The 144,179-nt window shown below is 41.8% G+C and overlaps 3 protein-coding genes, 2 long non-coding RNA genes and 3 pseudogenes across 14 annotated transcripts; 4 read left to right on the top strand and 4 right to left on the bottom strand.

Moving 5' to 3' along the window:
* Positions 1-5,577: 5,577 nt before the first annotated feature.
* Positions 5,578-9,624, bottom strand: LOC113882995. The gene is made up of 3 exons (XR_003508517.1): positions 9,536-9,624; positions 8,098-8,239; positions 5,578-6,290 (listed from the first exon to the last, which is right to left on the bottom strand). It is a non-coding gene; the product is annotated as an uncharacterized LOC113882995 (long non-coding RNA).
* Positions 9,625-10,924: 1,300 nt separating this feature from the next.
* On the top strand, positions 10,925-14,289 carry LOC113882993 (annotated as a pseudogene).
* Positions 14,290-14,578: 289 nt separating this feature from the next.
* LOC113882994 lies at positions 14,579-19,540 on the top strand. Its single transcript, XR_003508516.1, has 3 exons — positions 14,579-14,609; positions 15,007-15,126; positions 19,500-19,540. It is a non-coding gene; the product is annotated as an uncharacterized LOC113882994 (long non-coding RNA).
* A 15,901-nt stretch (positions 19,541-35,441) lies between these two features.
* Positions 35,442-45,938, top strand: ZNF24 (zinc finger protein 24). 2 transcript variants are annotated; one of them, XM_027526298.1, is made up of 4 exons: positions 35,442-35,550; positions 37,422-37,920; positions 38,152-38,299; positions 40,223-45,938. In XM_027526298.1, exons 2-4 carry the CDS (start codon positions 37,501-37,503, stop codon positions 40,759-40,761), a joined length of 1,107 nt encoding a protein of 368 aa, XP_027382099.1. In that variant the 5' UTR covers positions 35,442-35,550; positions 37,422-37,500; the 3' UTR covers positions 40,762-45,938. The 2 variants fall into 2 exon arrangements, with proteins under 2 accessions (XP_027382099.1, XP_027382100.1); XM_027526299.1 differs by lacking the exon at positions 35,442-35,550 and adding an exon at positions 36,106-36,232.
* An 8,355-nt stretch (positions 45,939-54,293) lies between these two features.
* LOC113882807 lies at positions 54,294-56,308 on the bottom strand (annotated as a pseudogene).
* Positions 56,309-60,880: 4,572 nt separating this feature from the next.
* On the bottom strand, positions 60,881-110,545 carry ZNF397 (zinc finger protein 397). 8 transcript variants are annotated; one of them, XM_027526287.1, is made up of 4 exons: positions 110,441-110,544; positions 108,666-109,160; positions 108,256-108,397; positions 60,881-64,032 (listed from the first exon to the last, which is right to left on the bottom strand). In XM_027526287.1, exons 2-4 carry the CDS (start codon positions 109,077-109,079, stop codon positions 62,033-62,035), a joined length of 2,556 nt encoding a protein of 851 aa, XP_027382088.1. In that variant the 5' UTR covers positions 109,080-109,160; positions 110,441-110,544; the 3' UTR covers positions 60,881-62,032. The 8 variants fall into 8 exon arrangements, with proteins under 8 accessions (XP_027382088.1, XP_027382087.1, XP_027382091.1 ...); XM_027526286.1 differs by having other exon boundaries at positions 108,588-109,160; XM_027526294.1 differs by lacking the exon at positions 60,881-64,032 and adding an exon at positions 102,027-105,761 and having other exon boundaries at positions 110,441-110,545.
* ZSCAN30 (zinc finger and SCAN domain containing 30) lies at positions 77,784-100,535 on the top strand. Of its 2 annotated transcripts, none has more exons than XM_027526297.1 (4): positions 77,784-79,757; positions 89,659-90,186; positions 90,462-90,600; positions 97,338-98,873. In XM_027526297.1, exons 2-4 carry the CDS (start codon positions 89,779-89,781, stop codon positions 98,267-98,269), a joined length of 1,479 nt encoding a protein of 492 aa, XP_027382098.1. In that variant the 5' UTR covers positions 77,784-79,757; positions 89,659-89,778; the 3' UTR covers positions 98,270-98,873. The 2 variants fall into 2 exon arrangements, with proteins under 2 accessions (XP_027382098.1, XP_027382097.1); XM_027526296.1 differs by lacking the exon at positions 77,784-79,757 and adding an exon at positions 79,764-80,167 and having other exon boundaries at positions 97,338-100,535.
* A 30,254-nt stretch (positions 110,546-140,799) lies between the features above and the next one.
* On the bottom strand, positions 140,800-142,254 carry LOC113882966 (annotated as a pseudogene).
* Positions 142,255-144,179: the final 1,925 nt, after the last annotated feature.

Here is a 144,179-nt window from a genome sequence, read left to right on the forward strand (position 1 = left end):
TCTGGTTGGAAACATCCCTCCCCTGGGACTGCTGCTGCTGCTGCTGCTAAGTCACTTCAGTCATGTCCGACTCTGTGGAACCCCATAGACGGCAGCCCTAATGACTTCCAGACCAGCATTGCTCAAAATTTCCTGTGAAGGAAGACCATTTCTGCAAATGGGTTATTGAGTTTAAGAGTGAAAGGAGCCACTCACACTTCCACCCCTTGACGCTCATATCCATGTGTTCTGGCTGCAGGAGAGAGAACAGCACAGAACAGTCACTGATTCAAAGCGTGAAGCCTTCCCTGTAAGACAGAATCCCATTGTTTTGGGGTGTTGTCTCCCAACTGGCCCCACAACTGAATCTCCATTCCAACTTTCAATCAGGCCAACCGCTCCAGGTGATGGGGTGTGGTAAGACTATTTGATTCAATGGGAATAAGCCAATTATTCTACTTCCTTTGCTGTGAAATGAGCTCTTTGACGAGAAGCGAAAGTGCACACAATATCAAGGTAGATAAAGCATTCTCTAAGTACACAGACGGGGGTGGGGCTCAAGTGCTATGTTCAGTTCTCTGAAGGCAAATCCATATTCAGAGTCATGTATATTCCTTGGCAATGAATCTGCCTCCTCTATGAAGAAATGGGTCCAGGGTAACCATGGCCCCCAGGTGGCTGGTTGATCCCCCATGGGGAGGGATGCCATCTGAGATGCTTAGTGTTGACAGCGTCTCGCTGTCGACACATTAGACGCTCAGCAGTAATGCTTGCCAGGTCAGCCTTGAGTAGGTAAGGTCTGTATTTTTGAGCCCACACTTGTTTTGGAGCATGCACTGGGGTGACTGGGGTAAGCGACCGACTTACACATACAGATGTCATTCTGTCCACTTGATTATTCGGAGCCTCCTCTGCGGTGCAGTCATGACTCACTGGATAGAGAGGAGATGCTACACCATGGCAGTGGATCTTGCTGGAAGGCTTCCCTCTACAGAGTGCCACGGAGTCCCTCACTGGAGGCAATGTGTTAGGATACTGCCCTGTGCCCTGGGGGATGCAGGAGGGCTCTGCTACCGGGAGAGCCACAGGCTGAGCCAGCACCCCGGGACCAGGCCAGGAAGCCCTTCCTTCTGTCTTAGGGGGAAGCCCTTCCTCCAGCGCCCCCTACTGCCAAATTGTAACATCATATTTGCAGATAAAGGGAAAACAGAAGGCCAATGTCAGGTTTACAGAGCAGGCAAAGGGTGATTTCAATAAAACTGCTGTATGGCAAAGGTATTGAATCTGGTTGAATAGTGTCCTCCCCAAATCGTGTCCTTCCACATGGAAGCTCAGAATGTGACTTTATTTAGAAATGCACAATTTTTGCAGATGTAATTAGTCAACATGAGGTCATATTGGATTAGAGTGGGCCCTACATCCCATGAAGGCTTTGAAAGGAGATGAGACAAGAAGCTACATTTGGATGCAGAAAGAAGGCCATATGATGACAGGCAGAGATCAGAGTGCTGCAGAGAGATCCCGCAACCATCAGAAAGTAGGAGAGGCAAAGAAGGATTCTTCTCTAGAGCCTTCATAGAGTGTGACCCTGCCAACAACACCTTGATTTCAGACTCTAACCTCCAGAACTATGAGATAACGAACTCTTGCTGTTCATAGGCACCAAGTTTATGGTAATGTATTATGGCAGCCCTAAGAACCTAATACAGCACCAAATGTCCAGTTTCAGTTTGTGGAGAGCCAACTCATAAATGAATACATGGAGCCCATGCCTAGGGAGAGAGGCAAGAAGCAAGATTCCACGTGGGTAGAGCCAAGTAAACACCCAAGGTCACAGCAGGCTTGGAAGCTCTACCATTTATCTCCCTGTCACAGGACTCTACAGTCTTCCCAGACATGATTTTCAGTCCTATATGAAATGTGGTATCTTCATCTGTTAGCATTAAACTGTCATAAAGTCATTATGCTTTTATTCCAATGTATATACCTGCAGCAACTCTCTGACCTACTGCGCTCTCCTCCCTGTGGATTACCTGTCTTCTCTGGTAACTGTGCCTTTAAATCTGTCTGAACAGTCTTTGCTGAATTTCAGATTTAGCATTTTGGCTGTGTCCTTCATCTCCTTCAGATCTTACCACCCTGGAATCCCACAACCAGTATACTTCATATTGCATATCATTTCCAGTCCACTCCCATAATCTCATTGCTAGCAGGAAACGGACCCATTTATCAATTTGATTCTCTTCTTTTTCATTCATGTATTAACGGAGCATGAATTAAGTAGAGATCAGTGTCCCAGCTACCCTAAAGGGGACAAAGGACTCAGGGAGCACAGGGATGAACGGGACACACACCCTGCCTGACTCCTCTGTCCATGGGATTTTCCAGGCAACAGTACTGGAGTGGGGTGCCATTGCCTTCTCCATTGCAACACTGGAACATATCAAAAAAAAACCACTTGGTATCCATTGCACCCCTTTTCCCCCTTGAAGACATGTTCCTTGAGCTCTCCATCCCTCAGCTTCTTAACTCCAGACTGACACCTAGGATCTCTTTTCATCCCCTTTTGGGAATTTCCTTAATTTCACCTATGTTGAATCCCGTATCCATATCTTCTCTCTTGGTTTACTCTCTATTTGGTAGACTTCCAGTAGTCTCCTGAAAAAGGATGCATGGGAGGTAAACTCTTTTTATATATTTAGCATGCCTGAAAATGTTCTTTTTTTCACTTTGAATAATGATTCAGCAAAATGTTTATTTATTTTAATTTATTATTACTTTAGCCACATCACTCAGCAAAGTCAAGGACCTTTAGTTACTTCTCAAGGGCTATCAATATTCTGTGCCATCTCTTGTGAGCTGTCTTATAGATACTGGAACCCTGACCAGGTGGAAGAAGTTAACTACATGATGACCAGACTGTAGCCATGACATAAGCTGCCACAATTCCAAGACTTTGCCTCAAGGAAATGGAAACAAACTGACCCTGGAAGAACCATACCTAAAATAATCAAGATGATGCTGGGCAGACCACCAGTGACCAATTTCAAGATCACTGAGCTGACTGTGCTGTTTCTGCATGTAGCCCCCTCCCTCTGCCTATAAAAGCTCTTACTCCCTGCTTGTCATGTGGGGAGTTGGCTTTTGGATAGATGTCCACCCTCTCCCGGAGATGGCAATGGCACCCCACTCCAGTACTCTTGCCTGGAAAATCCCATGGACTGAGGAGCCTGGTGGGCTGCAGTCCATGGGGTCGCTAGGAGTCAGACACAATTGAGCAACTTCCCTTTCACTTTTCACTTTCATGCATTGGAGAAGGAAATGGCAACCCACTCAGGTGTTCTTGCCTGGAGAATCCCAGGGACGGGGGAGCCTGGAGGGCTGCCATCTATGGGGTCGCACAGAGTTGGACATGATTGAAGCGACTTGGCAGCAGCAGCAGCAGCAGCCACCCTCCCCCTCAGTGCCAGCACCTGAAACAAAGCAAGTTTTCCTTTCCACCAATTTGACTTGTTTATTGGCTTTTGGGCAGCAAGCAGCCAGATCCCACCTTTTGGTAACGTATCCACCACTCTCTGGAAATCGTAGTTCCACTGGAAGCAAATCGCTTTTTATTTCTACAGCTAAATATCTTGATCTAACCCTTACAGAAAAATGGCAGCTTGTCTCTGACATACCTGCTGCTGCTGCTGCTAAGTCGCTTCAGTCATGTCCGACTGTGCGACCCCATAGAAGGCAGCCCACCAAGCTCCCCCATCCCTGGGATTCTTCTCCACTGCATGAAAGTGAAAAGTCAAAGTGAAGTCGCTCAGTCATGTCTGACTCTCAGCAACCCCATGGACTTTAGCCTTCCAGGCTCCTCCATCCATGGGATTTTTCAGGCAAGAGTACTGGAGTGGGGTGCCATTGCCTTCTCCCTCTGCAATACCTGGTTAAGGAAAAAAGCAGGTATGTTCACAGATGGAAACAGAGCCACACCACTAAAATCTCCTAACCAGGTAGAAAGCGAATATTCTGGGATGAAGGACTGTCATGATGAGGCAAATAGGACGTTGAGGAATGACTGTCTCTAAATGTTACTATAAAGGGATTTCTCTCTTCCTTCATTGTGTTTCAGTTCAGTTCAGTCGCTCAGTCGTGTCTGACTCTTTGTGACCCCATGGACTGCAGCACGCCAGGCCTCCCTATCCATCACCAACTCCCAGAGTTTACTCAAATTCATGTCCATTGAGTCGGTGATGCCATCCCACCATCTCATCCTCTGTCATCCCCTTCTCCTCCCGCCTTCAATCTTTCCCAGCATCAGGGTCTTCTCAAATGAGTCAGTTCTTCAAATCAGGTGGCCAAAGTATTGGAGTTTCAGCTTCAGCATCAGCCCTTCCAATGAATATTCAGGACTGATTTCCTTTAGCATGGACTGGTTGGATCTCCTTGCAGTCCAAGGGCCTCTCAAGAGTCTTCTCCAACACCACAGTTCAAAAGCATCAATTCTTCAGCGCTCAGCTTTATTTATAGTCCAACTCTCACATCCATACGTGATTACTGGAAAAAACATAGCTTTGACTAGATGGACCTTTGTTGGCAAAGTAATGTCTCTGCTTTTGAATATGCTGTCTAGGTTGGTCATAGCTTTTCTTCCAAGGAGTAAGTGTCTTTTAATTTCATGGCTGCAGTAACCATCTGCAGTGATTTTGGAGCCCCCCAAAATAAAGTCTGTCACTGTTTCCATTGCTTCTCCGTCTATTTGCCATGAGGTGACTGGACCAGATGCCATGATCTTAGTTTTCTGAATGTTGAGTTTTAAGCCAACTTTTTCACTCTCCTCTTTCACTCTCATCAAGAGGCTCTTTAGTTCCTCTTCACTTTCTGCCATAAGTGTGTCATCTGCATATCTGAGGTTATTGATATTTCTCCCGGCAATCTAGATTCCAGCTCGAACTTCATCCAGTCCAGCATTTCTCTTGATGTACTCTGCATATAAGTTAAATAAGCAGGGTGACAATATACAGCCTTGACGTACTCCCTTCCCGATTTGGAACCAGTCTGTTGTTCCACGTCCGGTTCTAACTGCTACTTCTTGTCCTGCATACAGATTTCTCAGGAGGCAGGTCAGGTGGTCTGGTATTCCCATCTCTTGAAGAATTTTCCACAGTTTGTTGTGATCCACACAGTCAAAGTCTTTGGTGTAGGCAATAAAGCAGATGTTTTTCTGGAACTCTCTTGCTTTTTCCATGATCCAGCGGATGTTGGCAATTTGATCTCTGGTTCCTCTGCCTTTTTGAAATCCAGCTTGAACATCTGGAAGTTCACAGTTCATGTACTGTTGAAGCCTGGCTTGGAGAATTTTGAGCATTTCTTTGCTAGCGTGTGAGATGACTGCAATTGTGTGGCAGTCCGACTCTTTGCAACCCCATGGACTATATAGTCCATGAAATTCTCTAGGCCAGAATACTGGAGTGGGTAGCCTATCCCTTTTCCAGGGTATCTTCCCAACCCAGGAGTCGAACTGGGGTCTCCTGCATTGCAGGCGGATTCTTTACCAACTGAGCTATGAGGGAAGCCCTCACTGGGTTTATCAGTAGCTTAAAATTTATAGGGAGTTTAATATGCTTACACAGGAGAATCATTCAGATATACAGTACATTTGATATTTATTTTCACATAATCTCACAAAATGTCCAGTTTTGTGCTATATGATTGTATGATATTGATTAAAGCATCTCACTTAGCCTCACATTCAGTACTACTGAAAATATCCCTCAAACGTCCACATAAGCCACTGTCAAACCTATTCATACTGTTTTCTTTAAAAAAAAAAAAAACTTCCCCAATGACACACTACCCACCCTTGTTAACGTCCTCATTCAACAAACAGCAGCCTCCCAAATGTTTCCTAAATCTGCCTCCATCCTCTCCCGCTCTGCATTCGTTCATTCCTCCATCAGTTGCAGCCTGGATCCTGGCAATAGCTTCAGAGCTGGTCACAGTATCTTGAGTTTGGTCTCCCCGCAAACCATCCTTCACCTTGCCGTCAGAGAGTTCTACCTGAATTGCAGATATGTGTGAGTCACCCACTCAAGACCCTGCTTAAAATTTTACCTGGCCTGCCAAGTCTTTAAAAACTAGACCTCTGCTGACTTCTTCATCTGCATCCTCAGTCGTCATTCACACCTTAACAGCCTTCAATCCAACAAATTCTGCTTAGGGGACTTCCATGGTGGTCCAGAGGCTAAGACTCCATGCTCCCAGTGCAGGAGGCCCAGGTTCAATCCCTTCTCCTTAGTTAGTTCCTAAAGGGAAAGAATCTGTACCTTAAAAAAAAAAAAAAAAAAAAAAGAATGCATATATGTGTATAATTGAGTCATTTTGGCATAACTTTGTAAAGCAACTGTACCTCAATAAAAAAATAAAAGGAGTCTGTATCTTACATTTGAACTTCCAGTGTTCACCATGCGTCTGGTATATAGTTGTGCTGCAGGAAGGCGGACCCGTTCCAGGGCCCAAAACTGGGCTCTTGTCTAACACTCAGAAATGAATTGTCTGAGGAGACACATGTACTGACAAAGCAAGAGATTTTATTGGGAAAGGGCACTCGGGTGGAGAGCAGTAGGGTAAGGGAACCCAGCAGAACAGCTCTGCCACGTGGCTTGCAGTCTCTGGTTTTATGGTGATGGGATTCGTTTCTGGGTTGTCTTTAGCCAACCATTCTGACTCAGAGTCCTTCCTGGTGGTGCACACCTTGTTCGGCCAACATGGATGCCAGAGAGAAGGATTCTGGGAGGTGGTCGGACAGGTGGTGTCTCCTTTTGACCTTTCCCGAACCCTTCCGGTTGGTGGTGGCTTATTAGTTCCATGTTCCTTACCAGGACCTCCTGTCCTAATACAACTCATGCAAAAGGTTACTATGGTGCCTGGCCAGGGTGGGTGGTTTCAATCAGTGTGCTTCCCCTAACAGCTTGCTCTACTGGGACATTGTTCCTATTTATTACTTTCTACTCTACCCCCAAATGTTAAAAAAATAAAAGGCAAACAAACAAAAAAACCCTGCCCCTATTAAGTAAACTATTATCAATAATCTTTTACATTTGCTCCTTTAAAAAAAAAAAAAAAAAAAAAACCTTTAGCTTCTTGGATCTGGCTATTTGGTAGAATCCTAGCTGATGAACTCACAGCTGACTTCCTGCCAAATCATATGGTTTTTCACAGTTTCTTATTCTCCTTGCAGCTTTTGACTGCTGTTCATTTTCTCCTTAAACCACCTTCTATGACTTCACACTATTGCCAAGCACTGGCCTTGAGGAATTGATTCAGAATCCTCATTGCCTTGAGTTATTTAACCTACCCTCCACCATGAGAAATACTTCCCCGTGTACACTTTTGGGTTGTCTTTCTATTTGTGTTAGCAGTTATCTCAGCAAAAATCTTATCCCTTGAAATAACCCTGGAGAAGCAGGAATTTCTTCCAAAACACAATTCTTCAAATTTAGTATCACAGTAGGTTAATTAAAATGTAAGTTTCAGAAATTCCTTGGCGGTCCAGTGGTTAGGACTCCGTGCTCTCACTGCCAAGGGCCTAGGTTCGATCCTTGGTCAGGGAACTAAGATCCTGCAAGCCCCATGGAGCAGCAAAGGAAAAAAAAAAAAAAAGAAATTTCTCCCTAAACCCCCTCGATGTGGTATAGACTGAGTAAACCAGCCTCTATTTTCTTTTTATTGGCAGCACCAATGCCACTTGTGGGTCTTAGTTCCCTGACCAGGGATTGAACCCAGGCCCTCGGCAGTGAAAGCCCAGAGTCCCAGCCACAGGACTGCTGGAGAACTCTCAGGTTTGCTTATTGTAATTGCTGCTTTCCTCATACCAAAAGGGTTTTTTCCCTTGTTTTTGTCATTTATTTTCAAGCATTCCTGCCCTCTCTCTAATTCCCCACTTCTTTCTACAAGTATATTTACAAGAGTCCCTATAGCAAGTGGGTGGAAGAGTGAGCCAATATGTGGGACTATCGCCTTACAAGGCTCATTTAGCCTGAAATTTATTTTTAAATTTACTCAAGATTATCTGAGGAAATATATACATATATTTTGATGCCAAAATATGTATGTGCCTGCACGGGTTCTCACCTTTTCAAACGCCATTGGGTTCTCTTGCCAAAGTTACCGGGTGAGGCAGGGAATACGACTTTATTCGGAGAGCCCGCTGACGCAGAAGATGGCAAATGAATGTCTCAAAACAACCATCTTGTTGAGGTCTGGATGCCAGGTTCTTTTATAGATCAGAGATTGGGGGAGGTGAGGAAACAAAGTAAAAAGGCCATTAGTCTTGCAAATATTTCCTAGAAGGGCAAGTGTCAGGCAGGGGATGTGTTAATGTCTTCCTTCCTACCACCTACGTATGGACAGGGATCTGAACAAAGGCCCTTTAGTTTAACAGTCAGGCAGAGGGCCTATATTCTCTGAGGCAGGCCATTATGTATGATTATAACAATTGCAAGGAAAAGCAAGTCAAACAATTCCAACAGGGAGTCAGAATTGGTTCTTCTCTGCAAACAAAAGCATAGGTTGAAGAGGGTGGGGGGAGTCAATCAAACCCATTCCTTACCAGGATACTTTGGAAAAGGGGATGGCAACCCAATCCACTATTCTTGACTGGAGAATCGCATAGACAGAGGACCCTGGCGGGGCTATAGTCCATAGGATCGTGAAGAGTGGGACACGACTGAAGCGACTTAGCACGAACGCAACAGGATATTTAGAGCGCAGCCAACCTCAGGCGCGCAGATGGCGTTACAGAAAGTTGTGCATAGCGGTGGAACGCACAGGAGTCTCCTCCGTGACCTTGGCCAACTCGCAGAAACTATAAAATGGGAATAACCCTACTGGGTGATTGAAGAGCAAAGGAAATGATGTAAGTAAAAGTACTCTAAGAAGTAATAATGCTGGTTTCTTTGAACGGGAGTCCCCAGCAGCTGGGTTCCCACCAGCTGGGCGTTTTGCTCTTTCCTCTCTGGCTGCCGGAGGCGGCGGCCTTGGCTTGTCTCCATGGCAACCACTCCGCATCCCGATCTCCACCCCCTGTCCACACCGGGGACCGGAAGCAACCGGTCTGGCGCTTCCCAGGCTTCTACCCCAAAACGCAGGGCAGTCTTTCCCAGGCCAGAGGTTAGAGTTGAGGTCTCTTCGCGCTTCGAGGGCTCGAGGAGAAGCGACCATCAGCCAGGGGGCGGGGAAAGGTCTCCCGCGGGCCTTGGCGCCACCTTCAGACAGCACCCCCCACCCCTCCCACCCGCTCTAACCAGTCACCCCCTCTTCATACCCTTCACAGCCCAGTATCCCCGGCTACTCCTTCACGCCGCGCTCGCTTCCCCGGGGGCCCCCACCACGTTCCCGCACCTCTGGGCCTCTCACCGCGCGTCCGCGCCCCCCCTCTTCTTGTCCTCCCCCGGCACCCCGGGGCGCCCGACCCCCGACCCCAAAGCTAGACCTCCTCTCATCACCCCCCGCGCGCTTACGCGCCTTCCCGCGCACCCCTTCCCCCTGAATCCCCCTCTTGTGACCTCACCGAGTCGATCCCCATCCGGGATGGGGGAGGAAGGTGTCCGGGGACCGTCGGGAGCCGGTTCATTAGAGGAGCTGTTTCCAAGAGAGAGTCAGTCCCTTTGAAAAAGATCCTCGGATCTGGGGCTTTGGGCGCAGCCTGCCCTCCAGGGACCAGGTGTAAGGTATAGTTCAGGCCGAGGCAGAAAAAGGAAAGACGACCTCAGCAGAAGTAGGTTACCTTTATTCAAGCAAGGAGGGGCGACAGTCGGCCTTAAGACCAGGCTGAGCGCGGAGAGGGATCCGGGAGGCTCCATATTTATAGGGAGGTTTGTGTAAGCGATAAGGCAAACGTTAATCAGGCGGGATGTTTTGGGTATACTTTAGTTGAGATGGCATTAGTAGTTTGGCAGGGGGTGATAAGTCTTATGGCAGGTGTAGGGAGGGGGTGGAAGGTTTCCGGACAGGGGGTGATAAGTCTTCTGGGCAGGTGTAGGGGGTGGAAGGTTTCTGGACAGGGGGTCATAAGTCCCAGATAGATGCAACGGGCCTGGAGCATCAGATGCTGCTGCTGCTAAGTCGCTTCAGTCGTGTCCCCGACTCTGTGCGACCCCATAGACGTCTGGCAGCCCACCAGGTTCCCCCGTCCCTGGGATTCTCCAGGCAAGAACACTGGAGTAGGTTACCATTTCCTTCTCCAATGCATGAAAGTGAAAAGTGAAAGTGCGGGACCTAAAGTTCTGTTTTGTTTTCTCCGAAGTTAGATGATTCAGCAAGGGCCTTTGAAACTGTTGTTTTCTTTTCTAGGCCCCAAAGACTCCTTCACCGGGTTCATTAGGGACCCTCGCACGGTGCTGAGGGTTTGGTTTCCTGGGTGGAACTGAGAGCAACTGTGAATCTGGCACAGATTCGGCTCCTAGTGCGGGAGACACGGGGTGCGTCCCAGGGGCCACGCCTTCGACTTCCAGAGAATGCTTTAAGCTTAAGGCCTTCCCCTAGATGGCTCCTGACACGTGGCCTGTAATGCCTCCTGTCGCTCAGGTCTTGACCCGATTCTGTTCCGGCCTAGTATCATCTGAGTCTGCTGCTCCTTCTCTTCGCCAGGACCCCGGCCACCGGCTCTGGACCCTGCAGCACCGCACAAAGTGTGGATGGCCTGAACTCAGACCCCACCCCTGCTCCTTTGCTTTGGTCTCTGTTATCTACTTGAACTTGCCCTGGCAGGTTCCTCATCTACCGCACGGAAATGAAAAGAACCTTACGGGTCTTTTGTGGGGATTTAAATACTGTAGTTATTGTTTAGTTGCTAAGTAGTTTCTGACTCTTTTGCAATCCCAAGAATTGTAGCCCGCCAGGCTCCTCTGTCCATGGGATTTTCCCGGCCAGAATACTGGAATGGGTTGCCATTTCATTCTCCAGGGGATCTTCCTAATGGAGGGATGGAACCCAGGTCTCCTGCATTGGTACTGGATTCTTTACCACCGAGTCACTGGGAATTTTAATGAATTGGTATTTGTTAAGATTTATTAGATGAGTGCTTGGCATCTAGTAAATTCTCTGAATGTCATTGTTACCCTTTGTGGTGGGGCATCTCACTGTGTAAGGTTGTATCATTTATTTGGTAACCTCCTTGTCTCTCTCCTGCTAGAGTATAAGCTTTATGTAGCCATACAACAGGCTTTGTTCAGGTGACTGCCATATCTTGAGTGCTTAGAAGAGTTTTCGGTGAAGTGGGGAAAAAATGGTAAAGAAAAATAGGGGCACATATAACATTTCTAATTAGTCATCAGTTACTAGTGATACATATACTAGAATACTACTAAGGAAAGTGTCTCCCCACCCTCTTCTGCTAACAAGCTAGTGATACTTGGAGTAATTGTTGCTCCGCATACATCACCATGTTGCCGGCAACCTTGTGATTTGATGCATTGTTTTCTGTAATTTATTTGATAATAAATTGTGAGATATTTTGCCACTCTTCCTTTGAAGAGTCAAGTCTTTGAAGGAAATAATTGGAAAATTAGCATGTTTTTTGGAAAATAGGCTATTTTTCTGAAAATGTGCTTCCCAGCATTGTTTATAATAGTAAAAATTAGAAATAATCTACAATAAAGAGATTAAGTAAATAAGACATATTACAGATGAGCAGTAGATATGAACATGAAAATATGGAAATACATTAAGATGGAGGAATATGCTTTTTTCCTCTGAATGATTCCTTTAATGCCAAAGTAACATTGTTTTAAAAGTTAGTAACATTGAAAAAAAAAATCCATGCAAAGTAATCTCATGAGTCTATTCCTTTAGCAGGCTAAAAATAATTATTTGGCCCTTTGAGCCTGTCCCAGAGTCATAAATTTCCCCAAGCTTCCCTTATTTCTCTTCTCCAGGAGTTCCTTTGCAACCCTGACTCATCTCTTATTGTAATATGCAGTCAGCCTCCTGGGTATGATTTTCAGAATAAATTGCAAAGTATTCATGAAAGTGAATGCCTATGAGTCCTTTGATTCTCTTAAAGAAGGAAGTATTCTTTGAAAGAGTGGCTTCTGTTAAGATTAAGGATACTTTTGGTACAATCTTAACGTTTCTAATCTTTAGCTGTGATGTTCTGAAAAGCGTTTGTCTTGTTTCCACTTGTCTCTTGAATCATATTGACGGAGTGTCCTGTCCGTAGGAGAGTTTCACCTCCTTGAAGATTGAAGCCTAGCGGTCCCGCGCTATTCCCAATCCAGATGTCTGCAAAATTGAGAGTCGTCAAAACTCCAGGGGACCCTGACTGCCTTGTGTTAATGAAGGCAGGCCTGTAATATGGCCTCTGGCCGCCACTGGAGCAGCTTCTCTGGGCCCTGAGCCGGCTCCGTGAGCTTTGCTGTCAGTGGCAGAGGCCCGAGGTGCGCAGCAAGGAGCAGATCCTGGAGCTGCTGGTGCTGGAGCAGTTCCTGGCCATCCTGCCCGAGGAGCTGCAGGCCGTGAGTAACGCCCAGAGAGCAGAGAGGATGCTGTGGAAATGCTGGAGGAGCTGGAGAAGGATCTCGATGGGGAGGCTGAACACGTGAGAAGGCGGCGGTGGGAGGGCGGAGCGAGGCGCAGTCAGAAGCCCGGCGCGTCACTGAGGGCGAGCTCCCAGACCGTACGTACTCCACTCGGCACAAGTCGGGGTATAGTGTGGCGATCGGACACCCGGCTGTGCCCGAAATCAGGATGTGCCTCTACTTTTTTCCTTCCCCTTTCTGGTGTCCCAAGATAGTTTCTTCTGTTACTTTACCCTCAAGTCCCACCCCAATTCCCTTCTTCAGCCTCAGTAATACCAAACTGTTTCTAGGTCTTTTTTGGACAAAATGAGGACATGCTCGCAAAGAAACTACCAACTTGTGAAATCCCTCAGGAGATACCATGTCACCAACCCAAGCCCGCAGAAAAGCAGCTGCGGTGGGCGTTGAAGAACCTGTGCTCCTTCAGATGAAATGGTGAGGGGGGTTGTGGCCCCATCATGTGATTAATTTATCATTCTAACTTCTGTTTATTGATACTTGTACTAAATCTTGCTTGTTGCTACCCACTGCCATACTGAATTCCTCTCCTTCAGTTGCTCCTGTTCTCCAATAATTTCTTGTCTTTTAGGCCTCTCTTTTCTTCCAGACTTTCCTTGGTCTCTAAAGTATCTTTTTACCCCTACTCACCATTCTACCTTTTGCACAGAGCTTTTCATCTTTATCACTGACTGCCTCATCAGTATGTAAATCTCTTTTGCCTTTGATCTTCTCAGTGTTTTCTGCCTTACCTTCTCCATCCTCTAAAATCTCAGGTGGCTCCGTAGTAAAGAATCTGCCTCCCAATGCAGGAGATCTAAGAGACAGGGGTTCCATCCCTGGTCCGGGAAGATCCCCTGGAGAAGGAAATGGCTACCCACTCCAGTAGCCTTGCCTGGGAAATCCCATGGAGAGAGGAGCCTGGTGGGCTGCAGTCCTTGGGGGTCACAAAGAGTCAGATATGACTGAGCACGCATGCATGGTGCCATGCTCTACATTGATGTTATATTGCAAACATGCTCTCTCAAAAATAATCTATGCTCCATTCAGATCATTCTATTTCCTTTTCCCTCCCTCTGAACAAAGAAATGATTACATTTTCTTTTATGTGTACTATTTCAGATAGAGACACCAGAACTAAAAATGTGAAATCTGCTTTAAGACAAAAGACTTCTTCAGGCAAAGAACTGCATTACAAAGTTTCTAACACTCTTCAAGTGAATGCTCCCCAGAATTTCACATTTAGAAGAACATGTGAACAAGACAGAAAGTTTGAAAGAAGACAGGGAAACTGTCCTTGAAAAAAACAACACAAGTGTGAGGAATGTGGCAAAGTCTTCAGTCAGAGCTCAGCCCTTAATCTACATCAGAGAATCTACAGTGGAGAGAAACCTTATACATGTGAAGTGTGTGCAACGTCTTTCAGCTTAAGTACAGTCCTGATTCAGCATCGAAGAATCCATACTGGGGAAAAACCCTTCAAATGTCATGAATGTGGGAAAGCCTTTAGTCAGAGCTCAGTCCTTAACATTATACATGTGACATGTGTGCAGAGTCTTTCAGCCAAAGTACAGTCCTAATTCAGCATCGAAGAATCCATACTGGGAAGAAACGCTTCAAATGTCATGAATGTGGAAATCCTTTAGTCAGAGCTCGAATCTTTTCAGACACAGGAAGAAACTTGCTGGAGAAAAAGTCCCATACGAGTTGTGAGGGAATCGAAGCATTTATTGAGAAATTTTTCTCTGAGGGAGAAGGCGCAAGGCACCTATACTCCTTTAGTATAAATCGGTAGTTTCGGTGGGCACTGGTTTCCGTTCCAAGGTTATTAAAGCCACAGGAGAGAATGTGGAATATTTTCTGCCAGTAATGTTTACTTCTCTGCTTTTCAGTACAGGGTCAATTCAGATGTTTGAGATTCTAAAGCTATAGAGTTCCATCCCTCGGTTCAGTTCAGTTCATTTGCTCAGTCGTGTCCAACTCTTTTTGGCCCCATGGACTACAGCATGCCAGGCTTCCCTGTCCATCACCAACTCCTGGAGTTTGCTCAGATTCATGTCCATCAAGCAGGTGATGCATCCAACCATCTCATCCTCTGTTCTCCCTTTCTCCTCCATCTCTAGTGCAGCTTTTGAAAAGATACTCTCAGTCACATTTGACTGTTTATATTATTAACCCAAATAATAAAATAGTATGTTCCTTTTTAGACAAGTACATTTTCCCTGCTGAGAAGGAATGTGTGAGTTTGCATATAAGTGGATATTCTCCATTTCATTACTTGAACACTGGAGTTGTTAGACCAAAGATGAAAAAGAATTTCCTGGCCGTCAGTGTTTAGGATTCATGTTTTCAGTGTCATGGGCCTGGCTTCAATCCTGATCAGGGAATTAAAATCCCACAAGCCACACTGTGCAGCCAAAATATAAAATAAATGTCCTATTTTATTTTCTGTTTTTGAGTTACTTAGACAGTCATGTCTGACTCTCTGCGACCCCATGGACTATAGCCTGCCAGGCTCGAGGAGACCAAAAAGAATATGTACCTCAAGACCTACGCTGAAATGTCCAGGGTCATTGTTAGGAAGCAGGTGAGTAAAGGGACTTTAATCATCTCTTAAGAAAATTCACAAGAACCTACAAACTGTTTTGTTTGCATTTTTTAAATTGAGGTATCAGTTCAGTTCAGTTCAATCACTCAGTCGTGTCTGACTCTTAGCAACCCCATGAATCGCAGCACACCAGGCCTCCCTGTCCATTGCCAACTCCAGGAGTTCACTCAGACTCACGTCCATTGAGTCAGTGATGCCATCCAGCCATCTCATCCTCTGTCGTCCTCTTCTCCTCCTGCCCCCAATCCCTCCCAGCATCAGTCTTTTCCAATGAGTCAACTCTTCGCATGAGGTGGCCAAATTGAGGTATAGTTGATGTATAAAGAGCCTACATACTGTTTATGATACTAAGGGGTGCTAAAATATGCTAATTTTTAATCAAGTTTAGCCCAAGTCATATTAATTCTCTGGTTAGATAAACTAGCACCTCCTACTTATTAGGAGACCTAATTAAGTACAAGATAACTCAGTATCCTGGAGAAGGCAGTGGCACCCCACTCCAGTACTCTTGCCTGGAAAATCCCATGGATGGAGGAGCCTGGTAGGCTGCAGTCCATGGGGTCACTAAGAGTTGGACACGACTGAGCAAATTCACTTTCACTTTTCACTTTCATGCATTGGAGAAGGAAATGGCAACCCACTCCAGTGTTTTTGCCTGGAGAATCCCAGGGACGGTGGAGCCTGGTGGGCTGCCATCTATGGGGTCGCACAGAGTTGGACAGGACTGAAGCGACTTAGCAGCAGCAGCAGCAGCAGCAACTCAGTATCCAGTGACACCCTTCAAGGATTTGTTATTCTAAGATAATTCACATCACTGTTGGGTAGAGAAGTTCCAATTATTTACAATGGAGAGAATGTAATCTTGCAAAGTCTATGGCAAAACCAAATGAAGGACACTTCCCTCAGAATACATGATTAGAAAAAAATAATAGTGTAGAATTAAATATTTTTCTTGTGTAAAAAAAATAATTATCTCCTTTACAATTTATATTGGAAATATCTCAGTGAAAGTATTAAGATAGCGCTACATGTCTTCAGGGAGTGACATAACCATAATGCTGCTGCTGCTGCTAAGTCATATCAGTCGTGTCCAACTCTGCGCGACCCCATAGACGGAGTGTTCTAATAATGAACAGTTTTCTGTGTGTGCTTATATAAAGTTGATGATCACCTTAACATAAAAAAGAAAGATGAAGAAAAGACGGTCCCAACAAGGCTGACGTGCACACCTGGAAATGGGAACTGTTAACAGCTGATGGCTCTCCTGCAGAGTTCTTCATGACCTCTGTTCTGGCCTGAATCAGCTGTGAATGTGTTTCAGGCATCACAGGACAACCTTTTCTGGGCCTTTCTCATCATTCTTAGTAAGATGAGTTTCTAGACAATTTATCATGTTGTAAGACCTTGGATTTTGATATTCTTATACAAATGAGGAAATCACTAAAGTTCAATTTAAAGAGGCCATTGAGATATACCACATTTAATTCAATCAGAGTCTCTTGTTTAAATGACAGATATGGTTTTATATTATTATTCTGACAATATATAAGATAATGTCCCCCTTTCCAGGGATTCTTGATAGAATTCTATATATATTACAAGAATACATGGACTGGGACTTCCCTGATGGTCCAGTGGTTAAGAATCCACCTTCCAATGCAGAGGATGTGGGTTTAATCCCTGGTTGGGGAGCTACCAGTATCCCACATGCCACACGCTGCCAGGGCAACTAAGCCCACGTGCCACAGCTATGACCCGACACAGCCAAATATAAATAAATAGATTTTTTAAAAATATGTGGATTATTGTGTCTCCCATGGTGCCACAGTTACCAACTATGGAGACAACCATGAAAAATGAGTCTTTGGAAGGAGAAGGGAAGAGAGTGCTCATGGGGAACTTCTTTGTTCCTCATGAAGTATAAACGTTTCATTATCAGAAAATCCAGCCATGTTTAGTGCTTGGAGTAACTCTGGAAACAAATGTGGGAGTACCTGCTCTGCTTAGTTAGAACATTGATAAATAAGATTCTAAGGGAGAGGTGAATATAAATTTTAATTTTAGAATTTTCTGTTAGGGTCATACTTTGTAGCTCTAGTAAATATACATAAATACTGAGTTTGTATATTTTCATTAATTAAAAACATAGGAATCTTTTTATTTGGGTCTCATGCTTTTTGTAATTAAAGAGAGGAACAAGCCATCTATTAAAGCAGCAAAAGATATATATATTGTCAGTTACTGCTTAATCATAAAAAGTTTTTTGTGAATAGTACTCATAGGAAGTACTCATAGTACTCATAGAGTACTATGTGAATAAAAGGACAGAATCTAAACCAAGTATTCTGAGGGAAGTGTCCTTCTTCACTTAGTTATGCCATAAGCTTTGCAAGATTACCTTCTTTTCATTGTGAATAATATGAACTTTTCCACCAGAAAAGTAAAGTGAATCATATCCTCTTAGAATAATGAATCTTTAAAGGGGGTGTCACTGGGTTCTTTGAGTTATCTTGCTCCTATTTAGGTCTCCTAATAAGTAGGAGGTGCTAGTTTATCTAACCAGAGAATTAATATGACTTGAGCTAAATTTGATTAAAAAAATTACTAGCATCCCCATCAAACTGATTAATTCCCACAGATAGTAAGCACTCCAAAATGAAATTGGATGTTTTTAGAATAATTTCACTTCATCTGAGCCTTCATTATTATCTATAATCCTATGTTCCTCCTTCTCCTCTCCAATTCTCTTCAGTGACCAGCTCAGATGTTTGCCACTAACCTTGAAACCTTCTGTACCAGGAATGTTGGATACAAAATCCAGCAAATCTTTTGGTGGCTTAAACAAATTAGAGTCCGCAACCAGAAATCTGGAGGCAAGCTGCTGCTGGCTGTCAGTCAGCCACTGAACAATGACTTCTCTGGCTGCTGTCTCTGCACTTTGGCCTTTCCTTCATGTTTACTTTCTCAGATAAGAGGGAGTGCTGTCCCAGGTCTGGAGTGGCATCTGGAGTCAAGTCAGGGAGAAAGAGGAAAGGGTGCTCCACCCATTGCCATCTCCATTACTAGAAAAAAATTAGCTTTCTAAGAAGCCCCAACAAAATTCCACCTATGTTCCCCTGTTGCAAGTATGTCTGGTAAAGCAAGTATTTTCAACCCCTAGGGTTGAAGCTCCAATACTTTGGCCAACTGATGCAAAGAGGCAACTCATTGGAAAAGACCCTGATGCTGGGAAAAGATAGAAGGCAGGAGGAGAAGGGGACTATAGAGGATGAGATGGATGGCATCACCAACTCAGTGGACGTGAGTTTGAGCAAGCTCTGGGAGTTGATGATGGACAGGGAGGCCTGGCGGTTGCTGCAGTCCATGGGTAGCAGAGTCGGACAAGCGGGAAGATAGCATGGTAGCTGGGGATTGGGAACCAATTGTGTTGAAACAGTGTCCGCCATACTCCTCCTTGGCCACTTAACTTTTCCTGAGCACATGGCTATGATTTTGCCTTCTTCACTTAAAAAAAAAAAAAAGTGAGGAGCCTATCAAGGTTGTCAGCTTAGCTGCATCTCCCCCATCGTCTCCTCTCCCCTTCTTTCAGAATGAAGGAGGGTGTGCTCTCTTCTCTGGCCCCTCACCTTTCCTCCCCACCTCTGAAGGATGTGGGCTGCCATCAGTCATTTTCTCTTATTTCTTCATCCTTTTGCCTCCCTTCTGGATCCATCTCTTCAACATTGAAAGCATGCTGAATGAAAAAGTCAAGATGGTGGCTAATCCCTGAGTCACAGGGAACAAAATGGCCCTTAGCTTTGTCTCCTTCACGTGCATTCATCTCTTTCAGCCACAGTGATCTTTCTAAAATATAAACTTATGTCCCCTTTTTGCCTAAAACACAAGCATCTCATTGCTTTATTATAAAGTCAGAACTCCTAAACAAAGTGTTTGAGGCTCATCATGATCTGACCACCGCTTATCATTTCTGCTTTCTCTCTCTCTCCTGTTATTACATCTTTAATTCTCTATGCCAAACACATTTTTAAAATTATTTATTTTAATTGGAGGCTAATTACAATATTGTAGTGGTTTTTGCCATGCATTGACATGAATCAGCCATGGGTGTACATGTGTCCCCCATCCTGAACCACCTCCCACCTCCCTCCCCATCCCATCCCTCAGGGTCATGCCAGTGCACCAGCCCTGAGCACCCTGTCTCATGCATCGAACCTGTACTGGCGATCTATTTCACATATGATAATGTACATGTTTCAATGCTATTCTCTCAAATCATCCCACCCTCGCCTTCTCCCACAGAGTCCAAACGTCTGTTCTTTAAATCTGTGTCTCTTTTGCTGTCTTGCATATAGGGTCATCATTATCATCTTTCTAAATTCCATATATATGCGTTAATATACTGTATTGGAACTAAAAAGCCTCTTGATGAAAGTGAAAGTGGAGAGTGAAAAAGTTGGCTTAAAGCTCAACATTCAGAAAACGAAGATCATGGCATCTGGTCCCACCACTTCATGGGAAATAGATGGGGAAACAGTGGAAACAGTGGCAGACTTTATTTTTGGGGGCTCCAAAATCACTGCAGATGGTGACTGCAGCCATGAAATTAAAAGATGCTTACTCCTTGGAAGGAAAGTTATGTCCAACCTAGATAGCATATTCAAAAGCAAAAACATTACTGTACCAACAAAGGTCCGTCTAGTCAAGGCTATGGTTTTTCCTGTGGTCATGTATGGATGTGAGAGTTGGACTGTGAAGAAAGCTGAGCGCCGAAGAATTGATGCTTTTGAACTGTGGTGTTGGAGAAGACTCTTGAGAGTCCCTTGGACTGCAAGGAGATCCAACCAGTCCATTCTGAAGGAGATCAGCCCTGGGATTTCTTTGGAAGGAATGATGCTAAAGCTGAAACTCCAGTACTTTGGCCACCTCATGTGAAGAGTTGACTCACTGGAAAAGACTCTGATGCTGGGAGGGATTGTGGGCAGGAGGAGAAGGGGACAACAGAGGATGAGATGGCTGGATGGCATCACCGACTCGATGGACGTGAGTCTGAGTGAACTCCGGATATTGGTGATGGACAGGGAGGCCTGGCGTGCTGCGATTCATGGGGTCGCAAAGAGTCAGACACAACTGAGTGACTGAACTGAACTGATACTATATTGGTGTTTTTCTTTCTTTCTTTTTTTAATTTTATTTTATTTTTAAACTTTACAAATTGTATTAGTTTTACCAAATATCAAAATGAATCTGCCACAGGTATACATGTGTTCCCCATCCTGAACCCTCCTCCCTCCTCCCTCCCCATACCATCCCTCTGGGTCGTCCCAGTGCACTAGCCCCAAGCATCCAGTATCGTGCATCGAACCTGGACTGGCAACTCGTTTCATTCATGATATTATACATGTTTCAATGCCATTCTTCTAAATCTTCCCACCCTCTCCCTCTGCAACAGAGTCCATAAGACTGTTCCATACATCAGTGTCTCTTTTGCTATCTCGTACACAGGGTTATTGTTAGCATCTTTCTAAATTCCATATATATGCATTAGTATACTGTATTGGTGTTTTTCTTTCTGGCTTACTTCACTCTGTATAATATGCTCCAGTTTCATTCACCTCATTAGAACTGATTCAAATGTATTCTTTTTAATGGCTGAGTAATACTCCATTGTGTATATGTACCACAGCTTTCTTATCCATTCGTCTGCTGATGGACATCCAGGTTGCTTCCATGTCCTGGCTATTATAAACAGTGCTGCGATGAACATTGGGGTACACGTGTCTGGTGTTTTTCTTTCTGACTTACTTCACTGTGTATAATATGCTCCAGTTTCATCCACTTCATTAGAACTGATTCAAATGCATTCTTTTTAATAGTTGAGTAATACTCCATTGTGTATATGTACCACAGCTTTCTTATCCATTCATCTGCTGATGGACATCTAGGCTGCTTCCATGTCCTGGATATTGTAAACAGTGCTGTGATGAACACTGGGGTACTCGTGCTCTTTCAATTCTGGTTTCCTCGGTTTGTATGCCCAGCAGTGAGATTGCTGGGTAATATGTCAAACACATTTTGGATTAGAAGTCTTTCTCTTACCTCTGGGCCTTTGTATGTATTCGTTTTAAACTCTTATCCAGCCTCTACACTTTATCTAACTCCTGTATGTTCTTCAGATTTTAGCTCAGATGCCACTTCTTCCAGGAAGCTGTGACACCTTAAGAGCTGGTTGGGACCACCTCCACACCCTTCTGTTGATTTCATAGCAATCTGTTCTCAGTCTGGCATCACATTTATCACATGAAATAAAATATTTTTAAAATATTGAAATGCACTCAGGGGCCTCCCTGGTGGTCTGGTGGTTAAGAATCCACCTACCAATGCAGGGGACACAGATTCAATCCAGACTCTGGGAAGACCCCACATGCCATGGAGCAACTAAGCCCTTTTGCCACAACTGCTAAGCCCACACTTTAGAGCCTGCAAACCACAACTAATGAGCCCATGCAGCACAGCTGAGGCCCGAATGCCTGGAGCCCCCGCTCTGCAAATAGAGAAACCACTGCAGTAAGAAGCCCATGCACCCCAACTAGAGAGCAGCTCCCGCTTTCTGCAACTAGAGAACGCCTGCGAGCAGCAAGAAAGATCCAACACAGCCAAAAAACCCCTTTTTAAAAAAAAAAAAAAATGCACTCAGCCATAAAAAAAGAACAACAATGCCATTTGCAGCAACAAGGATAGACCTAGAGACTGTCATACTGAGTGAAGTCAGAGAAAACCAGGTATATGATGTCACTTATATTGTAGAATCTAAACAAATGGTACAAATGAACTTATTTACAAAACAGAAAGAGTCACAGATGTAGAAAACAAACATGGTTGCTGGGGGAAAAGGAAGGGAGGGATAAATCGGGAGATTGGGATTGACATATACACTTTATATACTAATAAAACATAACTAATAAGGGCCTACTGTATAGCACAGGGAACTCCACTCATCACTCTGGAATGACCTATATGGGAAAAGAATCTAAAAAGGAGTAGGTAAGTGTATAACTGATTCACTTTGCTGTCCACCTGGAACTAAGACAACATTGTAAATCAACTATACATCAATAAAATGTTTTAAAGTAAAATATCAAACTGCAAATATAGCCCAAGGCAGAGGAGAGTGAATGATACTTTGAGAAGAAAGAAAGTTGTGAGAGCAAAAGAAGGAAAAAGTAAAAGCCCTTCTGATCCTGGGAATGGTGAGACAAAGGTCAGACACAGATGATGGTTCACCTCTGCAGCAGTGCTGGAGGGGGCTGGGAGAGAGCTGGAAACGGGAGGAAGCTGGTCTTGTCATGAGTGCACTGGGAAGACGACTGCCAATAGGCCTCCTGTGCTCCAAGGTTGGAACACTGTGAAACGGCAGTACAGACTTAGCAAAGGGTCTCTGCCAGCTACCACGTGATTCAGAAGATGTGTTACCATTCCCCATGCCTGATGGGGACCTTGGAAATTAGCTGATCGAACCACTGGGAGAGCTGAGATCACAAAGTAACTTTGTGGAACCTGTACTCAGAGCTGTAAGTCTGAGCCACTCCTTAGAGGGGCGGCTAGGACGCAAGTGAAGGCACACCACCAAGGAAGGGGTACTGGCCTCCTGCCTGGCCTGAGGAACAGAGCACTTGCTCCTGCAGGTTTGATGAACAAGCACCACAGCAGACCAGCTGCCCAGAACAGAAGCCAGAGAAGATAAGGAGGACAGCAAGGCCACCTGAGACCCAACCCACAGCACCACCTCTCCACAGACCTCCAGATGGCGGAGAAGGGCAGAGGGAGAAATGGCCATGTGAGGGAGTTGAATTTAAAATGGACTGAATAATTTAATTCAACTCTTTCACCATCACACTCCCTACCCAGTGGGGTGGGGATTCAGGAAGCAAAAACATCATCTATAAAAGATAAGCTCCATTTTTTTTTTTTTTGCAACGTGATAGCCTTTTATCCACTAAATGGATACTATATCTACTGTATTGACTTCACTATTTTACATTTCTTGAGAACATGAGCTACAGTCACTGGTGTTTCTCAAGTGTCAGACAGAATGCATGGCCCATAATAGGCACTCAAATATTTGTGGAATGAAAATATTTGAAAATCATATATCTGATAAAGGATTAATATCCAGAATGTAGGAAGAACTCCTACAACTCAACAGAAAAAGAAAATAACCATTTCAAAAATGGGCAAAAGACATGAATAGACATTTCTCCAAAGAAGATATATAAATGACCAATAAGAACTGGAAAAGATGTTCAGTATCGCTCATCTTTTGGGAAATGCGAATCAAAGCCTCAGTGAGATACCACCTCATACCCATCATGATGGCTGATTAAAAATACAAAAAAATAACAAGTGTTGGCAAAAATGTAGAGAAATTGGAATCCTGGAGCATTGTTGATGGGAATGTAAACTGGTACAGCCACTGTGGAAAACAGCTTAGTGTTTCCTCAAAAAACTAAACATAGAATTACCATAAGATCTGGCAATTCCACTCCTAATAGAGACCCCAAAGAGTTGAAAGCATGGACTCAAACAGATATTTGTACACTTACGTTCATAGCAGCATCATTCACAATAGCCAAAAGGGGGAAGCAACCCAAGTGTTCATCAGTAAATCAACAGATAAGCAAAAGCATACTATATACATACAGTGGAATATTATTTAGCCTTAAAAAGCAATGAAATTCTGACACAAGTATCCCCCACTTTTCAAAAGTTCACTTTACATTACTTCGCTTTATACAAAAGACCTACATCAGTACAGGTTTCTCCCGCTATCTGAAAGAAGAGTGTTCCTCTGAAAACTTTCATAGGCTGAAATGGTGTAAAGCAAAGAAGCGGTTACCTTAGACACAGTTCAAAGTTACAGTAGCTTGATGCTGAGATGCTGAGGGTCGTTCTCCAGGAAGGAGCTTCGCGGTGCCACTCTCGCTGCTTGGGCTGCTTGTGGCAAAGCAAATGCTGAAAGATATCACTGCCTTTTTCCTTGAAAGTAAAAATCCTCCTCAGATTTATTTCAATTAGTAAAAACAAGTACAGGTGGCCTCTGTGTTTTGAAAGTTCACTTTATATCACTTCAGTTTTATGAAAGACCTATGTTACTACCTGTTTTCTGGTGGCTGGTAAAGAATTCGCCTGCAATGTGGGAGACTTGGGTTTGATCCCTGGGTTGGGAAGATCTCCTGGAGAAGGGAAAGGCCACCCACTCCAGTATTCTGGCCTGGAGAATTCCATGGACTGTGTAGTCCACGGGGTAACAAAGAGTTGGACACGACTGAGTGACTTTTACTCACATGGAGACAGCATGCATCCTGAACAGCGAGACTGGCACCGCCAAGCCCCTTCTGTGGAACTCTACTCAACATCTCAGAATCAAGCTGCCATAGCCTTGAACTATGTCTGTGAGCATCTGTGCTTTATCTTGATTGAGTTCATGTATCCCTGGTGGCTCAGTAGTAAAGAATCTGCCTGCAATGCAGGAAACCTGGGTTCAATCCCTGGATGGGGAAGATGATCTGGAGAAGGGAATGGCTACCCACTGCAGTATTCTTCCCTGGAGAATTCCATGGACAGAGGAGCCTGGTGGGCTACAGTCCATGGGGTTGGTCGCTCAATGTGTGACTGAGCACAGTACACCAAATGAGCTTCCAAAAGATTTCACAGAAGCTCCCTGCTTTGGGGTAGTGGAAGAAATTTGTACATGCTGCAACAGTGCTGAACCTTGAAAACACAGTGAATGAAATAAGCTGGATAAATAAAGATGAATATTGTATAATGTTACTTATATGAGGTATCTAGAATAGGCAAACTCATAGAATAGTGATTACCAGGACTTGGGGGGAAGAGGATTGAGAGTTTTTAATGGGTACAGAGTTTCTGTTCAGGGTGATGAGAAAGTTCTGGAAATGGATAATTGTCATGGTTGTACAGCATTATGAACGTATTTAATGCCACTGAACTATACACTTAAAAATAGTTAAAATGGTAAACTTCATGTTTATTTTACCACAGGAACATTGGAGGAAACAAAAGGGAAAAGACTTTTCTATAATTCTTCCCTAATAACATTTACAGTTTACAAAAAAAAAAAAAAAGAAGAAACACTGTAGATTGTCAAAAAGCAGATCATCTGGAAGACAAAATCCAGACAGGTGTTAGGTGAAGAGACTGAAAAAGAATCTTCTCTTTGCCACTAACACTTAGGACAGGCCATGATGGGATTGTTTCAGCAGTCCAAAAGATTTATTTTTACTTTTTTGACCACTCTGTGTGGCATGTAGGATCCTAGTTCCCTTGACCAGGGATCGAACCTGTGCAGAGCCCTAACCACTGGAGTACCAGGGAATTCCCAGTCCTAGAAGATCTGAATGGATTATATAAGCAATAAGTCCTGGATGGCTAGTAAATAATATTGTTTTATAATTTCTATCTTGGATTCAACATGCTTCCTTTTATAAAGCTATATGCTAAATAACTATAATTATTATTATACGCTAATCATTTGGGCTTCCCAGGTGGCTCAATGGGTAAAGAATCCGCCTGCAAGGCAGGAGATGCCGGAGACTCGAGTTCAATCCCTGGGTCAGAAAGATCCCCCGGTGGAGGGCATGGCAACCCACTCCAGTATTCTTGCCTGAAGAATCCCATGGACAGAGGAGCCTGGTGGTCTACAGTCCACAGGGTTGAAAAGAGTAGGACACACTGAAGTGGCTGAGCACATGCTAATTATTTACTTTATTGGTTCCTGACATTTTAACCTCATGGATATGTTTTATTATCTGGATCTCTAAATCTTACTCAAGTTTGAATTTGAAGATTGGCTATGATTAACTTGTTTGTCTTCAGATGGGGGACTGATTTTATTCAAAGTCTATAATGACATGGGGTGGCAGCTAAAATAAGGAACTCTACTGTCAGAGTTAATGATCAGCTGGATAGACATCTACCGTCTTTTCCTATATAGGTCTGCTCGCTCCAGTCTATTGAAGAAGGACTTGTCAGGATTGTAGGTAGAATATCTCCACTTGGACATGTCAGTGAGGCCACATCAGAACTGAGTTAGTCCATTAAACATTGTTTTTGATTCATTGACAGTCTTGCAACTGGTTGCAGTCTTGCAACCCAGGTGGTTTTAGTTTGATTTCTTGATAGTCATTCAACCACAAATGATTAGTATAGGCCAATAATGATAATTGCATTCCACCTGCAAGTAATTTTGATTTTGTTGTTGTTGTTCAGTCCCCAAGTCATGTCCAACTCTTAGTGACCCAATGGACTGTAGCCCACCAAGCTCCTCTGTCCCTGGGATTTCCCAGGGAAGAATACTGGAGTGGGTTGCCATTTCCTTCTTCAGGGGATCTTCCCAATCCAGGGGTCAAACCTGCATCTTTTGCATTGGCAGGTGAATTCTTTACCACTGAGCTACCAGGGAAGCCCAGTTTTGATTTAGGCACTGGCATATCACTCAATTTAGGCCAATGAGACATTAGGGAAAGCCTGCTGCCTGGCTTCTGGAAAAGTTTGCTTTCTTCTAAAAAAAGAGACATAAAAAAGAGATGATACTTTTCAGTCTCCAGATGTTCTTGTGACTGGTTATGATAGCAGGCAGTGCTGCAAGAGCTGGAGAACGCAGCTGACCCAGTTGGAGGGAGGAGCTAAGAATACTACAGATAAGCAAGACTAAGCCCTAAGGTTGGAGAAGGCAATGGCACCCCACTCCAGTACTCTTGCCTGGAAAATCCCATGGACAGAGGAGCCTGGTAGGCTGCAGTCCATGGGGTCGCTAGGAGTTGGACATGACTGAGCGACTTCACTTTCACTTTTCACTTTCATGCATTGGAGAAGGAAATGGCAACCCACTGCAGTGTTCTTGCCTGGAGAATCCCAGGGATGGAGGAGCCTGTTGGGCTGCCGTCTATGGGGTTGCACAGAGTCGGACATGACTGAAGCGACTTAGCAGCAGCAGCAGCAAGCCCTAAGGTACCACTTTTCGTATACTTACACTAGAAGAAACAAAAGACTGTCAGGGTAAAAACCAGAAGATCAATTTAAAACCAAAATAAGTAGAAGAGAGAGAATGATAAGTAAAAAACAGAGGCTCTGGTTCTAGGCAAGGTGGAGTAAGCATACTCCAACCTCATCTCGTTCCCGAGAGAGTCCCACAGTTGTCCAGTTGCTCAGTCGTGTCTGACTCTTTGCTACTCCCTGGACTATATAGCACACCAGGCTCCTCTGTCCTCCACTATCTGCCAGAGTTTACTTAGATTCAAGTCCACTGAGTCAGTGATGCTATCTAACCATCTCATCCTCTGCCACCCCTTTATCCTTTTGCCTTCAGTCTTCCGAGCATCAGGGTCTTTTCCAATGAGTTGGCTCTTCCCATCAGGTGGCCAAAGTCCCAGCTAATCCTGGACAAAGATCACAGAGTAGCTCCCTGAGGACTCCTCGAAGTGAATAGTAGAAAGCAGACTGGGGAAGAAGACTAGAATTTCAAGTTCCACTGAATTTTACCCCTTTTTTCCTTTTTGGTATCACCTGGCCTAGACTCAAAGGAAGCCTGAAACCCAGAAGTGCCCACAGAGAAGCCCAAGGGATGGGAAAGGGGCTCTTAAGGGTCAGAGAGCATAAGGGAAGTTCCATATCTTTTTTCCTTCATTCAACTCCTCTCCCTGTGACAGTGGAGTGATAGCAGCACAGCAAAGACACAGGACATGGGGCAGGCACTTTGAGAGAGAGGGGAACACTTCATTCTGCTCAGACGAGCTTTGGTCCCAGAAGCTTGGTGCCAATCCCACTGCTTTTATTTATTTTTAAAATATGTATGTATTTGACTGTACTGGGTCTTGGTCGTGGCACACAGGATCTTTGATCTTCTTGGGACATGTGGAGTCTTTAGTTGCAGCATGCGAACTCTTAGCTGTGGCACAACGGATCTAGTTCCCCGACCAGGGATCAAACCCAGGCCCCCTGCATTGAGAGCTCGGAGACTTAGACACTGGACCACCAGGGAAGTCCCAAGGAATGAAATTTAAAAATGGATAAATTGGAGTTCATCAAAATTAAACCTTTTTCTCTGTCAAACATTCTATTAAAAGAAGATATAGAGATATAATTTTTAGTCATGATTTTCCAGATTCATTCTTTATGTACCAAATGTTGGTTTTAGTTCAATATTTCTTTTTTTAATTAAAAATTCAATTTATTCAAACTAAAAAAATCATATATATTAGCTCCAGATGCTATAACAAAATATCATACACTAGTGCCTTAAATAACAAATTTGTTCTTACAGTTCTGGAATTTGGAATTTGGAAAGTCCAAGGTAAAGGTGTCAGCTAATCTGGTTCCCTGTCACCCTGCTTATTAACTTATATGCAGAGTACATCATGCAAAATGCCGGGATGGATGAAGCACAAGTGGGGATCAAGATTGATGGGAGAAATATCAATAACCTCAGATATGCAGACGATACCACCCTTATGGTAGAAAGTGAAGAGGCACTAAAGAGCCTCTTGATGAAAGTGAAAGAGAAGAGTGAAGAAGTTGGCTTAAAACTCCACATTCAAAAAACTAAAATCATAGAATCTGGTCCCATCACTTCATGGCAAATGGATGGGGAAACAATGGAAACAGTGACAGACTTCATTATCTTGGGCTCCAAAATCATTGCAGATGGTGACTGCAGCCATGAAATGAAAAGATGCTTTCTCCTTGGAAGAAAAGCTATGACAAACCTAGACAGCATATTAAAAAGCAGAGACATTCCTTTGCCGACAAAGGTCCACCTAGTCAACGTTATGATTTTCCAGTAGTCATGTACGGATGTGAGAGTTGGACTATAAAGAAAGCTGAGCACCGAAGAATTGATGCTTTTGAACTGTGGTGTTGGAGAAGACTCTTGAGAGTCCCCTGGACTGTAAGGAGATCAAATCAGTCAATCCTAAAGGAAATAAGTCCTGAATATTCATTGGAAGGACTGATGCTGAAGCTGAAACTCCAATACTTTGGCCACCTGATGCGAAGAACTGACTCATTGGAAAAGACCCTGATGCTGCGAATGACTGAAGGCAGGAGGAGAAGGGGATGACAGAGGATGAGATAGTTGGATGGCATCACCAACTTGATGGAGATTAGTTTGAGCAAGCTCCAGGAGTTGGTGATGGACAGGGAGGCCTGGCGTGCTGCAGTCCATGGGGTTGCAAAAAGTAGGACACGACTGAGACACTGAACTGAATTGAATTTGGTTTCCAGGTGGGGGCTCTCTTCCAGGCTTGCAGATAGCCATCGTTATCCCTTGTCCTCACATGGTAGAGAAAGAGAGGAAGCAGCGCCGTGTGTCTCTTTTATAAAGGAACTACTCCCACTCTCATGACTGTATATAACTTAATTACCTCCCAAAGTGCCCAGCTTCAAATACTATTACACTGTGAGTTAGGGCCTCAGGTAGTGAGTTTGGGAAGTGGGCACAAACTTTCAGTCCATAAAATTATATGACCCAGCAATTCCACTTCTAGATATTTACTCCAGAGAGATAAAAACTTATGATCACAAAACCTGTCCATTAATATTTATAGTGTGCACGTGTGTTAGTTGCTCAGTCGTGTCCAACTCTTTTGCAACTCCATGGACTGTAACCCCATGCAACCCCAGGCTCTTCTGTCCATGGAATTCTCCAGGCAAGAATATTGGAGTGGGTAGCCATTCCCTTCTCTAGGGGAGCTTCCTGACCCAGGGATCAAAGCCAGTCTCCCGCATTGCAGACAGATTCTTTACCATCTGAGCTACCAGGGAAACTGTATTTAAAATTGCCCAAATATGGAATTAACCCAAAAGTCCTTCAGTGCTTAACTGGATAAACAAACGATACCTACAGTAAAATCCTACTCAGCAATAAAGTGAAGTCACTCAGTCATGTCCGACTCTTTGTGACCCCATGGACTGTAGCCTACCATGCTCCTCCGTCCGTGGGATTCTCCAGGCAAGAGTACTGGAGTGGGTTGCCATTTCCTTCTCCAGGAGATCTTCCCAACCCAGGGATTGAACCCAGGTCTCCTGCATTGCAGGCAGATGCTACCGTCTGAGCCACCAGGGAAGCTCAATACTCAGCAATATGCAGCAATGAAATGAAATGAACAATTGAGACAGGTAACAACAACATAGGTGAATCTCAAAGTTATTATACTTAATGAAAGTTTTGTAAAAGCTTAAATACTTTATGATTCCACTTATATCACACTCTGTAAAAGTCAAAACTATTTTGATGGATAATAAACCAGTGGTTCTTGAGGAGGGCATGGCAACCCACTCCAGTATTCTTGCCTGGAGAACCCTATGGATAGAGGAGCCTGGTGGGCTACAGTCCATAGGATCACACAGAGTCAGACATGACTGAGTCAACTTAGCATTCACACATGCAAACCAGTGGTTGCCATGGGCTATGGAGTAGAAAAGTTGTAAGTACATCTTGAGGGAGATTTATGGAATGATAAAACTATCCTATATTATGATTTTGGTGATAGTTTCATAATTTATACATGTATTAAAAATCCTAAAGCTATCTGCTAAAAGCAGAACTAATTTTACTGTCTTTTAACTTATTTTAAAACTTATTGAAAAAGAAGACCCCCATGAAATAAAAAACAAATAATAGAGAAAACAAACAAAGCCAAAAGTTGTTTTCCTGAAAGATTAATAAAATTGATAAACTTCAAGTAACACATATACAGAAAAATAAACAAGACTACCAGTTTCAGGAATGAAAAAGGGGACATCACTACTGATCCTGTAGACAGTATATTAAGGGAATATTATGAACAACTTTATGCTAATACATCTGACAGCTTATATGAGTTAGATAAACTTTTTGAAAGACACTTTCCTTTATATCTCTGAAAAATAAACGAGACTACTTTCCCTTCTATCTCACTGACCATGAACTGAATCATATGACCATCTCTAGCTAGGCAAAGTGAGTTCATGGCAAAGGGAAACAGATAAGTCATGAATGGCTTAGCTCAATCACAACTTATTACCTATGGCTGAGCACAGTGTTGTTGTTCAGTTACTCAGTTCAGTTCAGTTGCTTAGTCATGTCTGACTCTTTGTGACCCCATGGACTGCAGCACACCAGGCCTCCCTGTCCATCACCAACTCCCAGAGCTTGCTCAAATTCATGTCTATTGAGTCAGTGATGCCATCCAACCATCTCATCCTCTGTCATCCCCTTCTCCTCCTGTCTTCAATTTTTCCCAGCATCAAGGTCTTTTCCAGTGAGTCAGTTCTTCATATCAGGTGGCCAAAGTATTGGAGTTTCAGCTTCAGCATCAGTCCTTCCAATGAATATTCAGGACTTATTTCCTTTAGGATTGACTGATTTGATCTCCTTACAGTCCAGGGGACTCTCAATAGTCTTCTCCAGCACCACAGTTCAAAAGCATCAATTCTTCGACGCTCAGCTTTCTTCACAGTCCAACTTTCATGTTCATACATGACTATGGAAAAACTACTGCTTTAACTAGACAGACCTTTGTCAGCAAAGGAATGTCTCTGCTTTTCAACATGCTGTCTAGATTGGTCATAGCTTTTCTTCTAAGGAGCAAGCGTCTTTTAATTTCATGGCTGTAGTCACCATCTGCAGTGATTTTTGAGCCCCAGAAAATAAAGTATGTCACTGTTTTCATTGTTTCCCCATCTATTTGCCATGAAGTAATGGGACCATATGCCATGATCTTAGTTTTTTGAATGTTGAGTTTTAAGCCAGCTTTTTCACTCTCCTCTTTCAGTTGCTCAGTCACGGCCAACTCTTTGTGACCCCATGGATAGCAACACACAAGGCTTCCTTGTCCTTCACTATCTCCTGGAGTTTGCTCAAACTCATATCCATTGAGTCAGTGATGCCATCCAATGAGCTCATCCTCTGTCATCCCCTTCTCCTCCTGCCTTCAATCTTTCCCAGCATCAGGGTCTTTTCCAGTGAGTCAGTTCTTGGCATCAGGTGGCCAAAGTATTGGAGTTTCAGCTTTAGCATCAGTCCTTCCAATGAATATACAGGACTGATTTCCTTTAGGATGGACTGGTTGGATCTCCTTGCAGTCCAAGGGACTCTCAAGAGTCTTCTCCAACGCCACAGTTCAAAAGCATTGATTCTTCAGCTTTCAGCCTTCTTTACAGTCCAATTCTCACATCCATACATGACTACTGGAAAAACCATAGCTTTGAGTGTATGGACCTTTGTCAGCAACATAATGTCTCTGTTTTTTAATACACTGTCTAGGTTTGTCATAGCGTTTCTTCCAAGCAGAAAGCGTCTTTTAATTTCATGGCTGCAGTCACTGTCCATAGTGATTTTGGAGCTCAAGAAAATAAAGTCTGTGACTGTTTCCATTGAAAGTGAAAGTGTTAGTCAATCAGTCGTGTCTGACACTTTGTGACCCCATGGACTGTAGCCCATTAGGCTCCTCTCTCCGTGGAATTCTCCAGGCAAGAACATTGGAATGCATAGCCATTTCCTTCTCCAGGGGATCTTCCCAAACCGAGGAATCAAACCTGGGATTCAGAGGATGGGTTTTCAAAACCGAGGTTTATAGTCCCTGCTCTCAAAAGAGTAAATTAGAGAAGAAAAACTCATTGTGATTTTATTTATTCTCTCAGAAAGAATTAGGAATGACAGAATGAATCCCAGGCAAAGGGTTTTGTTAAATTTTAACATTTTTAATCTGCCCAAGTACTTCTGTTCGATGTGTATGTTTTTAGTTTTCTAGCATTAATTAGATGTAAAAACACTTAAAGCAAAACAAAATAAAACAAAAATGCCTTGAGGTAGCTTTTATTTATTTATTGCTTTTTAAAACTTTATTTCGACATAGCTATACTTACAGAAAACCCAGCTGCCAGTGCAGGTGACATAAGAGATGCAGGTTCAATCCTGGGTTGGGAAGATCCCCTGGAGGAGGGCATGGCAACCCACTCCAGTATTCTTGCCTGGAAAATTCCATGGGCAGAGGAGCCTGGTGGGCTGTGGTCCATTGGGTCACAAAAAGTTGGACAAGACTGAAGCCACTTAGCACACATGCAAGCATACTTACAGAAATATACTCATATTGGTTAACAGATGCAATTTAACTTATCCTACACAATTTGGACCAAAAAACTTGGTACATGGCTTGCTTTTACAAAGAAAGAAAAAGGATTTTCAATGTGGTTTATTTTTTATCTATTACAAATGTATATACAAGATCCTCCATCAAATTCTGCTAAAGTACACAGCATGAACCTTGAGAAATTAAATTTTGGTTTGTCCCTGAAAAATAACATGAGCTAGCTTTTAGAGTCACCAAAGAGAGAACAGTTGGGAAGAGCAGCCAAGTAGGTTGGTGGCAATAGCCAAGTAGGAAAGACAAAAGTAAAGATTTCAGAAACTTCCTAAATGAAGAGAGACGAGTCATCAGAAGTAGCAGGGGTTTTGGGGGGCAAAGCTCCAGTCAGAGAGTAGAGGAGTGCTATACCATCAGCTGCTAACTCGTGAGCTTTCTCATTCACCAGTCCAGCAGACTGAGGGCTCTTTGCAAAGGGAACCTTCCCAAAGAGGCAGAAAGCTGAAGCCTGAGGATCTTGGAATGCTTCTGAAAGGCTGGACCTGCACTTCTAACACAGACCTTAAACAACAGGGCTCTTTCTTTGTGGTTTCTGAGGCCTGACATGTGACCTAGCAAAAGCAGCAATCTGAGCAGCCCACATTTTATTCATTTATTCAACAAATATTTACCGAGTTCTCTAGTCAATCCTAAAGGAAATCAACTCTGAATATCCTTTGGAAGGACTGACTTAGCTAAGCTGAGGCTCCAGTACTTTGGCCACCTGATTCAAAGAGCCAACTCATTGGAAAAGACCCTGATGCTGGGAAAGATGAAGGCAAAAAGAGAAGGGGGTGGTGGAGGATGAGATGGTTGGATGGCGTCACTGATTCAACGGGCATGAATCTGAGCAAATTCCGGGAGACAGTGAAGGACAGAGGAGCTGGGGTGCTGCAGTTCATGGGGTGACAGTCAGACCCGACTTGGCGACTGACCAACCACCATGTACCAGGCAGTCAATATCCTGGGATTACTATGTGGAGATACTGTGGTGAATAAGACAGGCACAGTCTCTGCCTTATGGACAAAAGCAAAACAAACAAACAAAAAAACAGAGAAGTGAATAAATGAGATCACTTCTACCCAGTGCTATGAGAGTGGGGAGGCTTCCAGGAGGAAAGGTGGTCAGGAAGGCTGAGGATCCTGACCGCAATGAACCTATAGAGCTGGAGAGTGGGGGTGGGGGCAGGGAAGAGACTAGTGGGGCCTTACAGGAAAATGTAAGGAATTTTTATGTCATAATTAAGGCAGTAGGGGAAAATTCCCCTGGAGGACGAAATGGCAACCCACTCTAGTATTCTTACCTGAAAAATCCCAAGGACAGAGCAGTTTGGCCGGATACAGTCCATAGGGTGGCAAACACAACCGAGCAACGGAGCACAAGCAGGAGTAAGACAGTTAGGGATCCATTAAATGTATTTACATAGGGGAATTAAGTTGTCTGATTTCTGGTTTTAAACGATCACTTTGGCAGCTGCTTTGTAATATAAACTGTCAAGCCTCAAGTCAGAAAATGACCACGCATTCTGCAAATTCAATGTGAGCTCACTGCCAAAGCTCTTGGTTAAGAGTCTCATCTTGTTTCCCTGACAAGTAAACTGGTCATAATAAAGTTGTATGGCATAGCAAGTAGTTGGCAAAGGTGAGAGTCATGCCCTGGTTTCAAATCTTGCTTCCCACTTACCAGTTATGAGCACTCGGCAAGCTATTTACTTGTGCCTCGATGATCTCAGCTGTGAAATGGGAGTAACAAAAGTTCTTACTATCTCAGCGTTGTTGTGAAAATGAAATTACTTGTAAAGCACGGTGATAGTGCCTGGTACAAAGTAATTAACATTCATAAATATTCATAATACTTCTTTCAGAGAACTACTGTGACGATCACATGACATAATGCATGTGAAAAGGCTTATGAAACCGTAAAGACTGTCTTAGTGGCAGAATTCTTTCTTTTCCTTGTCTTTCAAGCGGAACCCAGAAAGCTGGGATACTGGGGGAGGAAGGCGCGAGGCCAAGCGCAGCCTCAAAGCAGTCATTGTCGTTGGACAGCCCTTCCCCCGGCGCAGAGCGCATCTCCATGGCAACGTGGGGCTTCGCCTCCCCCCGCCTCCTGGGGCCCACAGACCGGAAGCAGTCCGCGCCGGGGGCTGCTGGGAAACGGCTTGTGAGCGGCGTTTCTGCGTCGGACGAGGACAGCGAAGCGGCTGAGGTTCCCGAGCCCGAGGTTTGCGCGAGTAGGGGGGAAGGGTGTGAGAGAGACGCTGGCCTGGGGGCTGCAGACTGCTTGACAAGAGTCAGCGAAGAAGCCTGGCGGGAACCTTCCTCGGCTTCTTCCAGAGGCGCGGGGGACAGGCCGCGGTTTCCGTGCCCGGCAGTTGTGGGACGGGCAAGGGAAGACAGAAAGCCAGATAGGGCTTTCAGCACCCTCGAAGAGTCCTCCATCCCTTGTGTCCTTCGCGACCCCCGACTTCCCCTCCCCCATCAGCCGGTTTTGTTCTATTTCGAGGCCCTGGAATCTCGCGGAGAGTTCTGGGATTCTTTTCGGGCGGAGGTGGGAGTGGGCGGGCCTCGCGCGGGGCCTGCCGGGACTTGTAGTTCAGCCGGCCGCGGGCGGAAGTGCCGCGGCTCGTTTGCTGTTGTGGCCGGGTGGCATTCGGTCTGAGGAAAGCCGCCGCCGCGAGTGCGGGGAAAGTGGGCTGAAGTTGTTGGGGTGGGGGCGCAGTTCGCAGCGGCACTCTGCAGGATTGCGTGGGGAGGTCACCTGGGACGGGGCTCTCCGCCCAAAGACGGTCGGGACCGCGGGCCTGCGCTCGCCGCACCTCCTCACATCCCACTGCCAGGGTGCTGTTTGAGAACGTAAAAAGAAGAGAAATTTCTTTTCTATAGAATGCTTGAGCCGTAGAAAGGTAGGGTCTTGGAATAGAAACAGATCTATAGGCCAAAGCTACATGTTTATAAGGCCGCCACACTCCAGAGTATTGTATTAAACTTGTGTGTATGTTACCTGATAAGATCTTTTCTGATTCCTAGTTTTGGTAGGGTTACAGGAAGTTTTTGGAAATTAGCTTTCATATTCTGGGGCCTGTATGGGTGCATTGAGCAGCTGCGTGGCTCATTCTTGACGGGTGTTGTAGACAATGGCATGGGCATGACTGTGCAAATACCAAGGAAAGGATCAGAAATAGCACAAGGTTTCCATGAAGGTAGTAACTGTGGAGATTGTGAGTCATTCAGTGTCAGCGGAAGAATCTGCATCACAAAGGTGTTAAGAGAGTTCTTTCCCCTAGAATTTGCTGATTAATGCCTGTCGTTCCTAATTTAAAGGTATTTATGGGGTGGAGAGTAACTGAAAAATAATTAAATTTTATGGCACATAGTGGTTACTTTTTCCAACATTATTATCTATTCCTGAGCAAGTGAATTTTTTTTTAAACGTATATTTAAAGTCCTAGTAGTTCTTAAACATTTAAAAAATAACCCTTAAACGTTTTGTGAAAAAAAATTTTTTAAAACAGATAATAAAAAAGCAGTCCCTGCTTGTGAGATGACCTAAGTGTGTCAAGGAACACCAGTATTGAATTATAGATAATGTGTTCAAGGGTCAGATGCATTTAGATAACACTGAGAACGGCTGGTTTTTAACTTAGATTCTTTTGATTGTTGAAATAAGTTTTGTTGATCATAGGTTGGCAAACTTTATCTCTAAAGGACCAGGGTAAATATTAAGTTTCTCATGCCCTATAGTGCCTATTGCAACTACTCAACTGTGCTATTGTAGTGTGACAAATGAATAAAATTATTTATGAGACAGATGATTTAATTTCATGTCATTTTCACATGTCATGGAGTGTTCTTTTGATTTTTTTCCAACCATGTACAAGTGTGAAAACTATTCTTAGTATACGCATTGTACAAAAATGGGCAGCAGGCCAGATTTGGCCATGAGCTGTAGTTTGCAAACTTCTGGTTCAGGTTATTTATTGATTGGAATTTTTAATCTAGTAAAAGAATACATTTTTATTTCCTTTAATCATTCTGTGTCCAGGTTCTTAGAATGTTTAGTCATTTACATATTTTTCATTTCTTGTGTCTCAGGAGTGCCTGTGAAGAAAACTGGGTATTTCCCTAAGGTATCTTGCCTTGATTGTCTTTCCTTGAAGTATTATAAATCAGGATGTCTGCACAGTCAGTGGAAGAGGATTCAATACTTATCATCCCAACTCCAGATGAAGAGGAAAAAATTCTAAGAGTGAAGTTGGAGGAGGATCCTGATGGTGAAGAGGGGTCGAGTATCCCCTGGAACCATCTTCCTGACCCAGAGGTTTTCCGCCAGAGATTCAGGCAGTTTGGATACCAGGATTCACCTGGGCCCCGGGAAGCTGTGAGCCAGCTTCGAGAACTTTGCCGTCTGTGGCTCAGGCCAGAGACACACACAAAAGAACAAATCTTGGAGCTGGTTGTACTGGAGCAGTTTGTTGCCATCCTTCCCAAGGAGCTACAGACTTGGGTTCGAGAGCATCATCCAGAGAATGGCGAGGAGGCGGTGACAGTCCTGGAGGATTTAGAGAGTGAACTAGATGACCCTGGACAGCCAGTAAGTTTCCTGTGTTAGGAGCACTGGCATAGCAGTATTCACAGCTTCTGAATTAGTTCCACTCAACTAAGTTAGAATTATGTTTATGCTTCCCCTCCCCCCCTTTATTGTTTATGCTGCTTTGCCCTCTAGGCCTCTGCAGCATATGTTTTGTATGTTTTCTTTGGTGTGTGTTTTAGTTTTGATTCTCATCAGGTTCCTTCTCAACTGAACCAATTCTATCATTTCCAGGTTTCTCTTCGGCGACGAAAACGGGAAGTGTTAGTGGAGGAGATAGTATCTCAAGAAGAAGCTCAGGGATTACCGAGTTCTGAGCTTGATGCTGTGGAAAACCAGCTCAAGTGGGCATCCTGGGAGCTCCATTCCCTAAGGCACTGTGGTGAGGACCGGAACTCTGTGTGGGCTGGAGAGTGAGAGTGTGGCCCTTTTGTCCAGAACTCTGCTTATTTTTACTGGGAGCAGGGAGGGGGAATAATCACCTTCACCTGATTGCTTAGACATAGACACATTGTAGGATTTCTGTTCTTATGTGATAACAGTTGGTTTGCTAACCTTGAGTCTTTTATTCTTCAACATAACATCATCAACCTTTCTTTGCTTTTATGTCTGTCTTTGAAGGCCTCCCCATTTCTGGTGGGCATTTGACTTACTCTGAGCCATAACCCACCGGTAGACCAGGTCCCTCTCTATTGCTTATTTGCCACCTGTTTCACATCCTTCCAGTTTCCTACCTAGTACCCTTGGTATAATAAGCTTGCTTCTTCAAATCTAGTTTTTTTGTTTGTTATCACCAAAATCTTTTAGAGTTTTCAGCTTTTTTGGTTTTTCTTCAACATAAGTACAGAAAAATTAAATGGAAAGATTGTTCACTAATGCCATTCTTTCCCAGCATCTTGGCAGTTAATGCCACATACTTATTTATTTTGATACAATCCTGTATATTCCTAAACCTGCTAGATCTCTTTTTCATATTTATAGGAATTAAAATGAAATTTTGTTTGCGACTGCTTTGGGCATCATTTCTTGAGGTAGTTGAAGGTAATGCTAGTGCGAGCCAGATGAGTCCTGAGTTCTGCCCCTTTGAATTATGGGGTGTTCTTCTCTGCAGTAAAGTTTGAGAACCAGTATCTTTGGTTGTTGGAGGTGGCATCTTCCTGGGTGGCAAACTTCTCCCTTGCTTGAATTGTAGAATAGACTTAATTCTTGCCTCTTTAAACTGTAGAATAGAATAATTCTCACCTCATTTCAGCGTTCTGGTCTTTACCACACTTGGGAACTAAATTCTTTCTGTGCCATTTATCACCTTCACACTCACTTCTCTGTTATTCAAGTCTTCAGACCTCACTAATCTCTGACTCGTCAGTGTCTCTTTGTCAGCTTTCTTTTCTATCTCTTTCTTAATCATTTGTTACAGACTTTCTCACTATGTACAAGTTTTTTGAGTGCTTCTGCTCACCCTTTAGTAACTATTCATCAAAGCTTGAAGTTTCAGGAAGGTCTTAAATGAGACTTACTCATACCACTCCTGCCTATAGGTAGATGATGGTACCTCATGTTGGTAATTCAGGCTGTTCTTTCACTGTGCATATCTTAACAGGCCTAGAAGTCACAGCTCATCTTAATACCATGACAAATACCAAATGCAGCAAGTTGCTTTTATAGGAAAACTTCAGTCATTAAAAGGGCCTTGAATTTGTAAGTGTCGTGTCCCAAGTTAACACAGGATGCTCCCGGCTTACCTTCAGCTGCTGCTTGTCTGGACTGCTGTATTCTCCTTGTAATCTAACTTGGCTTTGACCTGCCTTGTCTTGCTCATTTTAGAAAAATCACTGTCTGACAGATTGGTTACTTACACTTTGTATTTTGATATAATTTCTCCCTTTTTCAAAGCAAAACAATGTGACTCCCTGATGGCAAATTTTGATTTATTTTTCTCCTGACCTTAGCTGCATCTCTGTGTCTCCTAACAAACTTAGACTCTCTGAAACATCTGTAGTTTTTCCACCCTTCGATTTTTGACCACCATTGTGTAACCCACTCCCTGTGCTACCACTCACTAGTATACAGCCTTTTAATTCCTCATATGTTCTCATGCTCTCACCTCATTAATCTCATAATCAGTTGTTTTCATTTTTTTTCTTTTTTGAGAGTAGGCAGTATCATCACCAGTTTCATAGTGCTGTTTATAGACATATACAAGCTATTTACTTCTAGTTCATTTTTTTAAACTTTTTTTTTTCTTCAGTTGTCTGTCCTCCCAGAATAGGAAGTAAGTGATATTTACATTTTCTGTTTATTTCAGATGATGATGCTAGGACTGAAAATGGAGCTCTAGCTCCAAAGCAGGAGATTCCTTCAGCAGGAGAATCTCATGAAGTTCCCGGCACTCTCAATATAGGTGTTCCTCAAATCTTTAAATATGGAGAAACCTGTTTCCCTAAGGGCAGATTTGAAAGAAAGAGAAATCCCTCCCGAAAGAAACAGCATATATGTGACGAATGTGGGAAACACTTCAGTCAGGGCTCAGCCCTTATTCTTCATCAGAGAATCCACAGTGGGGAGAAACCCTATGGATGTGTTGAGTGTGGGAAAGCATTCAGCAGGAGTTCCATCCTCGTGCAGCACCAGAGAGTCCATACTGGAGAAAAACCTTACAAATGTCTCGAATGTGGAAAAGCCTTTAGCCAGAATTCTGGGCTTATCAATCACCAGAGAATCCATACTGGGGAAAAACCTTATGAATGCGTTCAGTGTGGGAAATCCTATAGTCAAAGCTCAAATCTTTTTAGACATCAGCGAAGACACAATGCAGAAAAACTTCTCAATGTTGTGAAAGTTTAAGAAATTAAAAAAAAAAAGTCAGCACTCAGGTCTTTTTCTTCTGAAATGAAGACAAAATTAAAAACATGAAATGACATAGTTTTCCTATAGACTGTTAGAAAATCCACTGGGAAATGTAGAAAATCTTTACCCACTATTATTATCTTGAAAGGAATGGTGTCATACCTGCCTAGAAACTGAAATTTTAAACTTAATTCAGGTGTTAATGCCTAATCTTCCATGTGATATTTCTTATTATTTTTCCTAATGATGAGCTACCTGATCTTTGTCCCTTTGTTACAAAGTTTGCTTCTTAGACAGATACATTATTTGTGTTGGTCATCGAAATGTTCTTTGCAAGGATACATTCCCTTCTGCATTGAAAAGCAACATAAGAATTACAAAATCTGAAAACTGAAACCACTTTTTCCAAATTTACCTGTTTCCTTTTACCTAATTTGAATATGCATTTTTGAAAATAGAAGATAAAAGGTGACCAAAAACCAGAGTGAAATGAGCCTTAAAACTCAGATAAGAAGTGACGGTTGATAAAACATCAAAAAGTGACTGGGATACCTAGATTGGGGAAGACTGACAAATACTTTGATCCAATAATTGAAGTGTATCAAGAATTTATTCTAGGTATAATCTGCCTGCTGGAAAACTCAAAAATAGCTCATCCTACCTGTAATTGAGAAGCAGCCCACTCATGAAAATAATGTCTACTCATGTATCATTAGAAAGTGAACAGTTTAAACAAACAGTTGTAAAGCTTTGAAGGTAGAAATTATAACACTAGGGGAGGATCTGTAGTGAATGGCAGTGTTGAAGGGCAAATGTAAACGAGTAATGGTCTGTCTTGGCTTTTAGAAAACAAAAGACTTGAAGATCTAAGTCGTTATTTTTCTTTCACTTTTGTTGAGGACAGGAAAATCCCTGATAGGTGGGGAACAAGGTATCAGGGTTTTGATTTTACTCTTTTGGTACAAAAGGGTTGAACACCAAGCTAACAGAGCAGCCATGGGTTTATTATTAAATTTTCTACCAACAAGGCACTGTGCTAGGTACTGTAACCCTGCCACGGGTAGGTAGGTATTCTTCCACTGTAAGTCACTGGGGGTTGGTATAAAGCTGTTTCCTGTGAGTTAGCCGCTCCCCCCACCCCAATCTAAGTAGTCTTGGGGTTGGGGGGTCACCTCTGAGATTCCTAGAGCCATAGTTCTCTTACCAGGGTGTTGTATTGGGGAAAGGAGGACTCAGCTCAAAGAGCTAGCCAGCTCGTCAGCAGTCTTCAGAGGTGAGTCCAAGATAACTATCACAGTTTGGAAGTTTATGGGTCTTTTATTAAAAAAAAAAACTAATCAATCTCTAGTAGTATTGAGGTTGTACTTAACATATTAGGTTGAATGGATTGTTCTATTTAAAAAAGAACTAGGCTATTAACAACTAGTTTATTAATCGTCAGAGTTGGTGGAGCTTTTTTTAATTTTAAGTCTTAACACATTTTTTAAAAAATGTATAAAAGTAATAACATGGTAGTAGTAGGATTATATACTCCTTGGTTGAGAATCCCAAATACTGTGGTTCTGTTTAGTGGAAAACTCTGGAAGTTAAAATATATAGAATATGAGAAAAGGCTTTTTTATAGTGGGCATAATTGTGTGAAAAATGACCCATGTGAATAAAAATATTACATATTTCCAGAGTTTTGGGATACATCTGGTGCTTGGATCAAATTAAAAAATGGAAGGTGCGATTTGCATGAGGCTGTTAAAAAGCAGAGTAATAAATTCAAGGCTAGCTGGTGGAGAAGTGAGGCAGAATGGAGCTTGTTTATAGAATTTTTTGATAATTATAAGAAATGTGCTTTATAGATTAAGATTTATTGAAGTATAAATATGTAGTAATGATATAATGTATTTTAAGTTATACAAGAATATGTAGGGACTTTTGTTTGGGTCTTTTTCTCTTTGTGGCTAAGAGGAAACAAGTCAGAGTCCAATAAAGCTATGAATTCCTCTGCTCTAAGATAAAACGGTCTTGGGTTGATTGATTTATTTATAACTGGCTTCTTTCCAAGTAGGTTCTGAAGTGGCATATTTGGAATACTGCTGGGATGACAGAATTCTTTTATCAGAGTAGGTAAGAATGGAGTAACCTCTTGGTGGTCAGAGTTTCATGGTTTTTTAGATCTTCTGCTTTTCCTGTATACAAAGAAGCTTCCCTGTGGTACATTCGTCATAAATGCCAAAGATGTTTGGTGTAATGTGAGAACTTAGAAAAAAGTATTAGAGTTGGCAAATGTGAGTTTGTCTTGTCATCTCTGATACCTGTGTGTTGTTTAAGAAGGATTCTGAGACTAAGGCAAGGCTCTGGGGGGAAAATGGACTGGACGCCAGAAAACTGGGTGATGATACACATTAAAAGGAAATGATTGTGTACTCCCCATCTCTGGTTATCCAGTGCTCTGTGATTTCGTCTGGACTTTTCATTTATGTCCACTCAGATGATCATAGTTGGCAAATCTGGGGGGTGCCCAGCTTTTGATGAAGTGGTGATCTAGCATTGCCAAGCAGTGGCATCTGTTGGGTTTGCAAATGAGCAGTCATTATTAACAGCAAGCAGACTGCTTATGCCTGACCAATAGCCACTGAGCACTTGCTCATTACTGCGAAATTTTCTTTTGATTTTCTTGGAGGTTGAACTCTCCACATTCACACCCAGTTGGCACTTGATCATTTAGCAGTAGGTCTGTCACATTTGTGTAAGTTGCAGGGAGGGTTCTATGTACTGAAATAATCTGCATGCCAGTCATTGGGTTAGACACTACCCATCTCCCTTAGATTTGTAGACTAGGAAAGCAAGATTTAGAGATCGCGTGACTTGCATGTGGCCAGTTAGAGCTAAAACTCAAATCTAGTTCTGTGAACTCCAGGGATGTATTTTTTTTCACAATGCAATGAATGATGGCTATTAAACCTTGATTGGTAAATTTTATGCTTTTATCTTATGGTTAGCAAATATAAAGGCTATTAAAACATACTTGTTTGACTTTTCTACAGTGCAGAAATACAAAATGAAAAAGGACATATCTTTTTATGGTCTAAATTGACAAGTAATAATTATTTGGTTTGCTCTTCTTCCAGACTTAGGCATATACATAATTAAGCAAAAACGTGTTAATAGCTGACAGTTGTCACTGTACACAGACACTGTTGGAAGCGCTTTACCATGGATTAACTCTTAATCCCCCACCAACCATATGAGCTAGGTACATATCCCCATTTTACATGTACTGCACTGAAAATTGCCTCCTCTCCCTCCCACTTGGATGTAGACTTTTATTTTTTTATGGCTACATACTAACCCATTGAATCAATACGCTATATATAACTGGGACTTCCCAGGCAGTCCAGTGGTTAAGACTCGGCACTCCCAATGCAGGGGGCACAAGTTCAGTCCCTGATTGGGGAACTAAGATCCCACATGCCACAGCACAGCCTAAAAAAATATGCTGTAACTCGTTAGACAACCCCTACTGGTAGGTAATTTCATTAGTTCCATTTTTTTTTTTTTATTACAAAGAAAGGTAGAGTTAACATCCGTATATATTTTGCTGCCTCTGTGGGTATTTCTGTAGCGTAAATAGCCAGAAGCAGATTTATTGGGTCAGGAAATGTACATATTTAACATTTGGAGAAATACCATGAGAAAAGATTGTACCACTTTGCAACTCCATCACTAGTTAAGAGTGCCTCTTTGCCTACACTCCCAACAACCCTGAATCCTTCAATGTGTTTGCTCTTTTTTTGTTGTTAATAAGGAGAATTATCTTTTTATACTTTATTTGCAAATATACTTTTTATTTCCAATTGTGAATTGCATTTTCCCATTTTTAATTATGAAAATATAAAGGACTACCATCTCAGTGTACAAAACTTTTATATAGGAGCGAAGAGAGACCCTTTTCTCCAGCATTTCCTATCACATTCCACTGCCCACAGTTGAGTATGCATTCATCTAATCTCCTTTCCATAATTCCCATGTGAATATGCATATACATATAAATGCCATTTTTACATAAATAGGATATATTATGTATTGTTCTGCAGCTTGCTTTTTTTTTGTCTCGAAAACCAATCCTGAGGTCTTTAAATCTCCTTAATGGTTGAATAATATTCAATACTATGAAAATACCATTATTTAACTGTTCCCTTATTTTTTCTTTTGCTATTACATTGCCAAAGTAAACATCTCTTTCTTATCTTTATGCATGTGTGTGAGTATTTTTTTAGAGTGGAGTAGAAGGTAGATTGTTGGGTCTATCAGATTGTTACCAGATTGTCTATCAGGGAACAATCTGATAGTAGACCCACCTTAGCCTTCCAAAAGGCCTTCATGACTTTCTGTTTTCACCAACTGTATGGAAAGTGCTCATTTCCCCATAAAGCTTTACCTGCACTTGATAATTTTTATCTGATGGGCAAAAAAGAGAGGATCATTTTACATTTTCCTGATTAATGGCAAGGTTGAGGTTATTTTCATATATTTATTGGCCATTTATAGTTTTATCATGGATAGTTTGTATCCTTCACCTGCTTTTCTCTTGAGTTATGTGTGGATATATGTTGTTTCTGTTCAGCATCTCTTTCCCCGTCTTGTGATAACAGTAAATATTGTGGGGAGCCCATTCCCTGTGGCTTAGGAGAGTACATTACCAGGTCAGGCCTTCCTGAGTCCCACAGCTCCTTTGCCACAGTGATTAAAGAATGGGCGTGTAACCCAAGTCAGGCTAAAGAATACCCTCAATGGAACTTCTGCTGGAACTCTTGGAAAGAACGCTCATCAGAGATCCCACGAACTAAGGACTGTGTAAGCCTGAAAATTTGTACTATGTGGAAAGAGTCTGAGGGGAAACTCAGAGGCTAGCAGAAAGGAATGAGATCTAAGTTCTAATGTCATTTTTCTGGAGGCCCTAGATCCAGCTGTGCCTAAAGCCTGCCCTACCTCTGGACTTTAACGTTTTGTGAGCCAATAAAGTCCCTTTCTTGTTTAAAATAATTGAATTGGGTTTCTGTCCTGATTAATATAGGTTGTTTGTATTTTCTTACTGATTTGTAGAAAACCTTTGTAATTTTAAATTCTAGACTTATACTTTATGCACTACATAAGTTAATAAAATTAGCATGGCCTTCCATGATGTGGCCTCTGTCAGCCTCTGCCATTTGTTACTCTACTCTTGTCTACATCACACAGCACATTCATGTACTTTAAATTCCAACAATAACTGAACACATTGGGAATGTCTATAGATAAAAAACATCACACAGTCAAGTCCTTGGCATTTCTCTTCTTATCCTTCTTACAGATTCATTAACTTGGGACCCAGACTGGGGATTACACTGCTGAGTCTATGCTGTACCCACCTCCAGCCATCACTCTTAGGGTGTTCCCCCACAAACATCCCCTATATGTGACTTGGAACTCCTTCCCATGTCCTCCATTTCCTTACCTCCCCACAATGTGGTTTTCTGGGATCCTTTTTAAAAAATTCTCAGGCCTGTGAATTTGAAGTTGCTCAGGCCCAAGACTGCCCTGGGGTTTATTGCTATTGGAAACTACAGATGGCATTCTAGGCATGGGAACAGCAAGTATGAAGAATTTGATGTAGGAGCATTGCCTGATTTGTTCAAGAGACAAGGCCAGTGGGGCTGGAGCAGAGTGAAATGGGTGAATGTAGTGGGTGAAACCAAAGAAAGGAGTTAAGGGTGGAGAGTAGGGCCAGATCATGGGATACTTGGTTAGCCACTGGCGAGAACTATGAATGAGATGGAAAGCTCAGAGGTTTTGGGCAAAGGAGTGTAATGAGTAGGTACTGAGACTAGAATAAAGTGTCCCAACTAGTTTCTTTAAATTCGTAAAAAGTTTCTCTACATATTTTTATGTAAATCTGTAATAATATAAACTAATATATAGCTACATGAGAAAATCTTAGAAATAAAAAGCATTCCAAAAGTAACCCATGAGTCCACAATCCTAGTATCATCCCAGTAACAATTTTATGTTGTGTCTACACCTATAAAAATGCACTCTGTATACCTGTCTCTGTCTCTACTTACCATACTGTGTTTACAACAGAAAGAAAAATCTAGAAAGCAGTAAACAAAGTCCATATCTTCGTTTCTTAGTGCCACTTTTCGTCAACTGTGGATCAACTGTGCTTCTACCTGAGGCTGCCCTCTGTTGGGTCTAAGCCACCCTCAAACCTCAAAGGCATGCTCTAGTAATCCTTACCTCTTGCATTATAAAGTTTTCCTCTCTTTGAATTTTTTTGAATTAGCATGCAAATATCCTTTTATAAAACCATCACAAAATCCTTCAGACCAAGATGACTGAATCTAACCTGCCTGAGCAAGTACAATATTAGACAAAATGTATCAGAAGCAAAGAATAGGAGAGAGGAGATCCCTGAAATGGGAAATGCGAGGCAAATTTGGGGCTTCCCTGATGGCTCAGATGGTAAAGAATCTGCAATGCAGGAGACCTGACTTCGACCCCTGAGACGGGAATGCAACCCACTCCAATATGGCCTGGAGAATTCCATGGACAGTTCCATGGGATCCTAAAGAGGGGGACACGACTAAGCAACTAACACTTCTAACTTTCACTGCCTGTGGCCTTTCAGGCCACAGCACAGGGAGAGAGAACTCAAGCAGAACCTGGCAGTCTCCCTCAATGAGAAGATGGAGCACGGGGCCCTGAGAGGTCAAGGGACTAGCTTTTGCAGGGTGGAGTACCAAAGAAGAGAGCTAAACGTTGGAGATCTGTAGAGGGTCCTTCACAAGCATTCAGCTGAGTGGAAACTATCTGAGGTAGAGGAAAGAACCATCCAGAATAATTAGGGGGGGAAATCACTGGAATTCAATGGCCAGGAATAGTACCATCAGGCAGAGCAGAAAGCCTTAAAAGTGACAGGACATCTGTTAGAGCTGTGGTTCTCAAAAGAGGGCAGTTTTGGTGCACACACACCTTCCTGTCCCCCCACCCCCCACTCTCACAGGAGGCAATTGGTGACTTCTGGAGACAGTTTTGGTTTTCACAGCCAGAGGAGACGAACCTATACTGGCATCTAGTGGGTGGAGGCCAGAGATGCTGCTGCTGCTGCTGCTGCTGCTAAGTCACTTCAGTCTCTGTGCACCCCCATAGACAGCAGCCTACCAGGCTCCCCTGTCCCTGGGATTCTCCAGGCAAGAACACTGGAGTGGGTTGCCATTTCCTTCTCCAATCCATGAAAGTGAAAAGCAAAAGCGAAGTTGCTCACTTCACTAAGACTTCACTAAGACTCTTAGTGACCCTGTGGACTGCAGCTAAACATTCTATAATGAATCATCTGGCCTTAAATGTCAATAGTGCTGAGGTTGAGAAACTCTGGGTCCAAAATGTAGTCTTACCTCCATAGGAGAAAAATGAACCCTAGACAACACTGCCTGAAAGATATTTAATAGCAAGACCTAATAGGATAAAACTAAGTAATTTAAACACATCCAAGAACAAAGCTCAAGAATATACATATATTAAAAATACTTAGCACCCAACAGCATACAATACACAATGACTGGCATCCAATAAAAAATTGGGTAACTCACATCACGCAAAGAAACAGGAAAATGCAACCATAATAAGAAAAACCAGTCAAATTGATCCAGAAGTGACAATTAGACAAGCTCATTAAGACAGTTATTAAACTGTATTCCATATGATCAAGAAGCTAAGGAAATACAGAACATGCTCAGTAGCAACATGAAATCTAAGAAAAACAACCAAATCAAGCTTTTGGAGATGAAAGCTACAATATCAGATTCTTTTTTAAAAAAAGCACAGATGGGATTAATTGTGGATTAAACATACTAGAAAAAAAAAATTACCGTAGGTAAGACATAGCAAAAATCATTCAAAATGAAAAAAAGGAAAAGAAAATACTGAGAAAAAATGAACAGAGCTGCAGTACAGTATTGGAGAATGGCACCCCACTCTAGTACTCTTGCCTGGAAAATGCCATGGACGGAGGAGCCTGGTAGGCTGCAGTCCATGGGGTCGCTAAGAGTCAGACACGACTGAGTGACTTCACTTTCACTTTTCACTTTCATGCATTGGAGAAGGAAGTGGCAACCCACTCCAGTGTTCTTGCCTGGAGAATCCCAGGGACAGGGGAGCCTGGTGGGCTGCCGTCTATGGGGTCCCAAAGAGTCAGACACGACTGAAGCGACTTAGCAGCAGCAGGCAGCAGCAGCAGCAAGGTGAGGGGAGAAAGGAACAGAGAAATATTTCAACAAATTATTTCTGGGACACAGTTTTTACAGGTAAATTTTTAGCCATGAAATATATTAGAAAAAAAGTCTTGATTTAATTACTTCAGCTTCCACTTTAAGAAACCAGAATAAGAATAAATTAAGCCCAAAGTAAATAGAAGAAAAGAAAGACTAGATTGGAAATCAACAGAAAACAAAAATAAGGAATCAATTTCTACACTCTATTTAAACCAAAAGCAACTTTTTAAAAAGAACAAGATAAACTTCTAAGCCAAAGTGATCAGGAAAAAAAAAAAAAGATGCAAATTATATCAGGAATGAGAGGTGTGACATTACTGAATATTAAACTAATTCTCCAAATAAAGAGTAGTAATCAAGTTTGCTAAACTCCATATGCTGGTTCCAGTACTAACTTACTGTTTGAGCTGTCAGCAGTATTTTGCATAATTGACATTTTCATTTGGCTTCAGGAACAATACACTTGGTTTTTCTCTACCTTGTGGGACATGTCTTCTCAGTCTCAATGCTGGTATTTCCTCAACTCTCTAGCCTTCAGTGTGTTGGAGTGCCTGAGGGGTCAGCATTCAAGTCTCTGGTTTTCTACCTATGTTCACTTCCTAGGATCTCATCTGGTCTTCAGTTCAGTTCAGTTCAGTTCAGTCGCTCAGTCATGTCTGACTCTGCGACCCCATGAATCACAGCAAGCCAGGCCTCCCTGTCCATAACCAATTCCCAGAGTTCACCCAGACTCACGTCCATCGAGTCAGTGATGCCATCCAGCCATCTCATCCTCTGTCGTCCCCTTCTCCTCCTGCCCCCAATCCCTCCCAGCATCAGAGTCTTTTCCAATGAGTCAACTCTTTGCATGAGGTGGCCAAAGTACTGGAGTTTCAGCTTTAGTGTCATTCCTTCCAAAGAAATCCAAAGGCTGATCTCCTTCAGAATGGACTGGTTGGATCTCCTTGCAGTCCAAGGGACTCTCAAGAGTCTTCTCCAACACCACAGTTTAAAAGCATCAATTCATCTGGTCTTAGGTCTTTACAACTAGTATCTAGGATTCCAAAATCTATTCTAGCCTTGACCTCTTCCCTGAATTACAGGTTCATAAATCCCTTTGCCTACCAGATATCTCTATTTTGATGCCTACTTTAATCTGGGTTCCCAAGAAAACAGAACCTAAAATTAAACCTTATTGTTAATTCTTTATTGCATGCCTGCCTGCTCAGTTGTGTCAGATTCTTTGCAACCCCCTGGACTGTAGCCTGCCAGGCTCCTCTGTCCATGGGATTTCCCAGGCAAGAATACTGGAGTGGGTTGCCATTTCCTCCTCCAGGGGATCTTCCTGATCCAGGGATGGAACCTGGGTCTCCTGTGTCTCCTGCATTTGCAGGTGGGTTCTTTTCCTTTATTGGGGTGGTGCAATCTCAGAACATGATGACTGAAGGTAAATGGGTAGTGAGGGAAAAAGAAAGGTACAAAGTGGGTGTTACTCTGTGTCTACAGTCAAGGCACAGCTGTTTGCATAGTTTCACTATCTTCAGAGTACACGCAGTATGAACTAGGTCATCTCACCATGGGGTAGGAGGAGGGAGATGACTTTTCTTCAGGCTCCCCTCAGTTTCCACCACAGAACATCAACTCCACACTCCCAGGTGGTATCATTGAGCCCCTCCAGCAGCAGCCACTGGGAAGTCAGGATCCAAGAAAGCACAGCAGCACAGGGGGAGTGTCGGACCAGAGACCCAGGGGGAGTCAGGTGCTCCCTCCACTTGCAGCCTGGCACGGCAACCACAAGGGTGGATGGTGCAGGCAGTCTTCTTAGAGGGTCATCAGTATCAAAGAGCAGAAACCCTGGGGCTTGGAACAGTGATTCATTAGGCATCTTCAACCTAACATGCCCCAAACTTTTAATTTCTCACCAAACATGTAGTTTTCTCGTATCTTATACTGCCATCTTATAAAGTGGCAATTTTATCCTTCCAGTTGCTCAGGCCATAGCCTCCCCATCTCCCTGCTTAACTCAGTTCCCCACAAGGCAGCCAGATCATAGAAACTAGACTATACCATTTCTCTGCTCAAAATCCTCTTTCTCCTTGCGCTGAATGTCAAAGGAACACTGTGCCTGCAACTTCAGTTCAGTTGCTCAGTCATGTCTGACTCATTGCAACCCTATGGACTGCAGCATGCCAGGCCTCCCTGTCCATCACCAACTCTCGGAGTTTACTCACTCATGTCCATTGAGTCAGTGATGCCATGCAACCATCTCATCCTCTGTCGTCCCCTTCTCCTCCTACCTTCAATCTTTCCCAGCATCAGGATCATTTCAAATGAGTCAGTTCTTCCCATCAGGTGGCCAAAGTATTGCAGTTTCAGCTTCAGCATCAGTCCTTCCTGTCCTCTTTTAATTTTATGGCTGCAGTCACCATCTGTAGTGATTTTTAAGCCCCCCAAAATTAAGTCTGTCACTGTTTCCACTTTCCCCATCTACTTGCCATGAAGTGATGGGACTAGATGCCATGATCTTAGTTTTCTGAATATTGAGTTTTAAGCCAACTTTTTCACTTTCCTCTTTCATTTTCATCAAGAGGCTCTTTAATTCTTCTTTGCTTTCTGCCATAAGGGTGGTGTCATCTGCATATTTGAGGCTATTGATATTTCTCCCGGCAATCCTGATTCCAGTTTGTGCTTCATCTAGCCTGGCATTTTGCATGATGTACTCTGCATATAAGTTAAATAAGCAGGGTGACAATATACACCTTGACATACTCCTTTCCTGATTTGGAACCAGTCTGTTGCTCCATGTCCAGTTCTGACTGTTGCTTCTTGACCTGCATACAGATTTCTCAGGAGGCAGGTCAGGTGGTCTGGTATTCCCATCTCTTTAAGAATTTTTCAGTTTGTTGTGATCCACACAGTCAAAGGCTTTGGCATAGTCAATAAAGCAGAAATAGATGTTTTTCTGGAACTCTCTTGCTTTTTCCATGATCCAGCAGATGGTGGCAATTTGATCTCTGGTTCCTCTGCCTTTTTGAAATCCAGCTTGAACATCTGGAAGTTCATGGTTCACATACTGTTGAAGCCTGGCTTGGAGAATTTTGAGCATCACTTTTTTAGCATGTGAGATGAGTGCAATTGTGCAGTAGTTTAAGCATTCTTTGGCATTGCCTTTCTTTGGGATTGGAATGAAAACTGACCTTTTCCAGTCCTGTGGCCACTGCTGAGTTTTCCAAATTTGCTTGCATATTGAGTGCAGCACTTTCACAGTATCATCCTTCAGGATTTGAAATAGCTCCCCTGGAATTCCATCACCTCCACTAGCTTTGTTCGTAGTGATGCTTCCTAAGGCCCTCTTGACTTTGCATTCCAGGATGTCTGGCTCTAGGTGAGTGATCACACCATCATGATTATCTGGGTCATTAAAATCTCTTTTGTATAGTTCTTCTCTGTTTTCTCGCCATCTCTTCTTAATATCTTCTGCTTCTGTTAGGTCCATACCCTTTCTGTCCTTTATTGTGCCCATCTTTGCATGAAAAGTTCCCTTGGTATCTCTAATTTTCTTGAAGAGATCTCTAGTCTTTCCCATTCTACTGTTTCCCTCTATTTCTTTGCAGTGATCACTGAGGAAGGCTTTCTTATCTCTCCTTGCTATTCTTTGGAACTCTGCATTCAAATGGGCATATCTTTCCTTTTCTCCTTTGCCTGCAAAGTAAGTTGTCTGCAAGTTACTCCTAAACAATGCAGGGAAAAAATTAAAATATATAGAGAGATATATCTGGGTAGATAGAGTAAGTAGGTAGATAATGATAAAGCAAATGTGATAAAATGATATTTGGGGAATCTGGGGGAAGCACATATAGGAATTCTTTGTACTCTTCTTGCAACTTTTCTGTAAGTTTGTTTGAGATAATTCTGAAATTATCTCAAAATTAAAATTTAGAAAAAACAGTAGCCCTGAAAGAGAGAGAGCGAATTACTAAAAGAAAGTCAGGTAAGGTGCTGTTATTGAGAAATTTTAGGGCAGGGAGAGAGAGGAGGAATAATGAGAAAGCAATTATAAATATCCCTTACAGCCATATTTAAAACGAACATGTAGAGCTATGTTTATGATCAGATCAGATCAGATCAGATCAGTCGCTCAGTCGTGTCCAACTCTTTGCGACCCCATGAATCGCAACACGCCAGGCCTCTATATTTCTGGTACAACAAAGGAAAAATTTTCATTTGCCACTGTCAATATGATTTTTAGAACAAAGTACACACATATATAGTACGGCACTCATCAAAATACTCTTGGTCTACTCTTCTCATTAGGTGGCCAAAGTATTGGAGTTTCAGCTTCAGTATCAATCCTTCCAGTGAATATTCAGGGTTGATTTCCTTAGGGTTGACTGGTTTGATCTCCTTGCAGTCCAAGGGACTCTCAAGAGTCTTCTCCAACACCACAGTTCAAAAGCATCAATTCTTTGGTGCTCAGCCTTCTTTATGGTCCAACTCACATCTATCTGTACATGACTACTGGAAAAACCATAGCTTTGACTATACAGACCTTCATCAGCAAAGTGATGTCTCTACTTTTTAATATCCTGTCTAGGCTTGTCATAGCTTTTCTTCCAAGGAGCAAGTGTCTTTTAATTTCATGGCTGCAATCACCATCCTCAGTGATTTTGGAGCCCAAGAAAGTGTCACTGTTTCCACTTTTTCCCCTTCTATTTGCCATGAAGCGATGGGACCAGATGCCATGTTCTTAGTTTTTTGAATGTTGAGTTATAAGCCAGCTTTTTCACTCTCCTGTTTCACCCTCATCAAGAGGTTCTTTAGTTCTTCTTTGCTCTCTGCCATTAGAGTGGTATCATCTGCATATCTGAGGTTGTTGATATTTCTCCCAGCAATCTCGATTCTAGCTTGTGATTCTTTCAGCCTGGTATTAGTGTAAGTTATAAATGATATTGTATAGATTCAGTCTGCCTTCCAGAGAACTGGATCCCAATTCTTTGAAAGAGATTGCTTTTAATGTGCCCTGGAGGCTCAGCTGCAGCTCTTTGACAGCTGCAATGATCAAAGGCCTGAAGGGTGTTCTAGGGAGATGTGGAGAGATGGGTGTGTCAACATCCCTGGGAAAGCTGGCCCCTTGTTCTAGTTTCAGAAAGGATATCTTCCTCTGTAAGGAACATAATCCACAGCTTCCATAAAATTAGTTGGGTAATGTACAGTCTTTTTCTATTACCTTGAAGAGATTGTGTGAGATTTTTTTTTTTTTTTTTTTTTTCATTTACTGTCTGGAAGTATTCCCTGCTGAGATGTCTGGCTTGGAATATTCTTTATAGGGAATATTTAAATTACAGATAATGTCCTTAATAGACATAGAGCTATTCAAATTTTATATTTCTTATTATGTTAATTTTAGATTAATTTTATTTCAGGTAAAATTATTAATCATCCTCCATATTACCCCTGTAATGACTGTAGATCTGTGCTGATGGCCACTTTTGCATTCCTTACATTGACATATGGGACTTCTCTCTCTTTCTTGATTAGTTTTGCTGGGAGAATATCAAATTTAATCTTTTCCCAAAAATGAGCCTTTGGCTTTATTTTCTTTTTAAAATGTTTGCTTTCTAGTTCATTAATTCATGCTCTACTATTTCCTTCCTTTAAAAAAAAAAACTTTATTTTCCCTCAACTTAATTTCCATGTTCTGTTTAAAGTCTATGAGAGAGTGGTTTAAAACCACTCAGCGGTCTTCCCTCCCCATTCCTGAGCAGTGGGAGCTGCAGACCAGTCTTTAGGAGGGACCTGCTGAGTAGGCACCCAGGGCACCTGTACCCGCAGACCAGTCTGGGATCTCGGGTTGAGCAGCAGTAAACTCAGGAGCTAGAGCTGTCCATCTACACTGAAATGCCTCCTTGGTCACAGCCTTTTCAGCAGCAGCCTGCTCCTCCTCTTCAATCTCTTCTGGGTCTGTGTGGAAGCTGAGATCAGGTGTGACCTCCTGTGGGTGTTCATGAGAGATGATGCCACGCATGTGCACAACTTCCTAGGCCAGCACCCATCACCTCAGACCCACTGAGTGAGCTCCCTTGTTGTTGGAGGGAACGGCGATGCCCACAGGGCGCAGAGTTGTCAGTGTTACACAGAGCAGTGGTAGGCAGGTTAACATAAGAGGCCTCTGTGAGAGGCTAGTGGGCAGCCCTAGAATCAGCAACCACCGGAAGTCCCCACTCCCAGAAGACTACCTGAGCCTGGTGAGTGAAATCTCCAGGACTGAAACAGTCAGCAATAGGAGTGGCCTCAAGGCAGCAGCAAACTTCAGCACAGCTTGGTGGCCAGTATGTCTGGAGAACAGGACTCTGACGTTAGCCGAGTTTTCAGTGGCATCAATGGCATGGCACAAGCTGCCAGAACTTTCTCCCAGATTCTCTTCAGATTTATGAGGTAGACGCCATCAATTTTTCCTTTTGTAGATTCACTGTTCCATTTGGAAGTCAACCTAAGTGCTTCCTAAATGGTTCCTTATGTAAGGATTTTTCTTTTTAAAATAGTTTAATTAATTTTTATTTATCTGGCTGCACCAGATCTTTGTTGCGGTGGCATGCAGGATCTTTAGTTGTGGCATGTGAGCTCTTGGTGTGGCATGTGGGGTCTAGCCTCCTGACTAGGGTTTGAACCCAGGCCCCCAGCATTGGGAGCATGGCATCTTAGCCACTGCACCACCAGGGAAGTCCCTATGTAAGGAATTTGAGGACCTCTTCTTCCTGCTTTTGCAGGACATAAAGGGCTCTGGATATGGTGAGTATTTCTCTTTAAATTATGATGAGAAACCTGAACAACCCATATGAATCTCTACTTTCCTTTGGGGCTCCCAGGTGGCTCAGTGGTAAAGAATTCACCTGCAAAGCAGGAGATGCAGGTTCAATCCCTGGGTTGGGAACATCCCCTGGAGAAGCAAACAGCAACCCGCTCCAGTATTCTTGCCTGGGAAATCCCATGGACAGAGGAGCCCGGTGGGCTACAATCTGTGGGGTCACAAAGAGTGACTAAACAGCCATAGCTACTTCCTTTAGATTTACTTGATATTCTTTTTCTAACTTCTGGTGATGGAGACTCAAATCACTAAATTTTAGCCTTTCTCTCTCCCCCTAATACATGCACTGAACGCTATACATTTCTCTTTAATCAAGACTTTAGTTGTATCTTACTTTATCTCTGTGGATAAAGTTGTATTTCACTTTATCCAGATAAAAATACATTCTAATTTCCATTGTGTTTGTTCCTTTTACCCATGGGTAATTTAAATTGTTTTTCTTAATTTCCAAAGATTTGGGAATTTTTAAAATGTTTATGCTGTTGATTTCTAGCTAGTTTTATTGTTGTATGAAAACATATGCTAAGTCTATGCTAATAAGCAGTCACTAACCAGATGTAGCTATATAAATTAATTAAAATAAATATAATACAGTTCATTAGTCACATAATTTAAGTGTTCAGTAGCCACATGTGGCTAGTGACTACTGTATTGACTCTGGTGTCCACTGTATTGAACAATACAGATAGAACACAGAAAATTCTGTTGCATAGTCTGACTCTAAATGATTTCAATCTGACAAAATTTGTTGAGGCTTGCTTCACAAACCAGCATACACTCAGTTTTGGAAAATGTTCTCGGTGCACCTAAAAAGAATCAAGTTTCCTGCCATTATTGGTTGCACTGTTATCTATATGTCCATTAGGTAATTTTATTAATCATATTGTCCAAATACACTATATTCTTGGGCATTTTTTCCTGCTTGTTCTCTTTTACTAAGAGATTTGCATAAGTCTCCTACTAAGATTGTAGATTTACCTTTCTCGTTTTAGCTTTGTCAATTTCAGCTTTATATACTGTGAAGCAAAATTGTTAGGTGTATACACATTTAGTATATTTCTATTTTCTTGGTAAACTGTGTCTGGCTTATTTCACATAGTATGATGCCTTCAGTGTTCCTCTATGACATAGTGTGTATCAAAATTTCCTTTCTCTGTAAAGCTGAGTAATATTCTATTGTATTTATATACCACATTTTGTTTATTCATTGTCTGTCAATGGACATTCAGATTGTTTTCAGCTTTTGGCTATTGTCAATAATGCTGCTGTGATCAGTGTACAAATATTTGAGTCCCTTCTTTCAACCATTTTGTGTATATACTCAGAAGTAGAATTACTGGATCATATTGTAATTCAGTGTTTAATTTTTTAAGGACCCACCATACTGGTTCCTACAGTGGCTACACCATTTTACATTCCCATCAGCATTGTGCAAGAGTTCCAATTTCTCACCAACAATATTATTTCCTTACTTCCTTCTAGCCCTCCTTCCTTCCTTTCTTAATGGCTATCCTAACAGGTATAGAATGATATCTCACTGAGGTTTTGGTCTGCATTTCCCTAATGATTAGTGATACTGAGTATCTTTTTATGTGCTTTTTGACCATTTTTATAACATCTTTGGAGAAATGTCTATTCAAGCCATTTGATCAGTTAAAAAATGTGGTTAATTATTGTTGAGTTGTAGGGGTTCTTTATATAGTCTGAATATTAATCCCTTATCTGTAAATCTATGGCTGTTTCATGTTGATGTTTGATAGAAATGAATACAATACTGTAAAGCAATTATCTTTCAATTAAAAATAAGAAAAATTTTAAAAATCTATCTGTATACAATTTGCAAATATTTTCTCCAATTCTATGGATTTCCTTTTTCATTCTGATAATAGTATCCTTTGATAAATACGTTTTAAGTTTTGATGAAATCCACTTAATTCTTTTATTTCCTCTTATGTTGTCATATCCAAGAAATCACTGACAAATCCAATTTCCTCCATGTTTTCTTCTAAGAGTTTTGTAGTTTTAGCTCCTATGTTTAGGTGTTTGATCCATTTTGAGTTAATTTTTGTACACGGTGTAAGGCAAGGGTCCAAATTCATTCTTTTGTTCGTCAATATGCATTTTTCCCAATGTCGTTTATCAAGAAAACTGTCTTTTTACACATTGAATGGTCTTGACACCCTTGTTGAAAATCATTTGACTGTTTATGGGAGGGTTTATCTCTGGGCTCTCTATACTATTCCATTGGTCTATGCATTTGTCTTTATGCCAGTACCACACTGTTTCTATTACTGTAGTTAAGTTTTGAAATCAGGAAGTGTGGGACTTCCAACTTTGTTCTTCCTCGAGGTTGTTTTGGCTATTGAGGGCTCCTTGATATTCCATGTGAGCTTTAGGATGGATTTTTCTGGGTCTGAAAAAATTGTTGTTGGGGTTTTGATAGGGATTTCACTGAATCTGTAGATTTCTTTGGGTAGTATTTACTACTCTCTATTATTTAATGTATTTAACACTATGGAGTTTCTTCATTTGTTGGTGTCTAATTTCTTCCAAAATGTTTTGTAGCTTTTAGTGTATAAGTTTTTTGTTTCCTTGGTTAATTTTATTATTTAATGTACTTAATACCATGGGATGGCTCTTCATTTATTGGTGTTACTTTCTTTCATATGTTTTGTAGCTTTTAGCATGTCTTTTGTTTCCTTGTTTAAGTGTATTCTTAAGTATTTTATTCTTTTTGATGCCACTGTAAATGGGATTGCTTTTTTTCAGGTTGTTTATTGTTAGTGTATAAAAACACAACTGATTTTTGCATGTTGATTTTTGTACCCTACAACTATGCTAAATTGATTTCGGTTCTAACAAGTTGTATGTGTGAGACTTTAAGGATTTTCTGTATGTAAGATCATGTTATCTACAAAGAGATATCATTTTAATCCCTCCTTTATTTTTCTTGCTAGTTTCTGTGGCTAGGAGTTCCAATGCTATATTAACATGGCAAAAGCAGGCACTCTTATTCCTCTCAGAGGAAACGTTTTCAGGTTTTCACCACTGAGTATATGTTAACTATGAGTTTTATATGTATGGCCTTTATTATTGTCCAGGTATTATTCCGAGATTGTTGACTGTGTGGGTTAAGTCATGAAAAGGTGTTAAATTTTGTTAAAGAAAATTTTTTTTGCATCAACTGAGATGATCATGTGGTTTTTTACCCTTTACTCTGGTAATATGATGCATTACATTGATTGATTTTCGTACGTTGAACCATCCTGGCATGTCAGAAATAAATTCCACTTGGTCTTGGTGTATAATCCTGTTAATGTGCTATTGAATTCTGTTTGGTAATATTCTGTTGAGGGTTTTTCCATCAATATTTATAGGAGATATTGATCTGTAGTTTTCTTGTAGTATCTTTGTCTGGCTTGGATATCAGGTTGATTCTGGCCTCATAAAATGAGCTTGAAAACATTCCCTCCTGTTTTTTGAAGGAGTTTGAGGTGGATTGGTGTTTCTTCTTTAAATGTTTGGTAGAATTCAACAGTGGAACCATCTGGTTCTGAGCTTTTCTGTGTCGGGGATCTCCTTACTAGCTATGGTTATATTCAGATTTCCTATTTTTGATGATTCAATTGGTAAGTGTGTGATTCAGACTGCGATAGTGGACATCTGAATCTTCCAGTGTCCTTTGGTTAGATTTCTTGGCCTTTTGTCTTGCCAGCTTGAGAATCAGCAAATGCCAGGGGAATCAACTGGCATAAAATAGCGGGCCTCATTCTGTTCCCCTTCCCTTTTTATTTTATATACTTCACTATTGTTTAAATTTTTACAATAAGTAGTGTTATTTTTTTAACTCAGAAATGACCTAGTGACCAAGTAGATTTAGAACACTGGGGGAGAATGAGGGATGTAGGTTGGCTACCAGTTATTTTATCTGGATGGCAAGGTGTTTAGTAAGGAATTCAGGAGGATATCATGAGTGTGTCAAGTTTATGAAATTTAAGTTTACCTGCAGGACACTAGATAGTAATGTGTAGTAAGCAGTTGGCTCTTAGTGTTTATCCTCAGGAAAAATAGCTAACCTTCAGATATAAATTTTATCATTGTATTTTTCTTAACTTTTAAAATTCCCCCCAGACAATAATCGATAATATGATTTCCCCCTCCTACTCACGTCTCACTTCACCCCTACTCACTTCTCAACCTATCACCATGCCTATGCCATTTAGCTCCTCTACTTCTGGACCTCATGATTGTATTTCTAGACTTCCAAAATGGTTTTCCTTTCTGCTCGCTCTTTCTTTTTAGACTTTTCTGAAAGCAAGATGATGATCATGCCATTCCCTGATTCATAGATCTTAACAGCTTTCCACTGCCTTGAGAACAATATGCAGAAATATGAAATCTATTCCAACCATACCTACCACTTTTGTTTTACAGATGACACCAAACTCCAGAAAGTTGAAGTGTCTGCTTATTTAGCATCACACTTAACCGTCTTTTCTCCTACTTCATTTTAATTTCCACTTTATTCTTACTCTTTTAAGTACATGTTTCAGTCATTATTTTCCTAAACACTTAAGCACAAGGGCATCGTTCTTTCTTCAGTAGCACTCACTGCAGTGTCTGACACTGAATATTTGTTGAATTAGTGACTAAGCACCATACTCTACATCATTTCTTGTATTTTCTCACTTCTGTGCCTTTCTTGACTATTCCCTCCCTGCCCATATGCCTCTACTCCCATCCTTCAAAACTCAAATCTTGGGAACTCCACAAAGCTTTTCCTCTCTTTCCAATCACAATGAACCCTATCTCCTTGGAGCTCTTATAAGCATCTTATCTACCTTAATGATTCTATTGAGCCATGTTTTATGCATATGTCAGCCTTTATCACCATACAATTCATGATTTCTGGGGACAGTGTATTCTTTGTGTATACTAGAAAACCTAAAAAAAAATGTCTTGCACATAATAATTTAACAATGTGTATTAAAATATTAATTGGATGATCATGGGGGATAGTCAAAGTAAATAACAGCAGAATTTTAACAAATGGTTAATACCAGAAAGACAGGTTTTCTTACTTTTAAAAAACTATTTTTCAGTTGAAAATATCAAGTATACATAGCCTATTATCAGTATGTATGTCAGAAATCAACAAACAAAACCAAGTCTGATGAATGTTGCCATTAAAAAAAGATCAATAGATCTTTTTACTTGTAGACAGAATATGCTGTATGAATTAGTCATGAAGGTTATTACTTTAGCTAACATTTTGTTCAATCTATAGATGACAGGATAAACATAGTAGTAATCTTCATACTTTAACATATGGAATTTAAAACAATTATTTCATATATTCAGAAGCTGCAATTAAATGGTAGTGTTGAAATAATTTCAAACCTCTAAAGTTTATGGATGGGCTGAATTATTAAGAGGAAAACAAATTCATGTTTGCTGTGAACATTACAGAAACTTGAAAACTCATGCTCACTAGGAAGAACAAAACTTGGCCACACAAAAAAAAAAACTTTCAGAAAATGGGGCACTAGAGTTTTGTAGTTAACAAGTTTAATACCAGAATAGCATAGCATGTTCACACGCAGGGACTTTAATAGCTAGCATTAGCATAATGTAGAACTCTCCAGCTGTCAGGAGATAAGTGGTATGCCAATTAGCAGAGTGAATGACAAGATAAGGGAAGGGTTTAAGTTTTCCCTACATTCTCTAAAATAACTTCTCTGCAACTGGTGATCTGGGCTCACTAAAGGTGTGAGATTATAACACTAATACATTTCTTTTTGAGCTCTGATTACACATGCCACCACACTGATTTTTACAATATCTGGTAACATTCTGCATTGTTAGACATTTCTTTTAATGATAGAAACCTTCCTCTTGTGGACTGTATTTGATTAAAAGACTAGAGCTTTTCTTACATTACAGCAGAAATTTTTTTCCATTGTTGCTGACATTCAGTAAATTTTCTTCACATTAAAGATTTTCCCTCTACCCACAGGATTCATTCTCAGAATTTTTCTTTAGTAATGTCTGAGCTCTGAGTTAAGCTTTTCATTACAAAAATTGAATTACTATGTTTTCTCTCTAGTGTCTGTGTGTTTTTTTAATGTAGCGTGACAGCTGAACATTGATTAAAACCTTTTTCATAATCAATAGCATTCCTAAGATTTTTTTCTGGCAGCGCATCTCTAGTACTGAATAAAGTTGGGGTATACACTAAAGGTTTTCCCACATTCAAAGTGTCTTCCCCAGAATGAATTTTCTCATGATGATTAAGATCAGAGAGCTGGCTAAAACTTCTATTGCATTGAACGCACCTGTGGGGTTTCTCTCTCATGTGGATTCTCTGGTGTTCAGTAAGATCAGTGGATGTGCTGAAGGCTTTTCTACACACATCACATTTATATGGATTTTCATTCGTGTGGATTCTTTGATGGTTAATGAGATCAGAGCGCCGACTAAAGCCTTTGCCACATTGACCACATGGGTATGGTTTCTCCCCAGTATGGATCCTCTGATGTAGGACAAGAGCTGAACACTGACTGAAAGCCTTCCCACACTCATTACATTTATATGGTTTTTCCCCAGTGTGGATCCTCTGGTGCTTGATAAGGTCTGAGTTCTGACTGAAACTTTTGCTGCACTGTGTGCATGCATATGGTTTTTCTCCAGTGTGAATTCTCTGATGAAGAATAAGGTCAGAACTCTGACTGAAAGCTCTCTCACAACAATCACAATGATAGGGTTTTTCTCCAGAGTGTACTCTCTGATGTTTAATGAGGTCTGAGCTTTGACTAAAACTTTTATTGCACTGATTACATGTGTACGGTTTCTCTCCAGTGTGTATTCTTTGATGTTTCACAAGGTCTGAACGACGACTAAAACTTTTTGTACAATCACTGCATGGATAGGGTTTCTCTCCAGTGTGGATTCTCTGATGCAGAATAAGGTTTGAGCTTTGACTAAAGGTTTTCCCACATTCATCACACTCATAGGGTTTCTCACCTGTATGAATTCTATAATGTTTAATAAGGTCTGATCTTCGACTAAACGTTTTACTGCACTGGTTACAGGGGTAAGGCTTCTCCCCAGTGTGAATCCGTTGATGATTAATAAGATCTGAAAGTCTACTGAAGGTTTTGCTACACTGATTACATGGATAGGGTTTCTCTCCAGTGTGAATTCTCTGATGCAGAATAAGAACTGAGCTCTGATTAAAAGCTTTCCCACATTCATTACATTTATAGGGTTTCTCTCCAGTGTGGATCCTTCGATGTTTAATAAGGTCTGAGTTCTGACTGAAACTTTTGTTACACTGATTACATCGATATGGTTTCTCTCCAGTGTGGATTCGCTGATGTAGAATAAGATCTGAGCTCTGACTGAAGGCTTTTCCACACACATCGCATTTATATGGTTTCTCACCAGTGTGGATTCTTTGATGTTTTATAACATCAGAACTCTGACTAAAATGCTTGTTACACAGGCTACATGTATAAGGCTTCTCTCCAGTATGGATTCTCTGATGTTTAATCAGGTCTGAGCGCTGGCTAAAACTTTTACTACAATGACCGCATTGATAGGGTTTTTCTCCTGTATGGATTCTCTGATGTATAATAAGATCAGAGCTCTGACTGAAGGCTTTCCCACATTCATCACATTTGTAAGGTTTTTCACCAGTGTGGACTCTTTGATGTTTAATAAGGTCTGAGCTCCGACTGAAACTTTTAATGCACCAATTACAAGGATAGGGCTTCTCCCCAGTATGAATTCTCTGATGCAGAACCAGGGCTGAGCTCACATTAAAGGCCTTTCCACACTGATCACATTCATAGGGTTTCTCCCAGTGGGTTCTTCGATGCCTAATAAGGCCTGTACTACAAGCAAAGCTTTGCCCACATTCATCACAGTTGTGCTGTCTTCTTTTAAAGAGGTTCTGATCCTTTTCACTGAATTTATCCCCAAGTCCAAAGAATTCTCTGCATTCAGGATCTTGGAGAACATCATTTCTGGGGTTGCCAGACTCTTCAGTCAATGGTTCAATTTTTGCTGTAATTTCCTCCTTGGAAGCCATCTCTCCAACACTGGACTTAGTCACACCATCTAAAACAGTAAACAAAATATAGATGGAAGATGTTCTCCATACTGTAAGAAATTTTAAGGTGAAAAAGATTAGTATTTTCCTATGAAATGTCACAGTACAGGAGTGCTCCAAAACACTGAAAATTAATAAATAATGAATAACTGTTTATTAAAGTGGCTTCTCAGATATGTTCTGTATATGTTTGTCACAAGAAGAGATCTGAGAATACTGAAATCTAATTACAGTAATTAGCAAAGTTTGACTATTTAGAGCTAATACATAAGCAACTTACTGATATATGTAAAGTAGGCAGTATGAATGAAAACTTCAGTGAGGGAGTTGGAAGGAGGTAAAAGGGAAAAAGAGAAGGAGGAGGCAGTGGCAGCTGTCACTGTGAGTGTATACCAACAAGACTGGTCATGTGCTGTCCAGGGGAAAGAAAGAAGCATCAAGCCCAGGAATGGTTAGGAAAGAAGCCTGAATTTCCAAAAATAGGTCTATGTAGTACTCTACCTCTTTTGTCTTGATTATTAGAAGAAAGTGACGAGGAAAACATGATCCTTTTGAGAATAGCTATATTCAATGACCAAACTTCCTTACTAAGGTGTGTAAACCAGAAAAAGATTAGGGAGGTAGGATCAGAAATCTCTTTTGAGTTGATTTTTTAGGAAGTTATTCCTATGCTCAACAATACCAGATGTCTGTAATGGTAGAGAACATGAGAGCTCCACCGAAATTCTTGAGACTATCAGCCCATTCTTAAGAGGTGTTTACTATAAAAGGTACATCACTGTCAGACTGCAAATGGTCTGTAGAGCTAAAAACATGACAGAGGTTAATTTCAAGGGCTAAAATCCAAAATCCCAAGCCTCCAAGTGGAGGTTTATCCTCCTTGCCACAGGCAAAGAGTACTGGAAAAAGTGAAGTATTGGGGTAAATCTAAATGGGCATGAGTGTCTCATGGAGTTTACAGTATATACATAGAATTAAAATATATGGAAAAAATAGCATAAGAGGAGGAAGGTAAATGGAACCAAAATATTACAAGGTCTTTGGATTATCCTAGAAATAGTAACGGAGAAGGCAATGGCAACCCACTCCAGCATTCTTGCCTGAAAAATCCCATGGACGGAGGAGCCTGGTAGGCTGCAGTCCATGGGGTCGCTAAGAGTCAGGCACGACTAAGCGACTTCACTTTCACTTTTCACTTTCATACATTGGAGAAGGAAATGGCAACCCACTCCAGTATTCTTGCCTGGAGAATCCCAGGGACAGAGGAGCCTAGTGGGCTGCCGTCTATGGGGTCGCACAGAGTCGGACACGACTGAAGCGACTTAGCAGCAGCAGCAGCAACAGAAATAGTAAACTAAGATAAACTATAATAAATTAAATATGTATGTTGTGATTTCTAAGGCAGCCTTTTTCAAACAGGGTTCCACAAGAAAATATTATGAATGACTATTTTCTTAATTCTTCCAAAGAGAGCTAGTACATCAATAGATGTATAGGAGAAACATTAATATGTTACTTACAGTGCATGCTTTAGAGCATTTTGGCTTAATTCTGTCACAGAATCACATTTGAGAAAGCCTATGAGGTGAAAGCTATAAGGTGACAGGTAAGTAACAATACAAGGATGTATAAACAATAAGCTGATAGAGAAAAAAACGGAAAAGCAAAAAACTTGATAACATAAATAAATCAGGCACATGAAGAGAAAAAAGAAAAACAAAAAAGAAACAAAAGATGGGGTAAAATAAAAACAAAAAAATAAGATGGTACATTTAAATCCTAACATCAGGTATGTTACATGTAAATTAACTACTTTAATAAGAAAAGCTAATAGCTAACGTCATACTTAATGGTTAAACATTACATGGTTTTCTCCTGGGAAGAAGGGAGGAAAACAAGAACATGTTATCACTTTTATTCAACACTGTATAACTTCTATTCACTATTCATAGACAATGCAATATACCATGAAAAATAAATGAGATATACAAGAAAGAAGTCAAACTGTATTACAGATTATGCAATCATGTATACAGAAAATCCTAAAGTGTCTTTAAAAAGTTACTAGAACTTGTAAAAGGTTTTATTGCAATACACAAAACCTGATTGCATTTCTGTATACTAGCAATGAACAACTAGAACCTATAGTTAAAAAGATTTTATCAGGTGCACTAAAAAATGAAATACTAAGAAGCAAATTCAACAAGGTATGTGCAATATCTGCATAATGAAAACTACAAAACATTGCTAAGAGAAATTAAAGACTTAGAAATATATACCATCATCTACAGACAGGAAGATTTTATATTGTTAAGATGATAAATTCTTCCCAAAGTGATCTGTGGATTCAATGCAACCTCAATGAAATTCTTAGCAGGCCTTTTTGTAGAAACTGACAAACTAATTCTAAACTCTGTGTAGAAAGTCAGAGAAAGGTCTAAACAATTTTGAAAAAGAGCAAAACTGGACAGCTTATACTACTTGATTACAAGCTTTACTACAAAGCCATAGTAATCAAGGCTGTGAGATAGACATATCATTAAGTGAATAGAACAGAATCTATAAACAGATCTAAATATGTACATACAAATGACATTTAACAAAGTTGCCAAGATAATTCAATGGTGAAAAAGTAGCTTCTTTACTACTTGATTACAAGCTTTACTACAAAGCCATAGTAATCAAGGCTGTGAAATAGACATATTCATTAACTGAATAGAACAGAATCTATAAACAGATCTAAATATGTAGGTACAAATGACATTTAACAAAGTTGCCAAGATAATTCAATGGTGTAAAAGTAGCTCTTTTCAAAAACAAGTGTTACAAGTGGATATCATAATAACCAAAATTAACTCTGACTCTATTCTTTACCTATTAAGCCACCAGGGAAGCCCTTCCTTATATAATACACAAAAATTAACTAGAGGGGCTTCCCTGGTGGCTCAGTGGTAAAGAATCTGCCTGCCAATGCAGGAGACACAGGTTCAATCCCTGATCCAGGAAGATCCCACATGCCACAGAGCAACTAAGCCTGTGCACCACAACTACTGAAACCTGTATGCCTACACCCCATACTCCACAGCAAGAGAAGCCATGGGAATGAGAAGCCCACGCAACGTAACTAGAGAGTAGCTCCCGCTCACCGTAACCAGAGAAAAGGCTGTGCAGCAACGAAAACCCAGCATAGCCAAAAATAAATAAATAAAATTATTTTAAAAATTAACTAGAAATGTAATATAAACCATCGCAAGGAGATCCAACCAGTCCATTCTGAAGGAGATCAGCCCTGGGATTTCTTTGGAAGGAATGATGCTAAAGCTAAAACTCCAGTACTTTGGCCACCTCATGCAGAGTTGACTCATTGGAAAAGACTCTGATGCTGGGAGGGATTGGGGCCAGGAGGAGAAGGGGACGACAGAGGATGAGATGGCTGGATGGCATCACTGACTCAATGGATGTGAGTCTGAGTGAACTCCAGGAGTTAGTGATGGACAGGGAGGCCTGGCTTGCTGCGATTCATGGGGTCGCAAAGAGTCGGACACAACTGAGCGACTGAACTGAACTGAACTGAAATATAAAACCTAAAGCTGTAAGACTTGTAGAAGCAAAGTAAAGCATAGATGACCAAAATACATACATATAACTAAGAAAATACATTTGTGTTGTTTATGCCACCCACTCTATGGTTTTGGTATGGCATCCCTAGCAGCAAATACAGCATGTGTTTGAACTTTATACATTTATGGAATCATACCACATATATTTTATGACTGTTTTTTTTGCTCAACATTATGTTTGGAAGATTCACCCACAGTGCATTCATGTTCACTGCTATAATGTGATATATACCACAAGTGATCTGTCCATTCTTCTTCAATGGGTAAGAATATTTTGCTATTTCAAACAATGCTGATATGAATATGCTAGTACGTCTATCTCAGTATACATATACAAGTGTTTCTCTTGGTTATATAAATTTAGGATCAGAATTGTTGGGTCTTCTTCAACTAGATTTTTCCTAAGTGGTTAAGCCACTTCACACTTTGCTCAGGTGTGCGTAGTTCACATAGTGCTATATTCTAAGCAACATCAAGTCTAGTCCTTTTTTAACTCATTGCAAGCAGGCTTTTATCTCTGTAAGTCCACCAAAACCATACTTATTGAAGCCCCTTATATGCTCTATCTTAACAAATCCAATGGTCAATTTTCAGTCTTATTCTTGATTTATTTGACATAGTTGCTTACTCTCTTAAATCATTTGCTTTCTTTATGCTAACTTACTTTTCTCCTATTCTCCATATAATGGTTAGAGTGATCTTTACATGTTATCTTGTGTAAAGAGCTCCACTGGTTTCCCATTTCACTGGGAATAACTTATGATCTCGTCCCTTTTTTTCTCTCTGCCCTCATTTCATTCTACACCACCCCTATCACTTGTCTAGCCCAGGCTTGCTCTGTTCCTGCTGTATTTGTGGGGCTCTGACTTTTGCTATTCCCTCTTCCTGGAAGACTCTTCTCTGTCACATGGCTTATTCTCTCACTTTGGTTATACCTCTAACCAATTCTTACCACCTCAGAGAGGCATAATGCTTGGTGGGCCTGCATTTTCTAGGGAACAGATACCATAGTAAATGAGCTGAAGTAACCAATCTAAGTAATGTGTAAGGTTGCTACTTTTGAGAGAGACTCAGTACTCTTGCCTGGAGAATTCCATGGAGAGAGAAGCCTGGTGGGTTACAGTGCATGGAGTCACAGAGTCGGACATGACTGAGTGACTAACAGGAGAATAAAAAAAGGTTCTACAGTAGGACCATGTTGCGATGCAAGCTGTCCTGTCACATGACTTCATTAACCAGGATAACCAATGGTACTGGAAGTGTCAGGAGCAGTCATGGGTGCTGTATGGAGACTCTTTGAAAGCCTCTGTAAGAGAACCACAGTGAAGGGACTTCCCTGGTGGTCTAGTGACTAAGACTCCATGCTCCCAATTCAGGGAGTCTGGGTTCGATCCCTGGTCAGGGAACTAGATCCCACATGCTGCAACCAAGAGCTGGCATGCCACAACTAAAGATCCCCCATGTCGCAACTAAGACCTGGCACAGCCAAATAAAAAAAAATAAATATTAAAAAAAGAGAGAACATAGTGAAGTAAGGCCATACTTCCTTTACCAACAATTTTCTAAGTGAAAAGCAGATCTTGGCTTGCTCTTGAGCACTATTAGAGACTTAATGCTTGACCATAGGGTACCAAATAACTATTACAAAGTGACCACTGTGTACCAGTTGTTATTTGATCCATCAATTCATAGAACTGAACATATAAACCAGTATTCCATCATAAAAGCAAATCTGAAAGACAAGTAAATTCCATGTGCTAGTGGCTCAGATTCCCATTCCTGTTCCTATTGCTCCACTACCACGCCTCCTCAACCTATATTCATGGTCCCATGGGAGTTCCCTATTACCAGTTAACACAGGAGGAAAATGCAGAGATGGGTCTGCCCAGTGTATGGGCACCAGCTTATACCTCTACTCAGAGGTTGCCTCAAACACGCTGGTAAAGGCAAATCCTTCCAGTGGGCAGAATTTCAGGTATATACCTGGTTGTCTACTTTCCATGTCTACTTAGGTAACATAGCCTAAGATACATGTATTGACAATTCACGGGTAGTAACTAATGGGTTATCTGATTGCTCATTGTTGTTTAGTCGCCAAGTTGTGTCCAACTCTTTGCGACCCCATGGACTGTAGCCTGCCAGGTTCCTCTGTCCATGGAGTTTCCCAGGCAAGAATACTGGAGTGGGTTGCCATTTCCTTCTCTAGGGGATCTTCCTGACACAGGGATCAAACCCGCATGTCCTGCATTGGCAGGCAGATTCTTTACTGGTGAGCCACCAGGGAAGCCCATCTGATTACTTAGGTACCTGGGAAGAATAAGACTGAGCAAGATGAGAAATAAAGATTCTGGAGGAAAAGTATGAGGATGAACCAAAGCAGGAACCACTACTAAGTTAGTGGCCCATGTGAATCCTACCAAAGGGCATTTTCTGTGGAGAAGCCTCTCAATCAGATGGACACGGCAATCCATATTATGATATCAATCAGCCTTTTTACCAATGCAGTGTTTGCCCAACAGATTCATGCACAAAGTGGTCACGGCAGCACAGATGGAGGCTATATAAGGGCTCAACAATACGGACCTCCACTTATGAAGGTTGATATGCCTAGAATAATTTCTATGTGCCCAAGAGGCCAACTGCTAAGGCCCTAATAAGGTACCATTCTCTAGAGAGAAAGTAGGTAGCCACTTGGGGACAGATTCACTATACCTAACCCCTTTTATTATGGAGAGGGCAACCATTTGTTTTCAAAGGACTATATACACAGTCCAGATAAAAATGTACATTGACTTAAGAGAATGCTGTATTTCTTATCACAGTATTCTATATAGTATTATCGCCAAAGGAGTTATTTTACAGGGAAGGAAGTTCAGCAGTGAGTTCATACACATATAACTCATGGGCCTTATCATATGTCCCACCATCTACATTTAAGTGGATGATGATAATGGTGGAATGATTAAAAGAAGGTTCAGTTATGGTACCAGCTGGGCAACAACACCTTGATAACTTTGCGGTTCTGTCATATGGGATGCAATATATGCAATAAACTACAGGATGATAAACAGCGCTATATATTCCCCATGGCCATAATACATGGATATAGGAGCCAAGGGCAGAAGAGAAAGTAATAATGTCTCTAACTCTATACCTCATAATTCACTTACATTATTTTTGCTTCGTATTCCTACAATCTTGGGCTTGGTGGGTTTAGGATTCTGATTCTCAAAGGAAAAATACTTCTACCATGGGACAAAGTCATAATTTTATTAAATTTGAAGTTGAGACTGTTTCCTGCTTCTGTATTTTGGGCTCCTCAAACTGCCAAACCAGCAGGCAGAGATGGGGTCACTCTGCTGGCCAGAATGACTGATACCAATTACCAGTGGGGAAATGGTTGCTGCTACTGGAACTCAGAGGACTTCACGGGGGTGCCCATTAGTTCTCTCATGTCTATAGGCCCTGTCAATGGTACACCAAAGGAACCTGAAAGAGACAGGGTCACCAAGGACTTATATCATCTAGGAAAGAAGGTTTATGTTATTTGACTAGATAAAGAACTCTGTGCCACTGAGATGCTGGCAGAAGGTAAGGGCAATGTGGAATGGGTGACAGAAGATAGTTCTATCAGCTTAGACTTTGTGTAGGCTCTTCTCCATCCCTTGTTGATTTCTATAATCCTTCCCGGCCTCTTCATGAAATCTGAATTATCCAGTTTGAATGAGCCATCTGTTTCCTGCCAGAATTCTGATACATTCTCCATAACCATTATCAGTATCTGATACTATACTGTGAAAGTTAAGTGAAAGTGAAAGTCGCTCAGTCCTGTCCAGCTGTTTGCGACCCCATGGACTATACGGTCCATGGAATTCTCCAGGCCAGAATACTGGAGTGGGTAGCCTTTCCCTTCTCTAGGGGATCTCCCCAACCCAGGGATCGAACCCAGGTCTCCAGCACTGCAGGTGAATTCTTTACCAGCTGAGCCACAACGGATAGTATACTGTATATTTATATATTTCCTTTCCCTGCAACTAGAATGTAAACTCCCTGAGGGCAAAGGCTTCTTTGATTAGTTCACAGGTAGTATCCCCCGGGGAAATACAGAATACTGACAGCTTGGTGGTAAGGTGATTATAATGGGAAAAATGGAGGAGAGGAAGGAATGCCAGGAGAATTTACAATATGTAAATTTACATATGCAAGAATGTACAATAAAGCCAGGAGCTCAGAACACAAAACAATGTTTTTTCTTTTGTGAAAAAAGAGATAGTACTGCCTAATACAGGGAAGGGCATTGGCAATGAGAAATACCAACAGCACCGGAAGATACTAACATAGTAAGGTAACCCCAAACCGCCCCCTCCCCCAACCATTAAAAAAGATACACACTGCTTCTCACCTGACAGGTGTTTTTAAGACTCATAACTGAACTGAGTCTCCATTGACAGCAACTGGACATGACATCTCAGGGAGCAACTGAAGAATTACCATTTCCTCAGTGAGCTTTTCTTGTTCACATAGAAGTCTGGGGCCTGGAGGCAACTGGGCACCATTGGACTTGGAAGGGAATCATTGCAGAGACTGAAGATATAATTTCTGAGACTAGACCAGCAAAAACATTCTCTGGATATAAAAGATGTTAAGGAGAAAGTAAAATCTCATTTAACTTTCAAGTGCTTTTCTTTCAAATTTACTATGCTTCCTCCCTCATCATCCAGCAGACAGGGTTAGTTAGGGAAGTCCCTTTTGGACTTCTTTCCATATAGGTTACCACAGAACATTAAGGAGAGTTTGCTGAGCTATACAGTACGTTCTCATCACACCTACTTTTTTTTATTAGTTATCTATTTTACACAGTGTATCAACAGTGTATACCACCCGTCTTGGACATGTAGTCTCCATTCCAAGTCTAGAGATTTTAAAAAAATAATCCGGGGGTTAATGCTACCAAACTAAGGATATAATGGGAAACATAAGGCAGGGAAGGGAATTTCAGAATTCTGCCCTAGCGGTTAGCTCTATGTTATTCGCTGCCCTTCCTACACCCAAATGACACTACTGAGACATCTATCATCATCTGTTCCTCCCTCCTGTTCTCACACTCACACCTTCGTCGGCTGATTCGTGCGGCTGCATCCAAGCTTCTGGATTCCACTTGCTTCCAAAGTTTCTAATGTTCATTCAGTAGAACCCAAGCCGGTCAACGACTGGCCGGGTACCCAAAGCACACCAGGCCAAACACCGACCAGCTTGCTCCCAGTGCCCAGGAGCCGAGCCTGGGGGCCACGGCGGCAGCCTCGACTCCCTATAGACTCAAGGAACCGTACACGGTTCCCTGGCGGCGCTGCGAGGCCGCTGGGCAGCCCAGATCGCCCGAGTTCCTCTGCCATCCGTGAGCCGACATCACCCATACCTTGATGTGTTCTCCAGGTCGTCGTCAAGCCTCCCACCCGGTAAACCCGCCATCGCGCTGTCCGCTCTAGGAATCTGGGAGGCTTGCTTAGCTCTATGGCCCGAGGCCTCGCACGGGCGCACGCGCGAGGCGGGAGCGGCGAGGTGGGGTGGGGTGGGGTGGGGGCGGGGAGTTGCCGAGATTTAACCCCTGAACATCCGCGGAACTGGCCTCAGCTAGGGCCCTGTCTGCCAGTTCCTGGCGTAAATGTCGGAAATCATCTTTCGAGAGAGCTCTCTGGGGCAGGGTAGATTTTCTGACTACATAATGAGCTCTTCCTTAACTATCTTTCTCCTTTGTTAATGTCTCCCCACCCACTCCACACCCAGTCTCGAGTCCCCAAATCTGTCAATCAGATACACACGGTAAGCTTCCAGTCTTTCTTCCTGTCTCTCAGGTTTCCCTCCACCCCAGAACACTGACATGCCTCTATTAAAATTGATTGCTGGGCCCCATCCCATCTTCCGACTCAGTAGGTCTGCCGTGGGGGCGCAGGTTCTCAGGTGATCCTGGGGCCACACTTTGAGAGCTGCTGCCTTAAAAATAGTGCTCAGGAATTCATCCCTGACTTGCTAGAAAGCTGGATTTGCATCTACTTTGCTGTTAAGAAAGGCCATGGCTGTCTCTTTCTAAACTGTTTGCTTGCCAATGCACTCCTCCTTGTGGCTGAAGGATCAGGGTGAGAAGGACCTGAAAGGGGGCGGGAGAGGGCATCAGGGTAGGAAAGGATATTGCTGTGTCCGTGGAAATATCTTGGGAAGTAAGGGTGAGGGCGGGAGGAGGAGGGGATATAGAAATAGGAAATAATAGAATTACTGAGACCGGTAAGACACGTGAGTTAAGATGTCAGAAGAAAAGGTATAGGTTTGGGGAAACGGTGGTTGGCTGAAGTGATGATTAAGGTAGAGGAAGAGGACTTTGTCTTTCACCCCTAGAACCTGTTCCAATTAATGAAATCTTAGGGATGTGAACGAGACCCTGATGAAATGTAAGAAACATTATGTAAGAGCAAATGTAAGGACTCCTTTTTTGGGTCCAGCACTTCCAAGTAGGGAGTGCAGATGCTTTAAAAAAAAAAAAACACAGTGAGGTATAACAGGCATACAATAATCAGCAAATATTTAAAGTATACAATTTGGTGAGTTTTGTCCTATGTATACAACCATCACCATAATGAAAATTATGAACATATTCCCAAAAGTTTCCTACTTCCCTTGGTAATCCCTCCCTTTGTTGCCACAGCCCCCAACCACTATTCTGCTTTCTGTTATTATAGTTAACATTTTCTAGAGTTATTTACGTGGACTCAAACAGAATGCACTCTTTTTTGCACTCAAACTTCTTTCACTAAGCATTATTATTTTGAGATTTAGCTATATTGCTGTATCAGCAGCCCACTCCTCCTTTTTGTTGCTGAATGATATACCATTGGATGTACACACCACAGTTTGTTTATCCATTCACCAGTTGATAGGCATTTGGGTTATCTATAGTTTTTTTCACTATTAGGAATAAAGGGGCCATGAACATTTGCACACAGGTCTTTGTATGGACACAATCTCTTCCAGGCATCCTAGACTTGGTATCATCAATCTCAGAACTCCAGCTTCTGGTCATTTCCCAGTTTGAAAGCCACAACTACATTTTTAGGTGTTTGTTCAGCACCCCGTTTCTAGTACCACAAACTGAGTGGCTTAACCCAATAAAAATGTATTCTGTCACAGTCTGGAGCTTAAAACCCCAAATCAAAGGTGTTAGCAAGGGCCATGATCCTCTGAAGGCTCTAGGGAAGGACTGGTTCCACCCCAGTCTCCTAACTTAAGGTGGTTGCTGGCATTCCTTGGCCGTGTCATGCAGCATTCAGGATTTTAGTCCCCTGACCAGGAATGGAAGCCATGCCCCCTGCAGTGGAAGGGCAGAGTCAACCAGCAGACGGCCAGGGAAGTCCTAGTCCTTGGCCTTCTCTCCCTATAGAGATTGTTGGTAGAAATATGGACATTAACGGTGACTCTGGCAAGGGCTCAGAGGAAATGAAAAGCTCAGAAGCGGAATCCTCTGTCATCCTAGAGAATACATATATTGTCATGAACAGAGTTTTGCTAGAGATAACGAGCATTAAAAATACTTCTGGTGGGGGCAAAATCTCTGGTGGTCCATCCGTTAGGACTTGTCACTTTCACAGCTGAGGCCTGGGGTTCAATCCCTGGTCTGGGAACTAAGATCTCACAAGCCATGTGGCGTGGCCAAAAAAAAAAAAAAAAAAACCCCAAACAAACAAACATAAAAACTTCTGGTGACATCTCAGAAATGAAGAAAACATTATTGGAAGCTGGAGAAAAAGGTGATACTTTTTATAAAGTAGCAGGAACTTGACTGAATCATATTCTGCTGTTGGACAGAAAATAGAACTTGTAAGTGATGAGCTTGGATAGTTAACTGAGGATATTATCAAGCAAAAGGTGTAAAGTATAGATGGATGATTTTCTCTTGCTGATTACAGTAAAAATCTGAGAGGAAAGAGATAAATTGAAAAGGAGTCAGTACTCAAAGATCTGGAAGATTCTCAGCTTACACAGATCGAATGCTCCAGAGACAAGGCCTTCAGTGTAGCTGGACAACCTTTCGGTGAAGAGGTTAGATGGGTGATTCATGGACCCAATCAACCATCTCAACAGAAACCAGGAATAGAAAGGGGGTTATCCATAGGAAGGATCCATGGAAGAGCCTTGTATCCAGTTGTGTGTATCCCTCTGATATCCAAAGAAGACCAATATGGTTCTCACCAGAAACACTGCTAGCTTGGATTGAATTTGATAGAGACAGGACAAAATAAAGACTGTCAGACTTTTGGGATTCTACTGGGATTCTACACACAGACAATGGAGTGCCCAGGGGGTGGGTCCACTACTGAGGGTTGAGACACCAAGGCCACCTCAACTGAGAGCAGCTCCAAGGCCAATGGGACCTGTGCAGCCCAGAGACTGCAGTTGATAGGGATTCCACTGGCCCAGTAGCTCAGCTGGTAACTCAGCTGGTAAAGACTCCCTGATAGCTCAGCTGCTAAAGAGTCTGCCTGCAATGCAGGAGACCCCTGTTCGATTCCCAGGTTGGGAAGATCTGCTGGAGAAGGGATAGGCTCCCCACTCCAGTATTCTTGGGCTTCCCTGTTGGCTCAGTTGGTAAAGAATACACCTACAGTGTGAGAGACCTGGGTTCAGTCCCTGGGTTGGAAGATCCCCTGGAGTAGGGAAAGGCTATCCAGTCCAGTATTCTGGCTTGGAGAATTCCATGGACTGTATAGTCCATGGACTCGTAAAGAGTTGGACACAACTGAGCAACTTACTTCTCTTCACTTCCACTGGCCCAGAGAGCATTCCAAGCTACAGAGTAATTTGGAAACTCTAAGATATTTGGAAATTAAACAACCCATATCTAAATAGCCTATAATTCAAAGAAATCACAAGAGAAATTATGTTTCATACTGAATGAAAATGAAATGCAACATTTAAAATTTTGTAGGGTATAGCTACAGCAGTGCTTAAGAGGAAATTTTTTTAGCTTTGAAATGTCTATCTTAGAAAGGAAAACCTCGTATCAGTAATCTAAGCTTCCATCTTGAGAAACTTGAATGTCAAGAGCAAACTTAGCCAAAAGAAGCAGACGGAAGGAAGTAATGAGTCGCGTAGTAATTAATAAAACCGAAAGCAGAAAAAAAAAAAAAAAAATCAAACCAAGGGACTTTTCAAGTGGTTCAGTGGTTAAGACTGCACTCCCAAAGCAGAGGGCCCAAGTCCTATCCCTGGTCAGGCAACTAGATCCCTCGCCCGGTAACTGAAGATCCTGCTCCATAAAGAGCTTGTGTGCCACAACTAAGACCTGGCGCAGGTGCTACCTGCTCCCCCCAAAATTGGTATTTTTGTTAGTATATAGCTGGCCTTTACTAGGTCAACTAAAGAAAAAAGAGAGATTAACAAAAGCCAAGAAGAAGGGACATCACTACTAACCCTATAAAAATTTCCCTCATTCCTCAGTCGGTAAAGAATCTGCCTGCAATGCAGCAGACCTGAGTTCGATTCCTGGGTTGGGAAGATCCCCTGGAGAAGGAAATGGCAATCTACTCCAGTATTCTTGCCTGGAAAATCCCATGGACAGAGGAGCCTGGTGGGTTACAGTCCATGGGGTTCCAAGAGTCGGACACGACTTAGCAACTAAACCCAACCAGGGATTATTATAAACAACTTTATGCAAACACATTATACAACATAAGTGAAATGGACAAACTACTTAGAATTATATAAATTACTAAAACTGAAAAAGAAAAACAATAAATGTATGAAAAGTAAAGAAATTGAGATCATAATAAAAATTTTTCTAACAAGGAAAAGCACAGGCCTAGATGGTTTCACAAGTGAAATCTATCAAACAGTTTAAGAATATTGAAAGTCACATCCGAGTCTTTGGGACCCCATGGACTATACAGTCCATGGAATTCTCCGGACCAGAATACTAGACTGGGTAGTCTTTCCCTTCTCCAGGGGATCTTCCCAACCCAAGGATCGAACCAGGGTTTCCTGCATTGTAGGTAGATTCTTTACCAGCTGAGCCATAAAGGAAACCCAAGAATACTGGAGTGAGTAGCCTATCCTTTGTCCAGTGGATCTTCCCGACCCAGGAATCGAACTGGGGTCTCCTGTGTTGCAGGTGGATTCTTTACCAACTGAGCTATCAGGGAAGTGAATATTAATCCTTCACAATCTCTCCCAGAAAATAAAAGGGGCCATTAATTACTCTGATACCAAAGTGAGACAAAGATATCACAGGAAAAGAAACTACAGATGAATATCTCTAACAATATGGACACAAATATTCTCAATCAAATATGAGTAAATTAAATCCATTAATATAGTAAAAATTATACATCATGATCAAGTGGAATTTATCTTAGCAATACAAGGTTAGCTTAACATCCAAAAATAATGTATTTAGAGAGTTAAATACTTCACTCTCAATAATGTTCACTAATAATAGAATGTCTGAGTATTGGCATAATCACACAATATATTCTTACTAGAAATTAGAATGTACAGTATACATCTACAGAAAGCAATATGAATTTCACACACAGTGTTGAATGAAGGCTGAATTAAGAGAGCACATATTGAGTTCCATTTACATAAAGTACAAAAATAGGCAAGACTAACCTATCATGTTAAGGGTTTAGTGTATGTATGCTATGCTGTCGCTCAGTCGTGTCCAACTCTTTGCAACCCCATGGACTGTAGCCTGCCAGGCTCCTCTGTCCATGGGAATTCTCCAGGCAAGAATACTAGAGTGGGTTGCCATGCCCTCCTCTAGGGGAGTTTCTATCTTTTAGGGCCAGAGGAGGGTAGTGGCTTGATGAGACTGCAGTAGGCACTTCTGAGGATGGATAATATTGTTTCTTCATCTGAGTGCTAGTAACACAAGTGTGTTCAGTTTGTGACAATTCAGTAAACAGTGCACTTATTTACTTATAAAATGAGCATCACCTACTGATACTACTTGGTTGGTCTACATTCAGAGCATGACAACATAGACTAAATGTACCATTTTTTATTATAGTGTTTCATCTTACTTCCTGAGACCTATCCAGTCTTATTCTCTCCCCATCAACTAGTCCTCTATTCTTCTATCTTCAATTTTTCTCCCCACTCACTCTTTATCTTTATTCTACAAATATAATTAGGTCTCTAATCTCCTTAGAAAACAAACTCCTTAAAATTCTGTTGCCTCCACCAACGAGTTTCCTCTTTTTCCTTCCTGCATTATCACATTTCTTGAAAGGAATCATTATCTATTCTCAGGGCCTTACCATACACTTCTTAACCCCAGGCAAGGACATTCCATAGGTAACATCTCTCTGGCCCTTCTTCTGCCCTTCGCCTTAATTCTAGCATCACCTTAGTTAGCATCTTCTCCAGCTCTCTGTAGCATCTCCTAGTCACTTCTTCCCTCTCCTGAGAGCTCTCCTGGCTTTTATGATGTTTGAACTAGCTGGGCCCAGCTTCCCTGAGAAGCTCCTTTTCTCTACCAGCTCTACCCCTTCATTCCCTCAGATACTAGTATTTTATAATTCCTTGTTTCTTTTTCCACAAGATCTCCCTTGGTAAAGTTTCTTCCCTATCTTTAGTCATATTTTCAGATACTCGCAAATCTTGCTGAGTTTACATTTTTAACCGCCTGTCCTCTTTCATCTCTTTTGTCCTTTAATCCTGTCTACAAAGCACTGTCAGATACTGCCCCAGAATTACAATTCTGGCCATGTCACATGTAAATGGCCTGCACCGCTAACTAAATGCTTTCCTGATTCCTTAGCAGGGCATTTGAAACTCTCCAAACCTGATCCCAATCCATCCCTTAACCTAGGATCCACCCAACCAAGATGCTGGGCTAATTCCCCAGCGGGCCCTTAGCTTCCCACCGCTGTGCTCTCGCTCCTGCCGCTACCTACGAAACACTGCACTCCTAAATCTCCATTTTACTCCGTCTGCGGCAAGGCTCAGCTTGAGTACCGCAGTCTTTGAGAAAATTAGTGACCTTCTACTGCTGGATCCCGGATCCCAAGCCCTTGCAGTCGACGGTGGGGTGTTTCTGCACTTTACACTCCCGCCACGCTGGGGTAAGACCCCTTCTCCCACTCTCCGCCCTGTAGCTTCGAGAACTGTCCTTGCAGACAGCGTGTTCGCGGTGTGCGAATGTAATCTGGTCCTCTGCCCCAGATTTACAGATGGTCGGTTCTATTTTTATCTCCTTGATGCTACACTAAGCTCTATCGCTATTTCAATTTTCCTCTTACAGTCTCCCGTCAACCGTTTTCGACCTGGGGCGGTCCCCACCAGGTCCCACCCAGAGACCCCTCCTTCTCCCGGTCCCCTCAATGGTTCTCTGAACCCCGCCGCGGCCCCGCCACAGAGCTGCAGTCCTCCGGGCGGCCTAGAGGGGAGTGCCGCCCCCCACTTCCGGCGCGCGCCGCCCGAGGTCATTCTGCCCCTCACCTGGGGTCAGTCCCCGCCGCCCGCGGAGCGAAGGGTGAGTGAGGCGGTGCGGCCCCGCGGCTTCGGGGCCCCGGGTGCTTCCCAAAATGCCGCTGTCCGGCCGCGGCCTGCCTAGGCCCCAGGCAGAGCATGCGGTTCTACTAAGTGGCCGCCCCTCAACGGTACCGTCTGGCCGCTCGCCCTTCCGTCGGTCGGCGCATCAGTCCGTCGGTCATTCTTTTATGCTTTCATGTTTATTCGCTTGCGGTTCATCCACCTGCCTTTGCATCTCCGGACTCCGGGAGCACTAACCGGGTGCTTCCTGTGTGCCTGGCCGCTGACGGAGGAGTCACAGGGGCACAGATGGAATCCTTCCTCCCATTTCACTCGCCCAGAGTTCATTCTTGTGTCCTATCTCAGCCATCCTTCTTGACTTCCCCAGTCTAGGTTAGATTTATAGGTTAGATTTTTTTTTTAAACGAGCCACTCTCAGAGCACTTTGTACTCTCCCCCTTGTAGTTCTTTCACAATTAAATCAGGTAATTCCGTGCTTTTTTTTCCCCCCTCTTTTTTTAAACATCTGCCTCTCCCCACTGTTTTTCAGTCCCTGGTGGCTCAGTGGTAAGGGCTTCCCAGGTGGGGCAGTGGTAAGGACTCCATCTGCCAATGCATGAGGTGCAAGAGATGCTGGTTCCATCCCTGGGTTGGGAAGATCCCCTGGAGAAGGAAATCCCATGGATAGAGGAGGCTGGGGGGCTACAGTCCATGGGAGGGGTGGGGGCGGGGGCTGGTCACAGGAGTTGGCAAAAGTCAGACACGACTTAGCAACACAACAACCACAATTGTCTTGTTTGTAACTCTTTCAGTGACAATTGTCTTGTTTGTAACTCTTTCAGTGCCTGCCCAGTGCCTGCACAAAGTAGGAACTCAATAAATGTTAGAGAAATGTATGAAAACACAGGCTTTCCTCAAAAGTGCAGTTGGTTTAGTGGAGAAGGCAGATGTGAAAGGGCAGTTCATCAAGGTACCCATCTAAGAGTATGGACTCTGGTGTCAGACCATTTGGTTTCAAAACAATCCAGACTACTTACTAGCCTTGTGACCTGAGACAAAGTACATAACATCTCTGTTTTTCTTCTGTAAAACTGTAGAATATAGGGTGCTATAAAGATGAATGAAGACACTTAGAACAGGTAGCTGATGCTTGACACTACAATGAAAGCTCAGTTAGTGTTTTCTGTTACAGTTTAAGCAGACAAGGTAGATACTTTATACTGCAGTAGACAGGAATGTCCAAAAGTGGCCTGGACTTCCTTGGGTGTCTTGGACTAAGAGCTACCTGGGACCAGGATCTCGTCTCCCAGAGGTGCTTCCGGCCTGCACCTGGGTCCCTTAGACAACTCCATAAACAGCTGACACTTAAATTCACACTTCTGGTCCAAAGCAGTCGACTTATGCCCCTTGGTGACAAAGCTGCTTTCTCATATTTACACAGTAAGAATGTAGAAGGAGCAGTCCCTTGAATTACCTTCCGTAAATTCCCTGGTGGTTCAGTACAGGGGGTATGGATTGGATCCCTGGTCAGGGAACTAAAGCCCTGCATGCTGCACACAGCCGGAAAAAACACAAAAAACAAAAGCCCAAAATGAAAGGAGAGAGAAGGAAAAAAAAACACACACCAGAATTCCTTTCTATGGGATAATGGGAGAATCAGGGTACATGTGCTCTTTTTACTCACCACTCAGTAAGTTTCCCCAATAAAGCCTATTCTGTAACCCATGCCTTCTGACGTGAAATTTGCGTTTCCCTTATCCACTATGTTGAGTGCTGTATGCACGATGTGTTGAGAATCTCCTCTGGGCCAAGTGTTTTAAAATGCAACTTTTATTGTTATTTAGTTATGGGGAGGTCAACAGATCAGGAGATGATTGGTGAGAAAAGGTAGTTTGTTACAGGTCCCAAAGGAGCAGGGGCATGCCTGGCCCACAGAGCCACTTGGGGAAGCCCCAGGGTCAGTTAGGAGGTGATAGGAGCAGAAAGTGGGCAGGAGCCTTTATTGTGTCTTGTGTGGCAAGAAACAGGGCAAGGTCATGAGGTTTAGGATTGGCTACTTTGAATAATTTCAAAGTAGGGACAGGGCTCTGAGGCATAGAGGTTATCCCTGATTGCTGATACTTGGTCCTGGGGTGATTAGGGCAGGGGAATGGTGGTCCTGGATGAGAAACCCCCCTGGAGGAGATGGTGGGTTTGTGGGGCTCTGGATTGGTTGCTTGGTATGTAAAAGGCATACCTGCAAGCAAGTTTGCTATCTCTTGAAATCTGCTAGCCCTGGAAAGGGCAGTCCCTCCAGTGTTGACAAGGCCCTAGATGTCAAAGCATCAGAATTTAAAAAATGCTTAATATACCAAGCAAAACTAAATGTTTATGTTATTGTAATTCCTGTAATAACTCTGATGAAAGCATTGTTGACTCCATTTTTAATGGAGAAGAAATGGAATCTCAGAAAGGTTTAGTTGGCGACTACTGTCATAGCTTTTAAGAGTCTGCATTATGATTCCACATTGTGGGGTCACCTGATTCCAAAGCTGGTGCCTTTCCTGTGAACTAAGTCATCTCCTTGCAGTATGAGAAATGGGGACTTTTTCAGACCTAATTAGGCATTCAACAATGTTGACCACTGCCTGTTTTAAACTCTCCTTTCTTAACTGTAGCAACACTCTTTCTTTTATATATGTAACGCCTACTGTGTACCACACATTGGATTGGGTGATGGAGACACAGTGGGAGCAAAAATCTTGATGTGGCTTATAATCTCATTGTGGAGGATAATACGTATTGCTTGAGCTTCCCTGGTGGCTCAGCAGTAAAGAATCCACCTGCAGTGAAGGAAAGGCAGGAGATGCCACTTCAATCCCTGGGTCTGGAAGATCCCCTAAAGGAGGGCATAGCAAAGGAGCCTGGCAGGATACAGTCCATGGGGTCGCAAAGAGTTGGACACGGCTGAAGCAACTGAGCACACACGCATGGGTATTACTCAAATAATCCACTGAAGTATCAGTTCAGTTCAGTCCCTCAGTCATGTCCGACTCTTTGCAACCCCATGGGCTGCAACACACCAAGCTTCCTGTCCATCACCAACTCCCAGAGCTTGCTCAAACTCATGTCCATTGAATCGGTGATGCCATGCAACCATCTCATCTTCTGTTATTCTCTTCTCCTGCCTTCAATCTTTCCCAGCATCAGGATCTTTTCAAATGAATCAGTTCTTTGAACCAAGTGGCCAGAGAATTGGAGTTTCAGCTTTAGCATCAGTCCTTCCAAAGAACACCTAGGACTGATTTCCTTTAGGATGGACTGGTTGGATCTCTTTGCAGTCCAAGGGACTCTCAAGAGTCTTCTCCAACACCACTGTTCAAAAGCATCAATTCTTCGGCACTCAGCTTTTTTCACAGTCCAACTCTCACATCCATTCATGACCACTGGAAAAACCATAGCCTTGACTAGACGGACCTTTGTTGGCAAAGTAATGTCTCTGCTTTTCAATATGCTATCTAGGTTGGTCATAACTTTCCTTCCAAGGAGTAAGTGTCGTTTAATTTCATGGCTGCAGTCACCATCTGCAGTGATTTTGGAGCCCAAAAAGATAAAGTCTGACACTGTTTCCACTGTTTCCCCATCTATTTCCCATGAAGTGATGGGACCAGATGCCATGATCTTCGTTTTCTGAATGTTGAGCTTTAAGCCAACTTTTTCACTCTCCTCTTTCACTTTCATCAAGAGGCTTTTTAGTTCCTCTTCATTTTCTGCCATAAGGGTGGTGTCATCTGCATATCTGAGGTTATTGATATTTCTCCTGGCAATCTTGATTCCAGCTTGTGCTTCTTCCAGCCCAGCGTTTCTCATGATGTACTCTGCATATAAGTTAAATAAGCAGGGTGACAATATACAGCCTTGATGTACTCCTTTTCCTATTTGGAACCAGTCTGTTGTTCCATGTCCAGTTCTAACTGTTGCTTCCTGACCTGTGTATAGGTTTCTCAAGAGGCAGGTCAGGTGGTCTGGTATTCCCATCTCTTTAAGAATTTTCCACAATTTATTGTGATCCACACAGTCAAAGGCTTTGGCATAGTCAATAAAGCAGAAATAGATGTTTTTCTGGAACTCTCTTGCTTTTTCCATGATCCAGCGGATGTTGGCAATTTGATCTCTGGTTCCTCTGCCTTTTCTAAAACCAGCTTGAACATCTGGAAGTTCACGGTTCACGTATTGCTGAAGCCTGGCTTGGAGAATTTTGAGCATTACTTTACTAGCATGTGAGATGAGTGCATTGTGTGGTAGTTTGAGCAGTCTTTGGCATTGCCTTTCTTTGGGATTGGAATGAAAACTGACCTTTTCCAGTCCTGTGGCCACTGCTGAGTTTTCCGAATTTGCTGGCATATTGAGTGCAGCACTTTCACAGCATTGTCTTTCAGGATTTGAAACAGCTCAACTGGAATTCCATCACCTCCACTAGCTTTGTTCGTAGTGATGCTTTCTAAGGCCCACTTGACTTCACATTCCAGGATGTCTGGCTCTAGGTGAGTGATCACACCATCGTGATTATCTGAGTCATGAAGATCTTTTTTGTACAGTTCTGTGTATTCTTGCCACCTCTTCTTAATATCTTCTGCTTCAGTTAGGTCCATACCATTTCTGTTCTTTATTGAGCCCATCTTTGCATGAAATGTTCCCTTGGTATCTCTAATTTTCTTGAAGAGATCTCTAGTCTTTCCCATTCTGTTGTTTTCCTCTATTTCTTTGCATTGATTGCTGAGGAAGGCTTTCTTATCTCTCCTTGCTGTTCTTTGGAACTCTGCATTCAGATGCTTATATCTTTCCTTTTCTTTGCTTTTCACTTCTCTTCTTTTCACAGCTATTTGTAAGGCCTCCCCAGACAGCCATTTTGCTTTTTTGCATTTCTTTTCTATGGGGATGGTCTTGATCCCTGTCTCCTGTACAATGTCATGAACCTCAGTCCATAGTTCATCAGGCATTCTATCTATCAGATCTAGTCCCTTAAATCTATTTCTCACTTCCACTGTATAATCATAAGGGATTTGATTTAGGTCATACCTGAATGGTCTAGTGGTTTTCCCTACTTTCTTCAATTTAAGTCTAAATTTGGCAACCTGACTTGGCTCTTGAGAAACCTATATGCAGGTCAGAAAGCAACAGTTAGAACTGGACCAGTTAGACTGGTTCCAAATAGAAAAAGGAGTACATCAAGGCTGTATATTGTCACCCTGCTTATTTAATTTATATGCAGAGTACATCATGAGAAACACTGGGCTGGAAGAAGCACAAGCTGGAATCAAGATTGCCAGCAGAAATATCAATAACCTCAAGATATGCAGATGACACCACCCTTATGGCAGAAAGTGAAGAGGAACCAAAAAGCTTCTTGATGAAAGTGAAAGAGGAGAGTGAAAAAGTTGGCTTAAAGCTCAACATTCAGAAAACGAAGATCATGGCATCTGGTCCCATCACTTCATGGGAAATAGATGGGGAAACAGTGGAAACAGTGTCAGACTTTATCTTTTTGGGCTCCAAAATCACTGCAGATGGTGACTGCAGCCATGAAATTAAATGACACTTACTCCTTGGAAGGAAAGTTATGACCAACCTAGATAGCATATTGAAAAGCAGAGACATTCATTACTTTGCCAACAAAGGTCCGTCTAGTCAAGGCTATGGTTTTTCCAGTGGTCATGCATGGATGTGAGAGTTGGACTGTGAAAAAAGCTGAGTGCCAAAGAATTGATGCTTTTGAACAGTGGTGTTGGAGAAGACTCTTGAGAGTCCCTTGGACTGCAAAGAGATCCAACCAGTCCATCCTAAAGGAGATCAGTCCTGGATGTTTATTGGAAGGACTGATACTGAAGCTGAAACTCCAATACTTTGGCCACCTCATGTGAAGAGTTGACTCATTGGAAAAGACCCTGATGCTGGGAGGGATTGGGGGCAGGAGGAGAAGGGGATGACAGAGGATGAGATGGTGATGGTATCACTGACTCGATGGACATGAGTTTGAGTAAACTCTGGGATTTGGTGATGGACAGGGAGGCCCGGAGTGCCGTGATTCATGGGGTTGCAAAGAGTCTGCCACGACTGAGCGACTGAACTGAATTGAACTGTACTGGGGCTGTATATATACTGACAAAATGAGAGAAGTGCTCTGAGGGAAAGGAACATGATTCTCTTTCATGACTTCCTGAATGGTCCAGGGTTCTCAAACCTGCCTACACATCAGAATTGCTTGCAGACTGTTTTACAGATCTAAAACCCCATCCATGAGGTTCTGGCTCAGGCTGGGGTATGGCCCGGGAATCTGTAAAGTGACATGAGTGCAAAGACAGACTCACCTGGGCTAAAGTGAGTTTGGAGTTTTAACTCCAAAGCTGAAGGGCTTTGGAGTTTTTTTGTCTTTAATTTTTATTTTATATTGGAGTATAGTTGACATAGGACTTCCCTCATAACTCAGTCGGTAAAGAATCTGCCTGCAATTCAGGAGGCCGTGGGTTTAATTCCTGGGTCAGGAAGATCCTCTGGAGAAGGAAATGGCGACCCATTCTAGTATTCTCACCTGGAGAATCCCATGGATAGAGGAGCCTGGCAAGCTACAGTCCATGGGATCGCAAGAGTCGAACTCGACTTAGCAACTAAACCACCACCTCCATAGTTGATTAGTGGGCTTCCCTGGTGGCTCAGATAATAGAGAATCTGCCTGCAATGCAGAGACTTGTGTTCGATCCCTGGGTCAGGAAGATTCCCCTGTAGAAGGGAATGGCTACCCACTCCAGTATTCTTGCCTGGAAAATCTCATAGACTGAGGAGCCTGGTGGGCTATAGTCCATGGGGTCACAAAGGCTCAGACAGGACTGAGTGACTAAGCACGTATATGTAGTAAATTAACAATCTTGTGTTAGTTTCAGGTGTACAGCTAGGTGATTGTTACACGTGTTTGTATTGTATTTCAAATTCTTTTCCCATTTAAGTTGTTATAGAATGTTGAGCAGAGTTCCTTGTGCTTTACAGTAGGTCCTTGTTGATTACCCATTGTTTTTGTTTTTGCTTTTTTGAAACTAGTCCGGGGAACAAGATCGGATCTGCAACTTGAAGAAGTCACTGTGGTTACATTAGAAGCAGACTGCGTTCTCATACAGTGTGACAAGGATAGTTGCTGAAATGAAGATGGTGCTGGTAGTGATGGGGAAAGGTAGATTCTGGAGATAGGAAATAAAATCAATAGGACTCAATTTGAATTAAATATAGGAAGAATGTGTTAGGCATGCTTTCATGTTTCTGGCAATACAGCCAGATGGTTATTCCTGCTTTCTGAGGGGGATCTTCCTGGGAGAAGAGCAGGTTGCAGTGGGATGAATCATCAGTTGATCATGGATGTGCTGAGTTTGAGGTCCTTTTGAGAAATTCAAGAGGATTTATGATGGATGTGAGTCACAATGGGCACAGAGAACTGGAGCTCAGATGGGAGCTCTAGACTAGAAGTGGATGGTAACTGAAGGTCAGGATGAGATTCCCGGGAGAGACTAAGAGCAGTGGTGGTGGGCTTAGGGCTGACCTGTGGAACTCTGATGTAGAGGAGGGTGGGCCTGTGAAGGAGATGGAGAAGGAGCAGTGAGAGTGCTTCAGCCACCCAGTGGAGGACAAGTTGGTGAGGGATAATATTTGTGCATTGTCATGGAATTTCTTAAATGTCAATTGTAAGAAGAACTAAAGAAATGTATTTAATATTTTCCAAGTACCACAAAATTAAGAAGAAAAATGTCCCTAAATTTCTCTTTGTTGAGGTCTCTCCTCTCTCACTATTCCTTACCTCTGCCTAGGCAGAGGTACTCTGTCCAGTACTTTGTACCCTGGCTGCATATCAGAAGCATCTATGGAGCTTATTGGAGTCCCACCCATGGAGATTCTGATTCAACAAGTCTGTCCTGATGTCTGTGTTCCATGGTTGATTCTGAGCCATAGCACGCTGAGCCTGGCCTTTCTGAATTACCTGCATTTTCCTCAATGGGCCACATCCTCTTACTTGCCATCCCACTGCTTGCCTGAATGACCTTCCTCTACGGCTTTACCCAGCTCACACATATCAGGCTATGCTGAGATGATTCGCCCAGGCAGACAGTTCTTCCTGGTCTTGGTTATCTTTCCAGGCTACCTTGTCTGCTTCTCTCGATCCTTGGGTATATTGCACTGTGTTTGTCACTTTCCTGTACTAAACTAGGAGTCCTTGAAAACAGACCTTCGTACCCTGAGAATCCTGATCAGTATACTGCTTAGCACAGAGCTCAAGTATTGTTGAGATAATGGATGAAGGAATCCATTCCTCTTTTCTTTGTGTCTCAGAACCTTGTGACTTAAAGTCAAGAATAAACCTTCCTTTTATGTACATCACCATGGCCATTCTCCATGACTTTTCCTTAACAGTTTCACCCTCATTCTTAATTTAATTTAGTGTCAACCTAGATTGTCCTGGGCATTAACCCATTCTGTAATTTTAAAAAGCCAGTGCATCAGAGTTGGGCTACTCCTAGGTTCATGTCTTGACTTTGCTGTATACCAGTTTGGGACCTTGGGCAAATTACTTAGCTTTTGAGAACCTCAGTTTCCTCATCTGTAAAGTGGGGATGATAATGCATACCTGCTAGTGTTATTTACACTTTCTGATAAAATTGTAATTGTAAAGTGCCTTGCCCAAGGTAGGTTTATTAAGTGCAGATTCCCTTCTTTGGAGAGTTGTTGTTGTTTAGTCGCTAAGTCGTATCCAACTGTTTGTGACCCCATGGATTGTAGCCTGCCAGGCTCCTCTGTCTGTGGGATTTCCCAGGCAAGAATAAATGAAGTGGGTTGCCATTTTCTTCTCCAGAGGATTTTCCCGACCCAAGGATTGAACCCAAGTCTTCTGCATTGGCAGGCAGATTCTTTACCACTGAGTCACTCAGGAAGCCCCTCTTTGGAGAGAACCCATGACTTAATAGAAAGAGCTAATAAATACTCTGGTTGCTGAGCACAGTTGTGCTGCTTACTGGCTGTGTGTCTTGGGTCCCTTTATATTCTCAGCAGCCTCATTTGGAAAATGGGCACAGTTATGATTGTCCTTACAGAATTCATAGGGAAGTTATATTAAATTTATGTTAAGTATCTCGCAGGTGCTTGGCATCTAGTAGGTGCTCAGTAAAGTGGTGCTTGTTATTCTGAGGAGTAATAATACACTAGAATGTTTTTCCTGCTTTGCATGATTTTTGAGCACTACTTACTGTCTCCCATGTTGTCTCTAACATGGTCACCAAAAGTTGAATTTATTTCAGTGATACTTAAACATTTTCCGTTTCACATCCTGAGAAAAATCCTGAATCATCTATGAATGTATCATTTATACGAAAGCTCCCTTCTCGTCAGTTTTCTTTACAGCGCTATGCTCTGTGTCACCTGGTCTTCAAACAGTTGAATTTATATTCTAAACACATTTTTCCCCCTGTGTGACATTAGCATCGTCCACCTCAGGAGCTCCCTGAAGCATCAGAACTCAGAAGAAATCTCGTAGACACAGACCCATCTGCTCACCACTTCGGCTAGGCAGCCTCTGAATTCAGATTGTCTCTGCCCAGAATGGCAGGGAAGTCTGCAGCCTTGGCCTACTGTGCTCCAAAAGGGCAAGAAAGACTCGTCGTGGTGAAGGTCGAAGAAGAAAACTGTGTTTGGGGGCACGACTTCGGCCGTCAGGGAAACGCCTGTAGCCGGGAGGCCTTCCGCCAGCGGTTCAGGCAGTTTGGCTACTCTGACTCCGCGGGGCCCCGGGAGGCGCTGGGCCGGCTCCGCGAGCTTTGCTGTCAGTGGCTGAGGCCCGAGGTGCTCAGCAAGGAGCAGATCCTGGAGCTGCTGGTGCTGGAGCAGTTCCTGGCCATCCTGCCCGAGGAGCTGCAGGCCTTGTTCCGAGAGAACCGACCAGAGAGCGGAGAGGACGCCGTGGAGATGTTGGAGGAGCTGGAGAAGGAGCTCGACGAGCCAAGGCAACAGGTAGGGAGGTGTTTTGTTGGCTTGTTTAACCATTTGTAGGTTAATGAGAAAGCCATTCTGAGTGACTTGACTGGGCTACCAGAGAACGATAAAAATTTTTGTCTTTTGGCTTATTATTTGTCCACTAGGATCAAGTCACTAGAGCTATTAGCCTTATTGTTCTCTATCTAATCATTTGCTTGAGTTTCTGACTCTGGTTGGCCTGCCCTGTTATTCTAGGGGTTTTCCTCTTGTGTGTCCTCAGAATCATAGTGTTGGTACTTGATTACTCCTAGGACACAGCTCGTGGCCAGGGAATGACCTGGAAGGAAATGACATCTGTGGGAGCACTGAAGTCACCGAGTATCCAGCTCCAGCCCTTGGAAAAGCGGGGCAAGAATGAGACTCAGGAGTGCCAGGCTTTCTGTGAGACAGGTGAGGAGCCACAGTCCATGTGGGGTTGAGGATGGAGGTGAAGGTGTAAATGCGTGGCATGGGGCATTTTCTTAATGACTGCTGCTTGTGACTGTCATTAAATGTTGTGGAAAAGCCCCCTTACCTAGAAATATTCTTCCTTTGGCTCTGCCTAGAATCTGAAATTCCAACATAATTTCTAATTCTGGGTTAAGAGTTAAGGTCTCAGCACTTCGCAGATGGTCCAGTGGTTAAGAATTCGTCTGCCAATGCTGAGGACACAGGTTCCATCCCTGGTCAGGGAAGATCCCACTTGCCTCAACTAAACCAGTCCACCACAACTACTGAAGCCCACGCTCCACCACACGAGGAGCACCCCAGTAAGAAGCCTGTGCACTGCAGCTAGAGAGTAGCTGCCTCTCACCGCAAGTAGAGAAAGCCCACATACAACAGCGAAGACCCAGCATAAGAAAAAAAAACTAAAATTAATTAAAAAAATAAAAAAAGAAACTTAGAAAAAATTAAGGTCTCTAATAGAATTTTCTAATAATACCCATAATATTCAAAGACCAGTATTCTGTTTTTTTAATATTATGGTCCTACTGTCAAGGCAATTCCTAAGATGAAGACGAATAATGTATCAGTAAGAGAAATTACATGGTAGCTTGAACAGGGAAAGTTTAGCATTAAGAATTATTAACTATGACAGGGGATTAATTACTAACTAGTTTTTAAAATCCCCATTAAGTATACAGAAATAACACATGTAGGAGTCTCTGGGATTGAGGTAGATCACCCCAGAAAGGAACCAGTCTGCAAGAGGGTGCCACATCCTCTCCCTCCCCTGGCAGAGCTGAGGTCCAGACCTTGTTGAAAAGGGCACAGCTGTGGCCCGCTGAAATGTTCCCAGAAGTGCTTGCTGGCAGACTTGCTGGGAAACTGCTCTTTGGGGTTTGAGGACAGCCATTCATGGGTGGGGGGAGAGTGTTGTGTTCTAGGGGGCAGAATTCCCTGAGAAGCCACCTTTTTGAGTGCCAGGAGCCCCCCATGGGGAGGTGCCATGACACGGAACTTGCTGGAAAGCCATGCTGAGGGATGGTGCCCTGCACCTTGCAGGGAAACAAAGAGAGCACACCAGAACCAGGAAGGGAAGACCCTTCCTCCTCCAGTGTCTGTTTGGCCCCCCTACTGTTAAAGTTCACATCGTGTCAGTCGGCCAGGGAGAAGTGTGTCACAGGCAGGGCATCGAAGGGTGGGTTTGAAGCTGACCAGGGGGCTTTATGTTATTGGCAAAGTCATCCCTATGGGCAGCACATACATCAGGCTTATTAACTTGTTTTCATGAACAAGTTTGTTACACCCACCTACCCTTCCGATTTCATTTTTACCAAACAATCTTATTAAGTTCCCATGAAACAGCTATAATAAAAAAGTACATTAGTCTAGTCTGGTCTGTGTGACAGTTACATTACTCATTCATTCTTATTGTGGTTTTCCTGCTCAGTTTCATGAGCTTGGCTAATGAGAGTTGACCCCAAGAGGTAAATCTATTCATTGTATGATGATAAAGTTAGGTTTATGAGGCCACAAGGTCAAGGGCTAGCTCTCAGATTTTGGCAGTTCACCAAAGGAACTCATGCATCTGTACATTGAGACCTCCTGAGAAACTCCCTTCCAGCTCTCCTGACACATCATTTGCCAAGTGAACCATCTTCTGCATCCAGTAGGAGCTACATTCAAGTGGACTTTAACAATCATTTCCTCGAGTCCTCTGCCTTAAAAGTAGGTAAATATCTAAATCAGTTAGAGTAGATTATTCCTTTTTTAAGGTCTTAAGGAATGAGAGTGTCCTATAATTTTTTAAGTCATTCTTGTTTTTTTCATTCTGATATTTGTTGTGGGCTGAATTATGTCCCCCTGCCCCCAATTTCTGTGTTGAAGCCTTAGCCTCCAGTACCTCAGAATATGACTGTGTTTGAGATAGAGCCTTTAAAGAAGTAAATAAGTTAACATGGGATTGTTAGGGTGATCTCTAATCCAATATGACGGTGTCCTTGTAAGAAGAGGAGATTGGGACATAACACAAATTGAGGGACAACCATATAAGGACACAGTGGAAAGAAAGCCACTGCAAGCCACAGAGAGGTAGACCTGGAGGGGGAAAAAAACCTGTCAACACATTGATTTTGGACTTCCAACCTCCAGAACTGTGAGAAAGTAAATTTCTGTTGTTTAAGCCATCCAGTGTATGGTATTGTGTTACGGCAAGCAGACCAGCCAGCTACAACAATCTTAAACTTCTTTTCTGGGTCGATATGAACTACTTCCAACTTTAATTCCATTTTATTTTATTTGTTCAGCAGAGTCCTCATAAAACACAACCTATTCTTGAAGGCAGTGAGTACACCGCCCTTTAACTTTGTTTTAACTAAGCATCTCACTGCCTCTGACTCTCTGTTCCATCTCTGGTCATTCCCCTGGACATGCTTCAGGTTCTCCACATTCATTTGAACTACAGGGATAAAAAAATAAAATACTCTAATAAAGATCTGACTAGTTTATAAGGTAGATTCACACCCCTCTTACGTGTTGCACTTTGCATCTTTTTATTGTTCACTCTTTCACAGTGGTATTACATTTTTGACTCAATCCAGCCTTCCTCATCCTCCGTTTATGCCTGGTCCCTAAGAATATGGCCTTGAATGGCCTTTACTGGATTCCTGATGAATCTCGTTATGCTGATCTCTTTCTTAGTCATGAGGGTTTCACCTCCACTTCTGAGGATTAATGTGGATCATTTCACATCTTTTACCTAGGTCCTGAGGTTTAAATCATTGGAGGAATCCACTCTGACTGGATTGTAAGAGCCATCACGTAATTTTTACAGCCTTACACCGTCGTTACATAATATATAATATAATTTTCCTGTAGCTTCTTCACTAGCCTAATAGTATGTCTTGCAAGAAGAGAAGTCTGTGTTGGAGATTTGAGTGCAGGTGGTTTGCTGAGAACATGCTCTTCAGGAGAACTCTGGATGGAGTGAGAGAGGGAGGGTTAGGAAGGGGCAAGATCAAGAAACCTAGCCTTGGCTTAATCCATGTGGTGGGGCTTTGCAGGGATCCCCCTGGAGCATAATTGTACTGCTGAGTTGTCGCTTCTTGAGTTGGGGTGGAGGGTGGTGAGGGTGGAGTAATTTCCTAGGCCGGGTGGCTTTCATCTGCCAGGGAAAGTCTCCAGAGAAGGAGACAGCTGTAGGTCATTAGGAGCCAACAGTTGCAGCAGCTGAGGGAAGGAGGCACCATACTGGTGAAGGTGATTTGGGTGGGCAGTGGAGCATCATCTTTATAGTGTTACCCTGTGCAATTAAGGCTGAGTCCCTAGGTAAGAGGATTTTAGACCATACAGGGTATTGAAAAAGTAGGGAAGTAGTGGGGTGGGGTGAAAGTGAAAGTGAAGTCACTCAGTCGTGTCCAACTCTTTGCGACCCCGTGGACTGTAGCCTACCAGGCTCCTCCCTCCATGGGATTCTCCAGGCAAGAGTACTGGAGTGGGTTGCCATTTCCTTCTCCAGGGGATCTTCCCGACCCAGGGATTGAACCTGGGTCTCCTGCATTCCAGGCAGACGTTTTAACCTCTGAGCCACCAGGGGATGTTATATAGAAGAGCTTTTCTATAGGGAAACCTATGGCTTATTTCTCTTCCAGAGTGTCTCCTATAATCTGTACTCTGCCCTCCAGCCTCTGGACTTTGGGCTTGGTTGTGAATTATCATTCATTCTTGGGAGATAGTAATTAGATTATTTGGCTTATTTTTGTACAAATATTTCTAAATACTCAAGTAGTCATTTGTTATTCTACGTTCAATCTTAAATTTCCATAAATTATTTTAGTTAACTGTTTATCCTAATATTTTTATATAATAAACATATATAGTTGAAAGAATAAAAGTCTTGATATTTTCCTGATCTATACATCTAAGGTCAGGATTTTGTACTGGTCTCATGATTTGACTTCATGTAATTACAGAATTTGAAGAGGTATTTTCAGTTCAGTTCAGTTCACTCAGTCGTGTCTGACTCTTTGCAACCCCATGAACTTCAGCAAGCGAGGCCTCCCTGTCCATCACCAACTTCCAGAGTTTACTCAAGCTCATGTCCATTGAGTCAGTGATGCCATCCAACCATCTCATCCTCTGTCACCTTCTCCTTCCGCCTTCAGTCTTTCCCAGGACCAGGGTCTTTTCAAATGAGTCAACTCTTCACATCAGGTGGCCAAAGTATTGGAGTTTCAGCTTCAACATCAGTCCTTCCAATGAATATTCAGGACTGATTTCCTTTAGGATGGACTGGTTGGATCGCCTTGCAGTCCAAGGGACTCTCAAGAGTCCTCTCCAAAACCACAGTTCAAAAGCATCAATTCTTTGGTGCTCAGCTTTCTTTATAGTCCAACTCTCACATCCATACATGACTGCTGGAAAATCCATAGCCTTGACTAGACAGACCTTTGTTGGCAAAGTAATATTTCTGCTTTTTAATATGCTGTCTAGGTTGGTTATAACTTTCCTTCCAAGGAGTAAGAGATATTTTAAATCCTGTAAATTATGTAACTGTTCTAATGTTCACAACCCTAATTTTGTCCCTACAAAATTTTATTGCCACTTTATACTCTAATAATTTGATCTATTTACTACTTTCAGAAAATTTCTCATTGGGTTGTTACTTCTCTGACTTTAACCAAGTTGGTGCTTATTATTCTTCAGCCCTTTTTATATATTATGCTTTTATTTATAATTTTTCCCTTTTCAAACAAGCACAGGCTTGATTAAGTTTCTGTCTAAGATCCAAGAACAGTGTGAATTTGAGTGTTCCATCCTAATCTAATAGGCAGTGTCATCCATCTGTGATTTCTGGTAAGGAGTGAGGGAAAGAGAAGCTGGATAGCCCTCTGCTTTGGTCAGGTAATCATTGTGAGACTTTATTGTTGTGTTTGAAGTATCATGAACTACAAGAATATCAGAAAAGGTATTTATTTTCATATAAAAACATGCTTTTTTACAAAAATAAAACAAAAATGTTAAAAAAAATTTTTTTTCCCCTCAGTGCCATGCCATTATAGCCATGCTTCCTTCCAATAAGAAAGGCAGATGACATGGAGGGAAAACTGTAAACCTTGATGTGAAGCATCTTTGGTTGAATCCTAACTCTACCAATTGTTTATTCTGTGACCTTACATCGGTGAACTTCGGTGGTGGGTCAGTGATAAAGAACCTGCCTGCCAAGAAGGAGACCTAGGTTCCATCCTTGGGTCAGGAAGATGCCCTGGAGAAGGAAATGGCAACCCGCTCCAATAATCCCATGGACAGAGGAGCCTTAGCGGGCTACAGTCCATGGGGTCGCAAAGAGTCAGACAAGACTTAATAACTAAACAACAGCAACAAGAGATATCAATGATATAGCCTCTCTGAGTCTTCATTTCCTAATCTGTAGAATGTGTATAAGTTTAGAGGACTTTGAGGAGGTAGAAAGTAACTTAACAGTTTTTCAGATTTTCTCCATGCAAAATAATTCAAGTTACCTTAGCCATCATTTAGTAGCCTCCTGTTTTGAGTTACGAGAAATCTAGAAATGAGAGGGGCATGTTGTGTGAGAGCTGAAGGTTTGGCACCAGGCAGTCATATCTGCCTCTCCTTTCCAACCTTCGTTGACCGTTTATCAATAAAAAAGTGAACATGGAAGACTCCCACCAGACCCTGAATGAGTCAGGAATTCACAAGATTCCTTTTATTATGCTCTGCATATCGTATTCTATTTGCTTGTAATTATTTGATCAACTAAGAACTTACCAGAATCTGCCATTTACCTTTGCACCCCCTGTGTGTGTGCGTGCTAAGTTGATTCAGTCGTGTCTGACTCTTTGGGACTCTAGGGACTGTGGCCCTCAGTCCATGGGATTCTTCAGGCATGAATACTGGAGTGGGTTGCCGTGTCTTCCTCCAGGAGATCTTCCCAACCCAGAGATTGAACACACGTCTCCTGCATTGGCTGGTGGGTTCTTTACCACTAGCACCACCTGGGAAGCCCTTGTACTGCCTACCTCTGTTCAGTTCTAAACCTTGAAGTGTTTTCCAATTGTATCTTCTGCTCTCCTGTTTTTCTAGAAGGACTAGATTCAAGACTCAGACATCTTTCTTTAGCCTACTTGTTCCTAGTTGTTCCTCTTTTCCTTTCCCTCATTGCCTAAAAACACACCTTCTCCTCTAACCCAGGACTGTCTCCCAGCTTCCTGCTCTCTCACTGCTACCCCTGTTTACCACCATCTCCTTTAGCTAATGTCTTTCACTGTTCACTATCTCTCCTTTCCCAGGCTGACTCTCATTCTAGTCTATATTACTGTCTAGTCTATATTACTCTCATTCTAGTCTATATTACTGTCTAGTCTATATTACTGTCTAGTCTATATTACTGTCTATATTACTAGTCTATATTACTGTCTAGTCTATATTACTGAGAGGGCACCTCTCACTACCCCAAGTCACTTCTCTCTCTCTTTTTATTAACCATTTTTATTTTTTATTTAATAAATAAAACTGAAACCAAGTCACTTCTCTTAATTGTAGATTTGGAAGCTAATTTTTAATAGTTTTCCTTCTAATAGGTAAATACCTATTTTACTTGATTTCTTTTCTATTCTCACTATAGTAAGTTTTTTCTTCCAGCATGGGGAGCAAATGACACTTGCATATTCTATTCACATTTTTAGATGGCAAGCTGGTGGCTGACAGAGTATTGACAGCAAAGCAAGAAATTATTGAATGTGTTGCATCAGCAACCACAATACCTCCAAGGCGACTCCCTGGGGAAACTCCTTCAGGACAGATACTTGAAGAAGCTTTAGGAGGTCTGGACAATTTTGAGAAGCTGAAAGGCAGTGCTTCTGGGAACAAACTGAGTCAGTTCCCTTCCCAGGAAACACATTTTAGACTGGCCAGCTTCACCAAGAAAATCGCCACAGAAAAGAATTTCCTGGAATGTAATGAAAGTATAGGAAGCCTCAGCCTGAACTCAAACTCTATAACACAACCGAGAATTCTTTCTGGGGGTAAGCTCTATGAGTGCTTGGACTGCGGGAAAGCCTTTTGCCAGAGCTCCAAGCTGATTAGACATCAGAGAATTCATACTGGAGAGAGACCTTATGCATGTCAAGATTGTAGCAAAGCCTTTAGTCTGAGATCAGACCTTGTTCGACATTGGAGAATTCATAGTGGTGAAAAACCCTATGGATGTTGTGAATGTGGAAAAGCCTTCAGGGGCAGCTCAGAGCTCATCCGGCATCAGAGAATTCACACTGGAGAGAAGCCTTATGGATGTGGTGAATGTGGGAGAGCTTTCAGCCGGAGCTCAGCCCTTACCCAGCATAAGAAAATTCACACTGGAGACAAAGGCTATGAATGTACTGAATGTGGTAAGGCTTTCAGTAGAAGCTCTATCCTTATTGAACATCAGCGAATTCACACTGGAGAGAAACCTTATGAATGTAATGCATGTGGAAAATCCTTCAATCAAAGCTCAGCCCTCACCCAGCATCAGAGGATCCACACTGGGGAAAAGCCTTATGAATGCAGTGAATGTAGGAAGACCTTTAGGCATAGATCAGGCCTCATGCAGCATCAGAGAACTCACACCAGAGTGTAACTCTTTGGGTAAGAGTTGTACAATTGTGAAATGCTAGGAATTCACTTTGGGGGTGAGACTCCACAGAAGATAAAGGTTTTCTGAGAGCAGAATTCTTGTCCTTCCAGTGCCATGAACTGTTGTAAGAGTAGATCCACAGAAGGATATTTGTTGAAGTGTTGAATGGGTACCTTCACAGTAAATCTGGGGTTAGGGAAGAGATCCTGAGAGAGCTCCTTATAAGATGGCTAGGAGGTGATGCCTCTAATGGCAAGGATCCCTGCCCAGGCAAGAGCATTTGTATTTGGCAGGTGAAGGCACATGCCAAATTATCCAGTTCTCTGAAATGTTGTGTTGTGAGGTTGTGAAACGTTGAATTATGCCCTGGATCAGTTTAGTAGTATCTGGGGAATGGTGACTCATTCTCCTCCCACGTCAGTTCTCTCCTCAGCCCTGGCCTTCCTGCTGAGGTCTGCTTGTTTAGTGAGTGCCTGGTATGTGCCATTCATCAGGGGCAGACATGGCCACTGCATCTTGAGTTAAGGGCTAGTAAGTTTTATATATATATGCATGCGTGCATGGTCAGTTGCTTCAGTTATATCTGACTCTTTGCGACCCCAAATTCCTCTGTCCATGGGATTCTCCAGGCAAGAATACTGGAGTGGGTTGCTATTTCCTCCTCCAGAGGATCTTCCCGACCCAAAGATCTAACCTGCATCTCTTGCAGCTTCTGCATTGCAGGCGGATTCTTTACCACTGAGCCACCACGGAAGCCCTTACATATATATGCATATTCAGAAATATATATACACATATTCATATATGTGAGTATATGTATATGTGTGGTGTGCATGTATGATTCTGTTGAAATGCATGGATGGCAAGGGATACCTAACCTGGTCCATGAGTCACCAAAGGCTTCCTGGATGTGATGAAATCTCAGTTGAGACATAAAAGGTGGGTAGAGGTTAGCCAGAACAAAGCGAGAAGGAAGAGAATGTTACAAGCAGAGGTTATCGCATGCTGCATGGCATGAAAAGAGGATCTGGAACCATCCCTTCTTCTGACACTTCTCTCTGGCAACAATTTGTTCTTGTGGCCCCTGGTTCAGAAGCCAGGAGAGGTGTTGGTTCCTCGCTTCCTATTTAGTCACTGAGTTGGGTAGCCAATCCCAATCTCTTGAAGTACTCAGAGAATTAGTGTGATGGGAGACTTGGCTGTGATGCATGAAAAAGACATGTTTGTACATCTAGGAAGGAGTACATATTGGATGCTAGAGGGACAGTGTGGACTAGAGTGCTTGTGTCTCATGACCCTGGGGCCCAGAAATGAGAAGCTGACAGGAACATGGGAGTAGGAGGTCCTCCCAGGCTCCACTATGTCTCATTCCCTGCTTGCCCTCCTCTTCATCAGACTCACAGATGCTAAGCTACTTGAGGGCAATGAGTATTTGTTGAATTACCCTCTCAGATGCCTCAAAACTCAACTTTTCTAATTTTTGTCAGTTTTAATTAACTCACCAGTAATTGTTGAGGGCAGTTAATACCTAAGAGAAAGTCTGAGTCCTCTTCTAGGGTACCCCAGTTTCCCTTCCTGATGCTGTCACTTCTGAAGAAGACATGGTGATCAAAGCTGTTGTGGGTAACGGGGGAGGTGGGATTGGGGGAACAGCCTTTGTGTCCAGAGGCCGTAGGATCACTAGTGAGGTCAATCAGATATCTAAAAAGATTTTTCAGATGGATAGAGTTGCCTTTTCCTGTAGGTGACAATCAAATGATTTCATGTTTTTAATACCATTGAATATCTTTTCCTGATTGTGAACTATAAATGTTGATAGTATAGAAAATGAGAAAGTATAAATCACCCAGGATCCCATCATCCATAGAAACACTGTTAACATTTTAGAGTACTTTCTATTCATTTTTTTAACCCATCAACCCTAATATATATAATATACACACATATATTTTTTCTTGGTAATAATCTTGTCTGGTGAATCATTCTTAGTAACTGATTTTTAACATTTATACTTTTGAATATATACTTCAACTGTTCATTAAAAAAATTTTGGTAGTTGATTTACAATATTGTAAATTTCTGCTGTACAGCAGTGATTCAGTTATATATCTATATATTCTTTAACATACTCGTTTCCATTATGATTTATCTCAGGACATTGAATATAGTTCCTTGTACTATACAGTAGGACCTTGTTGTTATACTTCAGCTATTTAGTATGAGAATGTAATGCAAGATGTCTTGTAATAAAATTTGAGTTTTGAGTTTTGCTTTGAAATTGATCACTCAGTAATAAGCACAGTAAGACAAGTGGAGACATGTTGGGGAAACAGGGGAAGGAGCTGTGGAAGGCTGGGAGCTGCTGATCTCAGCTTTGATTCCATGGCCAAAATGTGTCTGAGATGCTAGCTAGTCCCTGGGGATGCAGTTCATCAGGTGAAGCCACAAAATTGAGGGGCCATCTGGGGCTGAACTGTGGTTGAAAGAACATGGGAATCAGAGCAAGTCCCCTCTGAACACACATGCCCTGCATCCACCAGAATCCGGACACTTCCCCACCCGTCTTGAGAGCAAGAGTCTGGGAGAATGCCCCAGCTTTCCTTAATACAATCACACATGAAGGAAAACCCCATGACCCTCTAGATCTGCCATCGTTCGTGCCTGCCAAGGAGACAGCTGTGAATGATAGTTACTGAGCAGCGGTGTCTGGTTCTGGCCCATCAGAAAGCAGGGGGTGGATCTGTCTACTCACCCTCCCTCTTGACTTTGCAGAAATGCTCTCCAGATGAGTTCCTTCTGCACGGAAATGACTGGCAAGTCTCCCTGCTCTGAAGATTCACTTCAAGGGGCAAAAGAAGCAATGCTGTTCACAGGGGAGTTAAGACCAAGGTCAGACGTGTTTAAATTTCTAATTCTCTCATCTAGACAGTGTTAACTAGCCTGTGGACGTGAGGGAGAGGTAGAAAACTGGTATTAAGCACTGTGCCTACATTCCACATCTTTTAAAATCCAAGAATTTGTGCAGGATCTGTTTAGGGTAAATAGTGGACTGCCTCTCCACCCCAAGAAATGAGGGATCTGAGCAGAAAAGAAACAGATGGGTTACTTTTCCTCCAGCAATTCTGGTGAAGGAAAAAACAATTACCTTTGGCATCTACCTTATTTGGTGCCCATTCCCCCCCCACCCCCCACCTCCACCCCCACCCCCATCTCATAAACATAAGACTGTTGAAGCTTTAACTCTTAAAGAGATCACCTACTTCAGATCCTTTGGACTGAGGGTCCAGAGTTATATGACTTGCTTGTGGTGCAGAATTCATGGAAAAGCACCACTGAGAACAGAAGTCTTCTTGTCAAGGCTATTGTTCTTCACAAAAATTTATAATTTGCAGACTTTTTTGTACACTAGTGAGGTGAATACATCTGCACTGTCATTTACCAGTGAGGAAGTCACAGATAGTTAATGAGTTAACTGACCTCCTGGGACTCAGAAGGGACAAAGATGCTATAGAAAGCACGTGCTTTCCTTGGTGTTTTTCAACTATCCTAGGCTTCCATTCCCTTTTAAACCTTTTGTTCCTCTAACTTTAGAAGTTTGAGATATTTATTGTAGGAAACGTTGGAAGACACAAGCACAAGAAAAAAAATTAAATCACCTATAATCTTATTACTCAGATGTAACCAGTATGCAAATCAGTTTTTATATATTTCCAGTGTTTTTAATGCATATATTTTTAAATGAATCATATTGTATGCAGTCTTGTGTTTTTACTTAAGATATGCTTTGTCATTTATTATTAATCAGCATCACTTTTTAAAACAACTTTGTATACATTCATGATGGTTTCTGAAGCATACATTTCCAGGTAGAATTTTAACAAAAGGCAACGTTTAAGGCTTTCGGTGTTGATTGCCAGACAGCGTCTATTCACACCTCACCAGCAGCATCGGAGTCCCAATTTCCCTGAATCTTTGTCAAGTTTTATGAGGGGGGAAGAATTGCCACCTCAACTCTTGCTTTAATATACGTCTTTAATTCTAGCAAGGCTGACATTTATTGTCTGTTGGCATTTATACTTCTGTGACTTGCCTATTTAAGTACTATTTCTTCTACTGGGACCTTTTCATGGGGAGATGGTACAGAGAAGTGGCTCCATGGACATGTTCTGGATTCCTACTGCCTGGGTTTCCAGTCTGACCTCACCACTCTATAGCCACATGATCTTGAGTAAGCCATGACCCTAAGCCTTCATTCATCTCATCTCTAAAATATGGGCTGTCTGAGAAATAACACATCTATACAAAGCCTTTGCACGTACCTATTATGTTTCTTACCAATATACATTAAGAACTCTATGAAGAGTATCTGCCTTTTGTAATGTATGTTGTAGCAATTCCTACTTAGCAATTGTTCTACCAGTTTCAGTTTGATTGGGTCTGCCTCTGTGGAAGAGGAACAGGAGTTGAATGGCTTTACCATGCTCTTCTGTTAAGTGTAACTGATCATTTTTTACATTCTCTTTCCAAGCCTGAGCTGTAGCCCTCCCACCGTTCTTGTTGGTTAGTACAAGCTCATGCCCCAGTAGGAGCATTACGTCTCTATCCTCATGAAAACCCTTCTCTTTCCTATGTACAGGACACGAGATTCCCAAAGGTTTGTATCTTTGGTTAAGGTGTGTGACGTGCTAAGTCACATCAGTTGTGTCCGACTCTGTGACCCTATGGACTGTAGCCCACCAGGCTCTACTGTCCATGGGCTGCTCCAGGCAGTTCTGGAGTGGGTTGTCATGCCCTCCTTCAGGGTCTTCCCTGACCCGGGGACTGAACCTGCAGCTGTCTCCTGCACTAGCAGGCACGTTCTCTACCACTAGTGCCACCTGAGGTGTGTTATACCTCCAACCTATCAGAAGCTTTAAGCGACATGTCTTCCTGTTGCTGACTAAACTCTGTACCCTTCTGCATTGCACTGAGGAGCACCTGTCTGAGGAGACATTTCCTGCTGGATCCCTCAAAAGAGGGCAGTCTCTGGATGGACCATGACTGGTACTGTTACTTCCCTTTAGTGTGGTCTTTGACAAACTTCCCAAGACTGATACTTCTGATAAAAAGATGGAACTGAACACGTGAGGTGCTTGGAGAAGAAAAAGCGACCCAGCAATGGACAAATATTTTTTAGCACCTGAGGCGGGTGTGCGCACTGTTGTGGAGGCACAGCCCGAGACAACAGGGCAGCATGGCAGCTTCTGACCCAGAGCCTTGGGAACTAGAAGCTGAGGTCTGACCAAAGAACCAAAGGAGTCCTTACACCTGCAAGGGAGAGAGCTGAAACTCTAGGACTCTGCTAGACTGGGCTCTTTCTGGCCCCCCTGCCCTCCCCCACATGGAAGGTCTAGCCTCCAGGATGGACAAGGTAACGACCTATTAACCCTTACCCTGGGATCACACAAACCAAGACAAAGCTCCTTACCGCCCTGTGTTCCAAAGACTCCAGGTTTTGTTTATTGACAGACTTTTCCACTGGTTCAGGTTTTAACTACAGGCACTGTAGTAAACAAGACTGGCTACACCCATGTTTCTTTTATAGTCAGGAGGACTATATACTTCTTTTATACTTCAGAAGGAACTCAACAGCCATGCTCTACGTAACACAGCCTTTTCCTTTTCTCAGATGTGCCAGACTTTCTTCCTGGTGGCCTACCTCCCTGGCTAATTCCCACTCATCCTTCAGGTAATTTTTCTCAGAGGCCTTCCCTGATCCAAGGTTGGGTCAGGTACTCCTTAACGTCACACAAGCACTGATGGAACCAGTATCACTGCCTGTTTGCATTGTTCATGAAACTGCAGAGACGGGCTTACTGTCCACCGTACCCCTTGTGCCTGATAGCAGCCACTCAAAAAATAACTGCTGGGATAACTTAATTTATATTTTCTCTTCAATGTCTCACTTTTGGCCTGCCCTGGGCTCAATAAGTCACTGATGAAACTGTTCCCCATGTCTTGCTGCCCTGCCACTGGTCTTAATTGGTCAGTAAAACCTTTTGCATTCCTGAGAAAATATCCCTCATACTCTCCATGCCATGCCCCAAGTCTGACCCATGGATCATTAGATGCATTGACAAGAGTCTGGATTGCTGTGCCCTCTTTGTGACAGTCTCATGGAAAATGAGATTTAAATGTTATAATCCCATCTTCTGCATCTCCTGAGGATTCCTAATGTTAAGAGAAAAGCTGGAAGCAACGATTCTTCTGCCTGCTGTTCTGATTAGTCACAGGAAAAGCTTTCAGGGGACAATGTGCATGAGCACTGGGAAGTGCTGTAGTCAGATGACTTGAGACCTGGTACTTTATAACCACCTCTGTGGAGTTTTACTCCAAAGTAAATGAAACCCTTCTGACAAAGAGAGAAGCCTGGCTCAAATATTTACAGTATTCAATGTATTCACAAGTCACTTTACAGTGTGGACTCTCTGATGGCGCGTGAGGACTGATCTGTGCCTGAAGGCCTTGCCGCACTCACTACATATGTAAGCCTCTTCCCCGGAATGGATTCTCTGATGCTGCACAAGGGCTGAGCTCCTTTTGAAGGTTTTGCCGCATTCGTTACACTGATAAGGTTCCTCTCCACTGTGAATTCTTTGATGTCTGATGAGGTTTGAGCTCAGGCTGAAGGCTTTTCCACACTCATTACACTCATAGGGTTTCTCTCCACTATGTATTCTCTGATGGGTTATCAGCTCTGAGCTCTGCCTGAAAGCTTTTCCACACTCGTTACATTCGTAAGGCCTTTCTCCTGTATGAATTCGCTGGTGTCTGATAAGCTTTGAGCTTTGGCTAAAGGTTTTCCCACACTCATTACACTCATAGGGTTTCTCACCAGTGTGAATTCTTTGATGGATAATGAGATAGGAACTCTGACTGAATGCTTTGCCACACTCGTTACATTTACAAGCTTTCTCACCAGTGTGGATTTTCCGATGTCTAATGAGGGCTGAGCTCTGGTTGAAGGCCTTCCCGCATTCGCTACATTCATAGGCTTTCTCACCGCTATGGATTCTCTGATGAATAATAAGATAGGACCTCAAACTAAAGGCCTTCCCACACTGGTTACATTTGTAGGGCTTTTCTCCAGTATGGATTCTCTGGTGTTGTGTTAGAGAAGAATGCTGTTTGAAGCTGTGCCCGCAGATGTCACACCTGTAAGGTCTGTCTTCTGTAGGAACTTTCTGATAGGTTACAGAGTTTGTGCTTAGAATCAAGTTTCTCTGGGGCTCAGGGTGGTCTCTGTTTGCTAGCAATTTGTGTGTGAAGATTACTGGACTAAAACTGGCCCTCTGGGAAGGGGATCTTCTCAATGTCTCCCCTGGAGCACTCCCTTGCTGCCACTCTAAACTGCTTTTGTGTTCACTGAATCCTCCAAATGAAGGCTCCTGGGAAAGTCTCTGTGATTTCTCTCCTGAAATGTCCTTCTTTATTGCTGATTCATTATTCTCACAACCTGAAATGGTAATAACAAAACATAATGTTTTATTTCTCTAGTCACTTTCAATACTCCCTTTCTAGGTTAGAGAAAATAGATGCTCCTGCCTACAAAGATATAGCTGTCTGCATGCACCTTTTCTTTAACTGGTCAAGATAGGGTCCCTCCTCCATTCTCATACTAAGGCCTACGTCCACAGTTTGAAATTTATCCTTTCCTGCCTCCTCTGAGACTTCAGTAAATCAATTATCCACTATTTCATGCCTACTGTTTTGATCTTTCTCCGCTGACTCCTGTTCATCAGCACTTAAATAAATTCAAGTCTCTTCATCTTTTTAAATCAAGCTCCTTGCCTATACATCTCCCTTATGCAACCTCACTCCCACTCAGAGTAAAGCTTCTTCAAACAGCAGTCTGTACTGGTCCCCATTCTCTAATCTGCTGTCTGTCTTACCTATGCACCCTCCACCCTGCCCTCGTCAAAATCACCAACTTCATAGCTGCTAAATCCAATGGCCACTTTCTGGATCTTCCTCAGCTGGCCTCTCTGTAGCACTAATACTGCAGACTACACATTTCTTCCAGAGACACTCTCTTCTAAACACATTAGCCTGATTTCTATGGCTGTTCCTTCTCAGATTCAAGGTCAGTCACTTGAACACGAGTTCCCTAGAGTTCTGTTCTGAGCTCTCCCATGTCCTCAGTCCACCAACTACCTCCTCATTAGTCACTAGTTAGGCTACATATTAATATCTCCCCAGATCACCAATTCTAACCCAGTACTCTTAAGCTCCAGATTCTCATATCCAATATGAGTTGGCCATGTTACTATAAATAACTGACAAACACCAAAATGTCCCGAACTAAATTAAATCATCAGATGTGTTTTTTCAGCTGTGATCTTCCCCATCTCTCACCCCATCCTGATTTATTCCCTGTGGCCACGTGGATCCAACTGTCTCTAACCAGACTCTGCACTGCCTTTCTCAAATCCATTCTCCTCTCTGCAACTGAGTCTTAAAACACAGATCTGATCATGTCACTCCCTTGTCTAAAACCCTTCAGCTGAACCCCACTGCACTGTACAAACCAGTTAGGATGACAGACACATTTTCACAACCTGTGTGCCAATTTCCCCTCTAGTTTCTCTCTCTTACCCAGGAATTCTCTCTTCAATTTAAATGGAATTACCTGAAATTTCCAGAACGGGTTGTCTTCTCTCATCTTTGGGACTTTGTGGCCCTTGCTTATTTGACACTGTAATGTGGGAAACATGGATTTGACCTCACCCCCAGTTCCTGGCACAGAGCTTTGAAAACCCCTGCAGTTTCGTCTGTGGTGGAGAGGAGAGGATACTGGAGCTTATGCTAATGAGTTGACTCTTAGAGGGCAGGGAGGGCTGGTTCCCAAAGATTTTCCAGTTTGACTGGAGAGTCAGAACTTTCAGTCCCACCCTGAATGCCAGAGAGAGGGGCTGGAGATTGAGTTAATTACACCAATGGCCAATGATGTAATTAATCATGCCTAACAAAACCTCCATAACACATTAAATAAAAGGGTTCAGAGAGCTTCAGGGACAGTGGTGCATCCTGAACTCCAGAAAGAGAAGCTCCTATGCTCAGGCCCCTTCTAGACCTTGCCCTGTGGGCCTCTTCATCTGGGTGGTCATCAGTATCCTTACAATGAACAGGAAATGGTGAAGAAGGTGTTTCCTTAGTTCTGGGAGCCATTACAGCAAATTATGAAACCTCAGGATGCAGTTGTGGAACCTCCAATCTGCAGCCAAACTGGACAGAAGTGTGGGTAATCTGGGGACTCACTACATGTGAGACTAGTATCTGACGGAGGGCAGGGGAAGGGGCAGTTTCCTGGGACTGAAACCTTAACCTGTGGGGTCTGTACTGGTTCTGGGTAGTTAGTGTCAGAAGAGCTTAACAGGAGGGAAGACTCACATATCCACTGTCAGAAGTGTTGTGAACAGAGAAACAGTTTTTCCCTTTAGTGCGGAAGCTCCTGCTCCCACTTATTTACCCAGCTTACCTCTACTCACGGCTCCCGTCTTAGCTGAGACGTCTCTCCTTCCAGGAAGTACTTAGTGAACCTCTAAAATTGACGTGGGTGTCTTTATATGTAGTAGGACCCAGTAGCTACATTTATTCTATAATTTACTACCTGGGACTGTATTATAATTGCCTTTGTGCTTGCCAACCACCCCATCTAGACCCAAACATTCCTGAAAACAGAGAACCACTGCCCAACACAATACAACATGTATTAGCACCCTATTAAGTCATGTAATGAAGCAATAAATGAATAAAGGACAGGCAAACTGACACAAGGAGGGCTAACTGCAATTCACCAGGACCGCTGAAAACAAAGCTGCAGAAGTGAGCACCTCCTTTCTAGAATAATAAAGATGAAGTTCACCTGGAGTGTGCTGTAAAATGTAGCTAATTCCCTATCCTTGAGACCAGAGGCCTGATAAGTTTCCAGATGAGTTTCTATTTCTTACCACTCTTGGGGGGAAGGCAAGGTTCCCAGGGTTTCAGCTGTTTCTTTAAAGGCTGGCGTTGAATATGTGTAAACTCCTGGGCTGCTCCAAGACAGGTCAAATCCTTCCAAGGCATTGGTGGTCCCTGTGGAGTAGCTGGGACCTGAAATCAGTAAAATATGGTTAGCTCTGTGAGAAAATCCCTAGGGAAAATGCTTAGTAAAAATCTCTCAGGGGTTAACAAAGACATCTCCCGGGATGAGGGATAGGGACAAAAGAACTATGAAAGACAGAGATGGGTATGGCCCTAGTAGTCACTTCAGGGTTATGGTTCAGTGGAGATAAATTCTCACCCCATTCTTATGATGATGCCACATGCTCGAGTCTGTACATTCCTTTTCCCATAACATATCACATCTCCCTGTTCCCACCTGCTGCCCGGGATCATCAAATTCCCTCTCCAGATCCTCCAACAGAGTCACAGCTTCCTCGCCATTCTTTGGACTATGCTGCTGAACCCAGATCTGCAGCTCCTCTGGCAGGATACTCAGGAACTGCTCCAGCACCAGCAGCTCCAGGATCTGCTCCTTCGTGTGCAACTCAGGCCTGAGCCACTGATAGCAAAGCTCCTGGAGTCGGCCCAGCGCTTCCCGGGGCCCCGGTGTCTCCTGGTAGCAGAACTTTCTGAACTGCTGGCGAAACAATTCTTGGCAGGATCGGGCACTCCCACTCTGCTTAAGTTTCTGACCCCAAGAACGGCTTTCTTCTACTTTCACCAGTATCAGCTCTTGTTCCTGAGAATTCTGAGGTACTGGGGTTGAAACTGCTCTGGATTCCACAGCCATTCTGGGCTGAAACAGCTTAGCGTGAAGCTCACTAAAACTGGGTCCTGTACTTCAGAGTTTCTTTGGGTAATCTCTTCTTTCCTGAAGGATATAAAAGCACTGTTAACTTACAGCGATGAAAAAAAACCTCTAAGAACTTGTAATAATAAAGATCAGTCACTGGAATAACATGGAGTGGGGTCAGGGTGGAGACCGTAACTAATAAACAAGCGACAAAACTAAAAATCACTCACCTCATTCAATGTCTCTCATTCTGTAGAATTCCTACCACATTTATACTATGAGGAATTATTTTAGAGACAAAAGAAAGCAGCATTAACTTGAATCATATATTGGGAAATGTACTCTTCAATTCTCTTTCAATCCTGTTTGCATCAGGGAGAACAGCCTGTCTTTAACATCATCTGTAAAACTTGCAAAATTCTCTTTAAAATATAGGCTTCAGATTTCCATGGGTAACCGTATCTAGCTAGGATTTGATACGCTTTTTAAAAATTTATTTTAGTTACCTTTTACTTATGGCAAATTATGGTGCTTTTCATCTAAGGTAGTAATAAAACATTTCAAAAAATTCATATTAAACATGAGTTGAGTTTAATGAAAACATCGTTGGACATTTGCCATTTGATCAAATTTAGTATCTGATGCACTTCCTCAACAAACACTGAGGCACTTATTATGGGCTCTGTGCTGAGCCAGGTTTTGGGATACAAAGGTTTTTACTCCTGAATAAGAGTCTACCCAGGAATTAACCAAGAAGTATTTGTTAAATGCTTACCACGTGCTCAAAAACACGTCAGATACTATGAGACACAAAAGCAAAACCGTTAATCTAAACTCTCAAAATGTTTAGAACTCATAGGGGAGTAAACATTTTAAAAAGTGAAATATGGCAACTAATAATTTGTGTTTTAAATTTCATAATGTACATCGATCATGATCTGATTTTTGGATGGGAGAATTTCGATGGAACAGTATGCCCTTGAATAGTTCGGACAGATCAGTACAATTTAACCCTTACCTAACCTACAGTTAACTTTAGAGAACAGACTACTTAGCCTACAAATCTGTAGTTTATTTACCAGCCCCGTCGCACTAGCCTTTCTATTCTTATACCTCGCTTAAATCGCAGTATCTTAAAAGTCACAGTGGAGGAGGAATAATTGCCCTTTCTGCCGGAGAGCAGAGGCTAGATTGCTGGCCTCCCCTGCGTCCCCAGGACACTCGGAGATGCCGCCACGACAAGGTGCCGAGACCCAGGGATGGACAGGCGAAGCAGCGGGAATCCTCCACCCCGCGCCTGCCGCCCGGGCCAAGCGCCCTCCCCATCCTCCCTCCGCCTAGAGTCCCACGTCCCTCACCGCGAAGCCCAGGAGCGGCCAGGGCGCGAGCCGCGGACCTGCAGCAGAGAGCCACAAAGACCGGAAGTACCCGCCCGCGGCCTTCCGCTCGCGCGTCCTCCAGAGCCTCCGTCCGCCCCGCCCCGTGCTCACAAACAGCCAATCAACGCGTGGATCTGGTCCTCCCACCGCCTTCCCGTGGTGGCCTCGGGATCCGAGGAATGTCGACGCCTGGTCAAGGATGCTCAAGCGGCGGGGGTCCCGGTGGGAAGTCGCCACTGCCCGAGGCACCGCTCACCGACTCGGTCACCTCCGTACTTGATGTCTTGTCACTCCCGAGTCATCTCACCTCCAGTTTTTCAGAAAATAGTTAGAATTTTCCTGTAATTCCTGTGCATTTCCAGTACTGCCAACAGAAGTGAACGTGTGAATGAACTGAGGTGAACAAAAAGTAACAACCATTTTTGTGCTCTTCCCTGTGCGTATCGTGTGAGCCTTACAACTGCTTTTTGCGGTAGCTGTTTATGCCCACACTCTGCCCTGAGTCAGGGAACTGATGGCCAGAGACGCCGAAGTCGCCGTATTTCCAGGACAGGGGTCCCCGACTTGGCGCTTCTAGTAAGGAATTTTTTCCATTTTTCACTGGTTTTAAGTCTTAGTGTTTAAGTTGTTCTTTGGCCATGCAGTAGATTAAAAAACGATGCCTCCTTGTTGATGTTTGGTAGAAACCAGCACAACACTGTAAAGCAGTTATCCTTCAATTAAAAATAAATTTTTAAAAAGATACCTAATGTTGATTTCATTTGCATTTCTTTTAAATTAGTGAGCTTGAGTTAATGTATTTTCCTCATGTGTACTGACCATTTATGTTTCTTCGAATAAATGGCTTTTCCCATTTTTAAAACTGAGGTGTTGCTATTTTTCTTTTCTATTTGTGAGAGAAGGGTATCAACTCATTTGTCACAAATATTTCCCCTTTTATTTGTATTTGTTTTGTAAATGTTAGTACAAGGTGGTACATGGAGAGAAACAACTCTTTTGTGAGCTAAGATGAAACACATATTTGAAGAAAAAATACTCATTAGCTTTCAGAGTAGGCAATGGCACCCCACTCCAGTACTCTTGCCGGAAAATTCCATGGACGGAGGAGCCTGGTAGGCTGCAGTCCATGGGGTTGCTAGGAGTTGGACACGACTGAGCGACTTCACTTTCACTTTTCACTTCGTGCATTGGAGAAGGAAATGGCAACCCACTCCAATGTTCTTGCCTGGAGAATCCCAGGGATGGGGAGCCTGGTGGGCTGCTGTCTATAGGGTCGCACAGAGTTGGACACGACTGAAGCGACTTAGCAGCAGCAGCAGCAGCAGCTTTCAGAGTGGCTCGCTAAATAATTCCTAATCATAGTGCACAGACTAGAACAATTTTACAAAGCAAGAGAACAAGTAATACAACTTTATACTTCAGCTGTTGCTGCCTAACAAACCACTCCAATACTTCGTGACTGAAATAGCAGGTGTTTTATTGCTCACAATTCTGTGGTTGGGACTGCAGACGGGGCTTAGCAGAGATGCTTTATGAGGTGTCAGCCCACATAGCTTAATTGGGACTGGAAGGCCCAGGATGATGTCGCTCGCCTTGTTGTGGTCTTGGTGCTGCTGCCTTTTGGCTGGAGTCAATTAAGTCTCCTCCATAAAGTTTCCTCCTAGTGGCCCGTCATTTGGGAGTTAGCCTAGACTTTCTTACCTGGTTGTAGGGAAGGAGCAAATTAGCCAAGATGGCAGTGATCAGGCTCTCTCGCCCCACGTTTTGTAAATAATAACTTTGCATGTTTCTGTAACAGCTGAAATTGTTTGTAGCACTGCATGTGTGCATCATGCCTGTATAAGCACCACCTGAAAAGCCCTTGGCATGCGTTACGGCTGTGTCCGCTGGGTTAACCGTGAGCGATTGCAACATGTCTGCTGCTGCCGTGCCAGTCAGGAGAGAATAAACCTATCTGCAGTTCCTACGACTCCTCGAATCTTCTTCCAGGTTCCCCGCTCTTGCCTTGCATACTGTGTGTTCAACGAACAGTGAGACAGGGGTCCTGGTTTCCAACAGTGTGAAGGAAGAAGGTAAGATGGTTGCTCTCTTAAGACCGAGGTCTGGAACTGATATTATATTACTTATGTATTCTGTTGGCAGGACTAGACTCATGGGAAGGCTCTTGAAATAGACTCTGCATTTTAAGAGGAAGAGTAGCTTGAACCTAGGAGAAAATATAGGCAGTTATCATTGCATTGTTATGCATACCTGAGAAGCCTACTATTTAGGAGGACAACTGTTGAGAGAGAAGAAATACTCTTAGTTGCAGTGACAGAAAACCTTACTAAATGTCCTTAATGTTTAAGCCTTTTTATTACCTAACATAGCTAGGTATGTGGAGGTCAGGTCATCCACAGGGTTGGTTAATTCAATGGCTTGACAACATTGTCAAGGACAAGGTCCCTTTCTTCTTTTTGCTCCTCCATGTTTAAGCATGTTGGCATGCTCTCCAGTCTGGCTTCCCTTATGGCCCTAAAGTGGTCTCTGTTCCAGATTATAGAAGACATCCAGGGGCAGGAAAAGGGGTCGCCCTTATATTTTCTCTTTTTAAGACTAAGAAAAACCTTCCCCCCCACCAACAGATTTTTGCTCATGTCACACTAGTTAAAATTGCTTCACCTGTCTATGCCTATCACTAACAAGGGAGTGAGGCCTCCAAGGTGAGTGTATACATGCTAAGTTGCTGAGTTGTGTCTGACTCTTTGTGACCCTATGGACTGTAGCCCACCAGGCTCCTCTGTCCATGGGATTTTCCAGGCAAGAATACTGGGGTGGGTTGCTATGCCCTCCTCCAGGGGATCCTCCTAACCCAGGGATAAAACCCATGTCCTTTATGTCTCCTGCATTGGCAGGCGGGTTCTTAACCACCAGCAACATCTGCAGCTTGAGCCCTCCAAAATAGGCTTAGCCAATTGAGATTCATGTCCTAGAGCTGAGGAAAGGCCAGCCTCTCCTGAGAGATACAGTCTGGGGAAGGTGAGCGAGACTAGGTTTATGTTACAAAACAGAAAAAGGGGACAGATAGATGAGTGATGAGTGCAACAAGAACATCTACTTCAGTAGATAATCTTGTGATAAGTAATGGGCCTTTATTGGTAAGAAAATGAGACCCTAGGAAAAAAAATTCAAATCCCTATCATTCCTTATTAGATGGCACAAACATTTAAAATAAAAATCAATGACTTAGTTGCAAGAGATGTAGGCTAAGGATTTATAAGAAATTCCCAGGACTTGTTTTAAATGCCCAGCGGGATGGCAACTGATCATTTTAAGAGCTTTGGTTGACAATCTCCACTTACATGGTATCTTAGTCAATTTTGCTGTAACAAAAATACCATAGACTCAGTGGCTTATAAACAACAAAAATGTACTTCTTACAGTTCTGGAGGTTGGAAAGTTATGGACGCAGCATCATCAGATTCAGTGTCCTGTGAAGACCCACTTGTTCGTAAACTGGTGATTGGTGAGTAAAGCTATTCATTCAATAAAATCCAACTGCTTGAATTATGTGTCATTTAACAGTGCTATACTTCATGGTTTTCATCAAGTGAGATAAACAACTGTAAACCACTCTTCAGTCATAAAGATGGGGAAAATGGCTTCTGATGCTTAAAGGAAAACAGATCATTCTTTCATTTAGCAAATAATTATTGAATATTATTATATATGAAACACTGGTAAGACAAGTGAGAGATTCAAATGAAGTAAAAGATAAGCTTCCTCACTTCACTTATAACTGTAACTCTTAGAGTATAAACTCAATGAGGGCAGGGGTTTTGTTTTTCCATTGTTGTCTCATCAGTAATGACTAGTATAGAAATATGCAAGCAAAAATATTGGTGCTGGTTAAAGTAATTAAACAGGGATTTTTAAATTTGTTTAGGTGGTGTTCGGTTGAGGTGGCTCTAATGCCTTGGTAGCCTATATAGGCAAACTAAAACCTAAGCCAGAGTTTATTTTTGTAAATGCCTCAAGATTAAGAAACAAACTTAACTAATCACAGCCAGCCAACTAGGCTTTCTCAAATGAGGCCATCACTTAAGCTTAAGCATCAATTTCCATGAGTTGCTTCCACATCTGCTCTAAAGCTCCCAGCCATTTTCAGTCTGATGCTGCTTGATATGCTTCGATGTTTGCACAAAGAAGGGCTTCCCTGAGAGCTCAGTTGGTAAAGAATCTGCCTGCAATGCAGGAGACCTTGAATCGATTCCTGGGTCAGTAAGATCCCCTTGAGAAAGGATAGGCTACCCACTCCAGTATTCTTGGGCTTCCCTCGTGGCTCAACTGGTAAAGAATCTGCCTGAAATGCAGGAGAACTGGGTTCAATCGCTGGCTTGGGAAGATCCCTTGGAAAAGGGAAAGGCTACCACTCCAGTATTCGGGCCTGGAGAATTCTATGGACTGTATAGTCCATGGGGTCGCAAAGAGTCAGACATGACTGAGCGACTTTCACTTCACTTGTTCAGCGAAACTCTTCAAAATTTTCATGAACCTCACTCAGTTTACCTTTTAACAATACCACAACTAGTGATAGTGATGGAAGGATTCAAGGACACATTCAGAGAGGAACATTTTGAATAATGTACTTGGACTATTGAACCCAAGATTTATTTTAATCAAGTTTTGACAGGCACACAGAGAGCAACCGTTGAAAGAAGAGTTTACTGCTCAGATACCCAGAGGATGGGAGGCGTCGCATCCCACAGGGGGCCACATGGGGTCACTTACAGGGAGAAGTAGAGCTGGGACTAAACCTTGTTATAGTGCTGAGAAGCAGCCAGCTAGGTGGGGATGTCTCCTATTGAAAGTGGGAGTGGGAAACAGAACACAGAGTTGAAGCTTGTGATTGCAGAATTGGTGATAGATTTCCGAGTGCCTGATGGTGGAGGTGTTTGTTAAAACTTTGGGTTATTAGTGTGGCTCCATGACTCCAAGATGCCAAATCATTAATACAGAATATCCAGAATGATTGTTACACTACTAAATTCTATTACTGTTACTATTATATCACCAACTTAGCATTGCATTGAGTGTTTTTTAGAGACAGATATGGATTAACAGAACAAGACAGTGCTTATTTGTAGCACCCAAGACAGTAAACAAAAGCCTTATATACTGAGTTGTTTCTCTTTACCTCGATGTTAGAGCCCTTGAGGTTGCACATTCTTGCATTTACCATGCCCAGAACAGAGTTAAAGCCATAGACAGGCTCTTCCTGTTGTTTTATGTTTATTTCCCTTTATGAATTATCCACAAAGACAAATCTCATCCTAGCTCTTAATCCTGCCAGCCACTTCAGAAGGATCTTCCACCAGGATTCTGTTCTGCCTTAGGGGTGATTCAACAAAGAAAGATACATTCTAAGATTAGGAAAGAAAAAGTGCAATGACTTTATAAATGAATGGATTCAGTTCAGTTCAGTCGCTCAGTTGTGTCTGACTCTTTGTGACTGACATGGACTACAGCACACCAGGCCTCCCTGTCCATCACCCACTCCTGGAGTTTGCTCAAACTCATGTACATTGACTCAGTGATGTCATCCAACCATCTTATCCTCCGTCGTCCCCTTCTCTTCCCACCTTCAATCTTTCCCAGTGTCAGGGTCTTTTCAAATGAGTCAGTTCTTTGCATCAGGGGGCCAAAGTATTGGAGTTTCAGCTTCAGCATCAGTCCTTCCAGTGAATATTCAGGACTGAATTCCTTTACGATGGACTGGTTTCATCTCCTTGAAGTCCAAGGGACCCTCAAGAGTCTTCTCCAACACCACAGTTCAAAAGCATCAATTCTTTGGTGCTCAGCTTTCTTTGTAGTCCAACTGTCACATCCATACATGACTACTGGAAAAACCACAGCTTTGACTAGATGGATCTTTGTTGGTAAAGTAAAGTCTCTGCTTTTTAATATGCTGTCTAGGTTGGTCATAACTTTTCTTCCAAGGAGCAAGAGTCTTTTAATTTCATGGCTACAGCCACCATCTGCAGTGATTTTGGAGCCCCCCAAAATTAAGTCTGTCACTGTTTCCCCATCTATTTGCCATGAAGTGATGGGACTGGATGTGATGATCTTAATTTTCTGAATGTTGAGTTTTAAGCCAACTTTTTCACTCTCCTTTTTCACTTTCATCAAGAAGCTCTTTAGTTCTTTTTCACTTTCTGCCATAAGGGTGGTGTCATCTGCATAATCTGAGGTTATTGATATTTCTCCTGGCAATCTTGATTCCAGCTTGTGCTTCATCCAGTCCAGCATTTCTCATGATGTGACTTACCTGGTGGCTCAGATGGTAAAGCATCTGTCTACAATGCGAGAGACCTGGGTTTGATCCCTGGGTCAGGAAGATCCCCTGGAGAAGGAAATGGCAATCCACTCCAGTACTATTGCCTGGAAAATCCCATGGACAGAGGAGCCTGGTAGGCTACAGTCCATGGGGTTGTAAAGAGTTGGACATGACTGAGTGACTTCACTTTCCTTTTCTTTTCACTCTGCATATAAGTTAAATAAGCAGGGTGACAATATACAGCCTCGACATACTTCTTTCTTGACTTGGAACCAGTCTGTTGTTCCATGTCTAGTTCTAAGTGTTGCTTCTTGACCTGTGTACAGATTTCTCAGGAGGCAGGTCAGGTGGTCTGGTATTCCCATCTATTGAGGAATTTTCCACAGTTTGTTGTGACTTTGGAGTCAAAGGCTTTGGCATAGTCAATAAAGCAGAAGTAGATGTTTTTCTGGACTTCTCTTGCTTTTTTGAGGATCCAATGGATGTTGGCAATTTGATCTCTGCCTTTTCTAAATCCAGCTTGAACATCTGGAAGTTCAGGGAGTAACTAAAAGGACAACTCTGCTGAAGAAGCTGAATGAAATATTTTCTAATGGTTTTGTGGGTAGGAAACTTTAGACTGAAGGGGAAGCTTTTCTTTTTTAAAGCTGTAGGTCTTGGGTGTTAAAAGACATTCGTGTCATTTCATTATAACCATTATCTGTGTTAAACTGGATATGTTTAAAAATCTAATTTGGTTGTCTTGAACTTGTATTATTTGGCTAAATTCTTTTGTTGTAGTAATCATTATTAGAAAGAAATTGAGGGTTTAATTGAATTTTTTTATGAAACAGTGAACTTATTGAATATTCATTTTTTTTGTGGCAACATCTAATCATAAGTTCATTTCTTTTAATCTTGTTAGTCAGCATGACGGGAAATGATTGATTTATATACTGCCTTTGGGGAGGCTTCCCAGGTGGCTCAGTGGTAAAGGATACACTGCTAATGCAGGAGACGCAGAGATGAGGGTTCAATCCCTGGGTCAGGAAGATCTCCTGGAGCAGAAAATGGCAACCCACTCCAGTATTGTTGCCTGGAATATCCCATGGACGGAGGAGCCTGACGGCTCCAGTTCATGGGGTTGCAAAGAATCAGACACAGCTGAGCACAGGGGTGCACGCACACACACACTACCCCCAGGCTTTCTGAACGCCAAAATACACTTTTATGTTTAAAACATCTTCAGGAGGCCCGATTCAATTTGCTTACTTCCGGATTTGTCTTGCTTTTACAATTTCATTATTTTATATTGTGTTTTTGTGGCTGGGATTATACCACTGCAGATAATAACCCTTTCCTTATAAATGGCTATTTCTTTTGGTTATACTAAAAAAGCCAATTGAGTGCCCTTTGGTGGAACTATTTTTATTTTTACAATCTATCAGTTTGCGATTTGTGGCGCAATGATAAAGAACCTGCCTGCCAAAGCAGGGGACGCAGGAGACCTGGGTTTGCTCCCTGGGTTGGGAAGGTCCCCTGGAGGAGAGCTTGGCAACTCACTCCAGTATTTTTGCCTGGAGAATCCCATGGATGCAGGAGCCTGGCAGGTTGCAGTCCACGGGACTGCAAAGAGTAGGACACGACTGGAGCGATTTAGCCCATGCACATACAGAGGCTATAAGTTGACTTCATTACCAGATGTGGAAGTGTTACCCAAAGGAAACCAGCACTTTGAGGAGGTTGGGACAAGTGGGTATATGCAGAATAATGTAATGGTTATGAATTCAGCTTCTGGAGTAAGACTGGGTTCAAATCCCTGCTCTCTCAGTGATTAACTGTGACCTTGTACAAGCTTCTTAAATTTCCTATGCCTCCATTTCCTTTTCTGAAAAATGGGTGTACTTAAATTACCTACCTCATAAGGCTGTTGGAATACATGTAGAACAGTGCTCAGTGAATGTGTATTGTTGGTATTTGGGGAAGGAAAGATTGACTTGATAAAAGCAGTGTGGAAGTTGGCAGAAGAAACATTTCTGTGGGTCTCGATTTGCCTGTTTTATGTTTTGGTTTTTTTGACCATGAGGCATGAGGGATCTTAGCTCCCTGACCAGGATCAAGCCCCAACCCTCTGCTTTGAAGGCAAAGTCTTAACCATTGGATTGCCAGGGCAGTCCCTAGATATGCCTGCTGGTAATAATTATTTAGGGTCTTTGTTAAAAATACATATTACTAGGCCTTCAATTAGAATACCTCGGGATGATTCAGGGTGCTAAACCTTGTTTGGACTCCCAGGTGGCTCAGTGGTAAAGAATATGCCTGCTAATGCAGCAGATGCAGGAGACATAGGTTCAATTCCAAGGGGAAGATCTCCTGGAGGAGGAAATGGCAACCCACTCCAGTGGGTTGGAAAATCCTGGAAAATCCCACGGACAGGGTAACCTAGCAAGCTGCAGTCCATGGGGTCACAAAAGAGTTGAACATGACTTAGCGACTGAGCACACATGCATAGGGATGATTCAATTAATTTATATTTTTGACAAATGCGACAAATGATTCTCATTATCAAATTAGGTTGGGAAGCTGTGATGTGGCAGATAAGAGTGTAGACTTCAGAGTCAGACAGATGTGGATTCTGATCCGTTAATTAAACTGTGTCTAGATTTCCACCAGAAACTATTTTAGTTTCTGGGTGTATAGCAGAGGCTAAAACCAATGAATATCTCTCTGATTTTTGTTCTCTTAGATCCTACAGTCTATTGGGACTTCTGTTGTAAAATGTCAACCAGAGGCCTGACTGAGTAACTTGAATGAACAATTTAAACAATAAAAGCTTTTCTATCCCTTGTCACAAAAGCATTATGAGTTCATTAAAGGAAAAAATAAATCAGAAATTATAAACCATAGTCCAGTGAACTCATGTTGGAGAGGGAAATCTTTAGCTGTGCAGGGGCCTGATGTTCATATTACGTAAAATAATTTAGAATAGAAGAAAGCAAAAAGGGCGGCATTGGTGGTTCGGTGGTGGTGAAGATGACCAAGTGGTCTTACCTTGAAATGGGAAATTGAGCCCCTTAAACACAGAAAAGCAATTATGACCAGATTGAGTTTCCTTTAGTTTTGGGCTTCTGTGTATATTGTCTGGTTGGTTAGTTGCCAAGCCTAATAGGTTGACAAATCCCTTCAAAATTGCCCTTTGAAAGGGAAATAATGGCAGCTGAATCTGAGTTTTCTCTTTCTCTAGGACAGTATGATCAAACCCAGGAATATTTTCTTTTTGTTGATGGCTTATTGTAAGAGGACATATTTATCCTTGAAAATAGTTCTGCTGTTCTCATGTCAGGGGATACCAAAAAGTACTTGTCAGTGGTTTGAACTGGAGCTCGATTTAACACAGCTGGTGGCCTGCTTCCCTTTAGGGTCAGGGCGGAAGCAGGGACTCTATTTTGTTTAGTCTGTTCTTCAGTAAAATTAAAACTAGGGTTATGACTCATGTAAAAATGCTATTTACTTCTGTTTAAAAAACACACACATATTAAAGGTGAAGTATTGCTTTCTTTGAATCTCTTGAGTGTCTCTGCTTTTATCCCTTCATTTTCACATTTGGCATTTATCCTGCACTGGACGAAGTGGCTTACTATTCTTTCTACATTTTGTATTTATGCTTTAGGTACAGTACAAAAAACAAACACTGAAAGCAAAAATACGTTTTGGACATTACTGTTGGGGCAATGGGGGCATTCTTTCCAGTAACATTTAAGACAGCTAATGCTTACCTCTTCAAGAGCTGAAGTTATCACATTTCTACACATCCCAAAATGAGTTGCACATTACCATAACCACAGAAAGAGGGCATACTGAAGAATTTTAAAGCTTTAATTTACTTTTATATTTAAAATATTAATATTTAAGTACAATTTGGAGGAATTATGGAAGCATGGAGATAAGGATACATTCTTATTTATTAATCCAGTTTTCTCTTACCATTCCCATGAAGTTGAATCTTAGATAGCCATCTTATAATCACCGAATTCAGTGACTTCTCAACCTTATCCTTCATGAACTCTAGTATTTTTGTCACTGACAGCCTATCCTTTTTTATTTTTATTTTTTTTAGTTTCTAGGACACTATTTTTTCTCTTCTGCTCCAGCCACACTGTGCCTGGCTGGCTCTTCTTCACTGCCTGCTTCCTGCCTCGGGCTTCTGTTGAGCTCCTCTTCATCACTTTCCATGTATATCCCATCTGTCGGGAGGCTGATTTCATTCTTCTTGTACATAAATGATCCCCCAATTTGTATCTTCATTCCTATCTTGTTTACTAAAGGAAAACGGTTTCTCCATTCATGACATCTTCAACACCAAATGTGTGGGTTTCCCACACCAAGCAATTCTCCAGTTCTCTGTGAACATTAGTTATTAACAACTTAATACAATCTAATTCAGTTCTGACCCTAACTACCCAGTTGGCACAGACCTCACAGGTTAAAGGTTGAGTCCCACAAGACTGCCCCCAACTTGAGACAACAATTTTGAGTAGTGGGTTCCCAGCTTATCCACATTTCTGTCTGACTTGGCTATAAATTGGAGGTTTGCACAGCTTCCCCTCAGGTTTAATAATTTGCTCTAAAGGCTCACAGAACTCAGGGAAATACTGGTTTATTATAAAGAATACAAGTGACCAGCCAGATGAAGAGGTATTTAAAGGAAGTCAGGAAGGGTCTTGAGTATGGGAGCTTCTGTCCCCATAGAGGTTGGGTTGTGTCACCTGCCAGTAGCTCTCTGAACCCGTCGTTTAGGGTGTTTATGGAGCTGCTGTTACATCAGTCAGTTCAGTCGCTCAGTCTTGTCTGGCTCTCTGCGACCCCATGGACTGCAGCACGCCGGGCTTCCCTGTCCATCACCAATTCCTGGAGCTTGCTCAAACTCGTGTCCATCGAGTCAGTGATGCCATCCAACCATTTCATCCTCTGTCATCCCCTTCTCCTCACACCTTAAATCTTTTCCAGCATCTGGGTCTTTCCAATGAGTCAGTTCTTCACATCAGGTCGCCAAAGTATTGGAGCTTCTGTTCATAGGCACAACTGATTAAGTTATTGACCACTGACAGTTATTGGTAACTTAATCCCTAGTTCCTCTCCTCTCCCTGGAGGTCACTGGGTGAGGCTGAAAAGTCCAATCCTCTGATCATGTGGTTGGAATTAGCATAAACTCAGGTAGAGTTGAAAGGGCTTATTATGTAACAAAAGGCACTCTTCTCACCCACCACTTGGGAAATTCCAGGGGATTTAGGCGTTCTCTGCCAGAAACTGGGGATGAAGACCAAACATGTATTTCTTATTATATCACAAAATTGTATATGTGCTGTGCTTAGTCGCTCAATTGTATCCGACTCTTTGCAACCCCAAGGACTGCAGCCGGCTAGGCTCCTCTGTCCATGGGATTCTCCAGACCAGAATACTGGAGTGGGTTGCCATGCTCTCCTCCAGGGGATCTTCCCAACCCAGGGATCAAACCCAGGTCTCGTACATTGCAGGCAGATTCTTTACGATCTGAGCCATCAGGGTAGCCCCAATATTGTATCTACCAAGCCCCCCAATTTTTTTTAATATTTATTTATTTGGCTACATTGGGTCTTACTTGTGGCAAATGGGATCTCTCTTACTTGCATAGTGTGAACTCTTAGTTGTTTCATGTGGGATCTAGTTCCATGACCAGGAATTGAAGCTGCGCTCCCCTGCATGGGAAGCACAGAGTCTCAGCCACTGGACCACCAGGAAAGTCCCAGGCCCCAAATCTTAATTTCCAACCTGTGAGGTGTGAGGACATCTGTCATGGACAGTTCACCAGTGCTTCTACACTCACACAGCCAAAGCAAATTGGACTACCTTCCTCCATTTTTACTCTTATTAAAATTAATTATTACATTGTGGAATTTTTATAGTAGAATAATTACTTCTTGCATTTTTTACCCTCACATATCATGAGTAAGTAGAAATTTTAGGGTCAGTGGAAGGGATTGGGAAAAGTCGGTCACAGTAGGTGGTTAGTGCCACAGCAAGCAATTATTGCACAGTGGTCTAATTGTTATTCCTTCTTGGACCAGCTGACTCAAACCCTAGAAATTCATGTGTGATGGAAAATACACTGCTAACCCAGTGGTTTTCTCTAAAGGTAGCCCACTTGAGGACTAATTTCCACTGTATACTTTTGAATAAAGCCTCTTCATTCTTTGAGAGATTCCTTTATCCCACAGATGTGCATAAGTTAAAGCCTAACATTACCCGGCTGAAATGTTACATGCACATATACAAGCAAAAAAATAAAAACTTTGGTCATATTGACTCATCATCTGAAATAGCTCAGATTTGTCATCTTTTCCTTTTTACTGTTTTAATTCAAGCCTTTATTATCTTTCTAGTAATAGCTTCTGAATGGATCTTCTTGACTCACATCTGCCCTCTATTCCCATGCATCTTGCAGGTTGCTGCCAGACTCAGCATGAATCTGATGATGTAATCATCCTCTTAATTTCTTTTTAAAATTAAAAGTCCTTATTTTTAGAAACTATCCTTAAAAGGAAATTTTTATTACCCTTTATTTTTATTTTATTTTAAAAGGTAAATTTCCTTTTTTTTTTTTAGAAAGCTAAATTAACATCATCACTATTGTCATCATCACTTTGACAAACATGTAACATGTCTAGGCTACTTGCACACAATTAGGGTGCAGAAAGATTTAACCGTTGGTCCTGCACTCACTGACTCAGGCAGCTGTGTAGTAGCCCTGGAGTGATGTTGTGTGATTGTACTTCTTCCAGTTCTGGGCTACCATACAGTCCATGGTGAGTCCGAACTGAAACTGCACACTGGAAGATAATGTGCCACAGAAATCTCCAAGTTTCAGATCAGATTCAGGTTCTAGCCTGCCTCACACTTGACACATTTCTAAGCTTAGTGGCTACCCTCTTATATAATTTTAAACAGGTCTCAAGTCAATTTTGTAGTTAAACAAGTATAGTCAGTTTAGCTTTGTGTTTAAATAGCAACAGATTTCTTAGTCTCCTAGGAAACTGGGTGGTAACTAGGAACTCAAATAATAACCCTTTAAATAGAGAGCATGTCAGAATCTCTTAAATCTTTAAAAGCAAGGACACTTAATTAACACCTTATGTAGGTAAGCATGATGACATGGCAGAATGAAATAGTCTACTGATGACTGACTCTAACCACACCAAACCAAACAAACCCAAACAAGTAATTGTTTATCCTTATTATCTAACTTGCCCAATATTTTATCATAATTTTATTATTCTATAAAAGTGTCGTACGCCAGTAACATCCTACAGGTATAATAAAATATATGAAAATGTTGAATGTCAAACAGTGCTTATGCTATCGGACAAATTCTTCTGTTTTTACCAAATCATATACTTGTACAAAAAATGAGTCGTACATTAATCAACCTTAAAACCCTCACTAGTTGTTTGCAGTTGTTTGATCATATTATTATTGTTAGTCTCTATGTTAACAATATGGTTATATAAAAAGGGTTAGTATCATAAACTAAAAATTTATCACATATTAATCATGTCTATTATTACAGACTGAAAAGTCATCATAAGTGTTTATAAGAGGTGTTCCAGAATACTCAAGCATTTTTCAATTTCTTTTATTTCAATTTCTTTCCCAAGCTCCCTTGTTCCTTTACCTCTTTCCTCCTCGCTTGGCAAGAACCTTGCTAGTTTATGTTGTGTTACACCTATTGTGAATTAACAAGCAGGTGATAGTCAGCAACAGTGGTGGCGCTGGATCTAGCTGTAAGATGGTTGAAACCATCCAATGACCTCTACTGTTTTGGGCATCCAGTTGGCTGGAACTAATAAAGTAGCTAAATCTTTGCTTACTCTGTCTCCCGTAAAGTTCTTCAGTTAGTTAGTCAGTTCGGTCCCTCAGTTGTGTCTGACTCTTTGTGATCCCATGGACGGCAGCACACCAGGCTTCCCTGTCCATCACCAACTCTTGGAGCTTGCTCAAATTCATGTCTGTCCAGTCAGTGATGCCATCCAACCATCTCCTCCTCTGTCATCCTCTTCTCTTCCCATCTTCAATCTTTCCAAGCATCAGGGTCTTTTCAAATGAGTCAGTTCTTAGCATCAGGTGGCCAAAGTATTGGAGTTTCAGCTTCAGCATCAGTCCTTCCAGTGAGTATTCAGGACTGATTTCCTTTACAATGGAATCTCCTTGCAGTCCAAGGGCCTCTCAAGAGTCTTCTCCAACACCACAGTCCAAAGCATCAATTCTTCAGCGCTCAGCTTTCTTTATAGTCCAACTCTCATATCCATACATGACCACAGGAAAAACCATAGCTTTGACTAGATGGACCTTTGTTGGCAAAGTAATGTCTCTGCTTTTTACTATGCTGTCTAGGTTGGTCATAGCTTTTCTTCCAAGGAGTAAGCGCCTTTTAATTTCATGGCTGCAGCCACCATCTGCAGTGATTTTTGGAGCCCCCAAAAATAAAGTCTATCATTGTTTCTCCATTTTTTTGCCATGAAGTGATGGGACCGGATGCCATGATCTTAATTTTCTGAATATTGAGTTTTAAGCCAACTTTTTCACTCTCCTCTTTCACTTTCATCAAGAGGCTCTTTAGTTCTTTGCTTTCTGCCGTAAGTGTGGTGTCATCTGCATATCTGAGGTTATTGATATTTCTCCCAGCAATTTTGATTCCAGCTTGTGCTTCACCCAGTCCAGTGTTTCTCATGATGTAATCTGCATATAAGTTAAATAAGCAGGGTGACAATATACAGCCTTGATATATTCCTTTCCTGATTTGGAACCAGTCTGTTGCTCCATGTCCAGTTCTAACTGTTGCTTCCTGACCTGCATACAGGTTTCTCAGGAGGCAGGCCAAGTGGTCTAGTATTCCCATCTCTTTAAGAATTTTTCAGTTTGTTGTGATCCACACAGTCAAAGGCTTTGGCATAGTCAACAAAGCAGAAATATATATTTTTTGGAACTCCCTTGCTTTTTCAAGGATCCAGTGGATGTTTGAAGTTTAATCTCTGGTTCCTCTGCCTTTTCTAAAACCAGCTTGAACATCTGGAAGTTCACAGTTCATGTATTGCTGAAGCCTGGCTTGGAGAATTTTAAGCATTACTTTGCTAGTGTGTGAGGTGAGTGCAGTTGTGTGGTAGTTTAAATATTCTTTGGCATTGCCTTTCTTTGGGATTGGAATGAAAACTGACCTTTTCCAGTCCTTTGGCCTTTGCTGAGTTTTCCAGATTTGCTGGCATATTGAGTGCAGCACTTTCACAGCATCATCTTTCAGGACTTGAAAGAGCTCAACTAGAATTCTATCACCTCCACTAGCTTTGTTTGTAGTGATGCTTCCTAAGGCCCACTTGACTTCACATTCCAGGATGTCTGGCTCTAGGTCAGTGATCACACCATCGTGATTATCTGGATCGTGAAGATCTTTTTTGTATAGTTCTTCTGTGTATTCTTGCAATCTCTTCTTAGTATCTTCTGCTTCTTTTAGGTCCATACCATTTCTGTCCTTTATTGAGCCCATCTTTGCGTGAAATGTTTCCTTGGTATCTCTAATTTTCATGAAAAGATCTCTAGTTTTTCGCATTCTATTATTTTCCTGTATTTCTTTGCATTGATCACTGAGGAAGGCTTTCTTATCTCTCCTTGCTATTCTTTGGAACTCTGCATTCAAATGGATATATCTTTCCTTTTCTCCTTGGCCTTTCGCATCTCTTCTTTTCATAGCTATTTGTAAAGGTACTCAGGAGAAATAGGCACAGGATTTTTGAGACACTGTCCTGTTGCATGCTGCCACCTCTCGGCCAGATAAAGTAGGGCAGCTTTTGTAGGATCACAGAGGAGTCTGCTGTGAAATTCCTCATTCCCACTAACTTTTAACATTTTCAGAACGTAGTAATTTGGATTTTCAACATCTAGAGGATTCATCAAATACTTAAATTATAAAGAAAAATCTTATAACATCCAAAGGAACCAAATAATCTGAAATGCTTTCCATGGAGTTATACAAGGATGCTGTAAAAGAGTAAACTCTATGAGTTATATGAAAAGATAGAGAATTAGCCTTGGAGAATTTTACAGCGAAACTCTTAAGCTTCAATTTGTGTTATGCTTGTTCAGTCTTATAAATTTGTAATCTCTTTTTAAAAGTCATGGATACATAAACCCAAATAACTTTGACCTAAATGAAACGGTGGGCTTTGTAACAACATCATTAATGAATATGTGCTACAACACCTAATTTTTTTATATTTAATGAACAATGTCTATTAATCATCAGCAAACTAAACACTTTACTAGATTCTGTGTAACTACTATAATGAATAGAAGACACAGGGTCCTGCTTCTGGAAATCTGTCTAGAGACTGATGTGGAAACATCAACAGAATTCTAGAACACAGTAAGATGCAGTAAGCATAGAGTATTTTGGGAGCAAGGAGGAGGAACTCTAAACTCCAACTTGGATTATGGGATATAACAGATAAGCAGATTAATGTAAATATTCTTTTATCAATGTGCTAGTTTGCAGCTGACAAATACAGGCTTAAATTTATGTCTCCATAACAAAAATGGTTTAACCCCCAGTTTTAATGTATTATCAGATTTCTATCCAAATTGTATGTTATTCACTGTAAATTTTCCTTCATTTTCTTCTCTCAAGGAAAATATTTAAATTTGGAAAAGTTGTGTACTCTTTCCATAGTTAAGAGTAAGTCATTTAATAACTAACACTTAGCCAGAAATGACTAGAAGCTATGAGAGTGCTGTATACTTATAATCTCTCTGTTGTTGTTTTAGTCACTCAGTCGTGCCCGACTCTTCGCAACCCCGTGGACTGTAGCCTGCCAGGCTCCTCTGTCTGTGGGATTTCCCAGGCAAGAATACTGGTGTAGTTTGCCATTTCCTTCTCCAGGGGATATTCCTGACCTAGAGATCAAACCCGCATCTCCTTTTAAGTCTTCTGCATTGTAGGCAGATTCTTTACTGCTGAGCTACCAAGAAAGCTCTATAATCTCACTTGCTTTAATATTTAGTGTTTTAGGAATGATCACTTTTTTGTGATCACTTACCAATACTGTAATCATGCTGCCTTTCCATTTTATAATTTAGGTTACTGTTCTGTAAAAAACCCCTTCTTTAAATTGATTTTTAGCTCTATAGATCTGTAAGCTTTGAGAATGTCATGCCCTTCAGCCTTTTTATTTATGTGGCTGCCCCATGCAGCTTGCAGGATCTTGGTTCTCCAACCAGGGATTGAACCTGGGCCCTCAGCAGTGAGAGCAAGGAGTCCTAACCACAGGACTGCCAGGGAATTCCCTCCCTTCAGCTTTAAAATTTGTTTTGTTTAGCATGAAAGGACAAGTTTGCTAGTCCCGAATGAATGGACAAGTGAATGACTGAATGAGTGACTGAATGAATGACTAAATAAGTAAATGAATAAATAGATAAATAACCCCACACAGTACATATGTATATAGAGAAAAAATTGTTGGAATATTTCTCTCAAATTAGAGTTTGCTGCTGTAATGAACTGCAACTCTTTGGTATTTCCCACTCCTTATCTTCTATTGCAAAAGCTGCTTCCCCCCTCTGCCAATTGCCTACCTTCATTGTTGTCTTTTAAAAAAAATTTGTCTCTTTAAATAGTGTGGCGTTTCTAGACTTCAGAATTTTATAAAATGCAGTTGTTCATGTCTTTAAAATTTGGCAAACACTTTTATTATTGTTGCTATTTTTTTAATATTTATTTTTATTTGTTTATTTGCGCCAGGTCTTAGTTGCAGCATGTGGGATCGAGTTCCCTGACCAGGGATCGAACCCAGGCCTCCTGCATTGGGAGCATGGAGCCTTAGCCACTGGACCACCAGGGAAGTCCCTGTTGCCCCTTTGTTAAAGTAAATTTAATTTCTTAGACTGAGTGAGAAATGAGTGTGACATCATCTTTTGGCATTTTGATCCAGGGGCTCTTGGTAGTATCTTAAGACTCCCAGTCTCTGATTAGGTGTTTATCAGAATATTTTCAGTCTATATGAGTTTTTAATGGAGGTTAAAATGAATAAAACAATCCTTTCTGAGTCTGCTTAAGAGTTGTTTTTAATCCAATATTTTTGAACAGATTAATTTTTGAGTGATTCAAAACAGTAGCAAAAAGTATAAAATGAAAATTTTTCCTTATCTACTCAGTTCTAACCTATCTGCCTACCTTCTGGATAGCCAACATAAGTGGTTTGTTATATGATCCTGGGAAATACTGAAGGTGGGAGAAGTGGACAACAGAGGTTGAGATGGTTGGATGGTATCACTGACTCAATGGACTTGAGTTTGTGCAAACTCTGAGAGATGGTGAAGGACGGGGAAGCCTGGCGTGCTGCAGTCCATGGGGTGGGTTGCAAAGAGTCGGACATGACTGAGCGGATGAGAAACAATAGCAGTGTCTCATTACAGAGTTTCTTCATGCGTATAAGCAATATATTTCTTATTTTACCCCTTTTACTCAAAAGGAAACATACTGTATATTCTGTTTTCACTTTGCTTAAAAAAAAACTAATACTAGTTTTAATAATAGAGATTTTCCCATATTATTTAGCTAAAGAACCTTTTCCTTTTTCCCAACTGCATAATATTCTGTCATGTAAGAATATACTGAACAACTTAATCAGCTTTCTACTGATGTTCCCAATTTTTTTGCTCTTACAAACTGTGCTATAGGAATAACCAGATGTATTTTTAAATATGATTTTTGATCTTACTGTTTTCTGTGAATATTTTCCCTCATTTACTCTTTTTTTTTTTTTGAGTTTTTTTGATTTTGTTTTTGCCATGGAGAACTTTTTGATTTTATATAGTCAGCTTTGTCAATGTTTCTTCTGTGGCTTCTTTGGCATCATGGTAAGGAAAACCTTCCACACTTCGAGGTTAAAAAGAAGTTTCTGTTTTCTTCTAGTACTCACACTGCTTTATTTTCACATCTAAGTCTTTTATCCATTTAGAATTTTCCTGATATAAAGTGTGAATGTAACCTTTTATTTCCAGATGGCTGTCCAATAGCTACAGCACAATTTATTGAATAGTCCATCTTTCCCTGACCAATTTCAGATAACATCCTGTTCATATACTAAATTTTCATGTGTATTTGATTTATTTCTTGACTCCCTATTCTGTTTCTCTGGATTTGTCTGGCTATATATGTGTCAGGTTTTCTAATTGGCTTTTAATTAATTAAACAATATTTTTTTCCTTTTGTTCAATGAATAATGTGCTCTGCTGTTGTGTTCAGTCGCTCAGTTGTATCCAGTTCTTTGTAGCCCCATGGACTGTAGCCTGCCAGGCTCCTCTGTCCATGGATTTTTCCAGGCAAGAATACTGGAGTGGGTTAGCAGTTCCTTCTCCAGGGGATCTTCCTGATCCAGGGATCTAACCTGCATCCCTTGCATCAGCAGGTGGATTCTTTACCACTAGTGCCACCTGAAATAAGATTTTTTTCTTTTGTTCAATGAATAATATGGACAGTAAACATCTTGTGCTTTGGGCGGTGTATTTCGATTCTCCAGAATAGACCGTGAATAAAGTCAGAGGGTAGATCTGCCCATGCTTAGCTGTCCAGTTCTTTTGCTTTCATCCTGCAGGCCAATGTTTTCTTAGATGTGTTGATGCGATGCTTAAAACATTTATTTTATTAGTCATAATGGCTTCTTAATAATAGCTGTATGATTTGGACATGAAATAGATCATGTAAATAATCAAAGATAAAAAGAGGACTTGCTCTTGCCTAGCTCTACAACAAAGGAAAAATCAGAAATATGTGAATAATCACTTAGTACTCATACAGTAATTTTTCTTATAATGTATTGTGTCAGTTATTTCTTGCCATAACTTGGTAGATACTGTTGTGGCATTTTATGGATGAACAAACCCAAGGCACAGATTAGTCAGATGAGCTCGGATTCATACAGGGAGTGGTGGAGCCTGGATTTGAATTTAGGTAGAGCTTTTTCTTTGTTTTGCTTTTGAGATAACTAGATGCACAGGAAGCTGCAAAATCATACAGAGAGGACCTGTGTACCTTTTACCCAGTTCCCTCCAATGATTACATAAGATGCAACATAACCACTGGGGAAACTGGATACATATATTATGTTTTACATATATATATTTTTGAAACAAATTGAAGGTTTGTGGCAACCTTGAATTGAGCAGGTCTATTGGCACCATTTTCCCAACAGCATTTGCTCACTTGGTGTCTCTGCATCACGTTTTGGTAATTCTTGCAATACTTCAAACTTTTTCAGTATTACTGTATTTGTTGTGGTGATCTGTGATCAGTGATCTTGATGTTACTATGGCAAAAAAAAGCTACAACTTGAAGGTTCAGATGATGTTTACATTATTTAGCACTAAAGTATTTTTTAAATTGAAGTATAGTTGATTTTCAATGTGTAAGTTTCTGGTATACAGCAAAGTGATTCAGTTATACATATATACACATATTCTTTTTCATATTCTTTTATCTTATGATTTATTACAGAATGTTGAATATAGTTCCCCATGCTATACTATAGTACCTTGTTGATTATATATTTTATACATAATAGTTTGTATCTGCTAATCCCAAACTCCTACTTTATGCCCACCCCACCTCTTTCCCCGTTGGTAGCCATAAGCTTGCTTTCTGTGTCTGTGAGTCTGTTTCTGTTTCATAAATAAGTTCATCTGTGTCATATTTTAGATTCTATATATGTGACATCATATGGTATTTGTCTTTGACTTACTTCACTTGGTATGATAATCTACAGGAATATCCATGTGGCTGCAAATGGCATTATTTCATTCTTTTTTTTTGACCAAGTAATATTCCATTGTATATATGTACCGTATGCTTGTCCACTCATCTGTTGATGGATATTTAGACTATCTCCATGTCTTGGCTGTTGTGAATAGTGCTCCTATGAATGTTGGGGTGATGCATCTTTTTGAATTATAGTTATCTTTGGATATATACCCAGGAGTAGATTTGCTGGATCATATGGAAACTTTTATTTTCCGTTTTTTAAGGAAGCTCCATACAGGCTATGCCAGTTTACATTCCCACCAACAGTGCTGGAGGAGTCCTTTTTTCTACGCCCTCTCCAACATTTGTTATTTGTAAACTTTTTAATGATGGCCATTCTGACTGGTGTGAGGTGGTACCTCATTGTAGTTTTGATATGAATTTCTCTAATAATTAGCAAAGTTGAGCATTTTTTGTATGCTTTTTGACCATCCGTCATCTTTGGAGAAATGTCTGCTTAGATTTTCTGCCCATTTTTTCATGGGTTGTTTGGTTTTTTATTATTGAGTTGTATGAGCTGTTTGTATATTTTGAAAGTTAAGTGAGCCCTTGTCAGTATCGTTGGTTGAAAATATTTTCTCCTAGTTTTTAGGTTGTTTTGTGTTTTGTCTATGGTTTCCTTTGTTGTGCAAAACCTTATAAGTTTGATTAGTACCATTGTTTATTTTTGCTTTTAGTTCTATTATTTTGAGAGACTGACCTAAAAAAACATTGGTTTGATTTATGTCAAAGAATGTTTTGCCTGTATTCTCATCTAGGAGTTGTACAGTGTCACGTCTCATATTTAAGTCTTTAAGCCATTTTGAGTTTATTTTTGTGAATGGTGTGAGGGTGTGTTCTGAATTCATTGATTTACATGTGGCTGTCCAGCTTTCTCAACATCAGTTGCTGAAGAGACTCTCTTCTTCATTGTATATTCTTGCCTCCTTTGTTGAAGATTAATTGACCATAAATGTGTGGATTTATTTCTGAGCTATCTATTCTACTCCATTGATCCATATTTCTGTTTTTGTAAACAATAAAGTATTTTTAAATTAAGGTATACATTAAAAAATGCTATTGCACACTTAATAGACCACAGTATGGCATAAACACACCTTTTATATGTACTGGGAAACTAAAAATTTTGTGACTGTCTTTGTTGCCAGTATTTTATTGCAGTGATCTGAACTGAACCTGCATTATCTCTGAAGTATGCCTGTGAAAGGATTATGTAACCGTGGTGGTGGTTTAGTCGCTAAGTCATGTCCAACTCTTATGACCCCATGGACTACAGCCCGCCAGGCTCCTCTGTCCATGGGATTCTCCAGGCAAGAATACCAGAGTGGGTTGCCATTTCCTTCTCCAGAGGATCTTTCCAACCGAGGGATCGAACCCGGGTCTTCTGCATTGCAGGCAGATTTTTTGCCGACTTAGCTATGAGGAAAGCCTCAAAAGCTAAGATTGATCGGAAATTGCAGAAACTACTGGTGGTTTTAGGTAACCGTAATACGGTATTAAAACTAGAAAACTGACCATGGTACAATGTGTGTGTACAGTTCTATAGCATCCTATAACAGGTATAGATTTGTGTAACCAGCACTACAGTTAAGATACAGAACTATTACTTTGCCATAAAGACTTCCCTCATACTGTCCCTTTACAGGGAAGATCCCCTGGAGAAGGAAATGGCAACCCACTCTAGTATTCTTGTCTGGAAAATCCCTTGGACACAGGAGCCTGGCTGGCTACAGTCCGTGGGGTAGCATTCCTTTAGAGTCACACCCACCCCAACCCTAACCCTGGTAACTGCTAGTCTGTTCTTCGTATTTTTAATTTTGTAATTTTGAGAGTGTTATATAAGTGGAAAGATACAGTATGTGGACTTCTGAGGACATTTTTTTCACCCAGCATCATGATCTTGAGTGCCATCCAAATTGTATGCAGTTTTGGTCATGGTTTTTATCCACTCTGCCAATCTCTGTTTAAGTGGTGAATTTAGACTGTTTTCATTAATGTAATTGTTGATATGTTAGAGCTTAAGCATTCCATTTACTTTTCATTTTCTGTTTGTTCTCTGTTTCTCTGTTTTGCTTTCTGTTCTGTTTTGCTTTGGGTTACTAAAACATTCGTTGGAATTCCATTTTAATATATCTATGGTATTTTGAGTGTATGTGTTGGTATAGCTTTCTGAGTGCTTGCTCTAGGCTTTATATTACATATACGTAACCTATCATGATCTACTCTTACTGGTCTTTGTAGTTTGAAACCTTACCTCCTCCATTATAATGTAATTGTCAACTATTTCCTCTACTTACATTAAGAACCACATCAAATAATAATTTTTTTGCTTTGACCATTAAACGCAACTTAGAAATCTCAAGCGGTGAAGGCACATCTATTGTATTTACCTAAGTTTTTATACTTTTTTTTTCTTCCTTCCTAATGGTCGAAGTTTCCTTCCTTTATCATTTCCTTTCTGATTTTAAGAACTTTTTTTAGCCATTCTTTAGGGTAGGCCTGCTGGCAACAAATTATCTTACTTTTCTTTCATCTGAGAATGTCTGATTTTCCCTTTATCCTTGAAGGATATTTTCATGGATATAGAATTCTTTTCTTTCACTACTTCAAAACTATTTAGCATCTTTTTATGTGTGTGTTTTTTTTTAATATGTATATAATGGCCCAGGATTTTAGCGGTACTTAGCAGAAAGAATAGGGAGAGGTACATTTATGCCATCTTGTCCACAACCAGAAACCCATGAGACAGTTTTTAGTATTTAATATTGTTTGTATTTGAATTTCAAAAATTAAGACTCCAGGGGTTACCCAACATGTAGTTGATTTTTTTTTTAAGCATTCTAGAATTATTGTCAGTGATCCTAAAGTTGTATCTCCTGAAGCCACCAGAAAATGATGTTGAGAACAAAGCTTAAGATATTGGATGCAAACTCTAGATGCATTTCTAGGAAGTGTAAAATAATTTATTTACCAACAGAAAAAGACACTAGAGTACAAATAAAAATGCCAGCGGAGTATGTCCAGCGTTCGTCGCTTATTTTCTTTTGGACTGAGTACTTTCTGGGAGCTTAATGAAATAGCCCTTTGTGAAAGGAAAGGACTCCTTTCCAAAATTACACGTGCAGGGTTTTAGTGAGACACACAGTCATTAGTGTTGATTGCAGTTATGTAACTCATATTACCCAGGGTATTTAGCTTGCTTTGTTAGTGTCTAATCTAGTGCCAGACTCCCCAATGTCCCTGAATTTGGCAAGGCCACAGTAAGATGAAATGCATAGCTGTTTCTTAAAAAAAAAAATGCAGTCCAAGCTGTTCTCTAAGTTTTAAGCTTAGATTTAATCAAGTACAGCCAAAATTATTCCACCCAGGAGCTATTATCACATTCTTCCTTTTGAAAGCATCTGAAACCACGGAATTGTTGGCAGTCGCAGCCAATCCTTTAGAAACAAAAAATTCTTATAGCCTCCCAGTGCGTAACTCCCAACTTCCTTTTCCTGTTTAACGTCTTTATAGAGTTATTTAGGAAAAAATAAAAAGATTTGAGTTTTAATTTGTAAACCTTCAATTTAATGCAAAGTAACTTTCTGCTAAGGAAAAGGATACTGAATCCGCAAGATATAGTAATTGGAAAACTGGCTTATAAAGGATTAATACAGATTTCTCTCTCTATCCCTCTGTCTCTTTAGTTAGAAAAAGAAAACATAAGAATGAAACCTCAAGACATAATGGTCGAATAAAGAGAATAAAGAATAAAGAGGTCGCTACCTCTTTAAGAGCTGACTTTAAGAGCTATCAATGTTTATATATTTAAATGTTTTTTGAGTTGAAAACTAAGCCATAATCCCCCTCCCCCATCCATGTCTGTCTCTTCAGTTTTTTAGAAATATATATTTCCATGAAAAAGGAAACACTTAAAGATGTATATGTTCTAAAAAAAATGTATATGTTCTACTTAAACCTTGTCGGAACTATAGGTGGTGGTGTTTGAGATCTCTTTCTGTTTTATAGCCACCTGCAGCCTAGTAAATAGATACTTTTTACTTAGTTGGACAGTTCCTATTAGGGAAGACGTTTTAGAGCTGATCCTGAGTGGTACAGGATGTGCTTATTCCAAACAAAGTTGAGAAATACATAGAAACGTGCTTTTGGCTCCGTCTTACATCAGTACTCTTTCTCTTCCCTGAGTTGACCATTTCTACCTGTCCTGAGGCCTGGGTCTACTTTCACATGGCAGTCAACAGAGTTTTGCTAACATTGGCTTAAGGTATATATACAAAATGATTTAAGTAGGGTATGAGTCCTCCCAATCTTTTTTGCTTCTTAAACAGGATCTTTGGAAGATAAAAAGATGCTTTTCCTCTTTGACTCTGCCTGCCTGAGGCTGATGGAAAGAGTTAGTTAGCATGCCATGTTGAAGGAGTGTGGACTCCTGGTTTGTGCTTGTTTGATATACACGTTAGACATTTTATGAATTATGGAAGCAATCCTGGGAGGAGAAGGGCTCTGACCTGAACAAATCACTGGTGTGCAGCCATCCCGGGCTCTCAAGGGAAAAGCTTAAGCTAAAGGCCTTCCCTAGTGGGGCCATCAATCCAAATCAAGCAGTAAATTGCAGGTGGCCATCTGCTGGCTTAATCATGGGCTTCTTTTTTTCTTTGGGTGGGTTATCATTGTCTGGTCTGACCACTTTTACTAATTAGCTGAAGCTTGATCATTAGGTGAACCACAGGTTCATTTTATCCTGAATGGAATATGGGTTTAATTATTCTTCATTTGGTTTAACCATTTGAGGGAAAATGTTAAAAAACTGTTGTTACTCTAAAGTTTACAAAGACCGGTTATTTAGAATCTGGGTTGATAGTTCACTTTTGCTGAGCCCATTTGAATACTCCCAAATGAATTGCTTTATTCCTTTTCTCAGCTTGGCAGTAAAATGGTTGTGTTTACATTTTTTTTTTTTTAGAGCTAGATAGTATTCTTTGATGTTTATTAAGTTTATTAAATAATGCATGTGTATCACAAGGGATCTAGTTATATGATATAAAGGCAAAATTTAGATAACTGGTGAAGAATTTGATTTTCACCCTTTTACTATATTTATACAAATACGAGTATAAGATGAACTCAGAATTTAAATGTAACAGATGAAGCTCTAGGGGAATGTTTCTATAATGTGTTGGGATGGAATATGGGAGTGAAGAAGGGGAGCTTCGAAGGCAAGGTGGAAAACCTGGAAGCTTAAAGTCAGATTTGAGCTACATTAAAAGTTGAAATTTCTGAAGACGGTAACCAGTTTGGGAAACTGTTTATAGTTTTCAAAACAATTGAAGGTTTGCTTCACTAAGCATCGAGTTTTCAAGGTTTATCCATATTGTAGTATATGTTATGCCATTTAGGAAAGGAATTCAAGGGTCATGGGGACCTGGAATTATTCTAGAATGAGGATGCCTTGTGTGAAGATAAATGGAGAGGAGGACCAGAGTGGGGCTCAGGGCGTGATACGGTGCATGAGGAAGGGCATTGTATTACTTATTGAAGCAAGTAACGAGAAATGTTGAACTGCGTAACAATAGAGGGAAGGTTGAGTGTCTCCCCTTAATAAGAAGCTGTAAGCCACTGGAAAGTTTAATCTTGGAGGCTATATAGCAACATGGAAAATATTTATTGTGTATAAAATCCAATGTGATGTGTTCAGACTGTAAAATTGAATGGACACTATGACTTTAACCACATGAAACATCAAGAATATCCATTTCTAGGAATTTATCCCATGAATATACTTTCATATCTACATAAAGTTGATACCAAAATGTTTGTTGTGGCAGTTTGTAGTAACAACAAAAAAATGCAAACAAATGACTTGGTATTTTATAGGGACTAGGTAAATAAATTATGCTACATCCATACACTGAAGTAACATGCAGTCATTAAATGAGACTGCATAAAGAATGAGACAGCTTTAAATACCAATATGAATGCATCTCCAAGAAATATTTTAGGTAAAAAAAAAAGCAAGGTGTCAGGGTTATGTGTGATGATTTTTCTTCATTTTTCCTAACATTCTTTAGTGCTTTTGTAACTTAAAAAGGAAGACTGAGGAAAATGAATGCCTAAGCAGCACTGCAGGGAGGTTTCATAAGCCCTAACCACCTCTTCTTATGTTATTGAATTCTGGCACTCCTTAAATTTCACCACACTTGTTCATATCACAAGAGTTCATTGTCCCTGTTATGTTCAGAGGCCGAGTGCTATGATTTGGCTTCTATGAATACAGTCATTTAAACATTGACCATGTCTGTACATTATCAAATGATGAAAAATATGGTTTCTGAACCTCGTTATTGGATTGCATGATATACTAGACTCAAGAGAGAAGACTGAATTGTAGTGAAATCTCTGGCTTTGGCTAAGATTTCCCAAATGATTCATTTCTGTTAATGATTTCTGGCACAGTCTTATTAAAAAAATAAGGCACCTGGATGCTTTTTTTGGCTTTTCTAACTGAGCCTTAGCTTACAGTGTTTTACCTATTGATATTATTCTCCCTTTTATACCAACCTTTCTGACTCTTGATGACTATTTGGTCCTAATAGAAAAATTAAGGCAGATGATTCCTAAAACAAAAGGATCTGGGATTATTCTGAAAATCCTGGGATATTGAGGTGATAAAATCAATTGAATCTTCTGAGTTTCTTCATTCTCTGTGTTCTGCAAGATTCAGCAGACTCATAAATCCATTGGTCTGCTGGGCTATGTAGGGCATTTCAAGTGCTCAGCTTGTACCATTTCTTATTAGTAGCACCTATGGAAGTACCAAATTATTAGTCCATGTTAGATATCCAGTTTGAATGTCTCCTAGTTCTTGCATTTCAGTGTTTTTTATTTTTTCCAAGTTCTTGATAATAATTACATAAATTACTTTTTATGCACAGATGAAAAGGAAATGATCTTAGATTGATTAAATTTTATTCCAGGCCCAGACAAATTGTTTATGATTATAGCTTCCTTAATTGGCACATAAACTAACGTTCAACTGTGGCTTATCTCTTAAAAGATATGATTCATTAAAATTGGAGAAATTCCCTTGATTTATGCATCCAGATTTCATGTGCTTTTTGCCGATGCTTCATTCAAATTAGCAAGTAATCAAATTGCTAACTTATGCTTACTAATTAGAACGGTGTTCTAATTAGTTTGGGATGGCAGCTCCTTCATATGAATCCAGATAATAAACTGGAAAAAGGGTGTTATATTTTTGAATTGAATTGTTGTCTCAGACCAGAATTCTGTTGCCTTTTTTATCTTCTATTTTTTGAATTTGAAATCTTTCTATTCTAGAAACAGTACATTCTGTATATTTATTTTGCAAACTTTGCCATTTTTCCCTTCCAGGAGGCTGTCTGATTGATAATGGAGAGAGTAAGACAATTTTATAAGCAGAGTTCCTGACTCGTTTGAAAATTATGCCTTTTCCCTTGTAAAATTTGGCAGGCAGCAGAGTATGGTGAGAAAACAACAGGGGTTTGAAGTTAGGCCAAGGTTGGAATGCTAATATACTAATTACTAGTTACTTACACACAAGTTACTGGATGTGTACATTGGCAAATTAAAGCTTCCTAACACACAATTGCTTCAAATATAGAGTAAGCTTATAATCTTTGTCATGCTAGGAAATTATGAGATATAATAAGAGAATACATGAAACTCTGGCATCTGTGATTTTCAGGTTGGCCTTCATTCAATAAATACAAACTACATTCTCAATATCTCTTAAAAATAAATCTTCTTGATGACTTATTAATTTATTTTTTACTGCTCTACTGTTGCATGCAAGATCTTATTTCCCTACCCGGGGATCAAACCCATGCCCCCTGCAGTGGAAGTGAAGGGATTCTAAACACTGAACTGCCAGGGAATTCCACTTGATGACTTCTTAATAAAAGGCTACATCACAGAATAATTGATATTTTATCATCTAAAACCCTCTCTTATTCTGTATTTCTGCATATCTATTATATAATAATGATGATTAATGGTTATTTGTGTAACCCTGAGTCTAGAGGATCCTCCCAAATTATTAAAATAGGGACTTCACATGATTTCCTCTTTAAGCATTTTCACTATATTCCAATTCCTTAAAAGTAAGTAATCCAGTTGATTGGGTTTCCTTTTGGTTTCAGGCAAAAATTCCATGGTTTAATACTGCATATTTCAACAATAATAAATACATATTTGAAAACTATCTGTTGATTAGAATATAAACTTTCATAATTGTGCTGCTGCTGCTACTGCTGCTAAGTCACTTCAGTTGTGTCTGACTCTGTGCGACCCTATAGACAGCAGCCCACCAGGCTCCCCTGTCCCTGGGATTCTCCAGGCAAGAACACTGGAGTGGATTGCCATTTCCTTCTCCAGTGTATGAAAGTGAAAAGTGAAAGTGAAGTCGCTTAGTCGTGTCCAACTCTTTGCTAACCAGTTTATTGAAAAGTACTAAGAATAATATAGTAATACCACCCATTATCCAGTACTTACTATATGCCAAAGTCTTGTATGTTTCGTTTTTTTTTTTTTTTTTAATGTAATATTGTTTGCTTTTGAACTGTGGTGTTGGAGAAGACTCTTGAGAGTCCCTTGGACTGCAAGGAGATCCAACCAGTCTATCCTAAAGGAGATCAGTCCTGGGTGTTCATTGGAAGGACTGATGCTGAAGCTGAAACCCCAATACTTTAGCCACCTCATGTGAAGAGTTGACTCGTTGGAAAAGACCCTGATGCTGGGAGGAATTGGGGGCAGGAGGAGAAGGGGATGACAGAGGATGAGATGGCTGGATGGTATCACTGACTTGATGGACATGAGTTTGAGTGAACTCTGGGAGTTGGTGATGGACAGGGAGGCCTGGCATGCTGTGATTCATGCGGTTGCAAAGAGTCAGACACAACTCAGTGACTGAACTGAATTGATTGTTTATTTAACTTCAAAAACATTTCAGCATTCTAAACAAACCAAAAAAATAAAAATAAACAGAACATTGCAGATCGTGTTTAGTGCAGAAGGTTCTTGAACTTTGACTGGTGCAGTGGCTCTTGGCTTTGCTGACAAGGAAGAGTTCTATGGTTTGTTTTTTAAAAAACAAAACAGTTTAAAACTACCGCACTTCAACTAAAAAGGATCCGGTACACTTCTCATGCCAGCTGACCCCATCCCGCCTTTTCCACAGCCAAGAATGGCAGCGGGATGCTATGTCGCTATATACAAGCAACAAGACAACCCGAAGCTGGATGGATGCCCACTGCCGTGTCCACAGGCCCAGCCCCGCAGCGCATGCCCCGAGCTACGGCCCCTCCAGAAGGCATTGCCCCCACAGCCTCCACGCCAAGCAAGGAGCGTCAGGAGTGTGTCTCAGTTGCTTTGTTCTTTTTACAAACTATAGATATGTACAGATGAGAACTCGGGACTTCTAGCCAATGACCATAGAATTAACACACCACCTTACAGATTTAAAAAATGCCAGAAACATCTTTAAAAGCCTTGTCACCCCAACAGCAAAGTGCACAGAGTGAGGAGAACACGAGACCCTTTTCGTTTTAAAAATGTTTGGAAATATGTACAGCTTTGATACAGTTTCTGGGTGCTCCAGACACCCATGGCCACTTTCTGTAAACCACTGACAATTGCTGGAGTGCTTTGAGAGACTGCCATATGATCATGATCCAGTTGGGTAATTAAACCTAATGAGGGCAACAGACACATCTCAAGTGAGAGGTGTGTCAGTCATGGCACTCCCTATGCTAAGGTATTCACAAGGAGACAAATCAACAGTTTTTTTTAATTCATCCTCCTCCTCCCCTCCTCTTCCTCCTCATCCTCTTTGTCTTCCTCTTCCACCATTTTCCCGGCAACTTTAGCAGGACCCTTGGTGCCATCAAACTTCCCTCTCGACTTATGGTCTGCAACATCCTTCTCGTACTTCTTCAGCTTCGCTGCCTTATTGATGTATGGCTGCTTCTCACTGTCGCTTAAGTTATTCCACATCTCGCCCAGCTTCTTTGCCACATCTCTGATAGAGATGCCAGGGTGTGTAGACTTGATCTTGGGGTGGAATTCAGAGCAGAATAGGAGACATCCAGACGGTAGTCTCTTGGGGGCCTTCGGGTCCTTCTTCTTGCCTCCCCTAGCTGGTCCATAATCCTTCATTTGCTGATCATAGTGCATTTTATACGCCTTTGCCATTTCATCGAATTTAGACTTCTCTTTCCTGGACATGGTCTTCCACCTCTCAGAGCATTTCTTGGAAAATTCAGCAAAATTGACAGGGACTTCTGAGTTTTTCTTCTTATGTTCCTCTCTGCACATCTGCACAAAAAAGGCATAAGCACACATCTTTCCCTTTGGTTTCTTGGGATCACTTATAGCCATCTTGACTGTATTGTTTGCCAGTCTGGGCAGTGCAGGGCAGGGCAGGACGCGTGGCTCAGTACTCCACAGCCTCGCGCTAGCTGCCTCCGTGAGAGCCCAAAGTTTTGCATGTGTCTTAATCTGATCTCGGCATCTAATCTTGGCATTAACTTGGACCACAAGAGATGTGTAGTATTAGACAATTTCACAGATCAAGAAAGTCAGAGAGGTTAAACAAATTGTTTAAGGTCCCACAGGAAGTGGCAGAACAGGCTTGAACATACAGCTGTCTTACTGAGCCACTTTACTCCAAAGCTTGGGCTCTTAACCTCCATGGAACTCCAGACTGCCTTTTATAACTGGCTTCTCCTCTGTCTTTTTCTTATGCCTTGTGGTCAAGCCCCATTCTCTGAATGATTCTGCGTAGGAAAACGAATTGTGAAGAAATGAATTATTATGTGAAAGACCCTGATGCTGGGAAAGATTGAAGGCAGGAAGAGAAGGGGATGACAGAGGATGAGATGATTGGATGGCATCACACACAATGGACATGAGTTTGAGTAAACTCCGGGAGTTGGTGATGGACAGGGAGGCCTGGTGTGCTGCTGTCCATGGGGTCGCAAAGAGTCGGACATGACTGAGCGACTGAGCTGATTATGTGTTCTCATATGCAAATCAAAAGGACTGTTTTAGCAGGAGGGAAAATGTACTGGCAAGGAGCAAAGCCGTGCCACATCTCTGAGCTGATGGGTACAAAGGCCACACCATCTTTAACATTACTGTTGAAGACAAAGGTACTCAACAGTGTGGAAAGTCCGCTGTGAGTCATTTCCCTTTGTTAAGGCCAGAATGTAGTAATGGGAAGGGTACTTTTCACACTCAGTAGAAAATAAAATCAAAGAATGGGAAGGCTTGCTAGTAATAACTGAAGAGAGATGATCTGGCCACATGAGCCTGTGATGGAGACGGATTCTGATCTCTCGATGGAGACACATTTAAAGTCGACAGCCATCTAGACTGTGGTGCGTGTGCTATGTGCTTTTTTCCCTGGGCAAAGGGTCCAGCAGCACTGTCAAATTCTCTATGGTATTCATAATCAGAATACTGTGAAGAGTTAGCTCATCTAAATTTAGCCTTACCAAAGTGATTTTTAAAAAGATGGGAGTTGAACGTACTTTCTGGGGATGTGATTATGTATGATTTTACATTCACCACTCCAGATAAAGAGCTAAATTAGGCAATATTGCCTAACGTTTAAGAGCAGTAAGTTTTGGAAATCAGTGGGTTTGAGTCATTACCACTGTCCTAGACATTTTTAACTTCTTAGGCTCAACTTCCTCATCTGTAAAGTGGGAATAGTAATATATGTATTTAAAAGTGATATATATATATGTGTGTGTGGATATATATATATATATATCAGTGAGTTGTTATGGGTATTACATGAGGAAATTTGGATTATCTATGCAAAGAAAAGTATAAATTATCTAAATAGAGCAAACAGGTTCTATATAGGTTCATAGATATTCAGTAAATGATTATAGTCAGAGCCCCACAGCTTTTATTTTAAAACTTAAAACAGTTTAGTGAATCTAGGAGAAGGCAATGGCAACCCACTCCAGTACTCTTGCCTGGAAAATCCCATGGACGGAGGAGCCTGGTAGGCTGCAGTCCATGGGGTTGCGAAGAGTCTGACACGACTGAGTGACTTCACTTTCACTTTTCACTTTTCACTTTCATTTATTGGAGAAGGAAATGGCAACCCACTCCAGTGTTCTTGCCTGGAGAATCCCAGGGACGGCGGAGCCTGATGGGCTGCTGTCTGTGGGGTCACACAGAGTCGGACACGACTGAAGCGATTTAGCAGCAGCAGCAGCAGCAGCAGCCAATGTCCAGAACACAGAAAACAGAACAATAAGAGTAACTTAGTTTAAGTCAAGGGAAGTGAGTTTTCAGCAAAACTGAGACAGGAGGTGTGAGAGAAGGCAGCCAGGTTGTTGTGCTTGAAGCAAATCTCCCGGTTACCATGGGAAGGCTGGGTGGAGGATTTAGGAGTCATCTGATTGAGTAGTTGCTGGAAATACGTGATGCAGCTTTGTAGTTACTTCCAATGCAAGAGTGGGTCACACACCACAGTAACCATGTTCAGA

This window comes from Bos indicus x Bos taurus, chromosome 24 (genome assembly GCF_003369695.1).
Source record: "Bos indicus x Bos taurus breed Angus x Brahman F1 hybrid chromosome 24, Bos_hybrid_MaternalHap_v2.0, whole genome shotgun sequence".
NCBI lineage: Eukaryota > Metazoa > Chordata > Mammalia > Artiodactyla > Bovidae > Bos > Bos indicus x Bos taurus.

Bases quoted from the DNA above. Each gene is read 5' to 3' on its own strand.
- ZNF24 (XM_027526298.1), top strand. From the start codon at position 37,501: ATGTCTGCACAGTCAGTGGAAGAGGATTCAATACTTATCATCCCAACT. The intron at 37,921-38,151 runs GTAAGTTTCCTG...TATCATTTCCAG, and splicing joins TAGATGACCCTGGACAGCCA to GTTTCTCTTCGGCGACGAAA. The intron at 38,300-40,222 runs GTGAGGACCGGA...TGTTTATTTCAG, and splicing joins CCATTCCCTAAGGCACTGTG to ATGATGATGCTAGGACTGAA.
- ZSCAN30 (XM_027526297.1), top strand. From the start codon at position 89,779: ATGGCAGGGAAGTCTGCAGCCTTGGCCTACTGTGCTCCAAAAGGGCAA. The intron at 90,187-90,461 runs GTAGGGAGGTGT...GATTACTCCTAG, and splicing joins TCGACGAGCCAAGGCAACAG to GACACAGCTCGTGGCCAGGG. The intron at 90,601-97,337 runs GTGAGGAGCCAC...TCACATTTTTAG, and splicing joins CCAGGCTTTCTGTGAGACAG to ATGGCAAGCTGGTGGCTGAC.
- ZNF397 (XM_027526286.1), bottom strand. From the start codon at position 109,079: ATGGCTGTGGAATCCAGAGCAGTTTCAACCCCAGTACCTCAGAATTCT. The intron at 108,398-108,587 runs GTGAGAATTTAT...TACTGATTTCAG, and splicing joins GGCATCATCATAAGAATGGG to GTCCCAGCTACTCCACAGGG. The intron at 64,033-108,255 runs GTAAGAAATAGA...TTACTGTTTTAG, and splicing joins TTGCCTTCCCCCCAAGAGTG to ATGGTGTGACTAAGTCCAGT.